Below are 143,603 nucleotides of genomic sequence, written 5' to 3'. Positions count from 1 at the left end.
GAGTGAGAAAGAGTGCGACTGAGAGTGGAGCTGGGAGTATAACAGAGAGTGAGAAAGAGTGCGACTGAGAGCGGAGCCGGGAGGATAACAGAGAGTGAGAAAGAATGAGACTGAGAGCGCAGCTGGAAGGATAAACGAGTGAGAAAGAGTGCGACTGAGAGTGGAGCTGGGAGTATAACAGAGAGTGAGAAAGAGTGCGACTGAGAGCGGAGCCGGGAGGATAACAGAGAGTGAGAAAGAATGAGACTGAGAGCGCAGCTGGGAGGATAAACGAGTGAGAAAGAGTGCGACTGAGAGTGGAGCTGGGAGTATAACAGAGAGTGAGAAAGAGTGCGACTGAGAGCGGAGCCGGGAGGATAACAGAGAGTGAGAAAGAATGAGACTGAGAGCGCAGCTGGGAGGATAAACGAGTGAGAAAGAGTGCGACTGAGAGTGGAGCTGGGAGTATAACAGAGAGTGAGAAAGAGCGAGACTGAGAGTGGAGCTGGGAGGATAACAGAGAGTGAGAAAGAGCGAGGCTGAGAGTGGAGCCGGGAGTATAACAGAGGGTGAGAAAGAGTGAGACTCAGAGCGGAGCCGGGAGGATAACAGTGAGTGAGAAAGAGTGAGACTGAGAGCGGAGCCGGCAGGATAACAGAGAGTGTGAAAGACGGTGACTGAGAGCGGAGCCGGGAGGATAATAGAGAGTGAGAAAGAGTGAGACTGAGAGTGGAGCCGGGAGGATAACAGTGAGTGAGACAGAGTGAGACTGAGAGTGGAGCCGGGAGGATAACAGTGAGTGAAAAAGAGTGAGACTGAGAGCGGAGCCGGGAGGATAACAGAGAGTGAGAAAGAGTGAGTCTGAGAGCGGAGCCGGGAGGATAACAGAGAGTGAGAAAGAGTGAGACTGAGAGTGGAGCCGGGAGGATAACAGTGAGTGAAAAAGAGTGAGACTGAGAGCGGAGCCGGGAGGATAACAGAGAATGAGAAAGAGTGAGACTGAGAACGCAGCTGGGGGGATAATAGAGAGTGAGAAAGATCGAGACATTGAATGAGCTGCGAGGATAAACGAGTGAGAAAGAGTGCGACTGAGAGTGGAGCCGGGAGTATAACAGAGAGTGAGAAAGAGTGAGACTGAGAGCGGAGCTGGGAGGATAATAGAGAGTGAGAAAGAGTGAGACTGAGAGCGGAGCCGGGAGGATAACAGAGAGTGAGAAAGAGTGAGACTGAGAGCGGAGCCGGGAGGATAACAGAGAGTGAGAAAGAGTGCGACTGAGAGTGGAGCCGGGAGGATAACAGAGAGTGAGAAAGAGTGCGACTGAGAGTGGAGCCGGGAGTATAACAGAGAGTGAGAAACAGCGAGACTGAGAGCGGAGCCGGGAGGATAACAGAGAGTGAGAAAGAGTGAGACTGAGAGCGGAGCCGGGAGGATAACAGAGAGTGAGAAAGAGTGCGACTGAGAGTGGAGCCGGGAGTATAACAGAGAGTGAGAAAGAGTGAGACTGAGAGCGGAGCTGGGAGGATAAAAGAGTGAGACTGAGAGTGGAGCCGGTAGGATAACAGACAGTGAGAAAGAGTGAGACTCAGAGCGGAGCCGGGAGGATAACAGAGAGTGAGAAAGAGTGAGACTGAGAGTGGAGCCGGGGTGATTACAGAGAGTGAGAAAGCGCGAGACTGAGAGTGGAGCCGGGAGGATAACAGTGAGTGAGAAATTGTGAGACTGAGAGCGGAGCCGGGGTGATAACAGAGAGTGAGATAGAGCGAGACTGAGAGCGGAGCCGGGCGTATAACAGAGAGTGTGAAAGACGGTAACTGAGAGTGGAGCCGGGAGGATAACAGTGAGTGAGAATTAGTGAGACTGAGAGCGGAGCCGGGAGGATAACAGAGAGTGAGAAAGAGTGAGACTGAGAGCGGAGCTGGGAGTATAACAGAGAGTGAGAAAGAGTGCGACTGAGAGCGGAGCCGGGAGGATAACAGAGAGTGAGAAAGAATGAGACTGAGAGCGCAGCTGGGAGGATAAACGAGTGAGAAAGAGTGCGACTGAGAGTGGAGCTGGGAGTATAACAGAGAGTGAGAAAGAGTGAGACTGAGAGCGGAGCTGGGAGGATAAAAGAGTGAGACTGAGAGTGGTGCCGGTAGGATAACAGAGAGTGAGAAAGAGTGAGACTCAGAGCGGAGCCGGGAGGATAACAGAGAGTGAGAAAGAGTGAGACTGAGAACGGAGCCGGGAGGGTAACAGAGAGTGAGAAAGAGTGAGACTGAGAGCGGAGCCGGGCTGATTACAGAGAGTGAGAAAGAGTGAGCCTGAGACCGGAGGCGAGAGGATAATAGAGAGTGAGAAAGAGTGAGACTGAGAGTGGAGCCGGGAAGATAACAGAGTGAGAAAGAGTGAGACTGAGAGTGGAGCTGGGAGGATAACAGAGAGTGAGAAAGAGTGAGCCTGAGACCGGAGGCGAGAGGATAATAGAGAGTGAGAAAGAGTGAGACTGAGAGTGGAGCCGGGAGGATAACAGAGAGTGAGAAAGAGTGAGAATGAGAGTGGAGCTGGGAGGATAACAGAGAGTGAGAAAGAGTGAGCCTGAGACCGGAGGCGAGAGGATAATAGAGAGTGAGAAAGAGTGAGACTGAGAGTGGAGCCGGCAGGATAACAGTCAGTGAGAAATAGTGAGACTGAGAGCGGAGCCGGGGTGATTACAGAGAGTGAGAAAGCGCGAGACTGAGAGTGGAGCCGGGAGGATAACAGTGAGTGAGAAAGAGTGAGACTGAGAGCGGAGCCGGGAGTATAACAGAGATTGAGAAAGAGTGAGACTGAGAGCGGAGCCGGGAGGATAACAGAGAATGAGAAAGAGTGAGACTGAGATGGGAGCCGGGAGGATAACAGAGAGTGTGAAAGACGGTGACTGAGAGCGGAGCCGGGAGGATAATAGAGAGTGAGAAAGAGTGCGACTGAGAGCGGAGCCGGGAGTATAACAGAGAGTGAGAAAGAGTGAGACTGAGAGTGGAGCCGGGAGGATAATAGAGAGTGAGAAAGATCGAGACATTGAATGAGCTGCGAGGATAAACGAGTGAGAAAGAGTGCGACTGCGAGTGGAGCCGGGAGTATAACAGAGAGTGAGAAAGAGCGAGACTGAGAGTGGAGCCGGGAGTATAACAGAGAGTGAGAAAGAGTGAGACTGAGAGCGGAGCCGGGAGTATAACAGAGAGTGAGAAAGAGTGAGACTGGGCGCGGCTGGGAGGGTAAACTAGTGAGACTGAGAGTGGAGTCGGGAGGATAACACAGTGAGAAAGAGTGAGACTGAGAGCGCAGCTGGGAGGATAATAGAGAGTGAGAAAGATCGAGACATTGAATGAGCTGCGAGGATAAACGAGTGAGAAAGAGTGCGACTGAGAGTGGAGCCGGGATTATAACAGAGAGTGAGAAAGAGTGAGACTGAGAGCGGAGCTGGGAGGATAAAAGATTGAGACTGAGAGTGGAGCCGGGAGGATAATAGAGAGTGAGAAAGAGTGAGACTGAGAGTGGAGTCGGGAAGATAACAGAGAGTGAGAAAGAGTGAGACTGAGAGCGGAGCTGGGAGTATAACAGAGAGTGAGAAAGAGTGAGACTGAGACCGGAGCCGGGAGGATAACAGATAGTGAGAAAGAGTGAGACTGAGAGCGCAGCTGGGAGGATAATAGAGAGTGAGAAAGATCGAGACATTGAATGAGCTGCGAGGATAAACGAGTGAGAAAGAGTGCGACTGAGAGTGGAGCCGGGAGTATAACAGAGAGCGAGAAAGAGTGAGACTGAGAACGGAGCCGGGAGGATAACAGAGAGTGAGAAAGAGTGAGACTGAGAACGGAGCCGGGAGGATAACAGAGAGTGAGAAAGAGTGAGACTGAGAGCGGAGCCGGGAGGATAACAGAGAGTGAGAAAGAGTGCGACTGAGAGTGGAGCCGGGAGGATAACAGAGAGTGAGAAAGAGTGCGACTGAGAGTGGAGCCGGGAGTATAACAGAGAGTGAGAAACAGCGAGACTGAGAGCGGAGCCGGGAGGATAACAGAGAGTGAGAAAGAGTGAGACTGAGAGCGGAGCCCGGAGGATAACAGAGAGTGAGAAAGAGTGCGACTGAGAGTGGAGCCGGGAGTATAACAGAGAGTGAGAAAGAGTGAGACTGAGAGCGGAGCTGGGAGGATAAAAGAGTGAGACTGAGAGTGGAGCCGGTAGGATAACAGACAGTGAGAAAGAGTGAGACTCAGAGCGGAGCCGGGAGGATAACAGAGAGTGAGAAAGAGTGAGACTGAGAGTGGAGCCGGGGTGATTACAGAGAGTGAGAAAGCGCGAGACTGAGAGTGGAGCCGGGAGGATAACAGTGAGTGAGAAATTGTGAGACTGAGAGCGGAGCCGGGGTGATAACAGAGAGTGAGATAGAGCGAGACTGAGAGCGGAGCCGGGCGTATAACAGAGAGTGTGAAAGACGGTAACTGAGAGTGGAGCCGGGAGGATAACAGAGTGAGAAAGAGTGAGACTGAGAGTGGAGCCGGGAGGATAACAGTGAGTGAGAATTAGTGAGACTGAGAGCGGAGCCGGGAGGATAACAGAGAGTGAGAAAGAGTGAGACTGAGAGCGGAGCTGGGAGTATAACAGAGGGTGAGAAAGAATGAGACTGAGAGCGCAGCTGGGAGGATAAACGAGTGAGAAAGAGTGCGACTGAGAGTGGAGCTGGGAGTATAACAGAGAGTGAGAAAGAGTGAGACTGAGAGCGGAGCTGGGAGGATAAAAGAGTGAGACTGAGAGTGGTGCCGGTAGGATAACAGACAGTGAGAAAGAGTGAGACTCAGAGCGGAGCCGGGAGGATAACAGAGAGTGAGAAAGAGTGAGACTGAGAACGGAGCCGGGAGGGTAACAGAGAGTGAGAAAGAGTGAGACTGAGAGCGGAGCCGGGCTGATTACAGAGAGTGAGAAAGAGTGAGACTGAGAGTGGAACCGGGAAGATAACAGAGTGAGAAAGAGCGAGACTGAGAGTGGAGCCGGGAGGATAACAGAGAGTGAGAAAGAGTGAGACTGAGAGTGGAGCTGGGAGGATAACAGAGAGTGAGAAAGAGTGAGCCTGAGACCGGAGGCGAGAGGATAATAGAGAGTGAGAAAGAGTGAGACTGAGAGTGGAGCCGGGAGGATAACAGAGAGTGAGAAAGAGTGAGAATGAGAGTGGAGCTGGGAGGATAACAGAGAGTGAGAAAGAGTGAGCCTGAGACCGGAGGCGAGAGGATAATAGAGAGTGAGAAAGAGTGAGACTGAGAGTGGAGCCGGCAGGATAACAGTCAGTGAGAAATAGTGAGACTGAGAGCGGAGCCGGGGTGATTACAGAGAGTGAGAAAGCGCGAGACTGAGAGTGGAGCCGGGAGGATAACAGTGAGTGAGAAAGAGTGAGACTGAGAGCGGAGCCGGGAGTATAACAGAGATTGAGAAAGAGTGAGACTGAGAGCGGAGCCGGGAGGACAACAGAGAATGAGAAAGAGTGAGACTGAGATGGGAGCCGGGAGGATAACAGAGAGTGTGAAAGACGGTGACTGAGAGCGGAGCCGGGAGGATAATAGAGAGTGAGAAAGAGTGCGACTGAGAGCGGAGCCGGGAGTATAACAGAGAGTGAGAAAGAGTGAGACTGAGAGTGGAGCCGGGAGGATAATAGAGAGTGAGAAAGATCGAGACATTGAATGAGCTGCGAGGATAAACGAGTGAGAAAGAGTGCGACTGCGAGTGGAGCCGGGAGTATAACAGAGAGTGAGAAAGAGCGAGACTGAGAGTGGAGCCGGGAGTATAACAGAGAGTGAGAAAGAGTGAGACTGAGAGCGGAGCCGGGAGTATAACAGAGAGTGAGAAAGAGTGAGACTGGGCGCGGCTGGGAGGGTAAACGAGTGAGACTGAGAGTGGAGTCGGGAGGATAACACAGTGAGAAAGAGTGAGACTGAGAGCGCAGCTGGGAGGATAATAGAGAGTGAGAAAGATCGAGACATTGAATGAGCTGCGAGGATAAACGAGTGAGAAAGAGTGCGACTGAGAGTGGAGCCGGGATTATAACAGAGAATGAGAAAGAGTGAGACTGAGAGCGGAGCTGGGAGGATAAAAGAGTGAGACTGAGAGTGGAGCCGGGAGGATAATAGAGAGTGAGAAAGAGTGAGACTGAGAGTGGAGTCGGGAAGATAACAGAGAGTGAGAAAGAGTGAGACTGAGAGCGGAGCTGGGAGTATAACAGAGAGTGAGAAAGAGTGAGACTGAGACCGGAGCCGGGAGGATAACAGATAGTGAGAAAGAGTGAGACTGAGAGCGCAGCTGGGAGGATAATAGAGAGTGAGAAAGATCGAGACATTGAATGAGCTGCGAGGATAAACGAGTGAGAAAGAGTGCGACTGAGAGTGGAGCCGGGAGTATAACAGAGAGCGAGAAAGAGTGAGACTGAGAACGGAGCCGGGAGGATAACAGAGAGTGAGAAAGAGTGAGACTGAGAACGGAGCCGGGAGGATAACAGTGAGTGAGAAATAGTGAGACTGAGAGCGGAGCCGGGAGTATAACAGAGAGTGAGAAAGAGGGAGACTGAGAGCGGAGCCGGGAGGATAACAGAGAATGAGAAAGAGTGAGACTGAGAGTGGAGCCGGGAGGATAACAGAGAGTGTGAAAGACGGTGACTGAGAGCGGAGCCGGGAGGATAATAGAGAGTGAGAAAGAGTGCGACTGAGAGTGGAGCCGGGAGGATAACAGAGAGTGAGAAAGAGTGAGTCTGAGAGCGGAGCCGGGAGGATAACAGAGAGTGAGAAAGAGTGAGACTGGGCGCGGCTGGGAGGATAAAAGAGTGAGACTGAGAGTGGAGTCGGGAGGATAACAGAGAATGTGAAAGACGGTGACTGAGAGCGGAGCCGGGAGGATAATAGAGAGTGAGAAAGAATGAGACTGAGAGCGCAGCTGGAAGGATAAACGAGTGAGAAAGAGTGCGACTGAGAGTGGAGCTGGGAGTATAACAGAGAGTGAGAAAGAGTGCGACTGAGAGCGGAGCCGGGAGGATAACAGAGAGTGAGAAAGAATGAGACTGAGAGCGCAGCTGGAAGGATAAACGAGTGAGAAAGAGTGCGACTGAGAGTGGAGCTGGGAGTATAACAGAGAGTGAGAAAGAGTGCGACTGAGAGCGGAGCCGGGAGGATAACAGAGAGTGAGAAAGAATGAGACTGAGAGCGCAGCTGGGAGGATAAACGAGTGAGAAAGAGTGCGACTGAGAGTGGAGCTGGGAGTATAACAGAGAGTGAGAAAGAGTGCGACTGAGAGCGCAGCTGGGAGGATAAACGAGTGAGAAAGAGTGCGACTGAGAGTGGAGCTGGGAGTATAACAGAGAGTGAGAAAGAGTGCGACTGAGAGCGGAGCCGGGAGGATAACAGAGAGTGAGAAAGAGTGAGACTGAGAACGGAGCCGGGAGGGTAACAGAGAGTGAGAAAGAGCGAGACTGAGAGCGGAGCCGGGGTGATTACAGAGAGTGAGATAGCGCGAGACTGAGAGTGGAGCCGGGAAGATAACAGTGAGTGAGAAATTGTGAGACTGAGAGCGGAGCCGGGATGATAACAGAGTGAGAAAGAGTGAGACTGAGAGTGGAGCCGGGAGGATAACAGAGAGTGAGAAAGAGTGAGACTGAGAGTGGAGCTGGGAGGATAACAGAGAGTGAGAAAGAGTGAGCCTGAGACCGGAGGCGAGAGGATAATAGAGAGTGAGAAAGAGTGAGACTGAGAGTGGAGCCGGGAGGATAACAGTGAGTGAGAAATAGTGAGACTGAGAGCGGAGCCGGGGTGATAACAGAGACTGAGAAAGAGTGAGACTGAGAGCGGAGCCGGGAGTATAACAGAGAGTGAGAAAGCGTGAGACTGAGAGTGGGGCCGGGAGGATAACAGAGAATGAGAAAGAGTGAGACTGAGATGGGAGCCGGGAGGATAACAGAGAGTGTGAAAGACGGTGACTGAGAGCGGAGCCGGGAGGATAATAGAGAGTGAGAAAGAGTGCGATTGAGAGCGGAGCCGGGAGTATAACAGAGAGTGAGAAAGAGTGATTCTGAGAGCGGAGCCGGGAGGATAACAGAGAGTGAGAAAGAGTGAGACTGAGAGTGGAGCTGGGAGGATAACAGAGAGTGAGAAAGAGTGAGACTGGGCGCGGCTGGGAGGGTAAACGAGTGAGACTGAGAGTGGAGTCGGGAGGATAACACAGTGAGAAAGAGCGAGACTGAGAGCGCAGCTGGGAGGATAATAGAGAGTGAGAAAGATCGAGACATTGAATGAGCTGCGAGGATAAACGAGTGAGAAAGAGTGCGACTGCGAGTGGAGCCGGGAGTATAACAGAGAGTGAGAAAGAGTGAGACTGGGCGCGGCTGGGAGGGTAAACGAGTGAGACTGAGAGTGGAGTCGGGAGGATAACACAGTGAGAAAGAGTGAGACTGAGAGCGCAGCTGGGAGGATAATAGAGAGTGAGAAAGATCGAGACATTGAATGAGCTGCGAGGATAAACGAGTGAGAAAGAGTGCGACTGAGAGTGGAGCCGGGAGTATAACAGAGAGTGAGAAAGAGTGAGACTGAGAGCGGAGCTGGGAGGATAAAAGAGTGAGACTGAGAATGGAGCCGGGAGGATAACAGAGAATGTGAAAGACGGTGACTGAGAGCGGAGCCGGGAGGATAATAGAGAGTGAGAAAGAGTGAGACTGAGAGCGGAGCTGGGAGGATAACAGAGAGTGAGAAAGAGTGCGACTGAGAGTGGAGCCGGGGGAATAACAGAGAATGAGAAAGAGTGAGGCTGAGAGTGGAGCCGGGGGTATAACAGAGAATGAGAAAGAGTGAGACTGAGAGCGGAGCTGGGAGGATAAAAGAGTGAGACTGAGAGTGGAGCCGGTAGGATAACAGACAGTGAGAAAGAGTGAGACTCAGAGCGGAGCCGGGAGGATAACAGAGAGTGAGAAAGAGCGAGACTGAGAGCGGAGCCGGGGTGATTACAGAGAGTGAGAAAGCGCGAGACTGAGAGTGGAGCCGGGAGGATAACAGTGAGTGAGAAATTGTGAGACTGAGAGCGGAGCCGGGGTGATAACAGAGAGTGAGAAAGAGTGAGACTGAGAGTGGAGCCGGGAGGATAACAGCGAGTGAGAAAGAGTGAGACTGAGAGCGGAGCCGGGCGTATAACAGAGAGTGTGAAAGAGTGAGACTGAGAGTGGAGCAGGGAGTATAACAGAGTGAGAAAGAGTGAGCCTGAGACCGGAGGCGAGAGGATAATAGAGAGTGAGAAAGAGTCAGACTGAGAGTGGAGCCGGGAGTATAACAGAGAGTGAGAAAGAGTGAGACTGAGAGTGGAGCTGGGGGGATAACAGAGAGTGAGAAAGAGTGAGCCTGAGACAGGAGGCGAGAGGATAATAGAGAGTGAGAAAGAGTGAGACTGAGAGTGGAGCCGGGAGGATAACAGTGAGTGAGGAATAGTGAGACTGAGAGCGGAGCCGGGGTGATTACAGAGAGTGAGAAAGCGCGAGACTGAGAGTGGAGCCGGGAGGATAACAGTGAGTGAGAAAGAGTGAGACTGAGAGTGGAGCCGGGAGGATAACAGAGAATGAGAAAGAGTGAGACTGAGAGTGGAGCCGGGAGGATAACAGTGAGTGAGAAAGAGTGAGACTGAGATGGGAGCCGGGAGGATAACAGAGAGTGTGAAAGACGGTGACTGAGACCGGAGCCGGGAGGATAATAGAGAGTGAGAAAGAGTGCGACTGAGAGCGGAGCCGGGAGTATAACAGAGAGTGAGAAAGAGTGATTCTGAGAGCGGAGCCGGGAGGATAACAGAGAGTGAGAAAGAGTGAGACTGGGCGCGGCTGGGAGGGTAAACGAGTGAGACTGAGAGTGGAGTCGGGAGGATAACAGACAGTGAGAAAGAGTGAGACTGAGAGCGGAGCCGGGAGGATAATAGAGAGTGAGAAAGATCGAGACATTGAATGAGCTGCGAGGATAAACGAGTGAGAAAGCGTGCGACTGAGAGTGGAGCCGGGAGTATAACAGAGAGTGAGAAAGAGTGAGACTGAGAGCGGAGCTGGGAGGATAAAAGAGTGAGACTGAGAGTGGTGCCGGGAGGATAAAAGAGTGAGACTGAGAGCGGAGCTGGGAGGATAAAAGAGTGAGACTGAGAGTGGTGCCGGGAGGATAACAGAGAGTGAGAAAGAGTGAGACTGAGAACGGAGCCGGGAGGATAACAGAGAATGAGTAAGAGTGAGACTGAGAGCGGGGCCGGGGTGATTACAGAGAGTGAGAAAGCGCGAGACTGAGAGTGGACCCGGGAGGATAACAGTGAGTGAGAAAGAGTGAGTCTGAGAACGGAGCCGGGAGTATAACAGAGAATGAGAAAGAGTGAGACTGAGAGTGGAGCCGGGAGGATAACAGAGAGTGAGATAGAGTGAGACTGAGAGTGGAGCCGGGAGGATAACAGAGAGTGTGAAAGACGGTGACTGAGAGCGGAGCCGGGAGGATAATAGAGAGTGAGAAAGAGTGAGACTGAGAGTGGACCCGGGAGGATAACAGTGAGTGAGAAAGAGTGAGACTGAGAGCGGAGCCGGGGTGATTACAGAGAGTGAGAAAGCGCGAGACTGAGAGTGGACACGGGAGGATAACAGTGAGTGAGAAAGAGTGAGACTGAGAGCGGAGCCGGGAGGATAACAGAGAGTGTGAAAGACGGTGACTGAGAGCGGAGCCGGGAGGATAATAGAGAGTGAGAAAGAGTGAGACTGAGAGTGGAGCCGGGAGGATAACAGTGAGTGAGACAGAGTGAGACTGAGAGTGGAGCCGGGAGGATAACAGTGAGTGAAAAAGAGTGAGACTGAGAGCGGAGCCGGGAGGATAACAGAGAGTGAGAAAGAGTGAGTCTGAGAGCGGAGCCGGGAGGATAACAGAGAGTGAGAAAGAGTGAGACTGAGAGTGGAGCCGGGAGGATAACAGTGAGTGAAAAAGAGTGAGACTGAGAGCGGAGCCGGGAGGATAACAGAGAGTGAGAAAGAGTGAGACTGAGAACGCAGCTGGGGGGATAATAGAGAGTGAGAAAGATCGAGACATTGAATGAGCTGCGAGGATAAACGAGTGAGAAAGAGTGCGACTGAGAGTGGAGCCGGGAGTATAACAGAGAGTGAGAAAGAGTGAGACTGAGAGCGGAGCTGGGAGGATAATAGAGAGTGAGAAAGAGTGAGACTGAGAGCGGAGCCGGGAGGATAACAGAGAGTGAGAAAGAGTGAGACTGAGAGCGGAGCCGGGAGGATAACAGAGAGTGAGAAAGAGTGCGACTGAGAGTGGAGCCGGGAGGATAACAGAGAGTGAGAAAGAGTGCGACTGAGAGTGGAGCCGGGAGTATAACAGAGAGTGAGAAACAGCGAGACTGAGAGCGGAGCCGGGAGGATAACAGAGAGTGAGAAAGAGTGAGACTGAGAGCGGAGCCGGGAGGATAACAGAGAGTGAGAAAGAGTGCGACTGAGAGTGGAGCCGGGAGTATAACAGAGAGTGAGAAAGAGTGAGACTGAGAGCGGAGCTGGGAGGATAAAAGAGTGAGACTGAGAGTGGAGCCGGTAGGATAACAGACAGTGAGAAAGAGTGAGACTCAGAGCGGAGCCGGGAGGATAACAGAGAGTGAGAAAGAGTGAGACTGAGAGTGGAGCCGGGGTGATTACAGAGAGTGAGAAAGCGCGAGACTGAGAGTGGAGCCGGGAGGATAACAGTGAGTGAGAAATTGTGAGACTGAGAGCGGAGCCGGGGTGATAACAGAGAGTGAGATAGAGCGAGACTGAGAGCGGAGCCGGGCGTATAACAGAGAGTGTGAAAGACGGTAACTGAGAGTGGAGCCGGGAGGATAACAGAGTGAGAAAGAGTGAGACTGAGAGTGGAGCCGGGAGTATAACAGAGAGTGAGAAAGAGTGAGCCTGAGACCGGAGGCGAGAGGATAATAGAGAGTGAGAAAGAGTGAGACTGAGTGTGGAGCCGGGAGTATAACAGAGAGTGAGAAAGAGTGAGGCTGAGAGTGGAGCTGGGAGGATAACAGAGAGTGAGAAAGAGTGAGCCTGAGACCGGAGGCGAGAGGATAATAGAGAGTGAGAAAGAGTGAGACTGAGAGTGGAGCCGGGAGGATAACAGTGAGTAAGAAATAGTGAGACTGAGAGCGGAGCCGGGGTGATTACAGAGAGTGAGAAAGAGTGAGACTGAGAGCGGAGCCGGGAGTATAACAGAGAGTGAGAAAGAGTGAGACTGAGAGCGGAGACGGGAGGATAACAGAGAATGAGAAAGAGTGAGACTGAGAGTGGAGCCGGGAGGATAACAGAGAGTGAGAAAGACGGTGACTGAGAGTGGAGCCGGGAGGATAATAGAGAGTGAGAAAGAGTGCGACTGAGAGCGGAGCCGGGAGTATAACAGAGAGTGAGAAAGAGTGAGTCTGAGAGCGGAGCCGGGAGGATAACAGAGAGTGAGAAAGAGTGAGACTGAGAGCGGAGCCGGGAGGATAACAGAGAGTGAGAAAGAGTGAGACAAAGAGCGCAGCTGGGAGGATAATAGAGAGTGAGAAAGATGGAGACATTGAATGAGCTGCGAGGATAAACGAGTGAGAAAGAGTGCGACTGAGAGTGGAGCCGGGAGTATAACAGAGAGTGAGAAAGAGTGAGACTGAGAGCGGAGCTGGGAGGATAAAAGAGTGAGACTGAGAGTGGAGCCGGGAGTATAACAGCGAGTGAGAATGAGTGAGACTCAGAGCGGAGCCGGGAGGATAACAGAGAGTGAGAAAGAGTGAGACTGAGAACGGAGCCGGGAGGATAACAGAGAGTGAGAAAGAGTGAGACTGAGACCGGAGGCGAGAGGATAATAGAGAGTGAGAAAGAGTGAGACTGAGAGTGGAGCCGGGAGTATAACAGAGAGTGAGAAAGAGTGAGGCTGAGAGTGGAGCCGGGAGGATAACAGAGAGTGAGAAAGAGTGAGACTGAGAGTGGAGCCGGGAGGATAACAGTGAGTGAGAAATTTTGAGACTGAGAGCGGAGCCGGGAGGGTAACAGAGAGTGAGAAAGAGTGAGACTGAGAACGGAGCCGGGAGGATAACAGAGAGTGAGAAAGAGTGAGACTGAGAGCGGAGCCGGGCGTATAACAGAGAGTGTGAAAGACGGTAACTGAGAGTGGAGCCGGGAGGATAACAGAGTGAGAAAGAGCGAGCCTGAGACCGGAGGCGAGAGGATAATAGAGAGTGAGAAAGAGTGAGACTGAGAGTGGAGCCGGGAGTATAACAGAGAGTGAGAAAGAGTGAGGCTGAGAGTGGAGCTGGGAGGATAACAGAGAGTGAGAAAGAGTGAGCCTGAGACCGGAGGTGAGAGGATAATAGAGAGTGAGAAAGAGTGAGACTGAGAGTGGAGCCGGGAGGATAACAGTGAGTGAGAAATAGTGAGACTGAGAGCGGAGCCGGGGTGATTACAGAGGGTGAGAAAGCGCGAGACTGAGAGTGGAGCCGGGAGGATAACAGTGAGTGAGAAATAGTGAGACTGAGAGCGGAGCCTGGAGGATAACAGTGAGTGAGAAATAGTGAGACTGAGAGCGGAGCCGGGAGGATAACAGTGAGTGAGAAAGAGTGAGACTGAGAGTGGAGCCGGGAGTATAACAGAGAGTGAGAAAGAGTGAGACTGAGAGCGGAGCCGGGAGGATAACAGAGTGTGAGAAATAGTGAGACTGAGAGCGGAGCAGGGAGGATAACAGTGAGTGAGAAAGAGTGAGACTGAGAGCGGAGCCGGGAGTATAACAGAGAGTGAGAAAGAGTGAGACTGAGAGCGGAGCCGGGAGTATAACAGAGAGTGAGAAAGAGTGAGTCTGAGAGCGGAGCCGGGAGGATAACAGAGAGTGTGAAAGACGGTGACTGAGAGCGGAGCCGGGAGGATAATAGAGAGTGAGAAAGAGTGCGACTGAGAGCGGAGCCGGGAGTATAACAGAGAGTGAGAAAGAGTGAGACTGGGCGCGGCTGGGAGGATAAAAGAGTGAGACTGAGAGTGGAGTCGGGAGGATAACAGACAGTGAGAAAGAGTGAGACTGGGAGCGCAGCTGGGAGGATAATAGAGAGTGAGAAAGATCGAGACATTGAATGAGCGGCGAGGATAAACGAGTGAGAAAGAGTGCGACTGAGAGTGGAGCCGGGAGTATAACAGAGAGTGAGAAAGAGTGAGACTGAGAGCGGAGCTGGGAGGATAAAAGAGTGAGACTGAGAGTGGAGCCGGGGGTATAACAGAGTGAGAAAGAGTGAGACTGAGAGCGGAGCCGGGAGGATAACAGAGAGTGAGAAAGAGTGAGACTGAGAGCGGAGCCGGGAGTATAACAGAGAATGAGAAAGAGCGAGACTGAGAACGGAGCCGGGAGGATAACAGAGAGTGAGAAAGAGTGAGACTGAGAGCGGAGCTGGGAGGATAAAAGAGAGTGAGAAAGAGTGAGACTGAGAGCGGAGCCGGGAGTATAACAGAGAGTCAGAAAGAGCGAGACTGAGAGTGGAGCCGGGAGTATAACAGACAGTGAGAAAGAGTGAGACTGAGAGTGGAGCTGGGAGGGTAACAGACAATGAGAAAGAGTGAGACTCAGAGCGGAGCCGGGAGGATAACAGAGAGTGAGAAAGAGTGAGACTGAGAGCGGAGCCGGGAGTATAACAGAGAGTGAGAAAGAGTGAGACTGAGAGCGGAGCCGGGAGTATAACAGAGAGTCAGAAAGAGCGAGACTGAGAGTGGAGCCGGGAGTATAACAGACAGTGAGAAAGAGTGAGACTGAGAGTGGAGCTGGGAGGGTAACAGACAATGAGAAAGAGTGAGACTCAGAGCGGAGCCGGGAGGATAACAGAGAGTGAGAAAGAGTGAGACTGAGAGTGGAGCCGGGAGTATAACAGAGAGTGAGAAAGAGTGAGACTGAGAGTGGAGCCGGGAGTATAACAGAGAGTGAGAAAGAGCGAGACTGAGAGCGGAGCCGGGAGTATAACAGAGAGTGAGAAAGAGTGAGACTGAGAGTGGAGCCGGGAGGATAACAGAGAGTGAGAAAGAGTGAGACTGAGAGCGGAGCCGGGAGGATAATAGAGAGTGAGAAAGAGTGAGACTGAGAGCGGAGCCGGGAGGATAACAGAGAGTGAGAAAGAGTGCGACTGAGAGCGGTGCCGGGAGGATAACAGAGAGTGAGAAAGAGGGAGACTCAGAGCGCAGCCGGGAGGATAATAGAGAGTGAGAAAGAGCGAGACTGAGAGCGGAGCCGGGAGTATAACAGAGAGTGAGAAAGAGTGAGACTGGGCGCGGCTGGGAGGATAAAAGAGTGAGACTGAGAGTGGAGTCGGGAGGATAACAGACAGTGAGAAAGAGTGAGACTGAGAACGCAGCTGGGGGGATAATAGAGAGTGAGAAAGATCGAGACATTGAATGAGCTGCGAGGATAAACGAGTGAGAAAGAGTGCGACTGAGAGCGGAGCCGGGAGGATAACAGAGAGTGAGAAAGAGTGAGACTGAGAGCGCAGCTGGGAGGATAATAGAGAGTGAGAAAGATCGAGACATTGAATGAGCTGCGAGGATAAACGAGTGAGAAAGTGTGCGACTGCGAGTGGAGCCGGGAGTATAACAGAGAGTGAGAAAGAGTGAGACTGAGAGCGGAGCTGGGAGGATAACAGAGAGTGAGAAAGAGTGCGACTGAGAGTGGAGCCGGGAGTATAACAGAGAGTGAGAAAGAGTGAGACTGAGAGCGGAGCTGGGAGGATAACAGAGAGTGAGAAAGAGTGAGACTGAGAGTGGAGCTGGGAGGATAACAGAGAGTGAGAAAGAGTGAGACTGAGAGCGGAGCCGGGAGGATAACAGAGAGTTTGAAAGAGTGAGACTGAGAGCGGAGCCGGGAGGATAACAGAGAGTGAGAAAGAGTGAGACTGAGAGCGGAGCCGGGAGGATAACAGAGAGTGAGAAAGAGTGCGACTGAGAGTGGAGCCGGGAGTATAACAGAGAGTGAGAAACAGCGAGACTGAGAGCGGAGCCGGGAGGATAACAGAGAGTGAGAAAGAGTGAGACTGAGAGCGGAGCCGGGAGGATAACAGAGAGTGAGAAAGAGTGCGACTGAGAGTGGAGCCGGGAGTATAACAGAGAGTGAGAAAGAGTGAGACTGAGAGCGGAGCTGGGAGGATAAAAGAGTGAGACTGAGAGTGGAGCCGGTAGGATAACAGACAGTGAGAAAGAGTGAGACTCAGAGCGGAGCCGGGAGGATAACAGAGAGTGAGAAAGAGTGAGACTGAGAGCGGAGCCGGGGTGATTACAGAGAGTGAGAAAGAGCGAGACTGAGAGTGGAGCCGGGAGGATAACAGTGAGTGAGAAATTGTGAGACTGAGAGCGGAGCCGGGCGTATAACAGAGAGTGTGAAAGACGGTAACTGAGAGTGGAGCCGGGAGGATAACAGAGTGAGAAAGAGCGAGCCTGAGACCGGAGGCGAGAGGATAATAGAGAGTGAGAAAGAGTGAGACTGAGAGTGGAGCCGGGAGTATAACAGAGAGTGAGAAAGAGTGAGACTGAGACCGGAGGCGAGAGGATAATAGAGAGTGAGAAAGAGTGAGACTGAAAGCGGAGCCGGGAGGATAACAGAGAGTGAGAAAGAGTGAGACTGAGAGTGGAGCCGGGAGGATAACAGAGAGTGAGAAAGAGTGAGACTGAGACCGGAGGCGAGAGGATAATAGAGAGTGAGAAAGAGTGAGACTGAAAGCGGAGCCGGGAGGATAACAGAGAGTGAGAAAGAGTGAGACTGAGAGTGGAGCCGGGAGGATAACAGAGAGTGAGAAAGAGTGAGACTGAGAGTGGAGCCGGGTGGATAACAGTGAGTGAGAAAGAGTGAGACTGAGAGTGGAGCCGGGAGGATAACAGAGAGTGAGAAAGAGTGAGACTGAGAGCGGAGCCGGGAGGATAACAGTGAGTGAGAAAGAGTGAGGCTGAGAGTGGAGCCGGGAGGATAACAGAGAGTGAGAAAGAGTGAGACTGAGAGCGGAGCCGGGGTGATTACAGAGGGTGAGAAAGCGCGAGACTGAGAGTGGAGCCGGGAGGATAACAGTGAGTGAGAATGAGTGAGACTGAGAGCGGAGCCGGGAGTATAACAGAGAGTGAGAAAGAGTGAGACTGAGAGCGGAGCCGGGAGGATAACAGAGAATGAGAAAGAGTGAGACTGAGAGTGGAGCCGGGAGGATAACAGAGAGTGTGAAAGAGTGAGACTGAGAGCGGAGCCGGGAGGATAACAGAGAATGAGAAAGAGTGAGACTGAGAGTGGAGCCGGGAGGATAACAGTGAGTGAGAAAGAGTGAGTCTGAGAGCGGAGCCGGGAGGATAACAGAGAGTGAGAAAGAGTGAGACTGAGAGCGGAGCCGGGAGGATAACAGAGAGTGAGAAAGAGTGAGACAAAGAGCGCAGCTGGGAGGATAATAGAGAGTGAGAAAGATCGAGACATTGAATGAGCTGCGAGGATAAACGAGTGAGAAAGAGTGCGACTGCGAGTGGAGCCGGGATTATAACAGAGAGTGAGAAAGAGTGAGACTGGGCGCGGCTGGGAGGATAAAAGAGTGAGACTGAGAGTGGAGTCGGGAGGATAACAGACAGTGAGAAAGAGTGAGACTGAGAGCGCAGCTGGGAGAATAATAGAGAGTGAGAAAGAGTGAGACTGAGAGTGGAGCTGGGAGGATAACAGACAATGAGAAAGAGTGAGACTCAGAGCGGAGCCGGGAGGATAACAGAGCGTGAGAAAGAGTGAGACTGAGAACGGAGCCGGGAGGGTAACAGAGAGTGAGAAAGAGTGAGACTGAGAACGGAGCCGGGAGGGTAACAGAGAGTGAGAAAGAGCGAGACTGAGAGCGGAGCCGGGGTGATTACAGAGAGTGAGAAAGAGTGAGACTGAGAGCGGAGCCGGGGTGATTACAGAGAGTGAGAAAGCGCTAGACTGAGAGTGGAGCCGGGAGGATAACAGTGAGTGAGAAATTGTGAGACTGAGAGCGGAGCCAGGAGGGTAACAGAGAGTGTGAATGACGGTGACTGAGAGTGGAGCTGGGAGGATAACAGAGTGAGAAAGAGTGAGCCTGAGACCGGAGGCGAGAGGATAATAGAGAGTGAGAAAGAGTGAGACTGAGAGTGGAGCCGGGAGGATAACAGTGAGTGAGAAATAGTGAGACTGAGAGCGGAGCCGGGCGGATAACAGAGAGTGAGAAAGAGCGAGACTGAGAGTGGAGCCGGGAGGATAACAGTGAGTGAGAAATAGTGAGACTGAGAGCGGAGCCGGGCGGATAACAGAGAGTGAGAAAGAGTGAGACTGAGAGCGGAGCCGGGAGTATAACAGAGAGTGAGAAAGAGCGAGACTGAGAGTGGAGCCGGGAGGATAACAGAGAGTGAGAAAGAGTGCGACTGAGAGCGGAGCCGGGAGGATAACAGATAGTGAGAATGAGCGAGACTGAGAGCGCAGCTGGGAGGATAATAGAGAGTGAGAAAGAGTGAGCCTGAGAGCGGAGCCGGGAGGATAACAGAGAGTGAGAAAGAGCGAGACTGAGAGTGGAGCCGGGAGGATAACAGTGAGTGAGAAATAGTGAGACTGAGAGCGGAGCCGGGCGGATAACAGAGAGTGAGAAAGAGTGAGACTGAGAGCGGAGCCGGGAGTATAACAGAGAGTGAGAAAGAGCGAGACTGAGAGTGGAGCCGGGAGGATAACAGAGAGTGAGAAAGAGTGCGACTGAGAGCGGAGCCGGGAGGATAACAGATAGTGAGAATGAGCGAGACTGAGAGCGCAGCTGGGAGGATAATAGAGAGTGAGAAAGAGTGAGCCTGAGAGCGGAGCCGGGAGGATAACAGAGAGTGGTAAAGAGTGAGACTGAGAGTGGAGCCGGGAGTATAACAGAGTGAGAAAGAGTGAGACTGAGAGCGGAGCTGGGAGGATAAAAGAGTGAGACTGAGAGCGGAGCCGGGAGGATAATAGAGAGTGAGAAAGAGTGAGACTGAGAGCGGAGCCGGGAGTATAACAGAGAGTGAGAAAGAGTGCGACTGAGAGCGGAGCCGGGAGGATAACAGATAGTGAGAAAGAGCGAGACTGAGAGCGCAGCTGGGAGGATAATAGAGAGTGAGAAAGATCGAGACATTGAATGAGCTGCGAGGATAAACGAGTGAGAAAGAGTGCGGCTGAGAGCGGAGCCGGGAGTATAACAGAGAGTGAGAAAGAGTGAGACTGAGAGCGGAGCTGGGAGTATAACAGAGAGTGAGCAAGAGTGAGACTGAGAGCGGAGCTGGGAGGATAAAAGAGTGAGACTGAGAGTGGAGCCGGGAGGATAACAGACAGTGAGAAAGAGTGAGACTCAGAGCGGAGCCGGGAGGATAACAGAGAGTGAGAAAGAGTGAGACTGAGAACGGAGCCGGGAGGGTAACAGAGAGTGAGAAAGAGTGAGACTGAGAACGGAGCCGGGTGGATAACAGAGAGTGAGTAAGAGTGAGACTGAGAGCCGAGCCGGGAGGATAACAGAGAGTGAGAAAGAGTGAGACTGAGAGCGGAGCCGGGAGGATATCAGAGAGTGAGAAAGTGAGAGACTGAGAGCGGAGCTGGAAGGATAATAGAGCACAAGAAAGAGTGAGACTGAGAACGGAGCCGGGAGGATAAAGGAGTGAGAAAGGGCGCGACTGAGAGTGGAGCTGGGAGGATAAAAGAGCTTTCAGAAGGCTTTCAACCAGGTCCCACTGGTAGTGGAGGCAGAGACCCTCATAACATTGAAGAAGTATGTAGATGTGAATCCAAGGCAGACAAGGCAAAGTGCTGGAAAATCGGACCGGAATGGTTAGGCGGTTGTTTTTGACTGGCGCAGACGTGGTGGGCCGAAGTGCCTTTTCTGTGGTGTAGACTTCAATGACTCTGTTATTCTATGATAATATTCCAAGTGTGGCCTCACCAAGGCCTTGTTTAATTGCAGCAAGACATCCTTGCTCTTGTACTCAAATCCTCTCGCTATGAAGGCCAGCATACCATTTGCCTTCTTTATTGCCGACTGCACCCGCATGCTTACCTTCAGCAGCTGGTGTACAAAGATACCCAGGTCTCGTTGCACATTCCCCTTTATCAATCATCGCCTTTCAGATAATAATCTGCCTTCCTGCTTTTGCTACTCAAACGGATAACCTCACATTATACTGTATCTGCCATGCATTTGCCCACTCTCCCTGTCCAAATCCCGCTGAAGCATCACTGCATCCTCCTCACAGCTCACCCTCCCTCCCAATTTTGTGACATTTGCAAATTTGGAGATGCTACATTCAGTTCCCTCATCTAAATCATGAATCTATATGGCGAACAGCTGGTGTCCCAGCACCGATTCCGGCGGTACCCCACTACTCACTGCCTGCCATCCGGAAAAAGACCCGTTAATTCCTAGTCTTTGTTTCCTGCCTGTCTTTATTAGAATTAGCATTTTTAGAAACAGACACAATAAAGTTACAAAATAAAAGCATACATAAGGAGAGCGGGAAACCAAAGGCTCATTCGCAATAAAGTGGATGAACTAATCGCGTAAATAGATGTAAACGGGTATGATATAGTCGGGATTACGGAGGCATGGCTGCAGGGTGACCAGGGATGAATGTCCAGGGTATTCAGTGTTTAGGAAAGACAGAAAAAAAGGAAAAGGTGGTGCGGTCATTGCTGGTCAAGGAGGAAATTAACACAATAGTGAGAGAGGACATTTGCTCTGGCAATGCAGAATCTATATAGGAAGAGCTGAGAAATACCAAGGGGCAAAAAGAACATTAGTGGCCGTCATGCATAGATCGCCAAACTGCAGTGATATTGTTGAGAATGGCATTAAACAGGAAATTAGAGACACATGTGATAAAGGAACAAATGTAATTATAGGTGATTTTAATCTGTATATAGATTGGGAAAATTAGTCACAATATAGTAGAGGAGGAATTCTTGGAGTGTATGTGGGATGGTTTTCTGGATCAATATGTTGAGGAGCCAACTAGAGTACAGGCCGTCCTAGACTGGATACTGTGTAATGAGAACCAAATCATTGGCAATCTAGTTGTGCAAAACAAGTTGGGGATGAGCGACCATAATATGATAGAATTTTTCACCAAAATGGAGAGTGAAGTAGTTGGTTCTGACACGAGGGCCCTGAATTTTAACAATGGAAATTACGATGAAATCAGGCGTGAGTTGGCTATGATCGATTGGGGGATGTTACTTAGAGGGATGACAGTGGATAGGCAATGGCAAACATTCTAAGAGTGCATGGAGGAACTGTACCAATTGTTTATTCTTGTCTGGCAGAAACGTAAAACAGAAAATGTGGCCAATCAATGGCTCACAAGGGAAATTAGGGATACTATTCGATCCGAGGAAGTAGCATACAAATTGGCGAAGAAAAATAATAGGTCTGAGGATTGGGAGCTGTTTAGAATTCAGCTGTCATGCAAGAGTGCCTTTAAGAAATGGATGTATAAGCAATGTACCTTTAAGAAAACAGTGATGTCAGAGAGTGGGTGGAGCTCAGCTCAGGTCAGCCATTTTGCAGGTTTTTAGTTTCAGTTTTGAAAAGAACCTGGCTGGTTTTGCTGAGAGCAGTTTAAAAGTGCCTGGCTGTTTTGCTGTGAGCTGATTCAAAAGTAGAAGGCCAGGTTTGAGAAAGCAGTTTGGGTGAGTCTGTGGGTTTCCAGAGAGCTGCATGAAGAAAAGCAAGGTGCTGGAGCTGAAATCAACCAAGCTAATATATCTCTGCCATTCTACAGAAACTATATATATCCTCTAACCTGATGTGATACTGTTTAAAGGTGTTAAGTCTCTTGGAAGTTTGAAGGAACATTTTAAGGAAGTATTTACTGTTGCAATATTTTCTGAGTTATCTTTGAAGTAAGGGGTGTTAAGAGAGCCAATGTTTATTTAAGATGTTAAGTTGAGTTCATGGAATAAACAGTGTTTTGTGTTTAAAAACCCACGTGTCCATAATTGTAATCACACACCTAGGGAACAAGCCGTGTGCTCGGAAAAGCAACAAATCCATTAAAGGGTGAGGTTGGTTGAACTCCATGATACATTTTGGGGTTCTGAAAACGCACCCCCCCCCATAACAATTGGGGGCTCGAGGGGGATAAAAGTCTATCTATTGGATTGGCTTTTGTGAACTTAAAGACAGTGAAGGATTTTAGTTTAAGTGGGGCGAGTGTTGTGAACAATGGTCTTTCAGAGGCTCAGAAGTTTTTTGGGGTGGAGAATGTCACACGTAGTACTTTACGGACAGAAAAAAAATGCAGACTGTTAGATTTGGCAAGAACATTGCAGTTAACATCTCCTGACAAAATGCGAAAAGGTGAGGTAATTATGGTGGTGGTTAAGCATTTAAAGTTGCCTGAGATAGAGTTTGACTCATTGAAAATGGCAAAAATTCAGTTGCAAATTGAACAAATGGAACATGAGAAAGAATTAAAGTGGCTTGCATACGAGAGTGAGAGAGAGGAAAAAGAAAGAGAAAGAGAGCGAGAGGAGAAAGAAAAGGAGAAAAGAAAGAATAGTCCTAGCAGAACAAAAAGAAAAAGAAAGGGAGATACAGATCAGGGAAAAAGATAAAGAGAGGGAATTTGAACTTCAGAAAATGGCCATGAAACATGACAATCAGTTAAAATTGGCAGACGTAAAGGGAAACATACAGTTGGATGATAGTGATGAGGATAGTGAAAAAGAGCGTCATAGTCGAAGGCTTGGTGGGAATTTATTTAAATATGTCCAAGCATTGCCAAGGTTTGACGAGAAGGAAGTGGAAGCCTTTTTCATTTCATTTGAGAAGGTAGCTAAACAAATGAAATGGCCACAGGACATGTGGGTGTTACTGATTCAAACAAAGTTGGTAGGTAGGGCTAGTGAAGTGTTTGCATCACTACCGGAGGAGGTATCTGGAACGTATGAGGAGGTGAAGAAATCCATCTTAAGTGCATATGAGCTAGTGCCCGAAGCTTACAGACAAAGGTTTAGAAATTTAAGGAAAGAATTTGGTCAAACATACATGGAGTTTGAAAGGCTCAGAGTAATTTTGATAGGTGGATAAGGGCTTTGAAAATAGACCAAACATATGAAGCTCTCAGAGAAATTATACTTTTGGAGGAGTTTAAAATTCAATTGCTGGTGTAGTGATAACTCATGTGGAAGAACAGAGGGTTAAAACTGCGAGATTAGCAGCAGAAATGGCAGATGATTATGAATTAGTTCATAAATCAAAGATTGATTTCCGACATCAGTTTCAGCCGGTGAGGGATAGAAACTGGGGACATGAGAAATACTCAAGTGGTAAAGGTAAAGGTGATCTGATGGGAGACAATAAAGAGAGTGTACCTCAGATTAAAAAAGAAATCCAGGAGGGTGGGAAAGAAATGGAAAAGAAATGAAAAGTTTCAAATGTTTTCACTGTAATAAACTAGGCCCTGTAAAGTCACAGTGTTGGTGGTTGAAGAAAAGCACTGGGAAGGCTGATGTGGGAAAACAGGATAAGACAGTGGGGTTTGTTAGAGTGGGAAAGGAAAGCCCAAGGGAAGTGAAGGAGGTGCAAACGATTGTACAGCCTGTTCAAGAAGTAATTGTTAAGAAGGTGCCAGATGTCTTTAAAGAATTTACTTGTGTGGGTAAAGTTTACTCATGTGTATCAGGAGGGGCAGGTAAAGAAGTCACAATTTTAAGAGATACAGGGGCTAGTCAATCTTTAATGGTAAGAGATGAGGAATTATGTAGTTTGGGAAGAATGTTGCCAGAAAAGGTGGTGATATGTGGAATTCAGGGTGAGAGGAGCAGCGTTCCATTATATAAGGTAAGGTTCGAAAGTCCAGTGAAGAGTGGTGAAGTGATAGTAGGAGTAATAGATAAACTATCTTGTCCAGGGATACAGTTTATCTTGGGTAATGATATAGCTGGATCGCAGGTGGGAGTGATGCCTACTATGGTTGATAAGCCATTGGAAAATCAGTCAACTGAAGTGTTGAAGGATGAATATCCTGGGATTTTTCCGGATTGTGTAGTAGCAAGGTCGCAAAGTCACAGGTTTAGACAAGAGGAGAAATGAAAGGAGAAAGGGATGGTCAATAGAGATTTAAAGGTGCTATATTTAAATGCGCGCAGTGTACGGAACAAGGTAGATGAGCTTGTGGCCCAGATTGTGACTGGCAGGTATGATGTGGTAGGCATCACAGAGACGTGGTTGCAGGGGTTTCAGGACTGGCATTTAAACATCCAGGGATTCATAACCTATCGAAAAGACCGAGAGGTGGGCAGAGGGGGCGGGGTTGCCTTGTTAATTAGGAATGAAATTAAATCAACAGCACTAAATGACATAGGGTCAGATGATGTGGAGTCTGTGTGGGTAGAGTTGAGGAACCACAAAGGCAAAAAAAACATAATGGGAGTTATGTACAGGCCTCCTAACAGTGGTCAGGACCAGGGGCACAAAATGCACCACAAAATAGAAAGTGCATGTCAGAAAGGCAAGGTCACAGTGATCATGGGGGACTTCAATATGCAGGTGGGCTGGGTAAATAATGCTGCCAGTGGACCCAAGGAAAGGGAATTCATTGAATGTTTACAGGAGGGCTTTTTGGAACAGCTTGTGATGGAGCCCACGAGGGGACAGGCCATTCTGGACTTAGTGTTATGTAATGAGCCAGGCTTGATTAAAGATCTTAAAGTAAGGGAGCACTTAGGAGGCAGTGATCATAATATGGTCGAATTCAATCTCCAATTTGAAAGAAAGAAGGTAGAATCAGATGTAAAGGTGTTGCAGTTAAATAAAGGTAACTACAGGGGCATGAGGGAGGAACTGACGAAAATCGACTGGGAGCAGAGCCTAGTGGGAAAGACAGTAGAACAGCAATGGCAGGAGTTTCTGGGAGTAATTGAGGACACAGTACAGAGGTTCATCCCAAAGAAAAGAAAGGTTATCAGAGGGGGGATTAGGCAGCCATGGCTGACAAAGGAAGTTAGGGAATGCATCAAAGCAAAAGAGAAAGCCTATAATGTGGCAAAGAGTAGTGGGAAGTCAGAAGATTGGGAAGGCTACAAAAACAAACAGAGGATAACAAAAAGAGAAATAAGGAAACAGAGGATCAATTATGAAGGTAGGCTAGCCAGTAACATTAGGAATGATAGTAAAAGTTTCTTTAAATACATTAAAAACAAACGGGAGGCAAAAGTAGACATTGGGCCGCTCCAAAATGACGCTGGTAATCTAGTGATGGGAGACAAGGAAATAGCTGAGGAACTAAATAAGTACTTTGCGTCAGTCTTCACAGTAGAAGACATGAGAAATATCCCAACAATTCAGGAGAGTCAGGGGGCAGAGTTGAATATGGTAGGCATCACAAAGGAGAAAGTGCTAGAGAAACTAAGAGGTCTAAAAATTGATAAATCTCCGGGCCCAGGTGGGCTACATCCTAGAGTTCTAAAGGAGATAGCTGAAGAAATAGTGGAGGCGTTAGTTATGATCTTTCAAAAGTCACTGGAGTCAGGGAAAGTCCCAGAGGATTGGAAAATCGCTGTTGTAACCCCTCTGTTCAAGAAGGGAACAAGGAAAAAGATGGAAAATTATAGGCCAATTCGCCTAACCTCGGTTGTTGGCAAGATTCTAGAATCCATTGTTAAGGATGAGATTTCTAAATTCTTGGAAGTGCAGGGTCGGATTAGGACAAGTCAGCATGGATTTAGTAAGGGGAGGTCGTGCCTGACAAACCGGTTAGAGTTCTTTGAAGAGATAACAAATAGGTTAGACCAAGGAGAGCCAATGGATGTTATCTATCTTGACTTCCAAAAGGCCTTTGATAAGGTGCCTCACGGGAGACTACTGAGTAAAATAAGGGCCCATGGTATTCGAGGCAAGGTACTAACATGGATTGACGATTGGCTGTCAGGCAGAAGGCAGAGAGTTGGGATGAAAGGTTATTTTTTGGAATGGCAACCGGTGACGAGTGGTGTCCCGCAGGGTTCAGTGTTGGGGCCACAGCCGTTCTCCTTATATATTAACGATCTAGATGACGGGACTGGGGGCATTCTGGCTAAGTTTGCCGATGATACAAAGATAGGTGGAGGGGCAGGTAGTATGGAGGAGGTGGGGAGGCTGCAGAAAGATTTAGACAGTTTAGGAGAGTGGTCCAAGAAATGGCTGATCAAATTCAACGTGGGCAAGTGCGAGGTCTTGCACTTTGGAAAAAAGAATAGAGGCATGGACTATTTTCTAAACGGTGACAAAATTCATAATGCTGAAGTGCAAAGGGACTTGGGAGTCCTAGTCCAGGATTCTCTAAAGGTAAACTTGCAGGCTGAGTCCGTAATTAAGAAAGCAAATGCAATGTTGTCATTTATCTCAAGAGGCTTGGAATATAAAAGCTGGGATATACTTCTGAAGCTTTATAAAGCATTAGTTAGGCCCCATTTAGAATACTGGTGAGCAATTTTGGGCTCCACACCTCAGGAAGGACATACTGGCACTGGAGCGGGTCCAGCGGAGATTCACACGGATGATCCCAGGAATGGTAGGCCTAAGGATCCTGGGATTATATTCATTGGAGTTTAGGAAGTTGAGGGGAGATCTAATAGAAACTTACAAGATAATGAATGGCTTAGATAGGGTGGACGTAGGGAAGTTGTTTCCATTAGCAGGGGAGACTAGGACCCGGGGGCACAGCCTTAGAATAAAAGGGAGTCACTTTAGAACAGAGATGAGGAGAAATTTCTTCAGCCAGAGAGTGGTGGGTCTGTGGAATTCATTGTCACAGAGGGTGGTGGAGGCCGGGACGTTGAGTGTCTTTAAGACAGAAGTTGATAAATTCTTGATTTCTCGAGGAATTAAGGGCTATGGAGAGAGAGCAGGTAAATGTAGTTGAAATCAGCCATGATTGAATGGTGGAGTGGACTTGATGGGCCGAATGGCCTTACTTCCGCTCCTATGTCTTATGGTCTTATGGTCTTAAAGGAATTCCATTTGTATTGTTTGCAATTAGGGATGCACCTAATGAGTCTACCAAATTTAGTCCTTTTGAACTAATTTTTGGTCATGAGGTAAGAGGACCACTTAAATTGATTAAAGAAAAATTGGTGGGTGAGAAATCGGAAATTACACAATTGGATTACGTGTCAAATTTTATGGAACGATTAAATAGAGCAGGTGAATTGGCCAGACAACATTTGAAAGTTGCACAAAATGTGATGAAACGGGTAGTGGACAAGAAATCCAAAGTTCGTAGTTTTGCCAGTGGGGATAAAGTTTTAGTGTTGTTACCAGTGGTAGGTGAACCTTTAAAAGCAAGGTTTTGAGGACCGTATCAGATTGAAAGGAAATTAAGTGAGGTAAATTATGTGGTAAAAACACCAGATAGAAGGAAGACTCACCGAGTGTGTCATGTGAATATGCTTAAAAGGTATTTTGAAAGGGAAGGTGAGAAAAAGGAGGTTTTAATGATTCTAACTCAAAGTGACAAACCAAATCCAGATGACTGTGAATTTGACATACCTCAAATTAAATTGGAAAATGAGGATGTTCTTAAAAATTGGGATGAATTGTTAAGTTACCTTCCAGAGGAAAAACGAACTGACCTGAAAGAGTTACTGATATCACATGGGCAAGTTTGTAGAGATAAATTGGGAAGTACTAAAATGTCTATACATGATGTAGATCTGGGAAATGCTGTTCCTATCAAACAACATCCATATAGACTTAATCCTTTAAAATTGGCACAGGTTAACAGAGAGATTGAGAGTGTGCTGAAGAATGGCATAATTGAAGTGGATTGCAGCCAATGGCGCTCACCCATAGTGATGGTACCTAAACCAGATGGTACCCAACGGTTGTGTGTGGACTATAGAAAGGTGAATGCAGTTACAAGAACGGACTCTTATCCTGTCCCACCATTGAAGGATTGCATGGAGAAAGTGGGACAATCTGCTTTTATTTTCAACTTCCAGACATGGAAAGAACATTTAAAACAGCGTATGGAGTTCTTCGATCAACTTCAGGAGGCGGGTTTGTTGATGAACTGAGCCGAAAGTGAATTTGGAGAAGCCCAAATCATTTTCCTTGAGGAGTTTCCGATACCCTCAAGACGAAGGGAAATAATGCGATCTCTTAACATGAATGAATTTGATCGAACATTTGTGCAAAGGTTTTGTGGCGTGATTACTCCACTGATGGACTTGCTAAAGAAACCTAAAAAATTCAATGGACAGCGGACTTTCAACAGGCATTTGACTGCCTGAAAGCTGTGATCACCAATGCTCCTGTATTGGAGAATTACAAGGGACTCTGTGGTCAGATTGAACTAAAGTATCTGATTCTAAAGAGAAATGCCGAGGAGTAGGGGAATGGATGAATCGTGCAGCGACTTTGTTCAAAGAGACTGTCAATCGAGAAGGATTTCGGTTGGAGGAAGAAGAACAAAGAAAAATGGACTATATTATTATACCTGTTTGAGTGTGTTGTTTTTTTTAAAATGAAAATGTATATTTACTGTGAACATTTCTTAGTGGATGGTGCAAAAGTGAAAAATGAAACCATCTTGAAGTTGATGGTTTATTTATTTTTTCTTGGGGGGAGGTGTCATGCAAGAGTGCTTTTAAGAAATGGATGTGTAAGCAATGTACCTTTAAGAAAACAGTGATGTCAGAGAGTGGGTGGAGCTCAGCTCAGGTCAGCTATTTTACAAGGTTTTAGTTTCAATTTTGAAAAGAACCTGGCTGGTTTTGCTGAGAGCAGCTAAAAAAAGAACCTGGCTGGTTTTGCTGAGAACAGTTTAAAAGTGCCTGGCTGTTTTGCTGTGAGCTGATTCAAAAGTAGAAAGCCAGGTTTGAGAAAGCAGTTTGGGTGTGTCTGTGGGTTTCCAGAGAGCTGCATGAAGAAAAGCAAGGTGCTGGAGCTGAAATCAACCAAGCTAATATATCTCTGCCATTCTACAGAAACTATATATATCCTTTAACCTGATGTGATACTTTTTAAAGGTGTTAAGTCTCTTGGAAGTTTGAAGGAACATTTTAAGGAAGTATTTACTGTTGCAATATTTTCTGAGTTATCTTTGAAGTAAGTGGTGTTAAGAGATCCAATGTTTATTTAAGATGTTAAGTTGAGTTCATGGAATAAACAGTGTTCTGTGTTTAAAAACCCACGTGTCCATAATTGTAATCCCACACCTAGGGAACAAGCCGTGTGCTAGGAAAAGCAACAAATCCATTAAAGGGTGAGGTTGGTTGAACTCCATGATACATTTTGGGGTTCTGAAAACGCCTCGCCCATAACACAGCAAAGAAGGACCAAGGGATTAATTAAGAAGGGGAAAATAGAGTATGAAAGTAAGCTTGCAGGGAACATACAAACTGACTGTGAAAGTGTCTGTAGGTACATGAAGATAAAAAGATCGGTGAAGACGAATGTAGGTCCCTTACAGTCAGAAACAGGGGAAGGTCTAATCGGGGACAAACAAATGGCTGAGCAACTAAACACATACTTTAGTTCTGTTTTCACAAATGAGGACACAAATAAGATACCAGTAATGTTGGGGAATGAAGAATTTAGTGAGAGGGAGGAACTAAAGGTGAGCAATATCAGTAGAGAAATGGTGTTGGGGAAATTGATGGGATTGAAGGCTGATAAATCCCCAGGACCTGATAATAATTTTTTGTATTCGTTCATGGGATGTGGGCGTTGCTGGCATTTATTGCCCATCCCTGAGGCCAGACCAGGTAAGGATGGCAGATTTCTTTCCCTAAAGGACATTAGTAAACCAGGTGGGTTTTTATAACAATCGACATTGGTTTATGGACTTTCAATTCCTTTTAAAATTCCAGATTTGTATTGAATTTAAATTTCACCATCTGCAGTGGCAGGATTCAAACCCAGGTTCCCAGAGCATGACTCTGGGTCTCTGGATTACTAGTCCAGTGACAATGCCACTACGCCACTGCCTCCCCATGACTGCATCCCAGGCTACTGAAGGAGGTGGCTCTAGAAATAGTGGATTCATTGGTGGTCATCTTCCAGGAATCTATAGACTGCGGAACAGTTCCTGCAGATTGGAGGGTGGCGAATGTAACCCCACTATTTAAAAAGGGAGTGTGGCACAATCAATCACTCACGAGACAAGGTGAGATGGTGTCAATCGATGGCTTTATTACGCAGACTTGTTCCCCAGCAGCACAGTTACAGAATGCGGCTGCTGGGAGAACCCATGCTCTTATACTCTGCCTTACTGGGTGGAGCCAGTAGGCGGCTGATCCAATCGGGACCCGGCGTCTATCCACCAATAGCCTCTCGGCATCACAGGGTACCGTAATACCTCCCGTAATACCTCTAATGCATACCACCACAAGGAGGTAGAGAGAAAACAGGGAATTATAGACCAGTAAGCCTGTCGTAAGTAGTGGGGAAATTTCTAGAATCCATTCGCAAAGATTTTGTAGCAGAGCATTTAGAAAACAGAGGCAGGATCGGGCAGAGTCAGTATGGGTTTATGAAGGGGAAATCATGCTTGACAAATCTACTGGAATTCTTTGAGGATGCAACTAGTAGAATTGATGAAGGGGAACCAGTGGATGTGGTATATTTGGATTTTCAGAAGGCTTTCGACAAAGTCCCGCATAAGATTAGAGTGTAAAGTTAAAGTGCATGGTTTGGGGGTACTGTATTGAGATGGATAGAAAACTGGTTGGCAGATGGGAAACAAAGAGTAGGAATTAACCAGTCTTTTTCAAATTGGCAGACAGTGACTAGTGGGGTATCGCAGGGATCGGTGCTGGGACCCCAGCTATTCACAATATATATTAATGATTTAGATGAGGGAACAAAATGTCTTACCTCCAAATTTGCAGATGGCACCAGGTTGGGTGGGAGGGTGAGCTGTGAGGAGGATGCAGAGATCCTTCAGCGTGATTTGGACAAGTTGAGTGAGTGGGCAAATGAATGGCAGATGCAGAATAATTTGGATAAATGCGAAGATATCCACTTTGGTGGCAAAAAACAGAAAGCAGAGTATTATCTGAATGGCCCATTTCCAGTGACAGCGGGTGGGAGGCGGCCGCACAATGGAGGGCCCCTGTTCGGGAACGGCATTTTCGGGGCTTTAAGCCCGGTCCCAGGGTACACAGAGGCGGCAAAAGCAGGGAGAAGGCACAGAGGCGGCAGAGTGAAGGCACAGTGAAGAAAAATGTCGAGGGTGAGCAAAGGAACGTCCGTAAGGAAAACAGCTGAAGGTCCGTCGGGGAGTGGAAATGTCACCGCGGGGTCACCAAGGAAAATGGAGGCTGGAGCACCAGGGAAGGCCGCACTGCTTACTGCTGAAGAAATAACTAAGCTGATGGCTGCGGAATTTGAAAGGCAGTTTACAAAATACATGGAGACAATGAGGAAGGAGATGAGGGAGGTTTTGAGTGTGCTGGTGGAGGAGGCTGTTTCCCCGTTGAGGACGGAGGTGGCGAGTGCAGTGGCGGAGGTGCGAGAGCAAGGGGAGGCGCTGAAGGAAGTGGAGGAGACGTTATTGCAGCACGGTGATCAACTTGCCTCGATGGGGAAGGAGATGCGGAAGGTGATGGACATTAACAAGGATCTGCGAGGAAAAATGGAAGACCTGGAAAACAGATCCAGGCGACAGAATTTGAGGATTGTGGGGCTGCCCGAAGGAGTTGAAGGACCGAGGCCGACTGAGTATTTTACCGCGATGCTGGCAAAACTACTGGGGGAGGGGGAGGATCTCTCCCGATATGAACTGGATCGGGCTCATTGGTCGTGGAGGCCTGTACCAAAGGCGAGTGAGCCGCCAAGGGCAGTGACTCCGTGCTTCCGTAGGTACAGTGTGAAGGAGAAGGTCCTGAGCTGGGCCAAACAGAAGCGGGAGGTGCAGTGGGCTGGAGCTGGTATCCGTGTATACCAGGACTTTACGGTGGAGCTGGCGAGGAGGCAGGCTGCCTTCAACCGGGTGAAGAGGGCACTGTACATTAGAACATAGAATTTACAGTGCAGAAGGAGGCCATTCGGTCCATCAAGTCTGCACCGGCTCTTGGAAAGAGCACCCTACCCAAGGTCAACACCGCCACCCTATCCCCATAACCCAGTAACCCCACCCACCACTAAGGGCAATTTTGGACTCTAAGGGCAATTGATCATGGCCAATCCACCTAACCTGCACATCTTTGGACTGTGGGAGGAAACCGGAGCACCCGGAGGAAACCCACGCACACACGGGGAGGATGTGCAGACTCCGCACAGACAGTGACCCAAGCCAGAATCGAACCTGGGACCCTGGCGCTGTGAAGCAATTGTGCTACCCACAAGGCTACCGTGCTGCCCCTAAGCAAGGTGCGGTGCGGCATTGTATATCCAGCGAAGCTGAGGGTGACTTACAAGCTCAGGGACTTTTATTTTGGAACAGCGGAAGAGTTGTGGCAGAACCGAGAAATTGAGAAATGGCCATGTGCCGATGTAACCTCATGACAGTATTTTCTTTTTTTTTGTTTCACTGCGTGCGGGTGTAGGGGCTAAAGGAGCCAATGGTGTATATATTTGGACAAGGGAAGGGATGGGACTTTCACTCGAAATGAGGGCTCTTTGGGGTGTAGGTGGATATGCGGGGTGTGTGTGCTAAAAGGGGATCTTTGGGCTTTCCTAGGGCCGGGCAAGGGGGAAAGGGACCCGGGCGGGGGCCTCCACGCTGGCCGGTTTAAGCCGGCCAGTGAACGGGAGTGAGGTGGGGGAATACTGCGGCCATCGGAGCCTGGCAAAACAGGGTCCGAGTGGTCGAGCCTGGGTGGAAAGTTGGGGGGAAGGAACCGAGGTTGGGGGGAGGGGTTTTACAAGAGGCAGTGGATGGGAGGAGTTGGAGACTGGGCGGGGGGTGGGGTACAACTCCTGGGTATCATGTACGGTACTCTTTCAGAGGTTGGAGGGCGTTGAGTGTGTGTGTGGGGGGGGGGGGGGGGGGTGGCGTGGGAGGGGGGTGGGGGGGGGGTGGACTCTATAGGTCAATGGTGACCATGGGCGGTCCCGGATCCTTTTTCTCCTTTGTTTTTTTGTTGTCACCGTGGGAGGGTTTGGTTTATTGGATGCATATATTGACAGGTGGGCCGTTGTTTGGGGTGGTGGGAGGGTGGGATCGTTGGTATTGTTAAGGGGATTGATTTTGTATTTGTTACCGTTTACTGTTTGTGGGCGGGGTGTAAATTTTGTAGGAAAATGTGAAAATGTAGAATAAAAACATTTTTTTTTAAAAACTATCTGAATGGCCATAAATTAGGAGAGGGGAATGTGCAGCGGGACCTGGGTGTCCTCGTGCACCAGTCACTGAGGGTACAGCAGGCGGTAAAGAAGGCAAATGGTGTGCTGGCCTCCATTGCGAGAGGATTCGAGGACAGGAGCAGGGATGTCTTGCTGCAATTATACAGGGGCTCGGTCAGGCCACACTAGAAATATTGTGTGCAGTTTTGGTCTCCTTATCTGAGGAAGGGTGTTCTTGCTACAGAGGGAGTGCAGCGAAGGTTTACCTGACTGATTCCTGGGATGGCGGGACTGACGTATGAGGAGAGATTGAGTCGGTCAGGATTGTATTCGCAGGAGTTCAGAAGAATGAGGGGGAATCTCAGAGAAACATATAAAATTCTAACAGGACTGGACAGGGAAGACGCAGGAAGGATGTTCCCGATGGTGAGTGTGTCCAGAACCAGGGGTCACAGTCTGAGGATACGGGCTAGATACGGGCAGGATTGGCAGCTGAACGTTGGAGGATATAGATGCTTCAGGAGAGATAGAGAGGGATGTAAAAGGGGTGGGTGAGTAGCATTACTGGTTAAGGAGAATATTATAGCCGTACTGCGGGAGGACACCTCGGAGGCCTCATACGATGAGGCATTCTGGGTAGAGCTCAGGAACAGGAAGGGGGCAATCACAATGTTGGGAGTTTATTACAGGCCCCCCAGCTGCCAGTGAGAGATAGAGGAGCAGATAGGTACAGAGATATTGGATAGGTGCAAAAGTACAGGATTGTTGTGGTAGGCGATTTTAATTTCCCCTATATTGACTGGGACTCACTTAGTGCTCGGGGTTTTGATGGGGCAGAGTTTGTAAGGTGTATCCAGGAAGCCTTCTTGATGCAATATGTAGATAGTCCAACTAGGGAAGGGACAGTACTGGATCTGGCCTTGGAGAATGAGCCTGGACAGGTGGTTGAGGTTTCGTTTGAGGAACACTTTGGGAGTAGTGACCACAATTCCGTACGTTTTAGGGTACTTTTGGATAGGGGTGAGGGTAACCCTCGCGTTAAGGTGCTAAACTGGGGAAAGGCAAATTACGATAACATTAGACAGGAATTGAAGAATTTGGATTGGGTGCGGCTGTTGGAGGGTAAATCAACATCGGACATGTGGGAGTCTTTCAAGCGACAGTTGATTAGGATTCAGGAAAGTCACATTCCTGAGAGCACAAAGGATAATTATGGGAAGTTTAGGGAGCCTTGGATAACGAGGGATATTGTGAACCTCGTCAAAAAGAAAAAGGAGACTTTTGTACGGTCTAGAAGGTGTGTGGACAGTTAAAACCCTTGAGGATTATAAAGAAAGTAGGATGGTACTGAAGTGGGAAATTAGGAGGAGTCATGAAAGGTTCTTGCAAGTAGGATTATGGTGAATCCCAAAGCTTTTTATTCATATGGAAAAAGCAAGAGAGTAGGCAACACGGTAGCGCAGTGGCTAGCACAGTTGCTTCACAGCTCCAGGGTCCCAGGTTCAATTCCCGTCTGGGTCACTGTCTGTGCGGAGTCTGCACGTTCTCCCCGTGTCTGCGTGGGTTTCCTCCGGGTGCTCCGGTTTCCTCCCACAGTCCAAAGATGTGCGGGTTAGGTGGATTGGCCGTGATAAATTACCCTTAGTGTCCAAAAGGGTTAAGTGGGGGTTACTGGATTACGGGGATAGGGTAGATACGTGGGCTTGAGTAGGGTGCTCTTTTTAAAGGCCGGTGCAGACTTGATGGGCCGAATGGCCTCCTTCTGCACTGTAAATTCTGTGATTCTTTGAAAGGATTGGACCACTTAAGGAAAGTGAGGGGAATGTGTTGAACCAGAGGAAATGGGCGAGGTACTAAATGAGTACTTTGCATCAGTGTTCACCAAAGAAAGGGACCTTGTGAAAGATGATTCTTGGGTAGGGTGTGTGGACAGTCTGGATTGTGTTAACATCAAAAAGGAGGAGATACTGAGTCTTTTAAAAGATATTAAGGTGGATAAGTCTCCTGGGCCGGATGGGATTTACCCCAGAATACTAATACTACTAATAACAATAATCGCTTCTTGTCACAAGTAGGCTTCAATGAAGTTACTGTGTAAAGCCCCTAGTCGCCACATACTGAGGGAAGCAAGGGAGGAAATTGCTGGGGCCTTGACTGACATCTTTGTATCCTCATTGGCTACAGGTGTGATCCCAGAGGACTGGGGAATAGCTAATGTGGTACCGCTGTTTAAGGAAGGTAGCAGGGATAATCCAGGAAACATAGGCTGGTGAGCCTCCGTCGGTAGCAGGTAAATTATTGGAGAGAATTCTCAGGGACAGGATTTATACTCATTTGGAAACAAATGGACTCATTAGCAATAGACAGCGTGGTTTTGTGAAGGGGAGGTCTTGCCTCACCAACTTGATCGAGTTTTTTGAGGAGGTGACAAAGATGATTGATGAGGGGAGGGTGGTGAATGTTGTTTACATGGACTTCAGTAAAGCCTTTGACAAGGTGCCTCATGGCAGACGGGTACGAAAGGTGAAGTCACACGGGATCAGAGGTGAGGTGGTAGGATGGATACAGAACTGGCTCGGTCACAGAAGGCAAAGGGTAGCAGTAGCACGGTGGGCTAAGACAGCTGGCTTGTAATGCAGAACAAGACCAGCAGCGCGGGTTCAATTCCCGTTCCAGCCTCCCCGAACAGGTGCCGGAATGTGGTGACTAGGGGCTTTTCACAGTAACTTCATTGAAGCCTACTTGTGACAATAAGTGATTATTATTATTAGAAGGGTGTTTTTCTGAATGGAAGGTTGTGACTAGTGATATTCCACAGGGATTGGGCCTCTGTTGTTTGTAGTATACATAAACGAACTGGAGGAAAGCGTAGCTGGTCTGATTAGTAAGTTCGTGGATGACACCAAGGTTGGTGGAGTGGCAGACAGTGTTGAGGATTGTCAGAGGATACAGCAGGACATAGATAGGTTGGAGACTTGGGCAGAGAAATGGCAAATGAAGTTTAGTCCGGACAAATGTGAGGTAATGCATTTTGGGAGGTCTAACATAGAGAGGAAATATACCGTAAATGGCAAAACTCTTAGGAATATAGAAAGTCAGAGAGATCTGGGTGTGCAGGTCCACAGATCGTTGAAGATGGCAACACAAGTGGACAAGGTAGTAAAGAAAGCATACGGAATGCTTGCCTTCATTGAATGGGGCATCGAGTATAAAAACTGGCAAGTCACGCTGCAGTTGTATAGAACCTTGGTACGGCCGCACCTGGAACATTGCACACAATTCTGGTCGCCACACTACCAGAAGGATGTGGAGACTTTGGAGAGGGTGCAGAGGAGGTTTGCCAGGGTGTTGCCTGGTCTGGAGGGTGTTAGCTATGTGGAGAGGCTGAATAGAAAGAGTTTTTAGAAAGGCAGAGGTTGAGGGGTGATCTGATAGAGGTCCACAAGATTGAGGGACATGGATTGAGTGGATGGGCAGGCACTCTTTCCCAGGGTGGAGGGATCAGTCACCAGGGGGCATAGGTTTAAGGTCCATGGGGCAAAGTTTAGAGGAGATGTGCGAGGCAGGTTTTTTACACAGAGGGTGGTGAGTGCCTGGAACGCGTTGCCAGGGGAGGTTGTGGAAGCAGATACATTAACGGCGTTCAAAAGGCATCTTGACAAACACATGGTTAGGATGGGTACAGAGGGATACGGCACAAGGAAGTGCTGAGGGTTTTGGCCAAGGGTGGTATCATGACCGGTACAGGTTTGTACAACAATAAAGGTTAGTATATTTGCTGGAGTTTAGAAGAATGAGGAGGGTTCTCATAGAAACCTATAAAATTCTAACAGGGAGAGGGTAGCACGGTGGCGCAGTGGTTAGCATTGCTGCCTCACGGCGCCCAGGTCCTAGGTTTGATCCCGGCTCTGGGTCACTGTCCATGTGGGATTTGCACATCCTCCCTGTGTTTGCGTGGGTTTCACCCCCACAACCCAAACAATGTGCAGGGTGGGTGGATTGGCCGCGCTAAATTGCTCCTTAATAGGAAAAAATTATTTGGGAATTCTAAACCTTTTTTAAAAATTGTAACAGGTTAGATGCAGGAAGGATGTTCCCAATGGCGGGGAAGCCCAGAACCAGGGGTCACAATCTAAGGATATGGGGTAAACCATTTAGGACTGGGATGAGGAGAAATGTCTTCACCCAAAGAGTGGTGAACCAATAGAATTTGCTACCACAGAAAGTAGTTGAGGCCAAAACATTTTGTTTTCAAGAATAGTTAGACATAGCACTTGGGGTGAAAGGAATCAAAGGATATAGGGGGTGGGGAACAGGGGTGGGGGGAGGGGCACGGTGGTCTGGTCTGCGATCGGGGCCCACCGATCCGTGGGCGGGCCTGTGCCGTGGGGGCACTCTATTCCTCCGCGTCGGCTGCTGTGGACCTCCGTGATGGCCGACGCGGAGATGAACCCAGCACCGCCAGCACTCGCTGGCGCACCCGCGCATGCGGCAACTCGCGCCGGCCGGCGGAGGCCCTTCGGCGCCAGTTGGCATGGCGCCAGGCCCCTTCCGCACCTTTGGGGAGGCCCGACGCCGGAGTGGTTCACGCCACTCCTTCGTGCCGGAGTTGCCTGCCTTGCCGGTTACGGCAGAATCCCGCCCCTGGTTATTGAGTTGGGTAATCAGCCACGTTCGTAATGAATGGTGGAGCGGGCTTGAAGGGCCGAATGACCTCCTCCTGATCCTATTTTCTCTGTTTTTATGTACCCTTTGGTTATTGGCCTTGTTGCCAGCGGAAATATGGGGCGAAATTCTCCGCAATCAGCGCGATGTCCGCCGACCGGCGCCAAAAACGGCGCAAATCTGTCCGGCATCGCGCCGCCCCAAAGGTGCGGAACCCTCCGCATCTTGAACGGCCGAGCCCTAACCTTGAGGGGCTAGGCCTGCGCCGGACTGATTTCCGCCCCGCCAACTGGCGGGAAAGGCCTTTGGTGCCCCGCCAGCTGGCGCGGCAATGCCATTGCCAGGCGGCGCATGTGCGGGTGCGTCAGCGGCCGCTCACGGCATCCCCGCGCAGGCGCAGTGGAGGGGGTCTCTTCCGCCTCCGCCATAGTGGAGACCATGGCGAAGGCGGAAGGAAAAGAGTGCCCCCACAGCACAGGCCCGCCCGCGGATCGGTGGGCCCCGATCGCGTGCCAGGCCACCGTGGGGGGCACCCCCCCGGGGCCAGATCGCCCCGCGCCCGCCCCCCCAGGACCCCAGAGCCCCCCCGCGCCGCCTTGCCCGCCGGTAAGAGAGGTGGTTTAATCCACGCCGGCGGGACAGGCATTCCAGCAGCGGGACTTCGGCCCATCCGGGCCGGAGAATCGCCGGGGGGGGGGGGCCCGCTAACCGGCGCGGCACGATTCCCGCCCCCGCCGAATCTCTGGTGCCGGAGAATTCGGCAACCGGCAGGGGCGGGATTCACACCAGCCCCCGGCGATTCTCCGACCCGGCGGGGGGGGGGGTCGGAGAATCCCGCCCATGGTTTCTCCATATTTATTCTATCAAACATGATTTTTAACACCTCCACCAAACGTCCCGTTAACATTCTCTGCTCTGAGGAGAGCTTCAGATTCATGGTGACGTTCCAGTAAACCTCAACCTAAGGTGCGATGCCCACAATTGAACACAAGACGGCAGCTGAAGCCTAACCAGTCTCCTGTGAAGGTGTCGTGTACCTTCCTTCCTTTTGTTTTTGGTATTATTTATAAAATCCAGAAATCCAAATACATTCTTAACAGTCTTCTCGACCTGTCCTACCACCGATTTCCGTGCCTATACTCTCAAACCCCTCTGTCCCCGCACTCCCTTTAAAATTGTGCCAATTAATTTATACTTACTCCCCTCATTCACCAGACATAACGGAGCATTCAATTCTTTATCAGCCAGAAATTGAACGAGACTAACCATATAAATGCTGTGGTCTGAGAGAAGATTAGATCTGGAAATTCTGGAAGAGTAACTCAGCTCCTGACACCCCAAAAGCCAGACCACCATCTACAAGGCACAAGCCAGGAGTGTGATGGAATACTCTCCACTTGCCTGGATGAGTAGCAGCTCCAACAACGCTCAAGAAGTTCGACATCATCCAGGACAAAGCAGCCCCGCTTGATTGCTCCCCCACCCACAAACATTCAAACCCTCCACTACTGATGCACAGGGGCAGTCATGATTGCCTCTACAAGATGCACTGCAGGAAATTCACCAAGCATCCTTTCATAGCACCATACAAACCTGTTACTTCTACCGCCTAGAAGGACAAGAGCAGCAGACACATGGGAACACCTCCAGCTGGAAGTTTCACTCTAAGCTGCCCACCATCCTGACTTGGAAATATATCGGCCGTTCCTTCACTGGGTCAAAATCCTGCAACTCCTTCCCTAACAGCACTGTGGGTGTACCTACACCACATGGACTGCCACGATTCAAGAAGGCAGCTCACCATCAACCGCTTAAGGTAAAAACAGGGATGGCCAATTAATTCTGGCCCACCCAGCGACGCCCACATCCAGTAAATGAATTTTTAAAATGTTTGCCATTTCACCAGTCTGTCTTGAGCCTCCTGAAGACTGTTGCTGCCTCTGTTTACGCATTGTGATGAACGGTTACTGTAACACTGTACCCTTGTCATCATGTAAGGTGATGTCCCCTTTAAGACCGGGCTTGGAACCTTGGGGAGCTCCGCCTCCGGCTCCGCCCATCTGGGAGCCGTATATAAGGGGCCGCCTTGTGGGCGGCGTAGCTGTTAGCACACGTCTCAGCACTAGTCTAGTTCTTAGTTTATTAAAGCCTTCTTTACCGTTTACACTCTAAGCGTCGTTATTGAGGGTACCACACGCATAAACATTGCCACCAGCCCATTGTATATAGAAAAGCTACCATCTCTTACTTGTGGTTCCTAAAATGGCTGATTGGTAGGTAAAGGAATTATTCATCCGATCTTTGATAAGTTCAGGTGCGTTGTACAGATTCAGGATGAGCTTCGGAATATTTATCTCTGATTGTTTCTGAGTCTCAGCGATTCTGTAATGAATGAGGAAAGAAAATCCTTATAACATTTCAGATCCACAATCCACGGGTTAATGAGTTATTACTCCACCACTAATCCACACACTGACACTAGGTTGGAGAGCACGGCCAATAGCCGCTTTAACTTGTGCAATTCCATTTTCAAACTTATTATTAATCCTGCTTCCAACATTAGGCGGATCGGCCAGGATAAATTGCCCTTCGTGTCCAAAATTGCCCTTGGTGTGAGGTGGGGTTACTGGGTTATGGGGATAGGGTGGAGGTGTTGACCTTGGGTAGGGTGCTCTTTCCAAGAGCCGGTGCAGACTCGATGGGCTGAATGGCCTCCTTCTGCACTGTAAAATCTATGATCTATGATCTATGATTCTTCAGGCAGCTCATTCCAGACCTTTATAACTCACTCACCATTATTTTATAGATGTATACATTCTAAGAAAATCTGGAATTAAGTCTAAAGGTCACTTGAAAACGATGCACAGGGCCTGCGACTGAAGCCTGGACATGGGATTGATGGCTGATGCCTGTATATAAGATCAGGCATTAACATTTGATTATGGAATCTGGGACAGCTGTCTGTCTGTGGGATCTGGGCTGACATCTGTATATGGTACTTGTGACTGACACCTGTATACAGGATTGGATTGGATTTTGTTTTTGTCACGTGTACCGAGGGACAGTGACAAGTATTTTTCTGCGCGCAGCTCAACAAATCATTAAGTGCATGAAAAGAACAGGAAATAAAAGAAAATACATAACTTTTCTGAACATTACCAAAATTGTAGTTTTCAGCAGGTTTTGCAGGAAAATCAAGCCAGCACATTCAACTACGCCAAACACACGCACAGCTTAAAGCCAATAGTTTTCCTGAATAGTTATCAGTAGTGTGTTATGAAAATAAGCCACACCACTTCACCGCTTTGGTACAACTGGGATCATGAGAGGCAAGATATAAATGCAAGTCTTCCTTCACACGAGACTTTGTAATGGTCACTTGGAGCATTTTATAAATAGCTCAAGCTGCAGATGTTGACATAAAAGAACAGTTCCAAATAGTTTTTCCTTCAACTACAGCTTGTAGGTGGACTACAGGAGGGTGGACTTACTGGGGCTATGTAGCATTTTCTCAATTATATTCTTACGTTGAGAAAATTCATCTGGAGAAATCCACACCGAAAGCAGACCAAGGCAGGCCAGCAGCACGGTTCAATTCCCGTACCAGACTCCCCGGAGAGGCGCCGGAATGCGGCGACTAGGGGCTTTTCACAGTAACTTCATTTGAAGCCTACTTGGGACAATAAGCGATATTTTTCAAAAATAGGGCACTATTATGACACCTGTATATAGGACCTGGGACTGAGATCAGTATATAAGATCTGGGACTGATGCCGATATAGATGATCCAGGACTGGTGCCTGTATATAGGATCTGAAACTGATGCCTGTATATAGAATCTGAAACTGATGCCTGTATATACAATGTGAGACTAACTCCTGTATATCGGATCTGGCTTGATGTCTATATATAGGATCTGGAACTGATGACTGAGCATGGCATCTGGGACTGTCGTCTGTGTCTGGGATCTGGGACTGTCGCCTGTATATGGGATCTGGAACTGATGCCTGTGCATGGCATTTGGGACTGTCGCCTGTGACTGGGATCTGGGGCTGTCGCATGTGTATGGGATCTGGGACTGTCATCTGTGTCTGGGATCTGGGACTGTCACCTGTGTCTGGGATCTGGGACTGTCGCCTGTGTCTGGGATCTGGGACTGTTGCCTGTGTATGGGATCTGAGACTGTCACCTGTGCCTGCGATCTGGGACTGTCGCCTGTGTATAGGATCTGGGACTGTCGCCTGTGTCTGGGATCTGGGACTTTCGCCTGTGTATGGGATCTGGAACTGATGCCTGTGCATGGCATCTGGGACTGTCGCCTGTGTCTGGGATCTGGGACTGTCGCCTGTGTATGGGATCTGAGACTGTCGCCTGTGTCTGGGACCTGGGACTGTCGCCTCTGTATGGGATCTGGAACTGATGCCTGTGCATGGCATCTGGGATTGTCGCCTGTGTCTGGGATCTGGGACTGTCGCCTGCGTATGGCATCTGGGACTGTCGTCTGTGTCTGGGATCTGGGACTGTCGCCTGTGTATGGGATCTGGGACTGTCGCCTGTGTATGGGGTCTGGGACTGCCGTCTGTGTATGGGATCAGGGACTATCGCCTGTGTCTGGGATCTGGGATTATCGCCTGTGTATGGGATCTGGGACTGATGCCTGTGTATGGGATCTGGGACTGTCGCCTGTGTGTGGGATCTGGGACTGTCGCCTGTGTGTGGGATCTGGGACTGTCGCCGGTGCCTGGGATCTGGGACTGTCGCCTGTGTACGGGATCTGGGACTGTCGCCTGTGTTTGCGATCTGGGACTGTCGCCTGTGTATAGGATCTGGGACTGTCGCCTGTATCTGGGATCTGGGACTGTCGCCTGTGTCTGGGATCTGGGACTGTCGCCTGTGTCTGGGATCTGGGACTGTCACCTGTGTCTGGGATCTGGGACTGTCGCCTGCGTATGGCATCTGGGACTGTCGTCTATGTCTGGGATCTGGGACTGTCACCTGTGTATGGGATCTGGGACTATCGCCTGTGTATGGGGTCTGGGACTGCCGTCTGTGTATGGGATCAGGGACTTTCGCCTGTGTCTGGGATCTGGGATTATCGCCTTTGTATGGGATCTGGGACTGATGCCTGTGTATGGGATCAGGTACTGTCGCCTGTGTCTGGGATCTGGGACTGTCGCCTGTGTGTGGGATCTGGGACTGTCGCCGGTGCCTGGGATCTGGGACTGTCGCCTGTGTACGGGATCTGGGACTGTCGCCAGTGTACGGGATCTGGGACTGTCGCCTGTGTCTGCGATCTGGGACTGTCGCCTGTGTATAGGATCTGGGACTGTAGCCTATATCTGGGATCTGGGACTGTCGCCTGTGTATGGGATCTGGGACTGATGCCTGTGTATGGGATCTGAGACTGTCGCCTGTGTCTGGGATCTGGGACTGTTGCCTATGTATGGGATCTGGGACTGTCGTCTGAGTATGGGATCTGGGACTGTCGCCTGTGTATGGGCTCTGAGACGGATGCCTGTGCATGGGGTCTGGGACTGTCACCTGTGTCTGGGATCTGGGACTGTCGCCTGTGTATGGGATCTGGGACTGTCGCCTGTGTCTGGGATTTGGGACTGTCGCCTGTGTACGGGATCTGGGACTGTCGCCTGTGTCTGCGATCTGGGACTGATGCCTGTGTATGGGATATAGGACTGTTGTCTGGGTCTAGGATCTGGGACTGTCACCTTTGTATGCGATCTGGAACTGCCAACTGTGTATGGGATCTGGGACTGTTGCCTGTGTATGGGATCTGGAGCTGATGCCTGTGTATGGGACCGGGGACTTTCGCCTGTGTCTGGGATCTGGGACTGTCACCTGTGTGTGGGAGATGGGACTGTCGCCTGTGCCTGGGATCAGGGACTGTCGCCTGTGTACGGGATCTGGGACTGTCGCCTATGTATGGGATCTAGAATTGATGCCTGTGGATGGCATCTGGGACTGTCGTCTGTGTCTGGGATCTGGGACTGTCGCCTGCATATGGCATCTGGGACTGTCGCCTATGTCTGGGATCTGGGACTGTCGCCTGTGTATGGGATCTGGGACCGTCGCCTGTGTATGGGATCTGGGACTGTCGCCTGAGTATGGGATCTGGGACTGTCGACTGTGTATGGGATCTGGGACTGTCGCCTGTGTATGGGATCTGGGACTGATGCCTGTGTATGGGATCTGGGACTGTTGCCTGTGTATGGGATCTGGAACTGATGCCTGTGTATGGGACCGGGGACTGTCGCCTGTGTCTGGGATCTGGGACTGTCGCCTGTGTATGGGATCTGAGACTGTCGCCTGTGTCTGGGACCTGGGACTGTCGCCTCTGTATGGGATCTGGAACTGATGCCTGTGCATGGCACTTGGGACTGTCGCCTGTGACTGGGATCTGGGACTGTCGCATGTGTATGGGATCTGGGACTGTCATCTGTGTCTGGGATCTGGGACTGTCGCCTGTGTCTGGGATCTGGGACTGTTGCCTGTGTATGGCATCTGAGACTGTCACCTGTGCCTGCGATCTGGGACTGTTGCCTGTGTATAGGATCTGGGACTGTCGCCTGTGTCTGGGATCTGGGACTGTCGCCTGTGTATGGGATCTGGAACTGATGCCTGTGCATGGCATCTGGGACTGTCGCCTGTGTCTGGGATCTGGGACTGTCGCCTGCGTATGGCATCTGGGACTGTCGTCTGTGTCTGGGATCTGGGACTGTCGCCTGTGTATGGGATCTGGGACTGTCGCCTGTGTATGGGGTCTGGGACTGCCGTCTGTGTATGGGATCAGGGACTTTCGCCTGTGTCTGGGATCTGGGATTATCGCCTGTGTATGGGATCTGGGACTGATGCCTGTGTATGGGATCTGGGACTGTCGCCTGTGTGTGGGATCTGGGACTGTCGCCTGTGTGTGGGATCTGGGACTGTCGCCGGTGCCTGGGATCTGGGACTGTCGCCTGTGTACGGGATCTGGGACTGTCGCCTGTGTTTGCGATCTGGGACTGTCGCCTGTGTATAGGATCTGGGACTGTCGCCTGTATCTGGGATCTGGGACTGTCGCCTGTGTATGGGATCTGGGACTGTTGTCTGTGTCTGGGATCTGGGACTGTCGCCTGTGTGGGATCTGGGACTGTCACCTGTGTCTGGGATCTGGGACTGTCGCCTGCGTATGGCATCTGGGACTGTCGTCTGTGTCTGGGATCTGGGACTGTCACCTGTGTATGGGATCTGGGACTATCGCCTGTGTATGGGATCTGGGACTGCCGTCTGTGTATGGGATCAGGGACTTTCGCCTGTGTCTGGGATCTGGGATTATCGCCTTTGTATGGGATCTGGGACTGATGCCTGTGTATGGGATCAGGTACTATCGCCTGTGTCTGGGATCTGGGACTGTCGCCTGTGTGTGGGATCTGGGACTGTCGCCGGTGCCTGGGATCTGGGACTGTCGCCTGTGTACGGGATCTGGGACTGTCGCCAGTGTACGGGATCTGGGACTGTCGCCTGCGTCTGCGATCTGGGACTGTCGCCTGTGTATAGGATCTGGGACTGTAGCCTATATCTGGGATCTGGGACTGTCGCCTGTGTATGGGATCTGGGACTGATGCCTGTGTATGGGATCTGAGACTTTCGCCTGTGTCTGGGATCTGGGACTGTCGCCTATGTATGGGATCTGGGACTGTTGTCTGAGTATGGGATCTGGGACTGTCGCCTGTGTATGGGCTCTGAGACGGATGCCTGTGTATGGGGTCTGGGACTGTCACCTGTGTCTGGGATCTGGGACTGTCGCCTGTGTATGGGATCTGGGACTGTCGCCTGTGTCTGGGATTTGGGACTGTCGCCTGTGTACTTGATCTGGGACTGTCGAATGTGTCTGAGATCTGGGACTGATGCCTGTGTATGGGATATAGGACTGTTGTCTGGGTCTAGGATCTGGGACTGTCACCTTTGTATGCGATCTGGAACTGCCAACTGTGTATGGGATCTGGGACTGTTGCCTGTGTATGGGATCTGGAGCTGATGCCTGTGTATGGGACCGGGGACTTTCGCCTGTGTCTGGGATCTGGGACTGTCACCTGTGTGTGGGAGCTGGGACTGTCGCCTGTGTACGGGATCTGGGACTGTCGCCTATGTATGGGATCTGGAATTGATGCCTGTGCATGGCATCTGGGACTGTCGTCTGTGTCTGGGATCTGGGACTGTTGCCTGCATATGGCATCTGGGACTGTCGCCTATGTCTGGGATCTGGGACTGTCGCCTGTGTCTGGGATCTGGGACTGTCGCCTGTGTATGGGATCTGGGACTGTCGCCTGTGTATGGGATCTGGGACTGTCGCCTGAGTATGGGATCTGGGACTGTCGACTGTGTATGGGATCTGGGACTGTCGCCTGTGTATGGGATCTGGGACTGATGCCTGTGTATGGGATCTGGGACTGTTGCCCGTGTATGGGATCTGGAGCTGATGCCTGTGTATGGGACCGGGGACTGTCGCCTGTGTCTGGGATCTGGGACTGTCACCTGTGTGTGGGAGCTGAGACTGTCGCCTGTGCCTGAGATCTGGGACTGTCGCCTGTGTACGGGATCTGGGACTGTCGCCTGTGTATGGGATCTGGAACTGATGCCTGTGCATGGCATCTGGGACTGTCGCCTGTGTCTGGGATCTGGGACTGTCGCCTGCGTATGGCATCTGGGACTGTCGTCTGTGTATGGGATCTGGAACTGATGCCGGTGCATGGCATCTGGGACTGTCGCCTGTGTCTGGGATCTGGGACTGTCGCCTGCGTATGGCATCTGGGACTGTCGTCTGCATCTGGGATCTGGGACTGTCGCCTGTGTATGGGATCTGGGACTGTCGCCAATGTCTGGGATCTGAGACTGTCACCTGTGTATGGGATCTGGGACTGTCGCCTGTGTATAGGATCTGGGACTGTCGCCTGTGTCTGGGATCTGAGACTGCCGCCTGTATATGGAATCTGGGTCTGTCGCCTGTGTATGGGATCTGGGAGTGATGCCTGTGTATGGGATCTAGGACTGTTGCCTGTGTCTGGGATCTTGGATAGTCGCCTGTGTAAGGGATCTGGAACTGCCGCCTGTGTATGGGATCTGGGATTGTTGCCTGTGTATGGGATTTGGGACTGTCACCTGTGTATGGGATCAGGGACTGTCGCCTGTGTCTGGGATCTGGGACAGATGCCTGTGTATGGGATCTGGGACTGTCGTCTGCGTCTGGGATCTGTGACTGATGCCTATGTATGGGATCTGGAAATGCCTCCTGAATATTGGATCTGTAACTGATGCCTGTGTATGGGATCTAGGACTGTTGCCTGTGTCTAGGATCTGGGACTGTCACCTGTGTATGCGACCTGGAACTGCCACCTGTGTATGGGATCTGGGACTGTTGCCTGTGTATGGGATCTGGAGCTGATGCCTGTGTATGGGACCGGGGACTGTCGTCTGTGTATGGGATCTGGGACAGTCATCTGTGTCTGGGATCTGGGACTGTCGCCTGTGTCTGGGATCTGGGACTATCGCCTGTGTATGGGATCTGGGACTGTCGCCTGTGTATGGGATCTGGGACAGTCGCCTGAGTATGGGATCTGGGACCGTCGCCTGTGTATGGGCTCTGGGACTGTCGCCTGCCTATGGCATCTGGGACTGTCGTCTGTGTATGGGATCTGGGACAGTCATCTGTGTCTGGGATCTGGGACTGTCGCCTGTGTCTGGGATCTGGGACTATCGCCTGTGTATGGGATCTGGGACTGTCGCCTGTGTATGGGATCTGGGACAGTCGCCTGAGTATGGGATCTGGGACCGTCGTCTGTGTATGGGCTCTGGGACTGATGCCTGTGTATGGGATCTGGGACTGATGCCTGTGTAAGGGGTCTGGGACTGTCGCCTGTGTATGGGATCTGGGACTGTCGCCTGTGTCTGGGATTTGGGACTGTCGCCTGTGTACGGGATCTGGGACTGTCGCCTGTGTCTGCGATCTGGGACTGATGCCTGTGTATGGGATCTGGGACTGTCGCCTGTGTCTGCGATCTGGGACTGATGCCTGTGTATAGGATCTGGGACTGTCGCCTGTGTCTGGGATCAGGGACTGTCGCCTGTGTATCAGATCTGGGACTGATGCCTGTGTGGGATCTAGGACAGTTGCCTGTGTATGGGATCTGGAGCTGATGCCTGTGTTTGGGACCGGGGACTGTCACCTGTGTCTGGGATCTGGGACTGTCACCTGTGTGTGGGAGCTGGGACTGTCGCCTGTGCCTGGGATCCGGGACTGTCGCCTGTGTACGGGATCTGGGACTGTCGCCTGTGTATGGGATCTGGAACTGATGCCTGTGCATGGCATCTGGGACTGTCGCCTGTGTCTGGGATCTGGGACTGTCGCTTGCCTATGGCATCTGGGACTGTCGTCTGCGTCTGGGATCTGGGACTGTCGCCTGTGTATGGGATCTGGGACTGTCGCCTGTGTATGGGATCTGGGACTGTCGCCTGAGTATGGGATCTGGGACCGTCGCCTGTGTATGGGCTCTGGGACTGATGCCTGTGTATGGGATCTGGGACTGATGCCTGTGTATGGGATCTGGGACTGTCGCCTGTGTACGGGATCTGGGACTGTCGCCTGTGTCTGGGATCTGGGACTGTCGCCTGTGTATACGATCTGGGACTGTCGCCTGTGTCTGGGATCAGGGACTGTCGCCTGTGTATCGGATCTGGGACTGATGCCTGTGTGTGATCTAGGACAGTTGCCTGTGTCTAGGATCTGGGACTGTCGCCTGTGTATGCGATCTGGGACTGATGCCTGTGTATGGGACCGGGGACTGTCGCCTGTGTCTGGGATCTGGGACTGTCACCTGTGTGTGGGATCTGGGACTGTCGCCTGTGCCTGGGATCTGGGACTGTCGCCTGTGTACGGGATCTGGGACTGTCACCTTTGTCTGAGATCTGGGACTGTCGCCAGTGTATGGGATCTGGGACTGTCGCCTGTATCTGGGATCTGAGACTGTCGCCTGTGTATGCGATCTGGACTGTCGCCTGTATATGGGATCTGGACTGTTGCCTGTGTATGGGATCTGTGACTGTTGCCTGTGTATGGGATCTGGGACTGTCGCCTGTGTCTGGGATCTGGGACTGTCGCCTGTGTCTGGGATCTGGAACTGTCGCCTGTGTCTGGGATCTGGGACTGTCGCCTGTGTACGACATCTGAGACTGTCGCCTGCGTATGGGATCTGGGACTGTCGCCTGTGTATAGGATCTGGGACTGTCGCCTGTGTCTGGGATCTGAGACTGCCGCCTGTGTATGGGATCTGGGACTGTCGCCTGTATATGGAATCTGGGACTGTCGCCTGTGTATGGGATCTGGGAGTGATGCCTGTGTATGGGATCTAGGACTGTTGCCTGTGTCTGGGATCTTGGATAATCGCCTGTGTAAGGGATCTGGAACTGCCGCCTGTGTATGGGATCTGGGATTGTTGCGTGTGTATGGGATTTGGGACTGTAACCTGTGTATGGGATCAGGAACTGTCGCCTGTGTCTGGGATCTGGTACTGATGCCTGTGTATGGGATCTGGGACTGTCGTCTGCATCTGGGATCTGGGACTGATGCCTATATATGGGATCTGGGACTGTCGCCTGTGTATGGGATCTGGAAATGCCTCCTGAATATTGGATCTGTAACTGATGCCTGTGTATGGGATCTGGGACTGTTGCCTGCATCTGGGATCTTGACTGTCGCCTGTGTATGGGATCTGGGACTGATGCCTGTGTATGGGACCAGGGACTGTCACCTGTGGCTGAGATCTGTAACTGTCGCCTGTGTATGGGATCTGGGACTGTCACCTGTGTATGGGATCTGGGACTGATGCCTGTGTCCGGGATCTGAGACTGTCACCTGTGTATGGCATCTGGGACTGTCACCTGTGTATGGGATCTGGGACTGATGCCTGTGTCTGGGATCTAGACAGTCGCCTGTGTCTGGGATCTGGGACTGTCACCTGTATATGGGAGCTGTAACTGATGCCTGTGTCTGGGATCTGGGACTGTCACCTGTATATGGGAGCTGCTGTAACTGATGCCTGTGTATGGGATCTAGGACTGTTACCTGTGTCTGGGATCTGGGACTGTCACCTGTATATGGGAGCTGTAACTGATGCCTGTGTCTGGGATCTGGGACTGTTGCCTGTGTATGGGATCTAGGACTATCGCCTGTGTATGGGGTCTGGGACTGCCGTCTGTGTATGGGATCAGGGACTTTCGCCTGTGTCTGGGATCTGGGATTATCGCCTTTGTATGGGATCTGGGACTGATGCCTGTGTATGGGATCAGGTACTGTCGCCTGTGTCTGAGATCTGGGACTGTCGCCTGTGTGTGGGATCTGGGACTGTCGCCGGTGCCTGGGACTGTCGCCTGTGTACGGGATCTGGGACTGTCGCCTGTGTACGGGATCTGGGACTGTCGCCTGTGTCTGCGATCTGGGACTGTCGCCTGTGTATAGGATCTGGGACTGTAGCCTATATCTGGGATCTGGGACTGTCGCCTGTGTATGGGATCTGGGACTGATGCCTGTGTATGGGATCTGAGACTGTCGCCTGTGTCTGGGATCTGGGACTGTCGCCTATGTATGGGATCTGGGACTGTCGTCTGAGTATGGGATCTGGGACTGTCGCCTGTGTATGGGCTCTGAGACTGATGCCTGTGTATGGGGTCTGGGACTGTCACCTGTGTCTGGGATCTGGGACTGTCGCCTGTGTATGGGATCTGGGACTGTCGCCTGTGTCTGGGATTTGGGACTGTCGCCTGTGTACGGGATCTGGGACTGTCGCCTGTGTCTGCGATCTGGGACTGATGCCTGTGTATGGGATATAGGACTGTTGCCTGGGTCTAGGATCTGGGACTGTCACCTTTGTATGCGATCTGGAACTGCCAACTGTGTATGGGATCTGGGACTGTTGCCTGTGTATGGGATCTGGAGCTGATGCCTGTGTATGGGACCGGGGACTTTCGCCTGTGTCTGGGATCTGGGACTGTCACCTGTGTGTGGGAGCTGGGACTGTCGCCTGTGCCTGGGATCAGGGACTGTCGCCTGTGTACGGGATCTGGGACTGTCGCCTAGGTATGGGATCTGGAACTGATGCCTGTGCATGGCATCTGGGACTGTCGTCTGTGTCTGGGATCTGGGACTGTCACCTGCATATGGCATCTGGGACTGTCGCCTATGTCTGGGATCTGGGACTGTCGCCTGTGTCTGGGATCTGGGACTGATGCCTGTGCGGGATCTAGGACAGTTGCCTGTGTCTAGGATCTGGGACTGTCGACTGTGTATGGGATCTGGGACTGTCGCCTGTGTATGGGACCGGGGACTGTCGCCTGTGTCTGGGATCTGGGACTGTCACCTGTGTATGGGATCTGGGACTGTCGCCTGTGCCTGGGATCTGGGACTGTTGCCTGTGTACGGGATCTGGGACTGTCACCTTTGTCTGAGATCTGGGAATGTCGCCAGTGTATGGGATCTGGGACTGTCGCCTGTATCTGGGATCTGAGACTGTCGCCTGTGTATGGGACCTGGACTGTCGCCTGTGTATGGGATCTGGACTGTCGCCTGTGTATGGGATCTGGGACTGTTGCCTGTGTATGGGATCTGTGACTGTCGCCTGTGTCTGGGATCTGGGACTGTCGCCTGTGTCTGGGATCTGGGACTGTCGCCTGTGTCTGGGATCTGGGACTGCCGCCTGTGTACGAGATCTGAGACTGTCGCCTGCGTATGGGATCTGGGACTGTCGCCTGTGTATAGGATCTGGGACTGTCGCCTGTGTCTGGGATCTGAGACTGCCGCCTGTGTATGGGTTCTGGGACTGTCGCCTGTATATGGAATCTGGGACTGTCGCCTGTGTATGGGATCTGGGAGTGATGCCTGTGTATGGGATCTAGGACTGTTGCCTGTGTCTGGGATCATGGATAGTCGCCTGTGTAAGGGATCTGGAACTGCCGCCTGTGTATGGGATCTGGGATTGTTGCCTGTGTATGGGATTTGGGACTGTCACCTGTGTATGGGATCAGGGACTGTCGCCTGTGTCTGGGATCTGGGACTGATGCCTGTGTATGGGATCTGGGACTGTCGTCTGCGTCTGGGATCTGGGACTGATGCCTATGTATGGGATCTGGGACTGTCACCTGTGTATGGGATCTGGAAATGCCTGCTGAATATTGGATCTGTAACTGATGCCTGTGTATGGGATCTGGGACTGTTGCCTGCATCTGGGATCTTGACTGTCGCCTGTGTATGGGATCTGGGACTGATGCCTGTGTATGGGATCTGGGACTGCCGCCTGTGTCTGGGATCTGAGACTGTCGCCTGTGTATGGGATCTGGGACTGTCACCTGTGGCTGAGATCTGAGACTGTCGCCTGTGTATGGGATCTGGGACTGTCACCTGTGTATGGGATCTGGGACTGATGCCTGTGTCCAGGATCTGAGACTGTCGCCTGTGTATGGGATCTGGGACTGTCACCTGTGTATGGGATCTGGGACTGATGCCTGTGTCTGGGATCTAGGACTGTCGCCTGTGTCTGGGATCTGGGACTGTCACCTGTATATGGGAGCTGTAACTGATGCCTGTGTCTGGGATCTGGGACTGTCACCTGTATATGGGAGCTGCTGTAACTGATGCCTGTGTATGGCATCTAGGACTGTTACCTGTGTCTGGGATCTGGGACTGTCACCTGTATATGAGATCTGGGACTGATACCTGTGTCTGGGATCTAGGACTGTCGCCTATGTCTGGGATCTGGGACTGTCACCTGTATATGGGAGCTGTAACTGATGCCTGTGTCTGGGATCTGGGACTGTCACCTGTATATGGGAGCTGCTGTAACTGATACCTGTGTATGGGATCTAGGACTGTTACCTGTGTCTGGGATCTGGGACTGTCACCTGTATATGGGAGCTGTAACTGATGCCTGTGTCTGGGATCTGGGACTGTTGCCTGTGTATGGGATCTGCAGCAAGAAAGCACATGAATGATCCGGAAACTGACATGTACGGGAAGAATCCATTGTACAAAGTTCTGTATTTTATTGACTTGCCATGTTCATGTCTTGCCACGCGAGTTCTTTTCTTTTCTTTGTTACGGGGGGGGGGGTTTGTTTGTAAGGTGGAAAATACTGTTATTGAAAAATTCTTAATAAAAATATATATTTTTTAAAGTGTCTGGGATCTGGGACTGGTGCCTGAATATAGGATCTGTAACTGATGCATGATAAGGGATCAAGGATTGATGTCTGTATATTGGATCTGGAACTGTGTCTGTACAGGGATCTGGGATTGGTGCCTATACCTAGGGTTCTGGACTGACATTTGTATATGCTGTTTGGAATTGATGCCTATATATAGGATCTGGGCCTGAAGTCTGTATATTGGATTTGTGACAGATGTCTCTGTATGTGATCTGGGACTGATGCCTATATATAGGCTCTGGGACTGACACCTATATATAGGATCGATGCCTGTCTATAGGATCTGAGACTAATACCTGTACATAGGATCTGGGACTAATGTCTGTCTTTGTGATTAGGACTGGCATCAGGAAATGCTCTGGGACTGATGCCTGTATATATGCTCTGGGACTGATGCCTGTATATATGCTCTGGGACTGATGCCCGTATTTAGGATCTGGGACTGATGTCTGTGTATAGAATCTGGGACTGTCACCTGTATCTGGGATCTGAGACTGTCGTCTGTGTCTGGGATCTGAGACTGTCGCCTGTGTATGGGATCTGGGACTGTCGCCTTTGTCTGAGATCTGGGACTGTCGCCTGTGTATAGGATCTGGGACTGTCGACTGTATCTGGGACCTGAGACTGTCGCCTGTGTCTGGGATCTGAGACTGTCGCCTGTGAATGGGATCTGGGACTGTCACCTGTGGCTGAGATCTGAGACTGTCGCCTGTGTATGGGTTCTGAGACTGTCACGTGTGTATGGGATCTGGGGCTGTTGCCTGTGTATAGGATCTGGGACTGTCGCCTGTGTCTGGGATCTGAGACTGCCGCCTGTATATGGAATCTGGGACTGTCGCCTGTGTATGGGATCTGGGAGTGATGCCTGTGTATGGGATCTAGGACTGTTGCCTGTGTCTGGGATCTTGGATCGTCGCCTGTGTAAGGGATCTGGAACTGCTGCCTGTGTATGGGATCTGGGATTGTTGCCTGTGTATGGGATTTGGGACTGTCACCTGTGTATGGGATCAGGGACTGTCGCCTGTGTCTGGGATCTGGGACAGATACCTGTGTATGGGATCTGGGACTGTCGTCTGCGTCTGGGATCTGTGACTGATGCCTATGTATGGGATCTGGAAATGCCTCCTGAATATTGGATCTGTACCTGATGCCTGTGTATGGGATCTAGGACTGTTGCCTGTGTCTAGGATCTGGGACTGTCACCTGTGTATGCGACCTGGAACTGCCATCTGTGTATGGGATCTGGGACTGTTGCCTGTGTATGGGATCTGGAGCTGATGCCTGTGTATGGGACCGGGGACTGTCGCCTGTGTCTGGGATCTGGGACTGTCACCTGTGTGTGGGAGCTGGGACTGTCGCCTGTGCCTGAGATCTGGGACTGTCGCCTGTGTACGGGATCTGGGACTGTCGCCTGTGTATGGGATCTGGAATTGATGCCTGTGCATGGCATCTGGGACTGTCGCCTGTGTCTGGGATCTGGGACTGTCGCCTGCCTATGGCATCTGGGACTGTCGTCTGTGTATGGGACCTGGGACAGTCGTCTGTGTCTGGGATCTGGGACTGTCGCCTGTGTCTGGGATCTGGGACTATCGCCTGTGTATGGGAACTGGGACTGTCGCCTGTGTATGGGAACTGGGACTGTCGCCTGTGTATGGGATCTGGGACAGTCGCCTGAGTATGGGATCTGGGACCGTCGCCTGTGTATGGGCTCTGGGACTGATGCCTGTGTATGGGATCTGGGACTGATGCCTGTGTATGGGATCTGGGACTGTCGCCTGTGTATGGGATCTGGGACTGTCGCCTGTGTCTGGGATTTGGGACTGTCGCCTGTGTACGGGATCTGGGACTGTCGCCTGTGTCTGCGATCTGGGACTGTCGTCTGTGTATAGGATCTGGGACTGTCGCCTGTGTCTGGGATCAGGGACTGTCGTCTGTGTATCGGATCTGGGACTGATGCCTGTGTGGGATCTAGGACAGTTGCCTGTGTATGGGATCTGGAGCTGATGCCTGTGTTTGGGACCGGGGACTGTCACCTGTGTCTGGGATCTGGGACTGTCACCTGTGTGTGGGAGCTGGGACTGTCACCTGTGCCTGGGATCTGGGACTGTCGCCTGTGTACGGGATCTGGGACTGTCGCCTGTGTATGGGATCTGGGACTGTCGCCTGTGTACGGGATCTTGGACTGTCGCCTGTGTCTGGGATCTGGGACTGTCGCCTGTGTATAGGATCTGGGACTGTCGCCTGTGTATAGGATCTGGGACTGTCGCCTGTGTCTGGGATCTGGGACTGTCGCTTGCCTATGGCATCTGGGACTGTCGTCTGCGTCTGGGATCTGGGACTGTCGCCTGTGTATGGGATCTGGGACTGTCGCCTATGTCTGGGATTTGGGACTGTCGCCTGTGTATGGGATCTGGGACTGTCGCCTGTGTCTGGGATCTGGGACTGTCGCCTGTGTCTGGGATCTGGGACTGTCACCTGTGTATGGGATCTGGAACTGATGCCTGTGCATGGCATCTGGGACTGTCGCCTGTGTCTGGGACCTGGGACTGTCGCTTGCCTATGGCATCTGGGACTGTCGCCTGCGTCTGGGATCTGGGACTGTCGCCTGTGTATGGGATCTGGGACTGTCGCCTGTGTCTGGGATCTGGGACTATCGCCTGTGTATGGGATCTGGGACTGTCGCCTGTGTATGGGATCTGGGACTGTCGCCTGAGTATGGGATCTGGGACCGTCGCCTGTGTATGGGCTCTGGGACTGATGCCTGTGTATGGGATCTGGGACTGATGCCTGTGTATGGGATCTGGGACTGTCGCCTGTGTATGGGATCTGGGACTGTCGCCAGTGTACGGGATCTGGGACTGTCGCCTGTGTCTGGGATCTGGGACTGTCGCCTGAGTATAGGATCTGGGACTGTCGCCTGTGTCTGGGATCAGGGACTGTCGCCTGTGTATCGGATCTGGGACTGATGCCTGTGTGGGATCTAGGACAGTTGCCTGTGTCTAGCATCTGGGACTGTCGCCTGTGTATGCGATCTGGGACTGATGCCTGTGTCTGGGATCTGGGACTGTCACCTGTGTGTGGGATCTGGGACTGTCGCCTGTGCCTGGGATCTGGGACTGTCGCCTGTGTACGGGACCTGGGACTGTCACCTTTGTCTGAGATCTGGGACTGTCGCCAGTGTATGGGATCTGGGACTGTCGCCTGTATCTGGGATCTGAGACTGTCGCCTGTATATGGGATCTGGACTGTCGCCTGTGTATGGGATCTGGGATTGTTGCCTGTGTATGGGATCTGGGACTGTCGCCTGTGTCTGGGATCTGGGACTGTCGCCTGTGTCTGGGATCTGGGACTGTCGCCTGTGTACGAGATCTGAGACTGTCGCCTGCGTATGGGATCTGGGACTGTCGCCTGTGTATAGGATCTGGGACTGTCGCCTGTGTCTGGGATCTGAGACTGCCGCCTGTGTATGGGATCTGGGACTGTCGCCTGTATATGGCATCTGGGACTGTCGTCTGTGTCTGGGATCTGGGACTGTCGCCTGTGTCTGGGATCTGGGACTATCGCCTGTGTATGGGAACTGGGACTGTCGCCTGTGTATGGGAACTGGGACTGTCGCCTGTGTATGGGATCTGGGACAGTCGCCTGAGTATGGGATCTGGGACCGTCGCCTGTGTATGGGCTCTGGGACTGATGCCTGTGTATGGGATCTGGGACTGATGCCTGTGTATGGGATCTGGGACTGTCGCCTGTGTATGGGATCTGGGACTGTCGCCTGTGTCTGGGATTTGGGACTGTCGCCTGTGTACGGGATCTGGGACTGTCGCCTGTGTCTGCGATCTGGGACTGTCGTCTGTGTATAGGATCTGGGACTGTCGCCTGTGTCTGGGATCAGGGACTGTCGTCTGTGTATCGGATCTGGGACTGATGCCTGTGTGGGATCTAGGACAGTTGCCTGTGTATGGGATCTGGAGCTGATGCCTGTGTTTGGGACCGGAGACTGTCACCTGTGTCTGGGATCTGGGACTGTCACCTGTGTGTGGGAGCTGGGACTGTCACCTGTGCCTGGGATCTGGGACTGTCGCCTGTGTACGGGATCTGGGACTGTCGCCTGTGTATGGGATCTGGGACTGTCGCCTGTGTACGGGATCTTGGACTGTCGCCTGTGTCTGGGATCTGGGACTGTCGCCTGTGTATAGGATCTGGGACTGTCGCCTGTGTCTGGGATCTGGGACTGTCGCTTGCCTATGGCATCTGGGACTGTCGTCTGCGTCTGGGATCTGGGACTGTCGCCTGTGTATGGGATCTGGGACTGTCGCCTATGTCTGGGATTTGGGACTGTCGCCTGTGTATGGGATCTGGGACTGTCGCCTGTGTCTGGGATCTGGGACTGTCGCCTGTGTCTGGGATCTGGGACTGTCACCTGTGTATGGGATCTGGAACTGATGCCTGTGCATGGCATCTCGGACTGTCGCCTGTGTCTGGGATCTGGGACTGTCGCTTGCCTATGGCATCTGGGACTGTCGCCTGCGTCTGGGATCTGGGACTGTCGCCTGTGTATGGGATCTGGGACTGTCGCCTATGTCTGGGATCTGGGACTGTCGCCTGTGTATGGGATCTGGGACTGTCGCCTGTGTCTGGGATCTGGTACTGTCGCCTGTGTCTGGGATCTGGGACTATCGCCTGTGTATGGGATCTGGGACTGTCGCCTGTGTATGGGATCTGGGACTGTCGCCTGAGTATGGGATCTTGGACCGTCGCCTGTGCATGGGCTCTGGGACTGATGCCTGTGTATGGGATCTGGGACTGATGCCTGTGTATGGGATCTGGGACTGTCGCCTGTGTATGGGATCTGGGACTGTCGCCAGTGTACGGGATCTGGGACTGTCGCCTGAGTATGGGATCTGGGACCGTCGCCTGTGTATGGGCTCTGGGACTGATGCCTGTGTATGGGATCTGGGACTGATGCCTGTGTATGGGATCTGGGACTGTCGCCTGTGTATGGGATCTGGGACTGTCGCCAGTGTACGGGATCTGGGACTGTCGCCTGTGTCTGGGATCTGGGACTGTCGCCTGTGTATAGGATCTGGGACTGTCGCCTGTGTCTGGGATCAGGGACTGTCGCCTGTGTATCGGATCTGGGACTGATGCCTGTGTGGGATCTAGGACAGTTGCCTGTGTCTAGCATCTGGGACTGTCGCCTGTGTATGCGATCTGGGACTGATGCCTGTGTATGGGACCGGGGACTGTCGCCTGTGTCTGGGATCTGGGACTGTCACCTGTGTGTGGGATCTGGGACTGTCGCCTGTGCCTGGGATCTGGGACTGTCGCCTGTGTACGGGATCTGGGACTGTCACCTTTGTCTGAGATCTGGGACTGTCGCCAGTGTATGGGATCTGGGACTGTCGCCTGTATCTGGGATCTGAGACTGTCGTCTGTGTATGGGATCTGGACTGTCGCCTGTATATGGGATCTGGACTGTCGCCTGTGTATGGGATCTGGGATTGTTGCCTGTGTATGGGATCTGGGACTGTCGCCTGTGTCTGGGATCTGGGACTGTCGCCTGTGTCTGGGATCTGGGACTGTCGCCTGTGTACGAGATCTGAGACTGTCGCCTGCGTATGGGATCTGGGACTGTCGCCTGTGTATAGGATCTGGGACTGTCGCCTGTGTCTGGGATCTGGGACTGTCGCCTGTATATGGCATCTGGGACTGTCGTCTGTGTATGGGACCTGGGACAGTCATCTGTGTCTGGGATCTGGGACTGTCGCCTGTGTCTGGGATCTGGGACTATCGCCTGTGTATGGGAACTGGGACTGTCGCCTGTGTATGGGAACTGGGACTGTCGCCTGTGTATGGGATCTGGGACAGTCGCCTGAGTATGGGATCTGGGACCGTCGCCTGTGTATGGGCTCTGGGACTGATGCCTGTGTATGGGATCTGGGACTGATGCCTGTGTATGGGATCTGGGACTGTCGCCTGTGTATGGGATCTGGGACTGTCGCCTGTGTCTGGGATTTGGGACTGTCGCCTGTGTACGGGATCTGGGACTGTCGCCTGTGTCTGCGATCTGGGACTGTCGTCTGTGTATAGGATCTGGGACTGTCGCCTGTGTCTGGGATCAGGGACTGTCGTCTGTGTATCGGATCTGGGACTGATGCCTGTGTGGGATCTAGGACAGTTGCCTGTGTATGGGATCTGGAGCTGATGCCTGTGTTTGGGACCGGGGACTGTCACCTGTGTCTGGGATCTGGGACTGTCACCTGTGTGTGGGAGCTGGGACTGTCACCTGTGCCTGGGATCTGGGACTGTCGCCTGTGTACGGGATCTGGGACTGTCGCCTGTGTATGGGATCTGGGACTGTCGCCTGTGTACGGGATCTTGGACTGTCGCCTGTGTCTGGGATCTGGGACTGTCGCCTGTGTATAGGATCTGGGACTGTCGCCTGTGTCTGGGATCTGGGACTGTCGCTTGCCTATGGCATCTGGGACTGTCGTCTGCGTCTGGGATCTGGGACTGTCGCCTGTGTATGGGATCTGGGACTGTCGCCTATGTCTGGGATTTGGGACTGTCGCCTGTGTATGGGATCTGGGACTGTCGCCTGTGTCTGGGATCTGGGACTGTCGCCTGTGTCTGGGATCTGGGACTGTCACCTGTGTATGGGATCTGGAACTGATGCCTGTGCATGGCATCTCGGACTGTCGCCTGTGTCTGGGATCTGGGACTGTCGCTTGCCTATGGCATCTGGGACTGTCGCCTGCGTCTGGGATCTGGGACTGTCGCCTGTGTATGGGATCTGGGACTGTCGCCTATGTCTGGGATCTGGGACTGTCGCCTATGTCTGGGATCTGGGACTGTCGCCTGTGTATGGGATCTGGGACTGTCGCCTATGTCTGGGATCTGGGACTGTCGCCTGTGTAAGGGATCTGGGACTGTCGCCTGTGTCTGGGATCTGGGACTGTCGCCTGTGTCTGGGATCTGGGACTATCGCCTGTGTATGGGATCTGGGACTGTCGCCTGTGTATGGGATCTGGGACTGTCGCCTGAGTATGGGATCTTGGACCGTCGCCTGTGCATGGGCTCTGGGACTGATGCCTGTGTATGGGATCTGGGACTGATGCCTGTGTATGGGATCTGGGACTGTCGCCTGTGTATGGGATATGGGACTGTCGCCAGTGTACGGGATCTGGGACTGTCGCCTGTGTCTGGGATCTGGTACTGTCGCCTGTGTATAGGATCTGGGACTGTCGCCTGTGTCTGGAATCAGGGACTGTCGCCTGTGTATCGGATCTGGGACTGATGCCTGTGTGGGATCTAGGACAGTTGCCTGTGTCTAGCATCTGGGACTGTCGCCTGTGTATGCGATCTGGGACTGATGCCTGTGTATGGGACCGGGGACTGTCGCCTGTGTCTGGGATCTGGGACTGTCACCTGTGTGGGAGATCTGGGACTGTCGCCTGTGCCTGGGATCTGGGACTGTCGCCTGTGTACGGGATCTGGGACTGTCACCTTTGTCTGAGATCTGGGACTGTCGCCTGTGTATGGGATCTGGACTGTCGCCTGTATATGGGATCTGGACTGTCGCCTGTGTATGGGATCTGGGACTGTTGCCTGTGTATGGGATCTGGGACTGTCGCCTGCGTATGGGATCTGGGACTGTCGCCTGTGTATAGGATCTGGGACTGTCGCCTGTGTCTGGGATCTGAGAGTGCCGCCTGTGTATGGGATCTGGGTCTGTCGCCTGTATATGGAATCTGGGACTGTCGCCTGTGTATGGGATCTGAGACTGCCGCCTGTGTATGGGATCTAGGACTGTTGCCTGTGTCTGGGATCTTGGATAATCGCCTGTGTAAGGGATCTGGAACTGCCGCCTGTGTATGGGATCTGGGATTGTTGCCTGTGTATGGGATTTGGGACTGTAACCTGCGTATGGGATCAGGAACTGTCGCCTGTGTCTGGGATCTGGGACTGATGCCTGTGTATGGGATCTGGGACTGTCGTCTGCGTCTGGGATCTGGGACTGATGCCTATGTATGGGATCTGGGACTGTCGCCTGTGTATGGGATCTGTAAATGCCTCCTGAATATTGGATCTGTAACTGATGCCTGTGTATGGGATCTGGGACTGTTGCCTGCATCTGGGATCTTGACTGTCGCCTGTGTATGGGATTTGGGACTGATGCCTGTGTATGGGACCTGGGACTGTCGCCTGTGTCTGGGATCTGAGACTATCGCCTGTGTATGGGATCTGGGACTGTCGCCTGTGTATGGGATCTGGGACTGTCGCCTGAGTATGGGATCTGGGACCGTCGCCTGTGTATGGGCTCTGGGACTGATGCCTGTGTATGGGATCTGGGACTGATGCCTGTGTATGGGATCTGGGACTGTCGCCTGTGTATGGGATCTGGGACTGTCGCCTGTGTACGCGATCTGGGACTGTCGTCTGTGTCTGGGATCTGGGACTGTCGCCTGTGTATAGGATCTGGGACTGTCGCCTGTGTCTGGGATCAGGGACTGTCGCCTGTGTATCGGATCTGGGACTGATGCCTGTGTGGGATCTAGGACAGTTGCCTGTGTCTAGGATCTGGGACTGTCGCCTGTGTATGCGATCTGGGACTGATGCCTGTGTATGGGACCGGGGACTGTCGCCTGTGTCTGGGATCTGGGACTGTCACCTGTGTGTGGGATCTGGGACTGTCGCCTGTGCCTGGGATCTGGGACCGTCGCCTGTGTACGGGATCTGGGACTGTCACCTTTGTCTGAGATCTGGGACTGTCGCCAGTGTATGGGATCTGGGACTGTCGCCTGTATCTGGGATCTGAGACTGTCGCCTGTGTATGGGATCTGGACTGTCGCCTGTATATGGGATCTGGACTGTCGCCTGTGTATGGGATCTGTGACTGTTGCCTGTGTATGGGATCTGGGACTGTCGCCTGTGTCTGGGATCTGGGACTGTCGCCTGTGTCTGGGATCTGGGACTGTCGCCTGTGTCTGGGATCTGGGACTGTCGCCTGTGTACGAGATCTGAGACTGTCGCCTGCGTATGGGATCTGGGACTGTCGCCTGTGTATATGATCTGGGACTGTCGCCTGTGTCTGGGATCTGAGACTGCCGCCTGTGTATGGGATCTGGGACTGTCGCCTGTATATGGAATCTGGGACTGTCGCCTGTGTACGGGATCTGGGCGTGATGCCTGTGTATGGGATCTAGGACTGTTGCCTGTGTCTGGGATCTTGGATAATCGCCTGTGTAAGGCATCTGGAACTGCCGCCTGTGTATGGGATCTGGGATTGTTGCCTGTGTATGGGATTTGGGACTGTAACCTGTGTATGGGATCAGGAACTGTCGCCTGTGTCTGGGATCTGGGACTGGTGCCTGTGTATGGGATCTGGGACTGTCGTCTGCGTCTGGAATCTGGGACTGATGCCTATGTATGGGATCTGGGACTGTCGCCTGTGTTTGGGATCTGTAAATGCCTCCTGAATATTGGATCTGTAACTGATGCCTGTGTATGGGATCTGGGACTGTTGCCTGCATCTGGGATCTTGACTGTCGCCTGTGTATGGGATCTGGGACTGATGCCTGTGTATAGGACCTGGGACTGTCGCCTGTGTCTGGGATCTGAGACTGTCGCCTGTGTATGGGACCTGGGACTGTCACCTGTATATGGGAGCTGTAACTGATGCCTTTGTCTGGGATCTGGGACTGTTGCCTGTGTATGGGATCTGCAGCAAGAAAGCACATGAATGATCCGGAAACTGACATGTACGGGAAGAATCCATTGTACAAAGTTCTGTATTTTATTGACTTGCCATGTTCATGTCTTGCCACGCGAGTTCTTTTCTTTTCTTTGTTACGGGGGGGGCGGGGGGGCGGGTTTGTTTGTAAGGTGGAAAATACTGTTATTGAAAAATTCTTAATAAAAATATATATTTTTTAAAGTGTCTGGGATCTGGGACTGTCGCCTGTGTATAGGATCTGGGACTGTCGCCTGTGTCTGGGATCTGAGAGTGCCGCCTGTGTATGGGATCTGGGTCTGTCGCCTGTATATGGAATCTGGGACTGTCGCCTGTGTATGGGATCTGAGACTGCCGCCTGTGTATGGGATCTAGGACTGTTGCCTGTGTCTGGGATCTTGGATAATCGCCTGTGTAAGGGATCTGGAACTGCCGCCTGTGTATGGGATCTGGGATTGTTGCCTGTGTATGGGATTTGGGACTGTAACCTGCGTATGGGATCAGGAACTGTCGCCTGTGTCTGGGATCTGGGACTGATGCCTGTGTATGGGATCTGGGACTGTCGTCTGCGTCTGGGATCTGGGACTGATGCCTATGTATGGGATCTGGGACTGTCGCCTGTGTATGGGATCTGTAAATGCCTCCTGAATATTGGATCTGTAACTGATGCCTGTGTATGGGATCTGGGACTGTTGCCTGCATCTGGGATCTTGACTGTCGCCTGTGTATGGGATTTGGGACTGATGCCTGTGTATGGGACCTGGGACTGTCGCCTGTGTCTGGGATCTGAGACTATCGCCTGTGTATGGGATCTGGGACTGTCGCCTGTGTATGGGATCTGGGACTGTCGCCTGAGTATGGGATCTGGGACCGTCGCCTGTGTATGGGCTCTGGGACTGATGCCTGTGTATGGGATCTGGGACTGATGCCTGTGTATGGGATCTGGGACTGTCGCCTGTGTATGGGATCTGGGACTGTCGCCTGTGTACGCGATCTGGGACTGTCGTCTGTGTCTGGGATCTGGGACTGTCGCCTGTGTATAGGATCTGGGACTGTCGCCTGTGTCTGGGATCAGGGACTGTCGCCTGTGTATCGGATCTGGGACTGATGCCTGTGTGGGATCTAGGACAGTTGCCTGTGTCTAGGATCTGGGACTGTCGCCTGTGTATGCGATCTGGGACTGATGCCTGTGTATGGGACCGGGGACTGTCGCCTGTGTCTGGGATCTGGGACTGTCACCTGTGTGTGGGATCTGGGACTGTCGCCTGTGCCTGGGATCTGGGACCGTCGCCTGTGTACGGGATCTGGGACTGTCACCTTTGTCTGAGATCTGGGACTGTCGCCAGTGTATGGGATCTGGGACTGTCGCCTGTATCTGGGATCTGAGACTGTCGCCTGTGTATGGGATCTGGACTGTCGCCTGTATATGGGATCTGGACTGTCGCCTGTGTATGGGATCTGTGACTGTTGCCTGTGTATGGGATCTGGGACTGTCGCCTGTGTCTGGGATCTGGGACTGTCGCCTGTGTCTGGGATCTGGGACTGTCGCCTGTGTCTGGGATCTGGGACTGTCGCCTGTGTACGAGATCTGAGACTGTCGCCTGCGTATGGGATCTGGGACTGTCGCCTGTGTATATGATCTGGGACTGTCGCCTGTGTCTGGGATCTGAGACTGCCGCCTGTGTATGGGATCTGGGACTGTCGCCTGTATATGGAATCTGGGACTGTCGCCTGTGTACGGGATCTGGGCGTGATGCCTGTGTATGGGATCTAGGACTGTTGCCTGTGTCTGGGATCTTGGATAATCGCCTGTGTAAGGCATCTGGAACTGCCGCCTGTGTATGGGATCTGGGATTGTTGCCTGTGTATGGGATTTGGGACTGTAACCTGTGTATGGGATCAGGAACTGTCGCCTGTGTCTGGGATCTGGGACTGGTGCCTGTGTATGGGATCTGGGACTGTCGTCTGCGTCTGGAATCTGGGACTGATGCCTATGTATGGGATCTGGGACTGTCGCCTGTGTTTGGGATCTGTAAATGCCTCCTGAATATTGGATCTGTAACTGATGCCTGTGTATGGGATCTGGGACTGTTGCCTGCATCTGGGATCTTGACTGTCGCCTGTGTATGGGATCTGGGACTGATGCCTGTGTATAGGACCTGGGACTGTCGCCTGTGTCTGGGATCTGAGACTGTCGCCTGTGTATGGGACCTGGGACTGTCACCTGTATATGGGAGCTGTAACTGATGCCTTTGTCTGGGATCTGGGACTGTTGCCTGTGTATGGGATCTGCAGCAAGAAAGCACATGAATGATCCGGAAACTGACATGTACGGGAAGAATCCATTGTACAAAGTTCTGTATTTTATTGACTTGCCATGTTCATGTCTTGCCACGCGAGTTCTTTTCTTTTCTTTGTTACGGGGGGGGGCGGGGGGGCGGGTTTGTTTGTAAGGTGGAAAATACTGTTATTGAAAAATTCTTAATAAAAATATATATTTTTTAAAGTGTCTGGGATCTGGGACTGTTGCCTGAATATAGGATCTGTAACTGATGCATGATAAGGGATCAAGGATTGATGTCTGTATATTGGATCTGGAACTGTGTCTGTACAGGGATCTGGGATTGGTGCCTATACCTAGGGTTCTGGACTGACATTTGTATATGCTGTTTGGAATTGATGCCTATATATAGGATCTGGGCCTGAAGTCTGTGTATTGGATTTGTGACAGATGTCTCTGTATATGATCCGGGACTGATGCCTATATATAGGCTCTGGGACTGACACCTATATATAGGATAGATGCCTGTCTATAGGACCTGAGACTAATACCTGTACATAGGATCTGGGACTAATGTCTGTCTTTGTGATTAGGACTGGCATCAGGAAATGCTCTGGGACTGATGCCTGTATATATGCTCTGGGACTGATGCCTGTATATATGCTCTGGGACTGATGCCTGTATATATGCTCTGGGACTGATGCCTGTATATATGCTCTGGGACTGATGCCTGTATATATGCTCTGGGACTGATGCCCGTATTTAGGATCTGGGACTGAAGTCTGTGTCTAGAATTTGGAACAGACCTCCCTGTATATGAACTGGGGCTATTGTCTGTCTTTGTGATTGGGAGTGACATCAGTATATATGCTCTGGGACTGATGCCTGTATATATGACCGGGACTGATTCCTTTACATAGGATCTGCGACTGATGCCTATATATATGTTCCCAGACTGATACCTCGATATAGGATCTGTGACTGATGCCTGCATATATGATCCGGGACTGATTCCTTTCCATAGGATCTGTGACTGATGCCTATATATAAGTTCCCGGACTGATACCTCAATATAGGATCTGTGACTGATGCCTGTATTTATGACCCAGAACTGATTCTTCGATATAGGATATGGGACTGACATCTGTATATATGATCTGGAAGTGGAGCTGGAAGCCAGGATTGGACCTGTCTGAAATTGGACCGTAAATAGAGTCAAATAACTTCATTAAATTTAATAACCCAATGAGCAGACATATTTGCCCGAGGAGCATCAATTATTTACCATGCGGCTGAATGAAACTTACTGAGAAAGGACTTCGTTAGATTTCTGTAGGGGAGAAAGAGAGAGCGGGCACGTTAAATCATCACATTAACACACGGTAAACTACAACACAGTTAGACTGATATCGGAGAGTTCAACCTATCAGAACGAGCCGTAGAAACCCAATCACCAAGCCGAAGGTGGCACCGCTGCAGATGGTTGAGACACCAGCAGCAGTACTGGGTGACACTCCCAATACTCTAGTAATGTGCATCCTCAGAGGAAGACCTCATGCAACAACAACTTGCATTTATATATATAGCACCTTTAACGTAGCAAAATGTCCAAAGGCACATATCAGGAGCTCGATCAAACAAAGTTTGACTTTGAGCCATCGAGTGATTTTTTTACATAGAATTTACAGTGTAGAAGGAGGCCATTCAGCCCATCGAGTCTGCACCGGCTCTTGGAAAGAGCACCCTACCCAAGGTCAACACCTCCACCCTATCCCCATAACCCAGTAACCTCACCCAACCCCACCCAACACTAAGGGCAATTTTGGACACTAACGGCAATTTATCATGGCCAATCCACCTAACCTGCACATCTTTGGACTGTGGGAGGAACCCGGAGCACCCGGAGGAAACCCGCGTACACACGGGGAGGACGTGCAGACTCCGCACAGACAGTGACCCAAGCCGGAATCGAACCTGGGACCCTGGAGCTGTGAAGCAATTGTGCTATCCACAATGCTACCGTGCTGCCCTTTGGCAGCTGGAATGATAGAGTACAGAAGGAGTCCATTCAGCCCATCATTTTCTGTGCCAGCCCTTTGAAGAGCTTTCCAGGTGACCGCTACTTCTCCTGCTCAAAGCCCTGTGAGGTTTCTCCCTTCAGGTATTTATCCAGATTTGGAAATTATTAATGAATCAGCTTCCACCACCTTTTCATCCATAATAACTCGCAGTGCAATGGTTTTAAAACCGGATTTTGCTAATTACTTATATACCGTAAATGGTAAAACTCTTAGGAATATAGAAAGTCAGAGAGATCTGGGTGTGCAGGTCCACAGATCGTTGAAGGTGGCAACACAAGTGGACAAGGTAGTCAAGAAAGCACACGGAATGCTTGCCTTCATTGAACGGGGCATCGAGTATAAAAACTGGCAAGTCACGCTGCAGTTGTATAGAACCTTGGTAAGGCCGCACTGGGAATATTGCACACAATTCTGGTCGGCACACAACCCGAAAGATGTGGAGACTTTGGAGAGGGTGCAGAGGAGGTTTACCAGGATGTTGCCTGGTCTGGAAGGTGTTAGCTATGTGGAGAGGCTGAATAGACTCAAACTGTTTTCATTAGAAAGACGGAGGTTGAGGGGTGACCTGATAGAGGTCTACAAGATTATGAGGGGCATGGATAGAGTGGATGGGCAGGCACTCTTTCCCAGGGTGGAGGGGTCAGTCACCAGGGGGCATAGGTTTAAGGTCCGTGGGGCAAAGTTTAGAGGAGATGTGTGAGGCTGGTTTATTACACAGAGGGCGGTGAGTGCCTGGAACGCGTTGCCAGGAGAGGTTGTGGAAGCAGATACATTAGTGGCGTTCAAAAGGCATCTTGACAAACACATGGATAGGATGGGTATCGAGGGATACGGCACAAGGAAGTGCTGAGGGCTTTGGCAAAGATTGGTATCATGACTGGTACAGGCTTGGAGGGCCGAAGGGCCTGATCCTGTGCTGTATTGTTCTTGAAAGATTCTTGTCTGCACACCCCAGGCCTCTCTGTTCCTGCACTTGATCTGCAAGCAGTGACAGAGTGTAACACAGCAAAATTTGCGGATGATACTAAAATAGGCGGGAAAGCAGACAGTGAAGAAGATATAAAGATTTTTCAGACGGATATAGATGGAGTTTATTGTGGATAAGTGTGAGGTTATCCATTTTGGCCGAAAAAATAGAAGGGCAAATTATTATCTAAATGGAAAGTAGATTCAAAATGCATCTGGGCAGAGGGATCTGGGAGTCTTTGTTCATGAATCGCAGAAAGTCAGCATGCAGGCTAAAAGGCAAATTAAATGTTAGCGTTTATTGCAAAAGGACTGGAGTATAAAAATGGAGATGTGTTGTAATTGTATAGGGCATTGGTGAGACCCCATCTGGAGTATTGTGTCCAGTTTTGGTCTCTTTATTTGAGGAAGGGTGTGGGGGCATTGGAGGCCGTTCAGAGGAGGGTCACCAGATTGATCGCGGGGATGAAAGGGTTGACGTATGAGGAGAGATTAAGAACTTCCGCTTGTGACCATGGAGTGATTGGTCACATAAAGGGCTGTTCCTGTTCAAAGTCACAGAAAAGGGCTCTTTTTACCCAGATCCGGGTGGAGTTTTGATGAAAAGGCCGAGGTGAATGTTAGAGGAGTAGTTTACCCCTGGAATGGGAAGTCTTCTGATCACCGGACCCGGCAGAAAACAGTGAGAGGTTTGGCTGGAAAGTTGAAACAGTCTTGTGCTTCACAGACAATCTCTTCCAGCATGCAGGTGGGGGAGGGGCAAGCTGTAAGGCCCCAGATACAGGAACTGATGACTTTTATCAAGGAGGAATTCCATAAACAGAGGAAAGAAATGCATGAGGATCATGCAAAGGCCATTGCAGAAGCTGTGGCATCCCTGAAGAGCACTTTGGAGCGGATGGAGAGGTGTTTGGAGGTGCAGGGGTCGCAGATTCGGGAGGTTGAAGGAGTGATCTCGGACCACAGCCATCGTGTGGTGCTCTGGAGGCGGAGGTGGGGCTCCTCGGAGACCTCTGTAAAACATTGAGGGCAAAGGTGGAAGGGTAGGAGAATGCCTCGAGAAGGCAGAACCTGCGAATAGTGGGCCTGCCTGAAGGAGTGGAAGGTGTGAGTGCCACGAGGTACGTCTCGAGGATGCTGGCGGGACTGGTGGCAGAAGGGGTGCTACATAAGGCACCTGAAATGGACCGAGCGCATAGGTCTCTGAGGCAAAAGCCTAGAGCTGGGGACCCGCCGTGGGTGGTGATCATGAGACTCCATAAATTTGTGGAGAAAGAGAAAATTGTGCGATGGGCCAGGGAGAAGCGTAGCTGCGACTGGGAGGGAAATAACGTCCGAATTTATCAGGACATCGGAGCTAAGTTGGCAAAACGGCGCGCAGGTTTCAACAAGGCCAAGGCGCTGCTGTACCGGCGGCAGGTCAGGTTTGGGGTGCTCTACCCGGTGAAGTTATGGGTGACGTTCGGAGGCCGGGAGTATTATTTCAAGACCCCAGAAGCGGCCGAAGAATTCATTAAGGAGCATAAACTGGGGGAGAACTGAGTGGACAATGTTTGGGAACCGGGGTGCTGGCACTTTGTAAGGGTCGGGAGCATGTTTGAAGTGGGTGTAGGGATTGGGGGATTTTCGCCTTTTTTTGTGGGTGGGTGGTGGGGGGGGGGTTCTGTTCAATGTTGAGATTGTCCGGAGTTGTAGGTTTTGTGGGGTTGGATGTTCCCATCCCCCCTCCTGTTTGTGTTTAACATCTGTTTGTTTGCTTTTGGAGAAGGCAACCTGGGGTTCAGGAGAAGTCCTTGTTTGGGAGGGCGAGGGTAAGGCCAGCAGGAGGCCTTCTTCTTTGAGCTGAGCAGTGGGGAGGTCATTAGGATGTGCCTTTGGGCAGGGGCAGCCGTGCTAGCAGGTTATGCTGGTGAACGGACGTGAGGTGGTGGGGGAGAAGGCCAAGAAGGGTGGCTGGGGGGAGGGGGGAAAGGGGAAGTGGGGGGGGAAGAAGGCAAGGGGAAAAGGGGGGAGGGGGGTTTCTGCGATGCGGCAGGAGGTGAGAGATGACATGGTCAAGGGCGAAGAAAGGGGCCATCTGGGATGGGCTAGGTACAGAGTGGAATTAAAGGGGCAGGAGTTAAGTGGGGAAGATGATGGACGGTAGAGGGGATTGGAGGCGCAAGCCTCCGCTAAGGTTGGTGACGTGGAACGTCTGGGGACTGAATGGGCCGGTTAAAAGGTCGCGGGTGTTCCCGCACCTCAGGAGCTTGAAAGCGGGGGTGGTCTTTCTGCAGGAGACACACCTCCGTGTGAAGGACCAGGTTAGGTTAAGGGAGGGGTGGGTCGGGCAGGTTTTTCACTCGGGGTTTGATTTGAAATCGAGAGGTGTGGCGATTTTAATGAGCAAAAAAATGGGATTTGTGAGTGCGAAGGAGGCGAGGGAGCCAGGTGGGAGATATGTGATTGGGAGTGGGGTATTGGAAGGGGCACCGGTAGTGTTGGTAAATGTGTATGCCCCAAATTGGGATGATGTGGGTTTTATGTGGGGGTTACTGGCAGCAATCCCGGATTTGGCCACGTACCAGTTGATCATGGGAGGAGATTTTAACTGTGTCCTGGAGCCGAGGGTGGATAGATCAAGCCCCAGGTCGATGGGTAGGGTACAAATGGCAAGGGAGCTGGGGGTGTTTATGGAGAGGATGGGTGGATCCATGGCACTTTCAGAACACAGGGGGAAGGGAGTATTCCTTATTTTCACACGTCTATAAGGTGTATTCGAGGATTGATTACTTCGCAGTGAGTCAGGAGATTTTGGTTGGGGTGGAGGGGGCAGAGTATGTGGGGATAGTTATCTCGGACCATGCACCCCACTGGCTGGATATTCGGTTCAGTACGGGACGAGAGCAGAGGCCGGGGTGGAGGTTGGACTCGGGGTTGTTGGCGGATGCCGGTTTTTGTGATAAGGTGCGGTTGGTGATTAGGGATTATGTGGAGTTCAATCAGAATGGGGAGGTGTCGGCGGGCAGTTTTTGGGAAGCACTGAAGGCAGTGGTCCAGGGAGAAATTATCTCATTTACGGTTTGTGCGAATAAGGAAAGGAGGGCGGAACATGACCGTCTAGTGAGCGAGATAGTGGAGGTGGACAGGGAATATTCGAGGGTGCCCACCGTGGAGGGATTGGCGAGGAGGAAAAGGTTGCAGGGGCAATTTGATAGGCTGACAACGGGGAGGGCGGTAGGGCAACTGCGTAGGGCAAGAGGGGTGCAATACGGGTATGGGGAGAAGGCGAGCCGCATGCTGGTGCACCAGCTGCGGAGGCAGGCCGCGTCCAGGGAAATATTGAAGATCCGGACTGGGGCTGGGGATGTGGTGTCAGAGCCAGGGAAGATAAATGAGGCATTTAGAGAGTATTACCAGGGACTTTATGAGGCAGACCCAGGGGGAGAGGAGGGGGACATGGGACGGTTTCTGGACGAGCTGGAATTTCCCCAGGTGGAGGAAGCAAAGAGGCAGGCGTTGGAGGAGTCCCTGGGGCTGAGTGAGGTGCTGGATAGTATCAGGGGTATGAAGTCGGGGGAGGCCCCCGGGCCGGATGGGTACCCGGCAGGATTTTATAAGGAATTTGTGGCGGAACTGGCACCACATCTGTTGGGGGCGTTTAATGAAGCACTGGAGAAGGGGGAGCTGGCGGAGATGATGAAGCCGGCAGTAATCACACTAATCCCAAAAAATGGGAAGGATCCGGTGGAATGTGGGTCGTATTGACCCATATCACTATTGAACACGGATACGAAAGTATTGGCTCAGTTGTTGGCGGGGAGGATGGAGGATTGTGTCCCGGGGGTGGTTGCAGAAGATCAAACAGGCTTTGTGAAGGGCAGGCAGCTCGCGAGTAATATAAGACGGCTGTTGAATGTGGTGATGAATCCGTCGAGAGCTCTGGTACCGGAGGTGGTGGTGTCCATGGATGCTGAGAAAGCATTTGATCGGGTGGAGTGGAGTGGCGGTACTTGTTCGAAGTTTTGGGAAGGTTTGGGTTTGGGCCGAGATTTGTGGCATGGGCGCGGTTGCTGTATGTGGCGCCAAGAGCGAGGGTGAGGACGAATGATATGAGCTCACAAAGCTTTGATTTACACAGGGGTACGAGGCAGGGGTGCCCGCTGTCGCCGCTGCTGTTTGCGCTGGCCATAGAGCCATTGGCGATGGCTGTCAGGGGATCGGCAGAGTGGAAGGGGATAATGAGGGGACAGAGGGAGCATCGGGTGTCGCTCTATGCCGATGACCTCTTGCTGTATGTTTCGGTCCGTTGGAGAGTATGGGAAGGATTATGGGCCTGTTGGGGAGGTTTGGAGGGTTCTCGGGGTACAAGCTGAATGTAGGGAAAAGCGAGGTATTCCCGGGAATGAGCTGGCACAGCGGGCTAATTTAGGGGGGATGCTATTTACAGTAGCGAGGGATAGGTTTAGGTATTTGGGGATTCAGGTAGCGAGGGAATGGACAGGGCTCCATAAGTGGAACTTAACGAAGCTGGTGGAGGAGGCCAGGGAGGATCTTTAGAGGTGGATACACTGCACGTTGGCGGGGAGAGTTCAAGTGGTGAAAATTAATATTCTGCCGAGGTTCTTGTTTATCTTTCAGGCTCTCCCGATCTTTACACCAAAGGCCTTTTTTCGGAAAGTGGACACAATCATCTCTGACTTTGTATGGGCGGGGAAGGTGCCGAGGGTGGGGAGGACCCTGCTACAGAGGCAGAGGCAGCAGGGGGGGTTGGCGTTGCCAAACCTGCTTCATTATTATTGGGTGGCGAATGTGGACAAGGTGCGGCGGTGGTGGGAAGGAGAAGGGGTAGAGTGGGCTAGGATGGAGGAGGAATCTTGTAAGGGGTCTAATTTGAGGGCTATGGTGACGGCAGCATTGCCAATGGCTCCGAGTGGGTATTCAGGGAACCCAGTGGTGCAGTCCACGGTGAACTTGTGGAATCAGCTGAGGAGGCATTTTAGGGTGGAAGGGATGTCGGTGCTAACGCCGCTGTGCGACAATCATGGGTTTGAGCCGGGGGGGGGGGGGGGGGGGGGGGGGGGGGGGGGATGGATAGTGTATACAGGAGGTGGAGGGAAGTGGGGCTGGTCAAGGTGAGGGATTTGTATTTGGGGGAAGGGTTTGCCAGTCTGAGGAGCTAAGGGAGAGGGTAGAGCTGCCGAGGGGCAGTGAGTTCAGGTATCTGCAGGTTAGGGACTTTGCGCGAAAGGTTTGGAGGTGGTTCCCTAGATTGCCGGGATACACCCTGCTGGAGCGACTGCTGCTTCCAGATGCGGAAGGGGAGGGAAGAATTGGGGATATATCTAAGTGGCTGGGGGAGCAGGGAGGCGAGCGGGTGGTGAAGATCAAGGAGAAATGGGAAGCGGAGTTGGGAGGGGAGATCAATTGGGGAGTATGGAGTGAGGCACTGCGAAGGATAAACCGGACCTCCTCTTGTGCAAGGATGAGCCTGACACAGTTTAAGGTGGTGCACAGGGTGCATATGACTCGGGCGAGAATGAGTGGGTTCTTCCAGGAGGTAGCAGATGAGTGTGAGAGGTGTGGGCGGGGGCCAGCGAATCGCGCACACATGTTTCGGGCTTGTGAAAAATTGGGAAGATTCTGGGCGGGAGTGTTTGCGGTCTTAGCCAGGATAGAGGAGGAGGGAGTGGACTCGGACCCTTTGGTGGCGATATTTGGGGTATCAGAGAAGCCGGAGCTCATGGAGCGGAGGAAGACCGATGTCGTGACCTTCGCCTCTCTGATTGCACGGCAACGAATTTTGCTGGAGTGGCGGTTGGCATCGCCACAGGGGGTAGCAGCTTGGTTGGGTGACCTGTACGACTTCCTGCAGTTAGAGAAGATAAAGTATGAGTTAAGGGGCTCAGCAGGGGAGTTTGAGAAAAGGTGGGGATGTTTGTGACTGTGTTTGAGGAGCTGGGGGGTGGGGGAGTGGGTGATGGGGAGGGAGGGGTGAAAAAGGAGAAAAATCTGTACAAACTGTACAGTTGATTGTTGGGAAGTATGTTTCCCGGGGTGTTTATTTGCTGTAACCTACTTTGATACAAGTTTGAATTAAAAAATGAGGCGAGATTAAACAGTTTGGGCTTGTACTCGCTGGAGTTTAGAAGGTTGAGAGGGGATCTGATCGAGGTGTATAAAATCCTAACGGATTGATCAAGTAAATGTAGGCCAAACGTTCTCCCATGTGGGGAAATCTAGAACGAGAGGTCACAGATATAGGTTGAGATGCGATTGAATTTAAAACTGAGATGAGGAGGAACTACTTCTCGCAGAGGGTGGTGAATCTGTGGAACTCGATGCCCCATGGTGCGGTGGAATCTGAATCAGTAAATGGTTTCAAGAAGGAGATAGATTTATTCTGATTTTTAAAATAGTTAAAGCGACCTGGGGAATTGGGGGGTGGTGGATTTGAGACCAGGAAGATATCGGCCATGAACTGATTCAATGCAGAGCAGGCTCAAAGGGCTGAATTTCCTACTCCTGCTCCTGATTCCTATGTTCCTATGCACTTCCTTTAGAATAACACAAATAAGGTTAATTTTTTTACCTAATTTTTCCTGTGTAAGGACAAATCAGGACAAGAGAGAGATGTGGCAAGGTAGAGATGTTTAAGGAGTGAATTCCAAAAAGTCAGGCTGAGGTAACTGAAGACACAGTTGGCAATGGTTGAGTGAGGGATATTGGGACTGTACAGGAAAAATAGTCAAGAGACGTTTGGAGAGATTGGCATTAATTAAGGAGAGCCAACATGAATTTGTTACAGGGAGATCATGCTTGATTAATTTAATTGAACATTTTGATAAAGTACCAGAGAAGGTTGATGAAGGGAGTGTGGTGAATGTTGTCTATATGAATTTGAAGAAAGTGTTTGAAAAAGTACCACATCCCTGGTTAACAAAATTGAGACATGTGGAATTGTCAACTTGGATTAAAAAATTGGCTGAAGGACAGAAAACAAGTCACGTCAAATAGTTGTTTTTCAGACTGTAGTGACTTTCTACCAAATCCTATCCACCTTTGCCTTAAAAATATCCAGAGACTCTGATGTCACAACCTTTTGTGGAAGAGAGTTCCAAAGACTCACGATCCTTTGCGTGAGAAAAATTCACCTAATCTCCGTTTCAAATGAGCAACCCTTTATTTTTAAATAGTGACCCCCTGATGCAACCATCAATTCACTCGAGACAGAGAGTGGAAGTGAACAGTGGCTTTAATCAACTAGAACAGTGCCTGCCTGCGACTGCTCTGCAAGTGAGAGCCGCCTACAGGGCAGCTGCTCTATATACCTCCCCTCAAGGGGGCGGGGCCAGGGGCGGAGCCCCCAAGGGCACCAACATGATACAATCAGTGTAGTACAGTACAATGGTCCATAGGTGGAGCCCACATGGGCAACACACACACCCTTCCTTAGATAAGGAGACCAATACAGTACACAATACTCCAAATGTGGTCTCACTAGTGCCCTGTACAACTGAAGTGTAACCTCCCTACTTTTGTATTCAGATATGATTTGGCCAGAGTAGACTGGGAGCTGACACGTTTAGGTAAACCTGTGACAGAACGTGGGACACATTCAGGAAGGAAATATGGAGAGTGCAGGGCCAACATAAAGAAAAAGGGTAAGACCAACAAATGCAGTGAACCCTGGTTATCGATGGGTATACAGCATTGGATCAGGAGAAAAAGGGAGGTTTATCATGGGCTCAAATATGCAGAGGCCCCAGAGGCGTATAGAATGTGCATGACAGAATTTCAAAAGGAAATTAGGAGAGCAAAAAGGGGACATGAAGGATACTGCCAGATGCACTAAAGGTAAAAGGAGAACGAGAGAAAGAGTAGGGCCCATTAATGACCACAGTGGTCATTTGTGTGCGGAGACGGAGGATGGAGGTTGGGTTCTAAATGAATACTTTGTGTTGGTGTTCACTCGTGAGAGGGACAGTGTGGGTTTAAAAATCAGGGAGAAGGACTGTGATAAAATTAAAGAGATCAACATAGACAGAGAGGAGGTTCTGAGTGGTCTGGCAGGCTTAAATCTAAGGGGCCGCACGGTGGCGCAGTGGTTAGCACCGCTGCCTCACGGCGCCGAGGTCCCAGGTTCGATCCCGGCTCTGGGTCAATGTCCGTGTGGAGTTTGCACATTCTCCCCGTGTCTGCGTGGGTTTCGCCCCCACAACCCAAAGGTGTGCAGGGTAGGTGGATTGGGCTCGCTTAATTGGAAAAAATGAATTGGGTACTCAAAATTATGGGCGGCACGGTAGCATAGTGGTTAGCACAATTGCTTCACAGCTCCAGGGTCACAGGTTCGATTCCCGGCTTGGGTCACTGTCTGTGCGGAGTCTGCACGTTCTCCCAGTGTGTGCGTGGGTTTCCTCCGGGTGCTCCGGTTTCCTCCCACAGTCCAAAGATGTGCAGGTTAGGTGGATTGGCCATGTTAAATTGCCCTTAGTGTCCAAAATTGCCCTTAGTGTTAGGTGGGGTTACTGGGTTATGGGGATAGGGTGGAGGTGTGGGCTTGGGTAGGGTGCTTTTCCAAGAGCCGGTGCAGACTCGATGGGCCGAATGGCCTCCTTCTGCACTGTAAATTCTATGATTCTATAAAATTTATTTTAAAAATGGAAAAAAAAGAAAATAGATAAATATCCAGGGCCAGATGAATGTACCCCAGGCTGTTGAGTGAGGCAAGGGAGGAAATAGTAGGGGCTTTAAACTAAATAGTGTGAGGGAGAATTGTATGGAGAATTAGAAAATCAAAGATAAAGGGGAAGGTCCTATCGAAAGGACGGGCAGATGGGCAGAGGGGCGGGGTTGCATTGTTAGTAAGGAATGAAGTTAAATCGATAGCAAGGAGCGATATAGGATCAGAAGGCATAGATTCTTTGAGGGTAGAGTTGCGGAATTGCAAAGGTAAAAAGACCCTGATGGGAGTTATGTACAGGCCCCCTAGCAGTAGTCAGGATGTGGGCCAGAAAATAAATCAGGAGTTAGAAAAGGCATGTAAAAAAGGCAATATTACAATAAACATGGGGGACTTCAATGTGTAGGTGGACTGAGAAAATCAGGTTGGTAGTGGATCCCAAGAAAAGGAATTTGTGGAATGTCTAAGAGATGATTTTTTGGAGCAGCTTGTGACAAAGCCTACTGGGAAACAGGCAATTCTGGATTTGGTGATGTGTAATGAGGCAGACTTGATTAGGGAACTTAAGATGAAGGAACCCTTATGGGGCAGTGACCACAATATGATAGATTTTACTCGGCCGTTTGAGAGGGAGAAGCTGGAATCAGATGTAATGGTATTATAATTGAATAAAGATAATGTGGGTTTAGCCCCCACAACCCAAATATGTGCAGGGTAGGTGGATTGGCCACGCTAAATTGCCCCTTAATTGGAAAAAATGAATTGGGCGATATCTGGCCTAACTACAAAGACATGAGGGAGGAACTGGCCAGAGTTGATTGGAAAAGGAGTCTAGCACGGAGGACAGCAGAACAGCAATGGCAAGGGTTTTTGGGGGTTATTCGGGAGGCACAACAGAAATTCATCCCAAGGCGGAGGAAACATGCTCAGGGGAGGACGAGGCATCCATGGCTGACGAGGGAAGTCAAGGACAGCATAAAAGAAAAAGAAAAAGCATACAAAGTGGCGAGTATTAGTGGGAAGCCAGAGGATTGGGAAGCCTTTAAAAGAGAATGGAGGAAAACTAAAAAAGCAATAAGAGGAAGAGTTGAAAAATGAATGTAAGCTAGCTAGTAATATAAAAGAATATTCAATATGTAAAAGGTAAGAGAGAGGCAAGAATAGATATTGGACCACTGGAAAATGTGGCTGGAGAAGTAGTAATAGGAAACAAAGAAATGGCAGACGAACTGAATAGTTACTTTGCATCAGTCTTCATGGTGGAAGACACCAGTGGGATACCAGAGCTCCAGGAGAATCAGGGGGCAGAGGTGAGTGCAGTGGCCATCACTAAGGAGAAGGTTCTGGGAAAACTGAAAGGTCTGAAGGCCGATAAATCACCTGGACCGGATGGACTACACCCCAGGGTTCTAAAAGAGATAGCTGAGGAGATGTTGAAGAGTTTAAGACTAGGGAGGTTATGCTGCAACTGTATAAGGTGTTAGTGAGGCCACGCCTGGAGTATTGTGTTCAGTTTTGGTCTCCTCACCTGAAAATGGACGTACTGGCACTGGAGGGTGTGCAGAGGAGATTCACTAGGTTAATTCCAGAGCTGAGGGGGTTGGAATTATGAGGAGAGGTTGAGTAGACTGGGACTGTACTCGTTGGAATTTAGAAGGATGCGGGGGATCTTATAGAAACATATAAAATTATGAAGGGAATAGATAGGGGAGGTTGTTTCCACTAGCGGGTGAAAGCAGAACTAGGGGGCATAGCCTCAAAATAAGGGGAAGTAGATTTAGGACTGAGTTTAGGAGGAACTTCTTCACCCAAAGGGTTGTGAATCTATGGAATTCCTTGCCCAGTGAAGCAGTAGAGGCTCCTTCATTAAATATTTTCAAGATAAAGATAGACAGTTTTTTGAAGAATAAAAGAATAAAGGGTTTATGGTGTTTGGGCGGGAAAGTGGAGCTGAGTCCACAAAAGATCATCCATGATCTCATTGAATGGCGGAGCAGGCTCGAAGGGCCAGATGGCCTACTCCTGCTCCTAGTTCTTATGTTCTTATGTGGAGACATAGGTGGCGATCTTTCATGAATCACTGGAGGCAGGGAGGGTCCCAGAGGACTGGAAGGTGGCTAATGTAACACCCCTGTTTAAGAAGGGAGGGAGGCAGAAGACAGGAAATTATAGGCCGGTTAGCCTGACTTCGGCCATTGGTAAGATTTTAGAGTCTGTTATTAAAGATGAGATCGCGAAGCACTTGGAAGTGCATGGTAAAATAGGACTGAGTCAGCACGGCTTCGTCAAAGGGAGGTCACGTCTGACAAATCTGTTAGAATTCTTTGAGGAGGTAACAAGGAAGTTAGACAAAGGAGAACCAGTGGACGTGATTTATTTAGATTTCAAGAAGGCCTTTGACAAGGTGCTGCATAGGAGACTGTTAAATAAGTTAAGAGCATTTGGTGTTAAGGGTAAGATCCTGGCATGGATAGAGGATTGGCTGACTGGCAGAAGGCAGAGAGTGGGGATAAAGAGGTCTTTTCAGGATGGCAGCCGGTGACTAGTGGTGTCCCTCAGGGGTCTGTGCTGGAACCACAACTTTTTACAATATACATTAATGATCTGGAAGAAGGTACTGAAGGCACTGTTGCTAAGTTTGCAGATGATACAAAGATCTGTAGAGCGGCAGGTAGTATTGAGGAAGCAAGGGGGCTGCAGAAGGACTTGGACAGGCTAGGAGAGTGGGCAATGAAGTGGCTGATGGAATACAATGTGGAAAAGTGTGAGGTTATTCACATTGGTAGGAAGAATGGAGGCATAGACTATTTTATAAATGGGGAGATGTTTAGGAAATCAAAGGGACTTGGGAGTCCTCGTTCAAGATTCTCTTCAGGTTAACGTGCAGGTTCAGTTGGCAGTTAGGAAAGCAAATGCAATGTTAGCATTCATGTCGAGAGGGCTAGAATACAAGACCAGGGATGTACTTCTGAGGCTGTATAAGGCTCTGGTCAGACCCCATTTGGAGTATCATGAGCAGTTTTGGGCCCCGTATCTAAGGAAAGATGTCCTAGCCTTGGAAGGGTCCAGAGGAGGTTCACAAGAATGATCCCTGGAATGAAGAGCTTGTCGTATGAGGAATGGTTGAGGACTCTGGGTCTGTACTCGTTGGAGTTTAGAAGGATGAGGGGGGATCTTATTGAAACTTACAAAATACTGCAAGGCCTGGATAGAGTGGAGGTGGAGAGGATGTTTCCACTTATCGGAAAAACTAGAACCAGAGGACACAATCTCAGACCAAAGGGACGATCTGTTAAAACAGAGATGAGGAGGAATTTCTTCAGCCAGAGGGTGGTGAATCTGTGGAACTCTTTGCCGCAGAAGGCTGTGGAGGCCAAATCACTGAGTGTCTTTAAGACAGAGATAGATAGGGGATCAGGGGTTATGGGGAGAAGGCAGGAGAATGGGGATGAGAAACATATCAACCATGATTGAATGGCGGAGCAGACTCGATGGGCCGAGTGGCCTAATTCTGTTCCTATGTCTTCTGGTCTTCTGGTCAATTCTTCTCTGGCCACACGAGAGGTGCTGGAGGACTGGAGGATAGCCAATGTGGTACCATTATTCAAGGAGGGAGGAAGGGATCAACCAGGAATCTACAGGCCAGTCAGTCTAACCTCAGCGGTGGGGAAACTATTGGAAGCGATTCTGAGAGACAGAATTAATCTGCGTTTGGAGAGGCAGCGATTAATCAAGATCAGCCAGGAAGATTTTGTTCAGGGGAGGTCATGACTGACCAACATGATTGAATTTTGAGGTGACCAGGTGTGTCGATGAGGAAAATGCATTTGACATGGTCTACTTGGACTTCACCTGGCGGGTTTTGGTGATGAAAAGAGATTGATGGACTGGCGTTGTTTTCCTTGGAGTCGAGGAGACTGAGAGAGGGCGGGGGGACGACATGACTGAGATGTATAAAATTGTGAGGGGCATAGATTGAGTAGACAGGAAGAAACATTTTCCCTTGGTGGAGGGATCAATGGAGGTTTAGGGGGAATGTGAGGAAACTTTGTTTCACCCAGAAGGTGGTAGGAGTCTGGAACTCGCTGCAGAGACCCTCATAACATTTAAGAAATATTTAGAAAATGTATTTTATTACAAATATCAAACCAGGATACAGCCAATAAACAGTCCGGGAAACATACTTCCCAACAATCAACTATACGGTCTGTACAGATTTTCCCCCTTTTTCATCCCCCCCACCCCCCCGCGATGAACAGCTCTTCAAACACAGTCACAAACATCCCCCACCTTTTCTCAAACTCCCCTGCAGAGCCCCTCAACTTATAATTTATCTTCTCCAACCGCAGGAAGTCGTACAGGTCACCCAACCAAACCACTACCCCCGGTGGCGATGCCGACTGCCACTCCAGCAAAATTTGCCACCAAGGCATGCAGGACTATGAGCGAATTCCTGAAAATGGGATTAGAATACTTGGCCAACGCAAGTATGGCTCCTTTTAATCTTCCTGTCAAAACAGACTATTTCACATTATACTCCATTTGCTAGACCATTGCCCACTCAACTAACCTATCTCTATCTTTTTGTAGCCTCCTTATATCGTCTTCACAACTTACTTTCCTCCCTGTCTTTGTGACATCAGCAAATTTGGCAACCATCCCTTCAAACCGTAATCCAATTCATTTAAATAATTGCAAAAATGTTGAGGTCCCAGCACTGATCCCTGTGACACACCACTCATCACATCCTGTCAACCAGAAAAATACCCATTTATGTCTACTCTCTGTTTCCTGTGAACTAACTAATCTTCCTTCCATGGCAATATGTTACCTCCTCTAAAATAAGCTTTTATGTTCCGCAATAACCTTTGATGTGGCACTTTATCAAATGCCTTCTGGAAATCTCAGTACAGTGCATCCACCAGTTCCCCTTAATCCGCAGCACAGGTTACTTCCTCAATTGGTTTCAAATAAATTGGTTAGATATGATGTTCTCCATGGGTCAGTGCTAGTTTTGCTATATACATTATTTATATATTGGAATGCTGAGCAAAATTTCAAAATTAGCTGATAGTAACAAACTTAGAGGTGTGGCAAATAGTGAAGACAATCCCAATCGACTACAACAGGACGGAATAGGTTGAAGCGAAGTGGCAGATACAATCTAAATAGGTGTGAGGTGTTATTTGGCATAAGGGATTTGGAGAGGGAATGTAGACTTAATGGCGCAGTTATAAAAGGGTTCATGTGCATAGATCTTTGAATTTGGCAGGACACAGTGGGAGCATAGTTATATTGATTGCTCTACAATGAGCTAGCATGGGCTCGATAGGCTGAATGGCCTCCTTTTGTGCCATAATGACTCCATGGACTAAATTTAATGCTCCTCTAATGGTGAATTTGAAGATATGGGGTCTACTCACCATCTACCATCCTGACCCTGCACAACTATACACGGATTGGGGAGCTGTCGAGATGCCTTACCAGCTGTTGGGCCAATTGTGGCCTTTAGGTTGCCAATTAATAACCATTTAAATATCTCATCCCACCATCGCTGGTAAACAGTGGGGGGAGGCCCATGTCACGCGGGAAGCCTGACAGCTTTATTTGTGCAGACTGGTGTCAGGTGAATGGATAAGGGGAAGGACCTCTCTTGAGGGAGGTCATCCTCACTCTTTAACCTACCGCACTCTGGCCTCTCAAAACCGGCCACACCCATCCCCCTCATCTCCTTCACTGGTGCCGGAGACCCTGACCCCAGAGAGACCTCAGAACATCTCCGAGCCCAGGATCCTCTTCATCAGGGGCAGCACAGTGGCTAGCACTGTGGCTTCACAGCGCCAGGGTCCCAGGTTCAATTCCCCGCTGGGTCACTGTCTGTGCGGAGTCTGCACGTTCTCCCCGTGTGTTTCCGTGGGTTTCCTCCGGGTGCTCCGGTTTCCTCCCACAGTCCAAAGACGTGCAGGTTAGGTGGATTGGCCATGATAAATTGTCCTTCGTGTCCAAAAAGGTTAGGTGGGGTTACTGTGATAGGTTGGAGGCATGGGGCTTAGGTCGGGTGCTCGTTCCAAGGGCCGGTGCAGACTCGATGGGCCAAATGGCCTCCTTCTGCACTGTAAATTCTATGACTCTATGATCAGGACTGGCTGCAGTCCCAGCAGTGGCCACCTCTCCTGGTAGCACTGCTGGGCCTGTCTGCCAGCTCGCCGAGGCAGGGCCTCCTCCCCAGAAAGTTCAGAAAGTTTAACCTCCAGCCATTATTTTCAGTGTTAAATAGAAGTGGGACAGCCGATGCGAGCAGGAGAGGGCTCCCACAACCTTCTAGCAGGGGCTGGTTACAGCATGAAGTCCCATTAAACCCAGCTCTGTGACCCCATCCAACACCTTAAACAGTCACTCCTTCTATCACTGACACACCGTGGCAGCAGTCCGTAACAGCTACAAGATACATTGCAGTAACTCACCGGGGCTCCTTTGACAGTACCTTTCAAGCCTGTGATCTCCACCACCTAGAAGGACAAAGGCAGCAGATACCTGGGAACGCCGCCACCTGCAAGTTCCCCTGCAAGTCACTCACCACCCCGACTTGGAAATGCATCGCCGTTCCTTCACTGTCGCTGAGTCAAACCGTTGAAATCCCTCCCTAACTGCACTATGGGTGTGCCTACACCACATGGACAAGGAGGCAGCTCAGAACCTCCTTCTCGAGGGCAATTAGGAAAGTGCTGACCTATCCAGCGACGCCCACATTTCTGGAAATGGAGAAAAGAAAAATGACTCCATGGCAAGAGGCCAACTTGGAGGGGCACAATGGGTTTGGAGGATTTGGGGGCTGGAGGAGGTTACAGGAATATGGAGGGGCGAATTCATGGAGGGATTTGAACATAAGGATGATAATTTTAAAATGAAGGCAGTAGATTGTTGCAGGTAATGTATTGTTTGTTGAAAGTACCTGGATAAGACAAACCACCTGCCCCAGGAGGGGGAGGGAGAGAGAGAGAGAGAGGGAGAGAGAGAGGAGGCCCCTATCCTGGGGGAAAGAGAGAGGAGGCCCCTATCCTGGGGGTGGGGGGGGGGAGGGGGGGGAAGAGAGAGGAGGACCCTATCCTGGGGGGGAAGAGAGAGGAGGCCACTATCCTGGGATGGGGGGAGAGAGAGGAGGCCCCTATCCTTGGGGGGGGGGGGAGAGAGAGGAGGCCCCTATCCTGGGGGGGGGGGGAAGAGAGAGGAGGCCCCTATCCTGGGGAGGAGGAGGGGGGGGGGGAAGAGAGAGGAGGCCCCTATCCTGCGAGGGGGGAGGGGGGGAAGAGAGAGGAGGCCCCTATCCTGGAGAGAGAGAGAGGAGGCCCCTATCCTGGGGGGGAAGAGAGAGGAGGCCCCTATCCTGGGGGGGGTGGGGGAAGAGGGGGGGGGGGGAGAGGGGGGAGGGGGGGAGAGGGGGGAGGGGGGGGGGGGAAGAGAGAGGAGGCCCCTATCCTTGGGGGGGGGGAGAGGAGGGCCCTATCCTGGGGGGGGGGGAGGGGGGGAAGAGAGAGGAGGCCCCTATCCTGGGGAGGAGGAGAGTGGGGGGGAAGAGAGAGGAGGCCCCTATCCTGGGGGGGGGGGGGGGGGGGAGAGAGAGAGGAGGCCCCTATCCTGGGGGGGAGAGAGAGGAGGCCCCTATCCTGGGGGGGAGAGAGTGGAGGCCCCTATCCTGGGGGGGGGGGGGGGGGGGGCGGGGGGAGTAAGAGAGGAGGCCCCTATCCTGGGGGGGGGGGGAGAAGAGAGAGGAGGCCCCTATCCTGGGGGGGAAGAGAGAGGAGGACCCTATCCTGCGAGGGGGGAGGGGGGGGAGAGAGAGGAGGCCCCTATCCTGGGGGAGAGAGAGAGGAGGCCCCTATCCTGGGGGGGGAAGAGAGAGGAGGCCCTATCCTGGGGGGGGTGGAGGGGGGGAGGGGGGAAGAGAGAGGAGGACCCTATCCTGGGGGGGGAAGTGAGAGGAGGCCACTATCCTGGGATGGGGGGAGAGAGAGGAGGCCCCTATCCTTGGGGGGGGGAGGGAGGGAGAGAGGAGGCCCCTATCCTGGGGGGGGGGGAGAGAGGAGGGCCCTATCCTGGGGGGGGGGGGGGAAGAGAGAGGAGGCCCCTTTCCTGGGGGGGGGGGGGAAGAGAGAGGAGGCCCCTATCCTGGGGGGGAGGAGAGAGGAGGACCCTATCCTGGGAGGGGGGGAGGGGGGGAAGAGAGAGGAGGCCCCTATCCTGGGGGAGAGAGAGAGGAGGCCCCTATCCTGGGGGGGAAGAGAGAGGAGGCCCCTATCCTGGGGGGGTGGGGGGGAGGGGGGAAGAGAGAGGAGGACCCTATCCTGGGGGGAAGAGAGAGGAGGCCACTATCCTGGGATGGGGGGGGAGAGAGGAGGCCCCTATCCTTGGGGGAGGGGGAGAGAGGAGGGTCCTATCCTGGGGGGGGGGGGGAAGAGAGAGGAGGCCCCTATCCTGGGGGGGGGGGGGAAGAGAGAGGAGGCCCCTATCCTGGGGGGGAAGAGAGAGGAGGACCCTATCCTGGGAGGGGGGAAGGGGGGGAAGAGAGAGGAGGCCCCTATCCTGGGGAGGAGGAGAGTGGGGGGGAAGAGAGAGGAGGCCCCTATCCTGGGGGGGGGGGGGCGGGGAGAGAGAGAGGAGGCCCCTATCCTGGGGGGGAGAGAGAGGAGGCCCCTATCCTGGGGGGGAGAGAGAGGAGGCCCCTATCCTGGGGGGGGGGCGGGGGGAGTGAGAGAGGAGGCCCCTATCCTGGGGGGGGGGGGGGGAGAAGAGAGAGGAGGCCCCTATCCTGGGGGGGAAGAGAGAGGAGGACCCAATCCTGCGAGGGGGAGGGGGGGAAGAGAGAGGAGGCCCCTATCCTGGGGGAGAGAGAGAGGAGGCCCCTATCCTGGGGGGGGGGAAGAGAGAGGAGGCCCCTATCCTGGGGGGGGTGGAGGGGGGGAGGGGGGAAGAGAGAGGAGGACCCTATCCTGGGGGGGAAGTGAGAGGAGGCCACTATCCTGGGATGGGGGGAAGAGAGAGGAGGCCCCTATCCTTGGGGGGGGAGGGAGGGAGAGAGGAGGCCCCTATCCTGGGGGGGGGGGGAGAGAGAGGAGGGCCCTATCCTGGGGGGGGGGGGGGGAAGAGAGAGGAGGCCCCTTTCCTGGGGGGGGGGGGGAAGAGAGAGGAGGCCCCTATCCTGGGGGCGAAGAGAGAGGAGGACCCTATCCTGGGAGGGGGGGAGGGGGGGAAGAGAGAGGAGGCCCCTATCCTGGGGGAGAGAGAGAGGAGGCCCCTATCCTGGGGGGGAAGAGAGAGGAGGCCCCTATCCTGGGGGGGTGGGGGGGGAGGGGGGAAGAGAGAGGAGGACCCTATCCTGGGGGGGAAGAGAGAGGAGGCCACTATCTTGGGTTGGGGGGGAGAGAGGAGGCCCCTATCCTTGGGGGAGGGGGAGAGAGGAGGGTCCTATCCTGGGGGGGGGGGGGGGGAAGAGAGAGGAGGCCCCTATCCTGGGGGGGGGGGGGGGAAGAGAGAGGAGGCCCCTATCCTGGGGGGGAAGAGAGAGGAGGACCCTATCCTGGGAGGGGGGAAGGGGGGGAAGAGAGAGGAGGCCCCTATCCTGGGGGAGAGAGAGAGGAGGCCCCTATCCTGGGGGGGAAGAGAGAGGAGGCCCCTATCCTGGGGGGGGGGGGGGGGTGGGAGAGAGAGAGGAGGCCCCTATCCTGGGATGGGGGGAGAGAGAGGAGGCCCCTATCCTGGGGGGAAGAGAGAGGAGGCCCCTATCCTGGGATGGGGGGAGAGAGAGGAGGCCCCTATCCTGGGGGGCAAGAGAGAGGAGGCCCCTATCCTGGGGGAGAGAGAGAGGAGGCCCCTATCCTGGGGGAGAGAGAGAGGAGGCCCCTATCCTGGGGGTGGAGGGGGAAGAGAGAGGAGGCCCCTATCCTTGGGGGGGGAAAGAGAGAGGAGGCCCCTATCCCGGGATGGGGAGAGAGAGGAGGCCCTATCCTGGGGGGAAGAGGGAGGAGGCCCCTATCCTGGGGGGGAGGGGGAAGAGAGAGGAGGCCCCTATCCTGGGGGAGAGAGAGAGGAGGCCCCTATCCTGGGGGAGAGAGAGAGGAGGCCCCTATCCCAGGGGAGAGAGAGAAGAGGCCCCTATCCTGGGGGGGGGGGGGGGGAAGAGAGAGGAGGCCCCTATCCTGCGGGTGGGGGGGAGGGGGAGAGAGAGGAGGCCCCTATCCTGGGGGAGAGAGAGAGGAGGCCCCTATCCTGTGGAGGAAGAGAGAGGAGGCCCCTATCCTGGGGGGGGGGGGGGGAGGAGGCCCCTATCCTGGGGGGTGAAGGGGAGAGAGAGGAGGCCCCTATCCTGGGGGGGGGGGGAGGGGGAGAGAGAGGAGGCCCTATCCTGGGGAGAGAGAGAAGAGGCCCCTATCCTGGGGGGGGGGGGGGGGGGGGGGGGAGGAGGACCACTCCTTTGGGCGGGGGGGAAGAGGCCCTATCCTTTGGTGGGGGGGTGGGGGGGGTAGGGAAGAGGCCCTATCCTTTGGGTGGGGAGGTGGGGGGGGGGGGGGGAAGAGGCCCTGTCCTTTGGGTGGGGTGGGGGGGGGGGGGGGAAGAGGCCCTGTCCTTTGGGTGGGGTGGGGTGGGGGGGGGGGGGGGGGGGCGGGGGAGAGGAGAAAAAAAAAAGGAGGGAAAAAAAAGAAAGTACCTGGATAAGTGAGAACGGATCCAAATGTACCAGATTCTGCGTTTCATCATCGATCAGTCTAATTTGATGCATTCTCTTGTTCAGTTCATCCATGTACTCAACACTCTTTGTCAACACCTTGAGCCCTTCCTCTTCGATCGTTTTCATGGCAAAGTCTTCATCTTCCTCCAGGCTCTTCCTCCACTCCGCGAACTTCTTCGATAGATTCCCTTTCAGCTGATCGATTTGTGTCTGAAATTCCAAATCACGTCCTGGTTACAAACTGGTCAGTTACCCTGCGGACAGGGGTCACTTTATTGGGAATCACCACTTCATGAGACCATTGGAATCTTCACAGATTTCTATCGACTTTTTGTTTTAAGAGTGCGTGAATATCGTGATCTCGACATCTCAGCCTTGAACATACTTAGCGACCTGGCCTCTACAGCTCTCTGCGGTAAAGAATTCCACACATTCACTCCCCTCCGAGAGAAGAAATTCCTCCTCATCTCGGGTCTGAAATGGGCGACTCCCTCACTCTGAGATTGTGCCCTCTGGTCCGAGACTCTCCCACAAGGGGAAACATCCTCTCAGCATCTAGTTGGACAAGTTACCAAGTGTACATTCAAACTCGGGAAGTGAACACCTCTGGCAAGGCCAGCAATTATTACTCTGGCCCAGTTGCCCGAAGAAGGTGATGCTGGGCCCTCCTCGTGAACCCACTGCCAGAAGTCATGTCCTGGGCCTGGAGTCACTTATAGGCCCATCGGGTAAAGGCATCAAGTTTCCTTCCCGAGAGGGGCACTAGTGTCTCAATCGATTGAGTTTTTTTATGCCAATATAACAGAGATTTGGTCATTTTTATTGATGCCAGCATTTTATTTCCAGATTTTGGAAATTCTCAATTTTTTTCTGGATGTTCATGGGATGAGGGCCTTGCTGGCTGGGCCAGCATTTATTGCCCATCCCTAATTGCCCTTGAATTGAGTGGCCTGCGAGGCCATTGCAGAGGGCATTTCAGAGTCAACCACATAGATTTATTGACATATTGATAATGGGCAGAATTTTACCTTTTTTATCAAAGTTTGCGGCTCAGACCGGACCCTGGCGTGCCGCCCTTCAGGTGCACGGAGCAGCTTTCACTCCAGATGTTGAGCCGCTTTAAAGAACATAATTTGTGAGTGTGATTTACGCCGTCACGTTGGCGGGACAGGGCTTGATAGAGCCGGCATCCAGCTCCACAGAGGTCAGGGCAACATCTCTAAAGGAGGCCCAAACCCGAACAGAAGAACAGAGGAGTAATATCACCATCAGCGCCCCCAGCGACCGCCGCCACAAAGGTATTGGGGGCTACCCCCACCCCCAGACAATTAAAGTTGCTCCGCCCACCACCACCGCAGAAGTATTGCCGATGTTCCTCCCCCTGAATGCTCGACCCCCCCTCTCGTACCTACATGTTCCCCGCTCACTGCCTGCTCTCCCCCCCATCACACATAAATGGAAACCAACCCCCACGGGACTCGCACAAGGGCCTACCCTGGTACTGCCACCAGGCACAGGTTGGCACTGTCAGCATTGTCAATGTCAGGTTTACACTGTCAGGTTGGCACTGTCAGTTTTACACTGTCAGGTTGTCACTGTCAGTTTTACACTGTCAGGTTGTCACTGTCAGGTTGTCACTGTCAGGTTGTCACTGTCAGGTTTACACTGTCAGGTTGTCACTGTCAGGTTGTCACTGTCAGGTTGTCACTGTCAGGTTGTCACTGTCAGGTTGTCACTGTCAGGTTGTCACTGTCAGGTTGACACTGTCAGGTTGACACTGTCAGGTTGACACTGTCAGGTTGTCACTGTCAGTTTTACACTGTCAGGTTGTCACTGTCAGGTTGTCACTGTCAGGTTGTCACTGTCAGGTTGACACTGTCAGGTTGACACTGTCAGGTTGACACTGTCAGGTTGTCACTGTCAGTTTTACACTGTCAGGTTGTCACTGTCAGGTTGTCACTGTCAGGTTGTCACTGTCAGGTTGACACTGTCAGGTTGACACTGTCAGGTTGACACTGTCAGGTTGTCACTGTCAGTTTTACACTGCCAGGTTGTCACTGTCAGGTTGTCACTGTCAGGTTGTCACTGTCAGGTTTACACTGTCAGGTTGTCACTGTCAGTTTTACACTGTCAGGTTGGCACTGTCAGGTTCTCACTGTCAGGTTGTCACTGTCAGGTTGACACTATCAGTCTTACACTGTCAGGTTGTCACTGTCAGGTTGGCACTGTCAGGTTGTCACTGTCAGGTTGACACGGTCAGGTTGGCACTGTCAGGTTGGCACTGTCAGGTTGGCACTATCAGTTTTACACTGTCAGGTTGTCACTGTCAGTTTTACACTGTCAGGTTGTCACTGTCAGGTTGTCACTGTCAGGTTGTCACTGTCAGGTTGGCACTGTCAGGTTGGCACTGTCAGGTTGGCACTGCCAGGTTGTCACTGTCAGGTTGTCACTGTCAGGTTGTCACTGTCAGGTTGACACTATCAGTCTTACACTGTCAGGTTGTCACTGTCAGGTTGGCACTGTCAGGTTGTCACTGTCAGGTTGACACGGTCAGGTTGGCACTGTCAGGTTGGCACTATCAGTTTTACACTGTCAGGTTGTCACTGTCAGTTTTACACTGTCAGGTTGTCACTGTCAGGTTGGCACTGTCAGGTTGTCACTGTCAGGTTGACACGGTCAGGTTGGCACTGTCAGGTTGTCACTGTCAGGTTGACACTATCAGTCTTACACTGTCAGGTTGTCACTGTCAGGTTGGCACTGTCAGGTTGTCACTGTCAGGTTGACACGGTCAGGTTGGCACTGTCAGGTTGGCACTGTCAGGTTGGCACTATCAGTTTTACACTGTCAGGTTGTCACTGTCAGGTTGGCACTGTCAGGTTGGCACTGTCAGGTTGTCACTGTCAGGTTGTCACTGTCAGGTTGTCACTGTCAGTTTTACACTGTCAGGTTGGCACTGTCAGGTTGTCACTGTCAGTTTTACACTGTCAGGTTGTCACTGTCAGTTTTACACTGTCAGGTTGACACTGTCAGGTTGACACTGTCAGGTTGACACTGTCAGGTTGTCACTGTCAGTTTCGCACTGTCAGGTTGTCACTGTCAGTTTTAAACTGTCAGGTTGTCACTGTCAGTTTTACACTGTCAGGTTGTCACTGTCAGGTTGACACTGTCAGGTTGACACTGTCAGGTTGTCACTGTCAGGTTGTCACTGTCAGTTTTGCACTGTCAGGTTGACACTGTCAGGTTGGCACTGTCAGGTTGACACTGTCAGGTTGACACTGTCAGGTTGACACTGTCAGGTTGTCACTGTCAGGTTGGCACTGTCAGTTTTGCACTGTCAGGTTGGGACTGTCAGTTTTACACTGTCAGGTTGGCACTGTCAGGTTGTCACTGTCAGGTTGTCACTGTCAGTTTTACACTGTCAGGTTGTCACTGTCAGGTTGGCACTGTCAGTTTTGCACTGTCAGGTTGGCACTGTCAGGTTGGCACTGTCAGGTTGTCACTGTCAGGTTGTCACTGTCAGGTTTACACTGTCAGGTTGTCACTGTCAGTTTTACACTGTCAGGTTGTCACTGTCAGGTTGGCACTGTCAGGTTGGCACTGTCAGGTTGTCACTGTCAGGTTGACACTGTCAGGTTGTCACTGTCAGTTTTGCACTGTCAGGTTGACACTGTCAGGTTGACACTGTCAGGTTGACACTGTCAGGTTGTCACTGTCAGGTTGGCACTGTCAGTTTTGCACTGTCAGGTTGGGACTGTCAGTTTTACACTGTCAGGTTGACACTGTCAGGTTGACACTGTCAGGTTGTCACTGTCAGGTTGGCACTGTCAGTTTTACACTGTCAGGTTGGCACTGTCAGGTTGTCACTGTCAGTTTTGCACTGTCAGGTTGACAATGTCAGGTTGGCACTGTCAGGTTGGCACTGTCAGTTTTACACTGTCAGTTTTACACTGTCAGGTTGGCACTGTCAGTTTTGCACTGTCAGGTTGGCACTGTCAGGTTGGCACTGTCAGTTTTACACTGTCAGGTTGGCACTGTCAGTTTTACACTGTCAGGTTGACACTGTCAGGTTGACACTATCAGTTTTACACTGTCAGGTTGTCACTGTCAGGTTGACAGTGTCAGGTTGACAGTGTCAGGTTGACACTATCAGTTTTACACTGTCAGGTTGTCACTGTCAGGTTGGCACTGTCAGGTTGTCACTGTCAGGTTTACACTGTCAGGTTGACACTATCAGTTTTACACTGTCAGGTTGTCACTGTCAGGTTGACACTGTCAGTTTTACACTGTCAGGTTGGCACTGTCAGGTTGACACTGTCAGGTTGACACTGCCAGATGACACTATCAGTTTTACACTGTCAGGTTGACACTGTCAGGTTGGCACTGTCAGTTTTACACTGTCAGGTTGGCACTGTCAGGTTGGCACTGTCAGGTTGGCACTGTCAGGTTGGCACTGTCAGGTTTACACTGTCAGGTTGTCACTGTCAGTTTTACACTGTCAGTTTTACACTGTCAGGTTGACACTGTCAGGTTGTCACTGTCAGGTTGACACTGTCAGGTTGGCACTGTCAGGCTGGCACTGTCAGGTTGTCACTGTCAGGTTGACACTGTCAGGTTGTCACTGTCAGTTTTGCACTGTCAGGTTGGCACTGTCAGGTTGGCACTGTCAGGTTGACACTGTCAGTTTTACACTGTCAGGTTGGCACTGTCAGTTTTGCACTGTCAGGTTGGCACTGTCAGTTTTACACTGTCAGGTTGACACTGTCAGGTTGACACTGTCAGGTTGTCACTGTCAGGTTGGCACTGTCAGTTTTACACTGTCAGGTTGGCACTGTCAGGTTGGCACTGTCAGGTTGTCACTGTCAGGTTGACACTGTCAGGTTGTCACTGTCAGGTTTGCACTGTCAGGTTTACACTGTCAGGTTTACACTGTCAGGTTGGCACTGTCAGGTTGACACTGTCAGGTTTACACTGTCAGTTATGCACTGTCAGGTTGGGACTGTCAGTTTTACACTGTCAGGTTGGCACTGTCAGGTTGGCACTGGCAGGTTGGCACTGTCAGTTTTACACTGTCAGGTTGGCAATGTCAGGTTGGCACAGTCAGGTTGGCACAGTCAGGTTGGCACTGTCAGGTTGGCACTGTCAGTTTTACACTGTCAGGTTGGCACTGTCAGGTTGGCACTGTTAGTTTTACACTGTTAGTTTTACACTGTCAGTTTTACACTGTCAGGTTGTCACTGTCAGGTTGACACTGTCAGGTTTACACTGTCAGGTTCTCACTGTCAGTTTTACACTGTCTGGCTGTCACTGTCAGGTTGGCACTGTCAGGTTGTCACTGTCAGTTTTACACTGTCAGTTTTACACTGTCAGGTTGTCACTGTCAGTTTTACACTGTCAGGTTGTCGCTGTCAGGTTGTCGCTGTCAGGTTGTCACTGTCAGGTTGTCACGGTCAGTTTTACACTGTCAGGTTGTCACTGTCAGGTTGGCACTGTCAGGTTGTCACTGTCAGGTTGTCACTGTCAGGTTGTCACTGTCAGGTTGACACTGTCAGTTTTACACTGTCAGGTCGTCACTGTCAGGTTGGCACTGTCAGGTTGACACTGTCAGTTTTACACTGTCAGGTTGGCACTGTCAGGTTGGCACTGTCAGTTTTACACTGTCAGTTTTACACTGTCAGGTCGTCACTGTCAGGTTGGCACTGTCAGGTTGACACTGTCAGTTTTACACTGTCAGGTTGGCACTGTCAGGTTGGCACTGTCAGTTTTGCACTGTCAGGTTGGCACTGTCAGTTTTACACTGTCAGGTTGGCACTGTCAGGTTGTCACTGTCAGGTTGACACTGTCAGGTTGTCACTGTCAGGTTTGCACTGTCAGGTTTACACTGTCAGGTTGTCACTGTCAGGTTGGCACTGTCAGGTTGACACTGTCAGGTTGTCACTGTCAGGTTGTCACTGTCAGGTTGGCACTGTCAGTTTTGCACTGTCAGGTTGGGACTGTCAGTTTTACACTGTCAGGTTGGCACTGTCAGGTTGGCACTGTCAGTTTTGCACTGGCAGGTTGGCACTGTCAGTTTTACACTGTCAGGTTGGCACTGTCAGGTTGGCACAGTCAGGTTGGCACTGTCAGTTTTACACTGTCAGGTTGGCACTGTCAGGTTGGCACTGTTAGTTTTACACTGTCAGGTTGGCACTGTCAGGTTGGCACTGTTAGTTTTACACTGTTAGTTTTACACTGTCAGTTTTACACTGTCAGGTTGTCACTGTCAGGTTGACACTGTCAGGTTTACACTGTCAGGTTCTCACTGTCAGTTTTACACTGTCAGGTTGTCACTGTCAGGTTGGCACTGTCAGGTTGTCACTGTCAGTTTTACACTGTCAGTTTTACACTGTCAGTTTTACACTGTCAGGTTGTCACGGTCAGTTTTACACTGTCAGGTTGTCACTGTCAGGTTGTCACTGTCAGGTTGTCACGGTCAGTTTTACACTGTCAGGTTGTCACGGTCAGTTTTACACTGTCAGGTTGTCACTGTCAGGTTGTCACTGTCAGGTTGTCACGGTCAGTTTTACACTGTCAGGTTGTCACTGTCAGTTTTACACTGTCAGGTTGTCACTGTCAGGTTGGCACTGTCAGTTTTACACTGTCAGGTTGTCGCTGTCAGGTTGTCACTGTCAGGTTGTCACGGTCAGTTTTACACTGTCAGGTTGTCACTGTCAGGTTGGCACTGTCAGGTTGTCACTGTCAGGTTGTCACTGTCAGGTTGTCACTGTCAGGTTGTCACTGTCAGGTTGTCACTGTCAGGTTGTCACGGTCAGTTTTACACTGTCAGGTTGTCACTGTCAGGTTGGCACTGTCAGGTTGTCGCTGTCAGGTTGTCGCTGTCAGGTTGTCACTGTCAGGTTGTCACGGTCAGTTTTACACTGTCAGGTTGTCACTGTCAGGTTGGCACTGTCAGGTTGTCACTGTCAGGTTGTCACTGTCAGGTTGTCACTGTCAGGTTGGCACTGTCAGGTTGTCACTGTCAGGTTGGCACTGTCAGGTTGTCACTGTCAGGTTGTCACTGTCAGGTTGGCACTCAGGTTGGCACTGTCAGGTTGGCACTGTCAGGTTGACACTGTCAGGGTGTCACTGTCAGTTTTACACTGTCAGTTTTACACTGTCAGGTCGTCACTGTCAGGTTGACACTGTCAGGTTGTCACTGTCAGTTTTACACTGTCAGGTTGTCACTGTCAGGTTGGCACTGTCAGGTTGTCACTGTCAGGTTGTCACTGTCAGGTTGTCACTGTCAGGTTGGCACTCAGGTTGGCACTGTCAGGTTGTCACTGTCAGGTTGTCACTGTCAGGTTGGCACTGTCAGGTTGTCACTGTCAGGTTGGCACTGTCAGGTTGGCACTGTCAGGTTGTCGCTGTCAGGTTGGCACTGTCAGGTTGTCACTGTCAGGTTGTCACTGTCAGGTTGTCACTGTCAGGTTGGCACTGTCAGGTTGTCACTGTCAGGTTGGCACTGTCAGGTTGTCACTGTCAGGTTGGCACTGTCAGGTTGTCACTGTCAGGTTGGCACTGTCAGGTTGGCACTGTCAGGTTGTCACTGTCAGGTTGGCACTGTCAGGTTGTCACTGTCAGGTTGGCACTGTCAGGTTGTCACTGTCAGGTTGGCACTGTCAGGTTGGCACTGTCAGGTTGTCACTGTCAGGTTGGCACTGTCAGGTTGGCACTGTCAGGTTGTCGCTGTCAGGTTGGCACTGTCAGGTTGTCACTGTCAGGTTGTCACTGTCAGGTTGTCACTGTCAGGTTGGCACTCAGGTTGGCACTGTCAGGTTGTCACTGTCAGGTTGTCACTGTCAGGTTGGCACTGTCAGGTTGTCACTGTCAGGTTGGCACTGTCAGGTTGGCACTGTCAGGTTGTCGCTGTCAGGTTGGCACTGTCAGGTTGTCACTGTCAGGTTGGCACTGTCAGGTTGGCACTGTCAGGTTGTCGCTGTCAGGTTGGCACTGTCAGATTGACACTGTCATGTTGGCACTGTCAGGTTGGCACTGTCAGTTTTACACTGTCAGATTGACACTGTCATGTTGGCACTGTCAGGTTGGCACTGTCAGTTTTACACTGTCAGGTTGTCACTATCAGGTTGGCACTGTCAGGTTGGCACTGTCAGGTTGGCACTGTCAGGTTGTCCCTGTCAGTTAGGCACTGCCAGGTTGGCACTGCCAGGTTGGCACTGCCGTTTGGCACTGCCAGTTTGGCACTGCCAGTTTGGCACTGTCAGTTTTACACTGTCAGGTTGGCACTGTCAGTTTTACACTGGCACGTTGTCACTGTCAGGTTGGCACTGTCAGGTTTACACTGTCAGTTGGCACTGTCATGTTGGCACTGTTAGTTTTACACTGTCAGGTTGGCACTGTCAGTTTTACACTGTCAGTTTTACACTGTCCTGTTGTCACTGTCAGGTTGGCACTGTCAGTTTTACACTGTCAGATTGACACTGTCATGTTGTCACTGTCAGGTTGGCACTGTCAGTTTTACACTGTCAGTATTACACTGTCAGTTTTACACTGTCAGTTTTACACTGTCGGGTTGTCACTGTCAGTTTTACACTGTCAGGTTGGCACTGTCAGTTTTACACTGTCAGTTTGACACTGTCATGTTGTCACTGTCAGGTTGGCACTGTCAGTTTTACACTGTCAGTTTTACACTGTCAGTTTTACACTGTCCTGTTGGCACTGTCAGTTTTACACTGTCAGATTGACACTGTCGTGTTGTCACTGTCAGGTTGTCACTGTCAGGTTGTCACTGTCAGTTTTACACTGTCAGGTTGTCGCTGTCAGGTTGTCACTGTCAGGTTGTCACTGTCAGTTTGACACTGTCATGTTGTCACTGTCAGGTTGTCACTGTCAGGTTGTCACTGTCAGTTTTACACTGTCAGTTTGACACTGTCATGTTGTCACTGTCAGGTTGTCACTGTCAGGTTGTCACTGTCAGTTTTACACTGTCAGGTTGTCGCTGTCAGGTTGTCACTGTCAGGTTGTCACTGTCAGTTTTACACTGTCAGGTTCTCACTGTCAGTTTTACACTGTCAGTTTTACACTGTCAGGTTGGCACTGTCAGGTTGGCACTGTCAGGTTGTCACTGTCAGTTTGGCACTGTCAGGTTGTCCCTGTCAGATTGGCACTGCCAGCTTGGCACTGCCAGGTTGGCACTGCCAGTTTGGCACTGTCAGTTTTAAAATGTCAGGTTGGCACTGTCAGTTTTACACTGGCACGTTGTCACTGTCAGGTTGTCACTGTCAGGTTGGCACTGTCAGGTTTACACTGTCAGTTGGCACTGTCATGTTGGCACTGTTAGTTTTACACTGTCAGGTTGGCACTGTCAGTTTTACACTGTCAGTTTTACACTGTCCTGTTGGCACTGTCAGTTTTACACTGTCAGTTTTACACTGTCCTGTTGGCACTGTCAGTTTTACACTGTCAGTATTACACTGTCAGGTTGTCACTGTCAGGTTGTCACTGTCAGTTTTACACTGTCAGGTTGTCACTGTCAGTTTTACACTGTCAGTTTTACACTGTCAGTTTTACACTGTCAGGTTGTCACTGTCAGGTTGTCACTGTCAGTTTTACACTGTCAGTTTTACACTGTCAGTTTTACACTGTCAGGTTGTCACTGTCAGGTTTGCACTGTCAGTTTTACACTGTCAGTTTTACACTGTCGGGTTGTCACTGTCAGTTTTACACTGTCAGGTTGTCACTGTCAGTTTTACACTGTCAGTTTTACACTGTCAGGTTGTCACTGTCAGGTTGTCACTGTCAGTTTTACACTGTCAGTTTTACACTGTCAGGTTGTCACTGTCAGGTTGGCACTGTCAGGTTGTCACTGTCAGTTTTACACTGTCAGTTTTACACTGTCAGTTTTACACTGTCAGGTTGTCACTGTCAGGTCGTCACTGTCCTGTTGGCACTGTCAGTTTTACACTGTCAGGTTGGCACTGTCAGTTTTACACTGTCAGTTTGACACTGTCAGTTTTACACTGTCAGGTTGGCACTGTCAGTTTTACACTGTCAGTTTGACACTGTCAGTTTTACACTGTCAGGTTGGCACTGTCAGGTTGGCACTGTCAGGTTGGCACTGTCAGTTTTACACTGTCAGTTTTACACTGTCAGGTTGTCACTGTCAGGTTGTCACTGTCAGGTTGTCACTGTCAGGTTGTCACTGTCAGGTTGGCACTGTCAGTTTTACACTGTCAGTTTTACACTGTCAGTTTTACACTGTCAGGTTCTCACTGTCAGTTTTACACTGTCAGGTTCTCACTGTCAGTTTTACACTGTCAGTTTGGCACTGTCAGTTTTACACTGTCAGGTTGGCACTGTCAGGTTGTCACTGTCAGGTTGGCACTGTCAGGTTGGCACTGTCAGGTTGGCACTGTCAGTTTTACACTGTCAGTTTGGCACTGCCAGGTTAGCACTGCCATGTTGGCACTGCCAGGTTGTCACTGTCAGGTTGGCACTGTCAGGTTGGCACTGTCAGGTTGTCACTGTCAGGTTGGCACTGTCAGGTTGGCACTGTCAGGTTGACACTGTCAGTTTTACACGGTCAGGTTGTCACTGCCAGGTTGGCACTGTCAGTTTTACACTGTCAGTTTTACACTGTCAGGTTGGCACTGTCAGTTTTACACTGTCAGTTTTACACTGTCAGGTTGTCACTGTCAGGTTATCGCTGTCATTTTTACACTGTCAGGTTGGCACTGTCAGGTTATCGCTGTCAGTTTTACACTGTCAGATTGTCACTGTCAGGTTGGCACTGTCAGGTTATCGCTGTCATTTTTACACTGTCGGGTTGTCACTGTCAGGTTGGCACTGTCAGTTTTACACTGTCAGGTTGTCACTGTCAGGTTGTCACTGTCAGGTTGACACTGTCAGGTTGTCACTGTCAGGTTGTCACTGTCAGGTTGACACTGTCAGGTTGTCACTGTCAGTTTTACACTGTTAGGTTGTCACTGTTAGTTTTACACTGTCAGTTTTACACTGTCAGGTTGTCACTGTCAGGTTGTCACTGTCAGATTGTCACTGCCAGGTTGTCACTGTCAGGTTGTCACTGTCAGTTTTACACTGTCAGGTTGTCACTGTCAGGTTGTCCCTGTCAGGTGGACACTGTCAGGTTGTCACTGTCAGGTTGGCACTGTCAGTTTTACACTGTCAGGTTGGCACAGTCAGGTTGTCACTGTCAGGTTGGCACTGTCAGTTTTACACTGTCAGGTTGGCACTGTCAGTTTTACACTGTCAGGTTGTCACTGTCAGGTTGGCACTGTCAGGTTGGCACTGTCAGGTTGGCACTGTCAGGTTGTCACTGTCAGGTTATAGCTGTCAGTTTTACATTGTCAGGTTGGCACTGTCAGGTTGGCACTGTCAGGTTGGCACTGTCAGGTTGGCACTGTCAGGTTGTCACTGTCAGGTTATAGCTGTCAGTTTTACATTGTCAGGTTGTCACTGTCAGTTTTACACTGTCAGGTTATCGCTGTCAGGTTATCGCTGTCAGGTTGTCACTGTCAGGTTGACACTGTCAGGTTGTCACTGTCAGTTTTACACTGTCAGGTTGTCACTGTCAGTTTTACACTATCCTGTTGGCACTGTCAGTTTTACACTGGCACGTTGTCACTGTCAGGTTGTCACTGTCAGGTTGGCACTGTCAGGTTGGCACTGCCAGGTTGGCACTGCCAGGTTGGCACTGCCAGTTTGGCACTGTCAGTTTTACACTGTCAGGTTGGCACTGTCAGTTTTACACTGGCACGTTGTCACTGTCAGGTTGTCACTGTCAGGTTGGCACTGTCAGTTTTACACTGTCAGTTTTACACTGTCCTGTTGGCACTGTCCTGTTGGCACTGTCAGTTTTACACTGTCAGGTTCTCACTGTCAGTTTTACACTGTCAGATTGACACTGTCAGGTTGGCACTGTCAGGTTGGCACTGTCAGGTTGGCACTGTCAGGTTGTCACTGTCAGTTTGGCACTGCCAGGTTGGCACTGCCAGGTTGGCACTGCCAGTTTGGCACTGTCAGTTTTACACTGTCCTGTTGGCACTGTCAGTTTTACACTGTCAGGTTCTCACTGTCAGTTTTACACTGTCAGGTTGTCACTGTCAGGTTGTCACTGTCAGTTTTACACTGTCAGGTTCTCACTGTCAGGTTGTCACTGTCAGGTTGTCACTGTCAGTTTTACACTGTCAGGTTCTCACTGTCAGTTTTACACTGTCAGGTTGTCACTGTCAGGGTGTCACTGTCAGTTTTACACTGTCGGGTTGTCACTGTCAGGTTGTCACTGTCAGTTTTACACTGTCAGGTTGTCACTGTCGGGTTGTCACTGTCAGTTTTACACTGTCGGGTTGTCACTGTCAGTTTTACACTGTCAGGTTGTCACTGTCGGGTTGTCACTGTCAGTTTTACACTGTCAGGTTGTCACTGTCAGGTTTACACTGTCAGGTTGTCACTGTCAGTTTTACACTGTCGGGTTGTCACTGTCAGTTTTACACTGTCAGGTTGTCACTGTCGGGTTGTCACTGTCAGTTTTACACTGTCAGGTTGGCACTGTCAGGTTGTCACTGTCAGGTTGTCACTGTCAGGTTGTCACTGTCAGTTTTACACTGTCAGTTTTACACTGTCAGGTTGGCACTGTCAGGTTGTCACTGTCAGGTTGTCACTGTCAGTTTTACACTGTCGGGTTGTCACTGTCAGTTTTACACTGTCAGGTTGTCACTGTCAGGTTTACACTGTCAGGTTGTCACTGTCAGTTTTACACTGTCGGGTTGTCACTGTCAGTTTTACACTGTCAGGTTGTCACTGTCGGGTTGTCACTGTCAGTTTTACACTGTCGGGTTGTCACTGTCAGTTTTACACTGTCAGTTTGACACTGTCATGTTGTCACTGTCAGTTTTACACTGTCAGATTGACACTGTCATGTTGTCACTGTCAGGTTGTCACTGTCAGTTTTACACTGTCAGTTTTACACTGTCAGTTTTACACTGTCAGGTTGTCACTGTCAGGTTGGCACTGTCAGGTTGTCACTGTCAGTTTTACACTGTCAGGTTCTCACTGTCAGTTTTACACTGTCAGGTTCTCACTGTCAGTTTTACACTGTCAGGTTCTCACTGTCAGTTTTGCACTGTCAGTTTGGCTGTCAGTTTTACACTGTCAGGTTGGCACTGTCAGGTTGGCACTGTCAGGTTGTCACTGTCAGGTTGGCACTGTCAGTTTTACACTGTCAGGTTGGCACTGTCAGGTTGTCACTGCCAGGTTGGCACTGTCAGGTTGGCACTGTCAGGTTGTCACTGTCAGTTTTACACTGTCAGGTTGTCACTGTCAGGTTGGCACTGTCAGGTTGTCACTGTCAGGTTGTCACTGTCAGTTTTACACTGTCAGGTTGGCACTGTCAGGTTGACACTGTCAGTTTTACACTGTCAGGTTGGCACTGTCAGGTTGGCACTGTCAGTTTTGCACTGTCAGGTTGGCACTGTCAGTTTTACACTGTCAGGTTGGCACTGTCAGGTTGTCACTGTCAGGTTGACACTGTCAGGTTGTCACTGTCAGGTTTGCACTGTCAGGTTTACACTGTCAGGTTTACACTGTCAGGTTTACACTGTCAGGTTGGCACTGTCAGGTTGACACTGTCAGGTTGACACTGTCAGGTTGTCACTGTCAGGTTGGCACTGTCAGTTATGCACTGTCAGGTTGGGACTGTCAGTTTTACACTGTCAGGTTGGCACTGTCAGGTTGGCACTGGCAGGTTGGCACTGTCAGTTTTACACTGTCAGGTTGGCAATGTCAGGTTGGCACAGTCAGGTTGGCACAGTCAGGTTGGCACTGTCAGGTTGGCACTGTCAGTTTTACACTGTCAGGTTGGCACTGTCAGGTTGGCACTGTTAGTTTTACACTGTTAGTTTTACACTGTCAGTTTTACACTGTCAGGTTGTCACTGTCAGGTTGTCACTGTCAGGTTGACACTGTCAGGTTGACACTGTCAGGTTTACACTGTCAGGTTCTCACTGTCAGTTTTACACTGTCTGGCTGTCACTGTCAGGTTGGCACTGTCAGGTTGTCACTGTCAGTTTTACACTGTCAGTTTTACACTGTCAGGTTGTCACTGTCAGTTTTACACTGTCAGGTTGTCACTGTCAGGTTGGCACTGTCAGTTTGTCACTGTCAGGTTGTCGCTGTCAGGTTGTCGCTGTCAGGTTGTCACTGTCAGGTTGTCACTGTCAGGTTGTCACTGTCAGGTTGTCACTGTCAGGTTGGCACTGTCAGGTTGTCACTGTCAGGTTGACACTGTCAGGTTGTCACTGTCAGTTTTACACTGTCAGTTTTAAACTGTCAGGTCGTCACTGTCAGGTTGGCACTGTCAGGTTGACACTGTCAGTTTTACACTGTCAGGTTGGCACTGTCAGGTTGGCACTGTCAGGTTGACACTGTCAGTTTTACACTGTCAGGTTGGCACTGTCAGGTTGGCACTGTCAGGTTGACACTGTCAGGTTGACACTGTCAGGTTGGCACTGTCAGGTTGACACTGTCAGTTTTACACTGTCAGGTTGGCACTGTCAGTTTTGCACTGTCAGGTTGGCACTGTCAGTTTTACACTGTCAGGTTGGCACTGTCAGGTTGTCACTGTCAGGTTGTCACTGTCAGGTTTGCACTGTCAGGTTTACACTGTCAGGTTGGCACTGTCAGGTTGACACTGTCAGGTTGTCACTGTCAGGTTGTCACTGTCAGGTTTGCACTGTCAGGTTTACACTGTCAGGTTGGCACTGTCAGGTTGACACTGTCAGGTTTGCACTGTCAGGTTTACACTGTCAGGTTGGCACTGTCAGGTTGACACTGTCAGGTTGTCACTGTCAGGTTGTCACTGTCAGGTTGGCACTGTCAGTTTTGCACTGTCAGGTTGGGACTGTCAGTTTTACACTGTCAGGTTGGCACTGTCAGGTTGGCACTGTCAGTTTTGCACTGGCAGGTTGGCACTGTCAGTTTTACACTGTCAGGTTGTCACTGTCAGTTTTACACTGTCAGTTTTACACTGTCAGGTTGTCGCTGTCAGGTTGTCGCTGTCAGGTTGTCACTGTCAGGTTGTCACGGTCAGTTTTACACTGTCAGGTTGTCACTGTCAGGTTGGCACTGTCAGGTTGTCACTGTCAGGTTGTCACTGTCAGTTTTACACTGTCAGTTTTTCGCTGTCAGGTTGTCACTGTCAGGTTGACACTGTCAGGTTGTCACTGTCAGTTTTACACTGTCAGTTTTACACTGTCAGTTTTACACTGTCAGTTTTACACTGTCAGTTTTGCACTGTCAGTTTTACACTGTCCTGTTGGCACTCTCAGTTTTACACTGTCAGTTTTACACTGTCAGGTTGGCACTGTCAGGTTGTCCCTGTCAGTTAGGCACTGCCAGGTTGGCACTGCCAGGTTTGCACTGCCGTTTGGCACTGCCAGTTTGGCACTGTCAGTTTTACACTGTCAGGTTGGCACTGTCAGTTTTACACTGGCACGTTGTCACTGTCAGGTTGGCACTGTCAGGTTTACACTGTCAGTTGGCACTGTCATGTTGGCACTGTTAGTTTTACACTGTCAGGTTGGCACTGTCAGTTTTACACTGTCAGTTTTACACTGTCCTGTTGGCACTGTCAGTTTTACACTGTCAGATTGACACTGTCATGTTGTCACTGTCAGGTTGGCACTGTCAGTTTTACACTGTCAGTATTACACTGTCAGGTTGTCACTGTCAATTTTACACTGTCAGTTTTACACTGTCAGGTCGTCACTGTCCTGTTGGCACTGTCAGTTTTACACTGTCGGGTTGTCACTGTCAGTTTTACACTGTCAGGTTGGCACTGTCAGTTTTACACTGTCAGTTTGACACTGTCATGTTGTCACTGTCAGGTTGGCACTGTCAGTTTTACACTGTCAGTTTTACACTGTCAGTTTTACACTGTCAGGTTGTCACTGTCAGTTTTACACTGTCAGTTTTACACTGTCCTGTTGGCACTGTCAGTTTTACACTGTCAGATTGACACTGTCGTGTTGTCACTGTCAGGTTGGCACTGTCAGGTTGGCACTGTCAGTTTTACACTGTCAGTTTTACACTGTCAGGTTGTCACTGTCAGTTTTACACTGTCAGGTTGGCACTGTCAGGTTGGCACTGTCAGTTTTACACTGTCAGTTTTACACTGTCAGGTTGTCACTGTCAGGTTGTCACTGTCAGGTTCTCACTGTCAGTTTTACACTGTCAGGTTGTCACTGTCAGGTTGGCACTGTCAGGTTGTCCCTGTCAGTTTGGCACTGCCAGCTTGGCACTGCCAGGTTGGCACTGCCAGTTTGGCACTGTCAGATTTAAAATGTCAGGTTGGCACTGTCAGTTTTACACTGTCAGGTTGTCACTGTCAGGTTTACACTGTCAGTTGGCACTGTCATGTTGGCACTGTCAGGTTGGCACTGTCAGGTTGACACTGTCAGTTTTACACTGTTAGTTTTACACTGTCAGGTTGGCACTGTCAGTTTTACACTGTCAGTTTTACACTGTCCTGTTGGCACTGTCAGTTTTACACTGTCAGATTGACACTGTCATGTTGTCACTGTCAGGTTGGCACTGTCAGTTTTACACTGTCAGTATTACACTGTCAGGTTGTCACTGTCAGGTTGTCACTGTCAGTTTTACACTGTCAGGTTGTCACTGTCAGTTTTACACTGTCAGTTTTACACTGTCAGTTTTACACTGTCAGGTCGTCACTGTCCTGTTGGCACTGTCAGTTTTACACTGTCGGGTTGTCACTGTCAGTTTTACACTGTCAGGTTGGCACTGTCAGTTTTACACTGTCAGTTTTACACTGTCAGGTTGTCACTGTCAGGTTGTCACTGTCAGGTTGTCACTGTCAGGTTCTCACTGTCAGTTTTACACTGTCAGGTTCTCACTGTCAGTTTTACACTGTCAGGTTGTCACTGTCAGTTTGACACTGTCAGTTTTACACTGTCAGGTTGGCACTGTCAGTTTTACACTGTCAGTTTGACACTGTCAGTTTTACACTGTCAGTTTTACACTGTCAGGTTGGCACTGTCAGTTTTACACTGTCAGTTTTACACTGTCAGGTTGTCACTGTCAGTTTGGCACTGTCAGTTTTACACTGTCAGGTTGGCACTGTCAGGTTGTCACTGTCAGGTTGGCACTGTCAGGTTGGCACTGTCAGGTTGGCACTGTCAGTTTTACACTGTCAGTTTGGCACTGCCAGGTTAGCACTGCCATGTTGGCACTGCCAGGTTGGCACTGTCAGTTTTACACGGTCAGGTTGGCACTGTCAGTTTTACACTGTCAGTTTTACACTGTCAGGTTGTCACTGTCATGTTGGCACCATCAGGTTGTCACTGTCAGGTTGGCACTGTCAGGTTATCGCTGTCATTTTTACACTGTCAGGTTGGCACTGTCAGGTTGACACTGTCAGGTTGTCACTGTCAGTTTTACACTGTCAGGTTGGCACTATCAGTTTTACACTGTCAGGTTATCGCTGTCAGTTTTACACTGTCAGGTTGGCACTGTCAGGTTATCGCTGTCATTTTTACACTGTCGGGTTGTCACTGTCAGGTTGTCACTGTCAGTTTTACACTGTCAGGTTGTCACTGTCGGGTTGTCACTGTCAGGTTGTCACTGTCAGGTTGTCACTGTCAAGTTGACACTGTCAGGTTGTCACTGTCAGGTTGGCACTGTCAGGTTGTCACTGTCAGGTTGTCACTGTCAAGTTGACACTGTCAGGTTGTCACTGTCAGGTTGGCACTGTCAGGTTGTCACTGTCAGGTTGTCACTGTCAGATTGTCACTGTCAGGTTGTCACTGTTAGTTTGTCCCTGTCAGGTGGACACTGTCAGTTTTACACTGTCAGGTTGTCACTGTCAGGTTGGCACTGCCAGGTTGTCACTGTCAGGTTGTCACTGTCAGTTTTACACTGTCAGGTTGTCACTGTCAGGTTGTCCCTGTCAGGTGGACACTGTCAGGTTGTCACTGTCAGGTTGGCACTGTCAGTTTTACACTGTCAGGTTGGCACAGTCAGGTTGTCACTGTCAGGTTGGCACTGTCAGGTTGGCACTGTCAGGTTGGCACTGTCAGGTTGGCACTGTCAGGTTATAGCTGTCAGTTTTACATTGTCAGGTTGGCACTGTCAGGTTGTCACTGTCAGGTTGTCACTGTCAGGTTGTCACTGTCAGGTCGTCACTGTCAGGTCGTCACTGTCAGGTTGTCACTGTCAGGTCGTCACTGTCAGGTTGTCACTGTCAGGTTGTCACTGTCAGGTTGTCACTGTCAGGTTGTCACTGTCAGGTTGTCACTGTCAGGTTGGCACTGTCAGGTTGTCACTGTCAGGTTGTCACTGTCAGGTTGTCACTGTCAGGTTGTCACTGTCAGGTTGTCACTGTCAGGTCGTCACTGTCAGGTCGTCACTGTCAGGTTGGCCCTGTCAGTTTTACACTGTCAGTTTTACACTATCCTGTTGGCACTGTCAGGTTGGCACTGTCAGGTTGGCACTGTCAGGTTGGCACTGTCAGGTTGGCACTGTCAGGTTGGCACTGTCAGGTTGGCACTGTCAGGTTGGCACTGTCAGGTTGTCACTGTCAGTTTGGCACTGCCAGGTTGCCACTGCCAGGTTGGCACTGCCAGTTTGGCACTGTCAGTTTTACACTGTCAGGTTGGCACTGTCAGTTTTACACTGGCACGTTGTCACTGTCAGGTTGTCACTGTCAGGTTGGCACTGTCAGTTTTACACTGTCAGTTTTACACTGTCCTGTTGGCACTGTCAGTTTTACACTGTCAGGTTGGCACTGTCAGTTTTACACTGTCAGGTTGTCACTGTCAGGTTGGCACTGTCAGTATTACACTGTCAGGTTGTCACTGTCAGGTTGGCACTGTCAGGTTGTCACTGCCAGTTTGGCACTGTCAGTTTTACACTGTCAGGTTGTCACTGTCAGTTTTACACTGTCAGGTTGTCACTGTCAGTTTTACACTGTCAGTTTTACACTGTCAGGTTGGCACTGTCAGTATTACACTGTCAGGTTGGCACTGTCAGGTTGGCACTGTCAGGTTGACACTGTCAGGTTGTCACTGTCAGGTTATCGCTGTCAGTTTTACACTGTCAGTTTTACACTGTCGGGTTGTCACTGTCAGTTTTACACTGTCAGTTTGACACTGTCATGTTGTCACTGTCAGGTTGTCACTGTCAGTTTTACACTGTCAGGTTGGCACTGTCAGTTTTACACTGTCAGTTTGACACTGTCATGTTGTCACTGTCAGGTTGTCACTGTCAGTTTTACACTGTCAGTTTTACACTGTCAGGTTGACACTGTCAGGTTGTCACTGTCAGGTTGTCACTGTCAGGTTGGCACTGTCAGTTTTACACTGTCAGTTTTACACTGTCAGGTTGTCACTGTCAGGTTCTCACTGTCAGTTTTACACTGTCAGGTTCTCACTGTCAGTTTTACACTGTCAGGTTCTCACTGTCAGTTTTACACTGTCAGGTTGTCACTGTCAGTTTGGCTGTCAGTTTTACACTGTCAGGTTGTCACTGTCAGTTTGGCTGTCAGTTTTACACTGTCGGGTTGTCACTGTCAGGTTTGCACTGTCAGTTTTACACTGTCAGGTTGGCACTGTCAGGTTGGCACTGTCAGGTTGTCACTGTCAGGTTGGCACTGTCAGGTTGGCACTGTCAGTTTTACACTGTCAGTTTGGCACTGCCAGGTTGGCACTGTCAGTTTTACACGGTCAGGTTGTCACTGCCAGGTTGGCACTGTCAGTTTTACACTGTCAGTTTTACACTGTCAGGTTGGCACTGTCAGTTTTACACTGTCAGTTTTACACTGTCAGGTTGTCACTGTCAGGTTGGCACCATCAGGTTGTCACTGTCAGGTTGGCACTGTCAGGTTATCGCTGTCATTTTTACACTGTCGGGTTGTCACTGTCAGGTTGGCACTGTCAGTTTGGCACCATCAGGTTGTCACTGTCAGGTTGGCACAGTCAGGTTGTCACTGTCAGGTTGTCACTGTCAGGTTGACACTGTCAGGTTGTCACTGTCAGTTTTACACTGTCAGGTTGACACTGTCAGGTTGACACTGTCAGGTTTACACTGTCAGGTTATCGCTGTCATTTTTACACTGTCAGATTGGCACTGTCAGGTTGTCACTGTCAGGTTGGCACCATCAGGTTGTCACTGTCAGGTTGGCACAGTCAGGTTGTCACTGTCAGGTTGTCACTGTCAGGTTGACACTGTCAGGTTGTCACTGTCAGTTTTACACTGTCAGGTTGTCACTGTCAGGTTGTCACTGTTAGTTTTACACTGTCAGGTTGGCACTGTCAGGTTGTCACTGTCAGGTTGTCACTGTCAGGTTGTCACTGTCAGTTTTACACTGTCAGTTTTACACTGTCAGGTTGTCACTGTCAGGTTGTCACTGTCAGGTTGTCACTGTCAGGTTGTCACTGTCAGGTTGGCACTGTCAGGTTGTCACTGTCAGGTTGTCACTGTCAGGTTGTCACTGTCAGGTTGTCACTGTCAGGTTGGCACTGTCAGTTTTACACTGTCAGGTTGTCACTGTCAGGTTGTCACTGTCAGGTTGTCACTGTCAGGTTGGCACTGTCAGTCTTACACTGTCAGGTTGTCACTGTCAGGTTGTCACTGTCAGGTTGTCACTGTCAGGTTGTCACTGTCAGGTTGGCACTGTCAGGTTGTCACTGTCAGGTTGGCACTGTCAGTTTTACACTGTCAGGTTGTCACTGTCAGGTTGGCACTGTCAGGTTGGCACTGACATTTTTACACTGCCAGGTTGGCACTGCCAGGTTGGCACTGTCAGTTTTACACTGTCAGGTTGTCACTGTCAGGTTGGCACTGTCAGGTTGGCACTGACATTTTTACACTGCCAGGTTGGCACTGCCAGGTTGGCACTGTCAGTTTTACACTGTCAGGTTGTTACTGTCAGGTTGTCACTGTCAGGTTGGCACTGTCAGTTTTACACTGTCAGGTTGTCACTGTCAGGTTGTCACTGTCAGTTTTACACTGTCAGGTTGTCACTGTCAGGTTGTCCCTGTCAGGTTGACACTGTCAGGTTGTCACTGTCAGGTTGTCACTGTCAGTTTTACACTGTCAGGTTGTCACTGTCAGGTTGTCACTGTCAGGTTGTCACTGTCAGGTTGTCACTGTCAGGTTGTCACTGTCAGGTTGACACTGTCAGGTTGTCACTGTCAGTTTTACACTGTCAGGATGTCACTGTTAGTTTTACACTGTCAGGTTGGCACTGTCAGGTTGTCACTGTCAGGTTGACACTGTCAGGTTGTCACTGTCAGTTTTACACTGTCAGGATGTCACTGTTAGTTTTACACTGTCACGTTGTCACTGTCAGGTTGTCACAGTCAGGTTGTCACTGTCAGGTTGTCACTGTCAGTTTTACACTGTCAGGTTGTCACTGTCAGGTTGTCACTGTCAGTTTTACACTGTCAGGATGTCACTGTTAGTTTTACACTGTCACGTTGTCACTGTCAGGTTGTCACAGTCAGGTTGTCACTGTCAGGTTGTCACTGTCAGTTTTACACTGTCAGGTTGTCACTGTCAGGTTGTCACTGTCAGGTTGGCACTGTCAGTTTTACACTGTCAGGTTGTCACTGTCAGGTTGGCACTGTCAGGTTGTCACTGTCAGGTTGTCACTGTCAGGTTGTCACTGTCAGTTTGTCACTGTCAGTTTTACACTGTCAGGTTGTCACTGTCAGTTTTACACTGTCAGTTTTACACTGTCAGGTTGGCACTGACATTTTTACACTGCCAGGTTGGCACTGCCAGGTTGGCACTGTCAGTTTTACACTGTCAGGTTGTCACTGTCAGTTTTACACTGTCAGTTTTACACTGTCAGGTTGGCACTGACATTTTTACACTGCCAGGTTGGCACTGCCAGGTTGGCACTGTCAGTTTTACACTGTCAGGTTGGCACTGTCAGGTTGTCACTGTCAGTTTTACACTGTCAGGTTGTTACTGTCAGGTTGTCACTGTCAGGTTGGCACTGTCAGTTTTACACTGTCAGGTTGTCACTGTCAGGTTGGCACTGTCAGGTTGGCACTGACATTTTTACACTGCCAGGTTGGCACTGCCAGGTTGGCACTGTCAGTTTTACACTGTCAGGTTGGCACAGTCAGGTTGTCACTGTCAGGTTGGCACTGTCAGGTTGGCACTGTCAGGTTGGCACTGTCAGGTTGTCACTGTCAGGTTATAGCTGTCAGTTTTACATTGTCAGGTTGGCACTGTCAGGTTATCGCTGTCAGGTTGTCACTGTCAGGTCGTCACTGTCAGGTCGTCACTGTCAGGTTGGCCCTGTCAATTTTACACTGTCAGTTTTACACTGTCCTGTTGGCACTGTTAGTTTTACACTGTCAGATTAACACTGTCAGGTTGGCACTGTCAGGTTGGCACTGTCAGGTTGGCACTGTCAGGTTGGCACCATCAGGTTGTCACTGTCAGGTTGTCACTGTCAGGTTGGCACCATCAGGTTGTCACTGTCAGGTTGTCACTGTCAGGTTGGCACTGTCAGGTTGGCACTGTCAGTTTTACACTGTCAGGTTGTCACTGTCAGGTTGGCACTGTCAGTTTTACACTGTCGGGTTGTCACTGTCAGGTTGGCACTGTCAGTTTTACACTGTCAGTTTTACACTGTCAGTTTTACACTGTCAGGTTGTCACTGTCAGGTTGTCACTGTCAGGTTGTCACTGTCAGGTTGTCACTGTCAGGTTGACACTGTCAGGTTGGCACTGTCAGTTTTACACTGTCAGGTTGTCACTGTCAGGTTGTCACTGTCAGGTTGTCACTGTCAGTTTTACACTGTCAGGTTGGCACTGTCAGTTTTACATTGTCAGGTTGTCACTGTCAGGTTGACACTGTCAGGTTGGCACTGTCAGTTTTACACTGTCAGGTTGTCACTGTCAGGTTGACACTGTCAGGTTGTCACTGTCAGTTTTACACTGTCAGGTTGTCACTGTCAGTTTTACACTGTCAGGATGTCACTGTCAGTTTTACACTGTCACGTTGTCACTGTCAGGTTGGCACTGTCAGTTTGGCACTGTCAGTTTGGCACTGTCAGGTTGTCACTGTCAGTTTTACACTGTCAGTTTTACACTGTCACGTTGTCACTGTCAGGTTGGCACTGTCAGTTTGGCACTGTCAGTTTTACACTGTCAGGTTGTCACTGTCAGTTTGGCACTGTCAGTTTTACACTGTCAGTTTTACACTGTCAGGTTGTCACTGTCAGGTTGTCACTGTCAGGTTGTCACTGTCAGGTTGTCACTGTCAGGTTGTCACTGTCAGGTTGTCACTGTCAGTTTTACACTGTCAGGATGTCACTGTCAGGTTGTCACTGTCAGGTTGTCACTGTCAGTTTTACACTGTCAGGTTGACACTGTCAGGTTGTCACTGTCAGGTTGTCACTGTCAGTTTTACACTGTCAGGTTGTCACTGTCAGGTTGGCACTGTCAGGTTGGCACTGACATTTTTACACTGCCAGGTTGGCACTGTCAGGTTGTCACTGTCAGGTTGTCACTGTCAGGTTGTCACTGTCAGGTTGGCACAGTCAGGTTGTCACTGTCAGGTTGGCACTGTCAGGTTGGCACTGTCAGGTTGTCACTGTCAGGTTGGCACTGTCAGGTTGGCACTGTCAGGTTGTCACTGTCAGGTTGGCACTGTCAGGTTGGCACTGTCAGGTTGGCACTGTCAGGTTGGCACTGTCAGTTTTACACTGTCAGGTCGTCACTGTCAGGTTGGCACTGTCAGGTTGTCACTGTCAGTTTGGCACTGCCAGGTTGGCACTGCCAGGTTGGCACTGCCAGTTTGGCACTGTCAGTTTTACACTGTCAGGTTGGCACTGTCAGTTTTACACTGGCACGTTGTCACTGTCAGGTTGTCACTGTCAGGTTGACACTGTCAGTTTTACACTGGCACGTTGTCACTGTCAGGTTGTCACTGTCAGGTTGGCACTGTCAGATTTACACTGTCAGGTTGTCACTGTCAGTTTTACACTGTCAGTTTTACACTGTCAGGTTGGCACTGTCAGTTTTACACTGTCAGGTCGTCACTGTCAGGTTATCACTGTCAGTTTTACACTGTCAAACAAAGAACAAAGAACAAAGAAATGTACAGCACAGGAACAGGCCCTTTGGCCCTCCAAGCCCGTGCCGACCATGCTGCCCGACTAAACTACAATCTTCTACACTTCCTGGGTCCGTATCCTTCTATTCCCATCCTATTCATATATTTGTCAAGATACCCCTTAAATTTCCCTATCGTCCCTGCTTCCACTACCTCCTCCGGTAGTGAGTTCCAGGCACCCACTACCCTCTGCATTAAAAACTTGCCCCGTACATCTGCTCTAAACCTTGCCCCTCTCACCTTAAACCTATGCCCCCTAGTAATTGACCCCTCTACCCTGGGGAAAAGCCTATGACTATCCACTCTGTCTATGCCCCTCATAATTTTGTAGACCTCTATCAGGTCTCCCCTCAACCTCCTTCGTTCCAGTGAGAACAAACCGAGTTTATTCAACCGCTCCTCATAGCTAATGCCCTCCATACCAGGCAACATTCTGGTAAATCTCTTCTGCCCCCTCTCTAAAGCCTCCACATCCTTCTGGTAGTGTGGCGACCAGAATTGAACACTATACTCCAAGTGTGGCCTAACTAAGGTTCTATACAGCTGCAACATGACTTGCCAATTCTTATACTCAATGCCCCGGCCAATGAAGGCAAGCATGCCGTATGCCTTCTTGACTACCTTCTCCACCTGTGTTGCCCCTTTCAATGACCTGTGGACCTGTACTCCTAGATCTCTTTGACTTTCAATACTCTTGAGGGTTCTACCATTCACTGTATATTCCCTACCTGCATTAGACCTTCCAAAATGCATTACCTCACATTTGTCTGGATTAAACTCCATCTGCCATCTCTCCGCCCAAGTCTCCAGACAATCTAAATCCTGCTGCATCCTCCGACAGTCCTCATCGCTATCCGCAATTCCACCAACCTTTGTGTCGTCTGCAAACTTACTAATCAGACCAGTTACATTTTCCTCCAAATCATTTATATATACTACAAAGAGCAAAGGTCCCAGCACTGATCCCTGTGGAACACCACTGGTCACAGCCCTCCAATTAGAAAAGCATCCCTCCATTGCTACTCTCTGCCTTCTATGGCCTAGCCAGTTCTGTATCCACCTTGCCAGCTCACCCCTGATCCCGTGTGACTTCACCTTTTGTACTAGTCTACCATGAGGGACCTTGTCAAAGGCCTTACTGAAGTCCATATAGACAACATCTACTGCCCTACCTGCATCAATCATCTTAGTGACCTCCTCGAAAAACTCTATCAAGTTAGTGAGACACGACCTCCCCTTCACAAAACCATGCTGCCTCTCACTAATACGTCCATTTGCTTCCAAATGGGAGTAGATCCTGTCTCGAAGAATTCTCTCCAGTAATTTCCCTACCACTGACATAAGGCTCACCAGCCTGTAGTTCCCGGGATTATCCTTGCTACCCTTCTTAAACAGAGGAACAACATTGGCTATTCTCCAGTCCTCCGGGACATCCCCTGAAGACAGCGAGGATCCAAAGATTTCTGTCAAGGCCTCAGCAATTTCCTCTCCAGCCTCCTTCAGTATTCTGGGGTAGATCCCATCAGGCCCTGGGGACTTATCTACCTTAATATTTTTTAAGACACCCAACACCTCGTCTTTTTGGATCACAATGTGACCCAGGCTATCTACACCCCCTTCTCCAGACTCAACATCTACCAATTCCTTCTCTTTGGTGAATACTGATGCAAAGTATTCATTTAGTACCTCGCCCATTTCCTCTGGCTCCACACATAGATTCCCTTGCCTATCCTTCAGTGGGCCAACCCTTTCCCTGGCTACCCTCTTGCTTTTTATGTACGTGTAAAAAGCCTTGGGATTTTCCTTAACCCTATTTGCCAATGACTTTTCGTGACCCCTTCTAGCCCTCCTGACTCCTTGCTTAAGTTCCTTCCTACTTTCCTTATATTCCACGCAGGCTTTGTCTGTTCCCAGCCTTTTAGCCCTGACAAATGCCTCCTTTTTCTTTTTGACGAGGCCTACAATATCACTCGTCATCCAAGGTTCCCGAACATTGCCGTATTTATCTTTCTTCCTCACAGGAACATGCCGGTCCTGTATTCCTTTCAACTGCCACTTGAAAGCCTCCCACATGTCAGATGTTGATTTGCCCTCAAACATCCGCCCCCAATCTATGTTCTTCAGTTCCCGCCTAATATTGTTATAATTAGCCTTCCCCCAATTTAGCACATTCATCCTCGGACCACTCTTATCCTTGTCCACCAGTACTTTAAAACTTACTGAATTGTGGTCACTGTTACCGAAATGCTCCCCTACTGAAACATCTACCACCTGGCCGGGCTCATTCCCCAATACCAGGTCCAGAACCGCCCCTTCCCTAGTTGGACTGTTTACATATTGTTTTAAGAAGCCCTCCTGGATGCTCCTTACAAACTCCGCCCCGTCTAAGCCCCTGGCACTAAGTGAGTCCCAGTCAATATTGGGGAAGTTGAAGTCTCCCATCACCACAACCCTGTTGTTTTTACTCTTTTCCAAAATCTGTCTACCTATCTGCTCCTCTATCTCCCGCTGGCTGTTGGGAGGCCTGTAGTATACCCCCAACATTGTGACTGCACCCTTCTTATTCCTGATCTCTACCCATATAGCCTCACTGCCCTCTGAGGTGTCCTCTCGCAGTATAGCTGTGATATTCTCCCGAACAAGTAGCGCAACTCCACCTCCCCTTTTACATCCCCCTCTATCCCGCCTGAAACATCTAAATCCTGGAACGTTTAGCTGCCAATCCTGCCCTTCCCTCAACCAGGTCTCTGTAATGGCAACAACATCATAGTTCCAAGTACTAATCCAAGCTCTAAGTTCATCTGCCTTACCCGTAATGCTCCTTGCATTAAAACATATGCACTTCAGGCCACCAGACCCGCTGTGTTCAGCAACTTCTCCCTGTCTGCTCTGCCTCAGAGCCACACTGTCCTTATTCCCTAGTTCTCCCTCAATGCTCTCACCTTCTGACCTATTGCTCCCGTGCCCACCCCCCTCCCATACTAGTTTAAAATCATTTGTCACTTTAAACTACTGTCATACTGTCAGGTTGTTACTGTCATGTTGGCACTGTCAGGTTGGCACTGTCATGTTGGCACTGTCATGTTGGCACTGTCAGGTTGGCACTGTCAGGTTGGCACTGTCAGGTTGGCACTGTCATGTTGGCACTGTCATGTTGGCACTGTCAGGTTGGCACTGTCATGTTGGCACTGTCATGTTGGCACTGTCATGTTGGCACTGTTAGTTTTACACTGTCAGGTTGGCACTGTCAGGTTGGCACTGTCATGTTGGCACTGTCAGTTTCACACTGTCAGGTTGGCACTGTCATGTTGGCACTGTCATGTTGGCACTGTCATGTTGGCACTGTTAGTTTTACACTGTCAGGTTGGCACTGTCAGTTTCACACTGTCAGGTTGGCACTGTCATGTTGTCACTGTCAGTGTTACACTGTCAGGTTGGCACTGTCACGTTGTCACTGTCAGTTTTACACTGTCAGGTTGGCACTGTCAGTTTTACACTGTCAGGTTGTCACTGTCAGTTTTACACTGTCAGGTTGGCACTGTCAGTTTTACACTGTCAGGTTGGCACTGTTAGTTTTACACTGTCAGGTTGGCACTGTCAGTTTCACACTGTCAGGTTGTCACTGTCAGGTTGTCACTGTCAGTTTTACACTGTCAGGTTGGCACTGTCAGGTTGTCACTGTCAGGTTGTCACTGTCAGTGTTACACTGTCAGGTTGTCACTGTCAGGTTTACACTGTCAGGTTGTCACTGTCAGGTTTACACTGTCAGGTTGTCACTGTCACGTTGTCACTGTCAGGTTGTCACTGTCAGTGTTACACTGTCAGGTTGTCACTGTCAGGTTGTCACTGTCAGGTTGTCACTGTCAGTTTTACACTGTCAGGTTGTCACTGTCAGGTTGACACTGTCAGGTTGTCACTGTCAGGTTGTCACTGTCAGTGTTACACTGTCAGGTTGTCACTGTCAGGTTTACACTGTCAGGTTGTCACTGTCAGGTTTACACTGTCAGGTTGTCACTGTCACGTTGTCACTCTCAGGTTGTCACTGTCAGTTTGACACTGTCAGGTTGTCAATGTCAGGTTGGCACTGTCAGGTTGTCACTGTCAGTTTTACACTGTCAGGTTGGCACTGCCAGGTTGGCACTGTCAGGTTGTCACTGTCAGTTTTACACTGTCAGGTTGGCACTGCCAGGTTGTCACTGTCAGTTTTACACTGTCAGGTTGGCACTGCCAGGTTGGCACTGTCAGGTTGGCACTGTCAGTTTTACACTGTCAGGTTGGCACTGTCAGGTTGTCACTGTCAGGTTGGCACTGTCAGGTTGTCACTGTCATGTTGGCACTGTCATGTTGGCACTGTTAGTTTTACACTGCCAATTTTACACTGTCAGGTTGTCACTGTCAGGTTATCACTGTCAGGGTGTCACTGTCAGGGTGTCACTGTCAGGTTGGCACTGTCATGTTGGCACTGTTAGTTTTACACTGTCAGGTTGTCACTGTCAGGTTATCACTGTCAGGGTGTCACTGTCAGGGTGTCACTGTCATGTTGGCACTGTCATGTTGGCACTGTTAGTTTTACACTGTCAGGTTGGCACTGTCAGGTTGGCACTGTCATGTTGGCACTGTCATGTTGGCACTGTTAGTTTCACACTGTCAGGTTGGCACTGCCAGGTTGTCACTGTCAGGTTGTCACTGTCAGGTTGGCACTGTCAGGTTGGCACTGTTAGTTTTACACTGTCAGTTTTACACTGTCAGGTTGGCACTGTCAGGTTGGCACTGTTAGTTTTACACTGTCAGTTTTACACTGTCAGTTTTACACTGTCAGGCTGTCACTGTCAGGTTGTCACTGTCAGTTTTACACTGTCAGTTTTACACTGTCATGTTGGCACTGTCATGTTGGCACTGTTAGTTTTACACTGTCAGTTTTACACTGTCAGGTTGTCACTGTCATGTTGGCACTGTTAGTTTTACACTGTCAGGTTGGCACTGCCAGGTTGTCACTGTCAGGTTGGCACTGTCAGGTTGGCACTGTTAGTTTTACACTGTCAGTTTCACACTGTCAGGTTGTCACTGTCAGTTTTACACTGTCAGTTTTACACTGTCAGTTTTACACTGTCAGGCTGTCACTGTCAGTTTTACACCGTCAGTGTTACACTGTCAGGCTGTCACTGTCAGTTTTACACTGTCAGGTTGACACCGTCAGTTTTACACTGTCAGGTTGACACCGTCAGTTTTACACTGTCACGTTGTCACTGTCAGGTTGTCACTGTCACGTTATCGCTGTCAGGTTGGCACTGTCAGGTTGGCACTGTCACGTTGTCACTGTCACGTTGTCACTGTCAGGTTGTCACTGTCAGTTTTACACTGTCAGGTTGGCACTGTCAGGTTGGCACTGTTAGTTTTATACTGTCACGTTGTCACTGTCAGGTTGTCACTGTCAGGTTGGCACTGTCAGGTTGGCACTGTTAGTTTTACACTGTCAGGTTGGCACTGTCAGGTTGGCACTGTTAGTTTTATACTGTCACGTTGTCACTGTCAGGTTGTCACTGTCAGGTTGTCACTGTCAGGTTGGCACTGTTAGTTTTACACTGTCAGGTTGGCACTGTTAGTTTTACACTGTCAGTTTTACACTGTCAGGTTGGCACTGTCAGGTTTTGACAGTTTGCAAGTTGTCACTCCCTTGTTCCCGTGTCAAAACATTCAGCTCAAGTCCCATCATCAACCTTGTCCCGGACGCTGCACTCTACCTTTATCTCCGACTGGGACACGGTCACGTCCTGGTGTTTAAAATGGCAATCTTGCTGAATGATCCGCAGGCTCTCAATTTCTTTCGTCAATTTCGCCTGTGAAGATAGGTTAAATAATTCCCAGAAAACAAATCATTTGGAGCATAGATTGAAAGGCATTCCAGGGAAAAACGGTAGATTCAGGGGCTAGTCTGAAATAAATGTAAAACACAGCAGATTTGTAGATCGGAAATAAAATCAGGAAGTGCTGGGAAAACTCAGCAGGTCTGGCAGCACCTGTGGAGAGAGAAAGAGAGTTAGCGTTTCGAGTGCAGTATATCTCTTCTTTGTAGCTATGCTGCTCACGGGGCAGGATGAATTGATTCTCAGCAAAGAAGCAAAGCGACAGATCATTTGGATTGTTTCTCACTTATCCAGGTACTTTGGGGAGGGGGATCTAGAGACCATCGGACCTTAAAGAGGGGGCACCTGAAAGGGACCCCCCACCCCACCTGAGATCTGCGACAGTTGATTTTTGAGCCTCCCCTCACTGTCAATCCTCATGTCAGCCTGAAAACTGAGGTAAGGCCCCTTAATGTTGGCCATTTAAGGGCCTCAGTTGGGACAAGGCCTGGCTTCCTGGTCGGCAGCCTTCCCTGCCTCAGCATAAACTCCCTGCGTGGTCGGGGCAGGTAGGAAGCCAGAAGTAATCCCACCTCTTCAATTTCGCTGCTCGTTGAATGAAACCACAGAACTGTTTATGTCCATCTGGGTATCCAGACAGGAATTCAGTTTCACGGTAGTGTTTTTGACAGTGCAGTACTACACTGCAGCCTGGACTCTGTTCTCCTGTCTGTGAGGTGAGGTTTGATCCCATGTTGACAAAAGTGCTAAGCACCAAGCTGAGGGACTGATGCAGCCGCTGTGTAGTTGCTCGAGTGTCTGCCTCTATCTATCTGATCCCTAGAATGCCTACAGTGCGGACAGAGGCCATTCAGTCTATCAGGTCTGCACTGACCCTCCGAAAGTGCACTCTACCTATTCCCACTCCCACCGCCTTATCCTCTTAACCCTGTAACCTCACCTAACCCGGACATTTTAGGTCACTAAGGGGCAATTTAGTATGGCCAATCCACCTAACCCCACATCTATGGGCACTAAGGGGCAGTTTAGCATGGCCAATCCACCTAACCCCACATCCAAGGGCAATAAGGGGCAATTTAGCATGGCCAATCCACTTAACACCACATCTATGGGCACTAAGGGGCAGTTTAGCATGGCCAATCCACCTAACCCCACATCCAAGGGCAATAAGGGGCAATTTAGCATGGCCAATCCACTTAACACCACATCTATGGGCACTAAGGGGCAGTTTAGCATGGCCAATCCACCTAACCCCACATCCAAGGGCAATAAGGGGCAATTTAGCATGGCCAATCCACTTAACACCACATCTATGGGCACTAAGGGGAAATTTAGCATGGCTAATCCACCTAACCCCACATCTATGGGCACTAAGGTGTAATTTAGCATGGCTAATCCACCTAACCCCACATCTATGGGCACTAAGGTGTAATTTAGCATGGCTAATCCACCTAACCCCACATCTATGGGCACTAAGGTGTAATTTAGCATGGCTAATCCACCTAACCCCACATCTATGGGCACTAAGGGGCAATTTAGTCTGGCCAATCTACCTAACCCGCTCATCCTTGGGCACTAAGGGGCAATTTAGCATGGCCAATCCACCTAACCCGCACATCCTTGGGCACTAAGGTGTAATTTAGTATGGCCAATCCACCTAACGTGCTCATCCTTGGGTACTAAGGGGCAATTTAGCATGGCCAATCCACCTAACCTGCTCATCCTTGGCCACGAAGGGGCAATTTAGCATGGCCAATCCACCTAACCCGCACATCCTTGGGGCACTAAGGGGCAATTTAGCATGGCCAATCCACCTAACCCGCACATCCTTGGCCACTAAGGGGCAATTTAGCATGGCCAATCCACCTAACCTGCTCATCCTTGGGGCACTAAGGGGCAATTTAGCATGGCCAATCCACCTAACCCGCACATCCTTGGCCACTAAGGTGTAATTTAGCATGGCCAATCCATCTAATCTGCACAAATTTGGACACTGAGGGGCAATTTATCATGGCCATTCCACCTAACCTGCACATTCTTGGACTGTGGGAGGAAACCGGAGCACTCGGAGGAAACATACGCAGACAAGGGGGAGAATGTGCACAGACAGTTACCCAAGGTTGGAAACCTTCCTGGGTCCCTGGCGCTCTGAGGCAGCAGTGCTAACCACTGTGCCACCCTGATGGGTTTGAGGGATTTCCAGTGAGCTGCTGAGTCATACAGGAAGCTCCTAGGTTTGATTCTTTGGGCAAGGCCAGCTTTCAGTGGGTGCTTCAGTGTACCTTAGAGCCTGTGCAGTAGGAGGGGGCCATGGTATCCAGAATTTCCCTTGTTCTTCAACAGTGACTATTGTGTCCGGACGTGCAGGTGGACATAGAGTGAGGACAGGTGTCGGGGCCTTGTGGTGTTGTCTGTCCAGTGTCAAATACCCCAATGGCACCCATGGTTAAGGCTCACACTTTTACTTTGTACCTGTTACCTAGTTTCTGCAATCTTTCTTGGGTGGCACAGTGGTTAGCACTGCTGTCTCACAGCGCCAGGGACCCAGGCTCAATTCCAGCCTTGGGTGACTGGCTGTGTGGAGTCTGCACGTTCTCTCCGTGTCTGTGTGGGTTTCCTCTGGGTTCACTGGTTTCCTCCCACAGTCCAAAATTGTGCAGGATCATAGATTATCATAGATTATCATAGATTATCGTAGAATTTACAGTGCAGAAGGAGGCCATTCGGCCCATCGAGTCTGCGCCGGCTCTTGAAAAGAGCGCCCTACCCAAGGTCAACACCTCCACCCTATCCCCATAACCCAGTAACCCCACCCAACACTAAGGGCAATTTTGGACACGAAGGGCAATTTATCATGGCCAATCCACCTAACCTGCACATCTTTGGACTGTGGGAGGAAACCGGAGCACCCGGAGGAAACCCACGCACACATGGGGAGGATGTGCAGACTCCGCACAGACAGTGACCCGAGCCGGAATCGAACCTAGGACCCTGGAGCTGTGAAGCAATTGTGCTATCCACAATGCTACCGTGCTGCCCATAGATGCTGGATAGATGAAATTGCCATGCCAAATTGCCCCATAGTGTCCAAAGATATGTCGGTTAGGCTCAGGGATGTTGGGATAGCGCGTGGGAGTGGACTTGGGTAGAGTGCTCTGTCAGAGGGCTGGTGCAGACTCGATGGGTCAAATGGCCTCCTTCTGCACTGTAGGGATTCCATGATCTTACATAGATCTCTAAATCTCTCTGCTCTTCCACAATTCTAAGTATCTAACAATGGCAAATATACTCTGATCTATCTGTCAAAGTGGACTTACCCATATTTAACTCCATCTACCACAATTCTGGCCACTTATGGTGGATCGGCCACTTCTGGTGGATCGGCCAGACTAAATTGTCCCTTAGTGTCCAGGGTTGTGCAGGTTAGGTAGGGTTACGGGGATAGGGCGGGGGAGTGGGCTGAAGCAGGGTTCTCTTTTAGAGGGCCAGTGCAGACTCGACGGGCCGAATGGCCTCCTTCTGCACTGTAGGGGTTCTATGATTCCATTTAATCTATCAGTATTCCATGTCTACTCCGATCACATTACTGACTGTGCCATCGGATACTCCACAGAATGGCAGAATTGTAACAGCACAGAAGGAGACCATTCAGGCCATCGTTGCCGCACCGGCTCTCCAAACGAGCAGCTCACCGAGTACCACTCCCCTGTCTTCTCCCCCTAACCCTACGCATTCTTCCTTCCCCGACAACAGTCGGACTCCCTCTTGAATGTCTCGGTTGAACCTGCCTCCAGGCACGCTCCCAGGCAGTGCATTTCAGACCCTGGCCACTCGCTGTGTGAAAGGATTTGCCCTCAGGTCACCTTTGCTCCTTGTGTCAATGGTTTTAAATCTGAGCCCTCCCATTCTCGATCGTCTCACAAGTGGGAGCAGTTTCTCCCGTCCACGGCCCTTCATGATTTTGAATACCTCTGACAAATCTCCTCTCAGGCTATAAGACCATGCGACATAGGAGCAGAATTAGGCCACTCGGCCCATCGAGTCTGCTCCGCCATTCAATCATGGCTGATATTTTTCTCATCCCCATTCTCCTGCCTTCTCCCCATAAATACTAATCCCCCCATTAATCAAGAACACCAGAAAACAGTCCAAACGTACAAGGCTCCCTATTCCTGTATTCCTTTAGCCAAGCTATTTAGAAATATAGTGAAAAGCTTTGGCCTTAGCACAGATCCTCCGGAACTCCATATAATCACACACCCATAATCCCGACCCTCCGTGTTCCATCTCATAGAATCATAGAATTTACAGTGCAGAAGGAGGCCATTCGGCCCATCGAGTCTGCACCTGCCCTTGGAAAGAGCACTCTACTTAAGCCCACGCATCCACCCTAACCCCACCTAACCTTCTTGGACACTCGGGCCAATTTATCCTGGCCAATCCACCTAACCTGCACGTCTTTGGACTGTGGGAGGAAACCGGAGCACCCGGAGGAAACCCACACAGACACGGGGGGAACGTGCAGACTCCGCACAGACAGCGACCCAAGCCAGGAATCGAACCTGGGACCCTGGAGCTATGAAGCAACTTTGCTAACCACTATGCTACCGTGCTGCCCGGAAGGAGCGGCGCTCCGAAAGCTAGTGATTCGAAACAAACCTGTTGGACCTTAACCTGGTGTTGTAAGACTTCTTACTGTGCCCACCCCAGTCCAACACCAGCATCTCCACATCACCCTTCTTAAAGGATCAAGTGAGATTGGTGAACTTTAACCCAAGGAGAGAGTTCCCAAATCAAGAAAGTTTGGAACAAACATATGAATTAGGAAGAAAGGTAAGCTATTGGATTGGATTTGTTTATTGTCACGTGTACCGAGGTACAGTGAAAAGTATTTTTCTGCGAGCAGCTCAACAGATCATTAAGTACATGAGAAGAAAAGGGAATAAAAGAAAATACATAATAGGGCAACACAACATATGCAATGTAATTACATAAGCACTGGCATCGGATGAAGCATACAGGGTGTAGTGTTAATGAGGTCCCCTCATAGTGTTATTCAGCCCCTTGAGCCTAGGGCAGCACTAACACATCAATAGGTTCCTCACCTGCGTTATTCAATAACTTGTTATTGTACCCATCAGGTCCAGGAGCCTTGGCAATTATCAATCGTTTTATTCATTAATTCTAATTAGGTCGCCCCTTGCTTTCATTCTATTTTCAGCACTTTATCTATTTCTATTGTGAATAATTGCAGGATAATTATTTCGCCAAGTCTTCCATTTCCCTATTTTCAATTTCAGTTTCACGATGTTAGTTTCGAAAGAGGGTTGTCCTCAATCTCCCTGCCCAGGTCGTGTCTTGTATTCCCTGTTTGCTACTCTTACCATTTCCTTTGTTCTTCCTCATTGGTCTGTGGGATCACCACTATTATAGCCATTTGGAGAAGTACTTTCCTTTAGTTATATACACATCGAAAGGACCAAATAGACTCTTGCTGCGCTGTAAACATTCTATGATTTCACACTATCTCTTATCTCCTCTTCCGAACCAAAGTTGTTGAACCTTTGCTCATTTTGGCCTTAGCTTATACCCCCAAAACTCTCCTCAAATTTTAATTGGACCATCCTCATCCCGCTCACTCACCTTAATTTGAATTTCCGCGTTTCTGAAGCTCATCAGTGAGTGAGATTTGTGGTTGCCTGTTATTGTACAGGGGCCGCACACGCATTCTCCGTCATCGTCACAGTAAAACTCCAGGGCCTCGTTGTGTTCCTGGCACCGTTTCTTGACGAGGTCAGTCGAGGGCTCCCCCAGAGGGTCGCACACACTGGCTTCCTGTGGGTCTTCTCCGGATGAGGGAAGCCCGGCGGTGGGGACCGGGAGGGCGGCAGCCTCGTCCGGCTTGTCCAGGTGGGGGAGGGCCGGACTGGGCTTCAGGCTGAGATTGAAGGGGGATGCATCGCTGCACAGTGGGCAGCACGCGGTCGCCTCGCCTGCCACCTTGGCCTGGGTGTCTTCGCTGCAGTTTGAGCACAAGTCATGGCCGCAGGGCAACTTCTCGTTGTCAGCGAATGAGCAGCTGCAGATGCAACAAGATGGTTCCATGGCAGAAGGCTGTCGCCGCCTTTCTCTCCACAATGTGGGAAAGAGATTTTGACACAGCAGAGAGGAGCAGCAGCTGACAAACTGACTGAGAGGCACTGAAGATTAGTTGTTACTGTTTCAAGGTTCTCGCTGGCTGGAGATTAACCCTTTGTGTACCACAGCGGAAGATCAAGCATTGCTTCCATCCCTGTGTTTAATTAATCCCTGGGATTTGTACATGCTCAAAGTGGGTGAGGGGCAGCTGGAGCTGGGGGTATAGGAACACAAATCTTTAGAGGTGGCAGGGAAGGCTATCAAACAGAGCACACGGGATGTTTGGCTTCACAAAGAGAGTACAAAAGCAAGGAAATTATGCTTTTGTAAATCATTAGGCCTCAGCGGGAGTATTATGTCCAATTCTGAGCACCACACGTCAGGAAGGATATCCAGACCTCAGATTGGGTGCTGAGGAGATTTGCAAGGGGCTGAGTGAATTCGGTTGCGTGGGGCGACCGGAGAAACTGAGAGAAGGTTAAGGATTGCTCACCTTTGTCAAAGGGCCAGGCTGGGCATGATGGCTGAAGTTCTTCGTCCTGTGTTGTACAATTTGTTCTTGGTGGTGGGAAGGTGGGAGGTGCTCCTGGACTCAGAGTCCCTGGATTGATCAGAAAGGCCTGATCCTCCATACCCCAACCAGCCACTCTGACTAAGCTGGGTGCAGTTCCTCAGTGAGGTTACTGGCACGTCTCCGAGATGTAGAAAGGTCACCGAAGGCTGCAATGTCGCCGACCCGGACGCACAAGCCGGGCTTTGGGCTTGGCCACTTCCAAGAAGCAGCGCGGTGGCACAGCGGTTGGCACTGCTGCCTCACGGCGCCAGCGTCCAATTCCGGCCTTGGGTGCCTGTCTGTGTGGAGTCTCCCCGTTCCCCCCGCCTCTGCGTGTGTTTCCTCCGGGTGCTCCGGTTTCCTCCCACAGCCCAAAGATGTGCAGGTTAGGTGGGGTGACAGCGATAGGGCAGGGGGGGGTGGGCCTACATGGGGGTGCTCTTTTGGAGGGTTGATGTAGACCCGATGGGCCAAATGACCTCTGTGATGATATACATAAAGCAAGTTTGTACATAATATTATGCACAACCTCCGGCCACTAGGTGGCAGTGTAAACCCACCACGTGACCCTGTGGCTGGATGTTGGGAGTAGGCCGTGCTGTAGGATAGGCATATTTTGCGGTAGTTTTAGTTTTACAATAGTTAATTAATGTTAGCAGTTTATTATTTTGTTTATCGTAGTTATCTTAGTTGTTAGACCATAAGACCATAAGACATAGGAGCGGACGTAAGGCCATTCGGCCCATCGAGTCCACTCCACCATTCAATCATGGCTGATTTCAACTCCATTTACCCGCTGTCTCTCCATAGCCCTTAATTCCTCGAGAAATCAAGAATTTATCAACTTCTGCCTTAAAGACACTCAACATCCCGGCCTCCACCGCCCTCTGTGGCAATGAATTCCACAGACCCACCACGCTCTGGCTGAAGAAATTTCTCCTCATTTCTGTTCTAAAGTGACTCCCTTTTATTCTAAGGCTGTGCCCCCGGGTCCTAGTCTCCCCTGCTAATGGAAACAACTTCCCTACGTCCACCCTATCTAAGCCATTCATTATCTTGTAAGTTTCTATTAGATCTCCCCTCAACCTCCTAAACTCCAATGAATATAATCCCAGGATCCTCAGACGTTCATCGTATGTTAGGCCTACCATTCCTGGGATCATCCGTGTGAATCTCCGCTGGACCCGCTCCAGTGCCAGTATGTCCTTCCTGAGGTGTGGGGCCCAAAATTGCTCACAGTATTCTAAATGGGGCCTAACTAATGCTTTATAAAGCTTCAGAAGTACATCCCTGCTTTTATATTCCAAGCCTCTTGAGATGAATGACAACATTGCATTTGCTTTCTTAATTACGGACTCAACCTGCAAGTTTACCTTTAGAGAATCCTGGACTAGGACTCCCAAGTCCCTTTGCACTTCAGCATTATGAATTTTGTCACCGTTTAGAAAATAGTCCATGCCTCTATTCTTTTTTCCAAAGTGCAAGACCTCGCACTTGCCCACGTTGAATTTCATCAGCCATTTCTTGGACCACTCTCCTAAACTGTCGAAATCTTTCTGCAGCCTCCCCACCTCCTCCATACTACCTGCCCCTCCACCTATCTTTGTATCATCGGCAAACTTAGCCAGAATGCCCCCAGTCCCGTCATCTAGATCGTTAATATATAAAGAGAACAGCTGTGGCCCCAACACTGAACCCTGCGGGACACCACTCGTCACCGGTTGCCATTCCGAAAAAGAACCTTTTATCCCAACTCTCTGCCTTCTGCCTGACAGCCAATCGTCGATCCATGTTAGTGCCTTGCCTCGAATACCATGGGCCCTTATTTTACTCAGCAGTCTCCCGTGAGGCACCTTATCAAAGGCCTTTTGGAAGTCAAGATAGGTAACATCCATTGGCTCTCCTTGGTCTAACCTATTTGTTATCTCTTCAAAGAACTCTAACAGGTTTGTCAGGCACGACCTCCCCTTACTAAATCCATGCTGACTTGTCCTAATCCGACCCTGTACTTCCAAGAATTTAGAAATCTCATCCTTAACAATGGATTCTAGAATCTTGCCAACAACCGAGGTTAGGCTAATTGGCCTATAATTTTCCATCTTTTTCCTTGTTTCCTTCTTGAATAGGGGGTTTACAACAGCGATTTTCCAATCCTCTGGGACTTTCCCTGGCTCCAGTGACTTTTGAAAGATCATAACTAACGCCTCCACTATTTCTTCAGCTATCTCCTTTAGAACTCTAGGATGTAGCCCATCTGGGCCCGGAGATTTATCAATCTTTAGACCTCTTAGTTTCTCTAGCACTTTCTCCTTTGTGATGGCTACCATATTCAACTCTGCCCCCTGACTCTCCGGAATTGTTGGGATATTACTCATGTCTTCTACTGTGAAGACTGACGCAAAGTACTTGTTTAGTTCCTCAGCTATTTCCTTGTCTCCCATCACAAAATTACCAGCGTCATTTTGGAGCGGCCCAATGTCAACTTTTGCCTCCCGTTTGTTTTTAATGTATTTAAAGAAACTTTTACTATCATTCCTAATGTTACTGGCTAGCCTACCTTCATATTTGATCCTCTCTTTCCTTGTTTCTCTCTTTGTTATCCTCTGCTTGTTTTTGTAGCCTTCCCAATCTTCTGACTTCGCACTACTCTTTGCCACATTATAGGCTTTCTCTTTTGCTTTGATGCATTCCCTAACTTCCTTTGTCAGCCATGGCTGCCTAATCCCCCCTCTGATAACCTTTCTTTTCTTTGGAATGAACCTCTGTACTGTGTCCTCAATTACTCCCAGAAACTCCTGCCATTGCTGTTCTACCGTCTTTCCCACTAGGCTCTGCTCCCAGTCGATTTTCGTCAGTTCCTCCCTCATGCCCCTGTAGTTACCTTTATTTAACTGCAACACCTTTACATCTGATTCTACCTTCTTTCTTTCAAATTGGAGATTGAATTCGACCATATTATGATCACTGCCTCCTGAGTGTTCCCTTACTTTAAGATCTTTAATCAAGTCTAGCCCATTACATAACACTAAGTCCAGAATGGCCTGTTCCCTCGTGGGCTCCATCACAAGCTGTTCCAAAAAGCCCTCCTGTAAACATTCAATGAATTCCCTTTCCTTGGGTCCACTGGCAGCATTATTTACCCAGTCCACCTGCATATTGAAGTCCCCCATGATCACTGTGACCTTGCCTTTCTGACATGCACTTTCTATTTCGTGGTGCATTTTGTGCCCCCGGTCCTGACCACTGTTAGGAGGCCTGTACATAACTCCCATTATGGTTTTTTTGCCTTTGTGGTTCCTCAACTCCATGATAAATTATTGAAACTACATGTTCTGTCATTCACCATTCACTTCGGCCAGTCGCCAGAACGTTGGCGCCGCCCCGCACCGATCCCCCGTCCGGTGGGGGGGTGGGGGGGTGGGGGGGCTAGCAGCCGCGCAGCGTAAAGCCCCCGGTTTTACCTGCGGATATGGGCGGAGAATGGCTGGGCCCATGGCCGCGCACGCACACGGAGGTTCGTGGCCGTGCAACATAGCGGCGGCCGCGCGCGGACCCGGCCTGACAAAAGCTGTCCCCCGTGACGATCCTCGCCACCCGGGACCACCCCCCCCCCCCCCCCCCCCCCCCCCGATGAAGGCCACCCTGCCAGCTAAATTTGAATTTTCAGGTTCACTCACAGTGGGGAGGGCCAGGGAGAGTGTCAGCAACCCGGACAATTCAGCTGTAGGATTCCCAATGGCCTTTTATCCCAAACTCTGCATTTGTATCAGATCTCCCGATTGATTAGACTGAGAGCGAGTGGCCATGGTGACAACCCACCGCAGTCTCGTTCAATTCTTGTGTAAAGGAACTCTGCGAGTGCGATTGTAGAGAAAACAAAGATGCACCAGAACAACAGAAATAGGAGCAGTTCACCATTCATCCCCTTGAGCCTGTTGCTCCATTTGTCAAGGTCATCGTTGGCCTGATTGTGGCCTGCAGTAGCAGCCCCTTTAACGTCGTGAGGTTTCCATGTGACTCGATCAGCCAATCGGGCCGTAGCGCGCGGATCCCGGCGGCTCAGCCTGGGCTTTCCCGGGCAGAATCAATCCAGGAGCTGTAATGAAATGAAATGAAAATCGCTTATTGTCACAAGTAGGCTTCAATGAAGTTGCTGTAAAAAGCCCCTCGTCGCCACATTCCGGCGCCTGTTCGAGGAGGCCGGTACGCAACAATAGCTTGTTGTCCTTTAAACCTGGTGGTGACAATCACCCATCTACCACACGGGCTTAACTCAACTTTCCTGCCTGCCCCCATAAACCTTGACTCCCTTGTCAATCAAACATCTCTCCAAATCAGTCTTCAATATATTCAGTGACCCAGACTCTGTTCAAAGAAAAGCAAAATCCTGCGGATGCTGGAAATATGAAATAAAAACAGAAGCGGCAGGAAAAACTCCGCCAGTTTGGCAGCGTCTGTGGAGAGAGAAACAGGGTTAACGTTTTGAGTTCCTCATGGACTGGAAACATTCTCCGTTTAGAAACATACGGCGGGAGTTACGCCCGCCCCGCCGTGTGTTATTCGGCGGTGGAGGCAGCCCGCCAGCGGGGTCTACCCGTCCCGCCCTTGCCAATGGCATTTCCCGGTGACAGCGTCCCTCATCGTCAGGAAACCCGTGTGTCGGCGTGGGACCGGAATTTCCCGCTAGCGTGAACAGCTGGTAAATCCCGCCCCATAGAAACATGGAAAATAAAGCAGGAGGAGGCCATTCGGCCCTTCGAGCCTGCTCTGCCATTCATTATGATCTTGGCTGATCATCCAACTCAATGGCCAAATCCTTTCTTCCCCCCATATCCTTTGACCCCCTTCACCCTAAGTGCTATATCTCTACTTCTTGAAAACATACAATGTTCTGGCCTCAACTACTAGAACAAAGAACAAAGAAAAGTACAGCACAGGAACAGGCCCTTTGGCCCTCCAAGCCCGTGCCGACCATGCTGCCCGACTAAACTACAATCTTCTACACTTCCTGGGTCCGTATCCTTCTATTCCCATCCTATTCATATATTTGTCAAGATGCCCCTTAAATGTCCCTATCGTCCCTGCTTCCACCACCTCCTCCGGTAGCGAGTTCCAGGCACCCACTACCCTCTGCGTAAAAAACTTGCCTCGTACATCTACTCTAAACCTTGCCCCTCTCACCTTAAACCTATGCCCCCTAGTAATTGACCCTTCTACCCTACTTTATGTCATGATGTGGAGATGCTGGCGTTGGACTGGGGTGAGCACAGTAAGAAGTCTTACAACACCAGGTTAAAGTCCAACAGGTTTGTTTCGATGTCACTAGCTTTCGGAGCGCTGCTCCTTCCTCAGGTGAATCTACTTTATGTCGTAACAAATTCCACAGGCCGACCACTGTCTGGACAAAGAAATTTCTCCTTGTCTCTGTCCTAAATGGTCTACCCTGTATCCTCAGACTCTGACCCCTGGCTCTGGACACCCCCACCATCGAGAACACCCTTCCTGCATCTACCCTGTCAAGTCCTGTTAGAATTTTATTGGTTTCTATGGGATCCCCCCCTCATTCTTTTGGTCTCCAGTGAATACAATCCTAACCGATTCATTCCCTCCTCATACGCCAGTCCCGCCATCCCAGGAATCAGTCTGGTAAACCTTTGTTACACCCTCTAGAGCACCAACATCCTTCCTCAGATAAGGATACCAAAACTGCTCACAATATTCCAGGTGTGGCCTCACCAAGGCCCTGTATAATTGCAGCAAGACATCCCTGCTCCTGTACTCGAATCCTCTCGCAATGAAGGCCAACACACCATTAGCCTTCTTCCCCGCCTGCTGTACCTGCATGCTTACCCTCAGTGACTGGTGTACGAGGACGCCCAGGTCCCGCTGCACATTCCCCTCTCCTAATTTATGGCCATTCAGATAATAGTCCGCCTTTTCGTTGTTGCTACCAAACTGGATAACCGCGCATTTATCCAAATCATACTGCATCTGCCATTCATTTGCCCACTCACTCAACTTGTCCAAATCACACTGAAAGATCTCTGTATCCTCCTCACAGCTCACCCTCCCACCCAACTTGGTGTCACTGGCAAATGTGGAGATATTACATTTTGTTCCCTGTTCCAAATCATTAATATATATTGTGAATAGCTGGGGTTTCAGCACCGATCCCTGTGGTAGCCAACAGTCGCTCCCCGCCAACTTGAAAAAGATCCGTTAATTCCTATTGTTTGTTTCCTGCCTGCCACCCAGTTTTCTATCCATCTCAATACGCTTCCTCTAATCCCATGTGCTTTAATTTTACACACTAATCTCTAATGCGGGACCAGTAATATTGGACATAATTTCACTTGTGATGGAATCAAAAATTAGGGCCTATGATGCTAAGATAATCATGAATAAATCCAAGAAGTTGAATGCTGTTTACCCAAAGAGTGTTTAAAATGCAGAACGTTGTGCCTCATGGAGTTAATGAGGTAAATAGCATATATTCATTGACGGCAAAGCTATGTAAGTACATGAGGAGAAGTGAATAGAAGGAGATGTCAACAGGGTTAGTTGAAGTAGGGTGTGATGAGGCTTGTGTGGAGCACAAATAGTATCATAGTCCAGCTGGGCCAAATGTCCTGTTTTCCTGCAGTAAACCCAATGCAATCTTTGCCTCTTCTTTGCCCGGTTGGTCAGCTGGGGAGGAGACAATGGTGGACGTAATCCACACTGGCCATTGCTTGGCTACTGAAGGCGGAGAGATATGGGAGAGGCTCCCAGCTACATGGTGAGGAGGAGGCATTGCATTGTTAGTTGACAAGGCCATGGCGTTTGTATGGGGGAAAAGAATGCTCGGATTACAAAGAAGGTCCTACAGAAAACAAAATCCAGGGGAGGGCCAGCTCTCCCAAACCTGCAATTCTACCACTGGGCAGCGACGGCGGAAAGAGTGGTGGGATGGATAAAGGAGCCAGAGGCCTCCTGCAAGGGGACCTCCCTCCGGACCCTCGCCACGGCGGCACTCCCATCCCCGCCCAAGAAACACTCCAGCAGCCCGGTGGTGATAGCCACCCTCCAGTCCTGGAACCAACTACGGCAGCGATTCGGACTGACCGAAATGTCTGACAAAACCCCCATCAGCAATTACCACATTTTCACACCAGCACTCACCGATGCCACCTTTAAAAGGTGGAGGCAGGATGGGGGACATTGACAGTCAGGGGCCTATACACTGACAGTAGGGTCATAACACTGGAAGAGCTGACGCAGAGATTCCAACTCGCTAAAGGCAACAAACTATGATACCTGCTGCTTAAAAACTTCCTATGGAAGGAGACAAGGACATACCCGTGACCACTTCGACAGACACTATTAGAAGAGCTCCTGGACGTAGACATCCTAAGCAGAGGGAACTGTCGTTACATGTACGAACAACTGCTCGAGAGGGCTGACACCGAACTGGACACGACAAGGAGGAAATGGGAGGAAGACCTGGGATTCGAAGTAGGGTAGGGACTCTGGAGCGAAGCACTGCACAGGGTCAACTCTACCTCCACATGCGTGAGGCTCAACCTAATGCAGCTAAAAGTGGTACATAGAGCTCACTTGACCAGAACCTGAATGAGCAAGTTCTTCCCGGAGGTGGAGGATAGATGCGAACAGTGCCAAGGAGGCCTGGCCAGCCACGCCCACATGTTCTGGTCTTGCCCCAGACTTGCTGGGTACTGGAAAGCCTTCTTCGGGGCTGAGGAGGGAGCAGTGCTCCGAAAGCTAGTGATTCGAAACAAATCTGTTGGACTTTAACCTGGTGTTGTAAGACTTCGTACTTTGGAAGGAGTAATTGTTTTTTTTTAAATTTAAAGTACCCAATTCATTTTTTCCAATTAAGGGGCAATTTAGCGTGGCCAATCCACCTACCCTGCACATCTTTGGGTTGTGGGGGCGAAACCCACGCAAACACGGGGAGAATGTGCAAACTCCACACGGACAGTGACCCAGGGCCGGGATCGAACCCGGGTCCTCAGCGCCATAGGCAGAAGTGTTAACCACTGCACCACCCCTGGAAGGAGTAATTTTACAAGGAAGTATACTGTGAAAGGTCTGACACTGGGAAGATCCGAAGAACAAAGGGACCTTGGCGTGTTTGTTCATGGGTCTCTGAAGGCAGAAGGGCAGGTTAATAGGGTGGTGAAAAAGGCAGGTGAGACACTCGCCTTTATCAATCGAGGCATTGATTACAAAAGCAGGGCGGTCATGTTAGAGCTGTGTAGAACTTTGGTTCGGCCACAGCTGGAGTACTGCGTGTAATTCTGGTCGCCACACTATAGGAAGGATGTGGTTGCGCTGGAGAGGGTGCAGAGGAGATTCACCAGGACGTTGCCTGGGATGGAGCGTTTCAGTTTTGAAGAGAGATTGGGGTTGTTTTCCCTGGAACAGAAAAGACTGATTTAAGTGTATAAGAGTCTGAGGGGCATGGAGAGGGTGGATAGGGAGCAGCTGTTCCCCTCAGTTGAGGGTCAGTCACGCGGGGACACAAGTTCGAAGTGAGGGCTGGGAGGTTTAGGTAGGATTCGAGGAAAACATTTTCACCCAGAGGGTGGTGACGGTCTGGGACGCACGGCCTGGGAGGGGGGTAGAGGCGGGTTGCCTCACATCCTTTAAAAAGTACCTGGATGAGTACTTGACACGTCCTAACATTCAAGGGCCAATTGCTGGCAAGTGGGGTTAAGTGGGTGGGTCAGGACCTTTCATGCATCAGTGCAGAGTCAATGGACCGAAGGGCCTCGACTGCACTGTAGTATTCTGTGATCCTGTGACAGAGTTAAATAACGCACAGCCACATGGACAGACAACACCATCTCGGTTGATTTAATATTTTCAGGCAATGAAAGGTGACTAGTGCATGCCCTCTCACAGCTGACTGGCCTCGTCAGTGCTAAAGTGCCCATAAAGTGCCAGCCCTGGCAGCTGTCACAAGTGACTGCATTATGAACTGCGGATTGTGAAGTTAAACAAATATCGGCAGCAAATTCCCTCGAAGGAGCCAGAGGGGAAGAAAGACAAAGGGTTATGGTCCCCCTCCTGGCAGATTTTTAGATTTAGATTTATTGTCACGTGTACTGAGGTACAGTGAAAAGTTCTGCGTACAGTCCAGGCAGATCGTTCCACACACGAAAAACATAGGCATACGATAAATACACGATGTAAATACACAGACACAGACATGGCGTGAAGCGTACTCAGTGTAGCACTACTCGGCAGAGAAGGTGTGTGAGGAGATCAGTTTGGTCCATAAGAGGGTGGTTCAGGAGTCTGGTGACAGTGGGGAAGAAGCTGTTTTTGAGTCTGTTCGTGCGTGTTCTCAGACTTCTGTATCTCCTGCCCGATGGAAGAGATTGGAAGAGAGAGTAACCTGGGTGGGAGGGGTCTTTGATTAAGCTGCCCGCTTTCCCCAGGCAACGGGAGGTGTAGACAGAGTCAATGGATGGGAGGTAGGTTTGTGTGATGGACTGGGCTGTGTTCACGACTCTCTGTAGTTTCTTACGGTCTTGGGCCGAGCAGTTGCCATACCAGGCTGTGATGCAGCCCGATAGGATGCTTTCTATGGTGCATCTGTAAAAGTGGTAAGAGTCAGTGTGGACATGCCGAATTTCCTTAGTTTCCTGAGGAAGTATAGGCGCTGTTGTGTATTTCTTGAAAGTAGTAGGGGGCTAAGTATGCAGCCTTGCAGGATCACGGTATTGAGGACTATTGTGGAGGTGGTGTTGTTGTTTATTTTTACTGATTGTGGTCTATGGGTCAGGAAGTCGAGGATCCAGTTGCAGAGGGAGGAGCCAAGTCCTAGGTTTTGGAGTTTGGGTATGAGCACGGCTGGGTTTATGGTGTTGAAGGCAGAGCTGTAGTCAATGAATAGGAGTCTGAAGTAGGAGTCCTTGAAATGCTCCAGGGGTGGGTGTAGGGCCAGGGAGATGACGTCTGCAGTGGACCGGTTGTGGCGGTGTGCGAATGGCAGTGGATCAAGGCATTCTGGGAGTATGGTGTTGATGTGTCTCATGACCAACCTCTCGAAGAACTTCATAATGATAGATGTCAAGGCCAACGTCTGGTAGCCGTTGAGGCACGTTGCCTGGTTCTTCTTTGCACCAGTACGAAGGTGGTCTTCTTGAAGCAGGTGGGGACCTCGGAACAGAGTTGGACGAGGTTGAAGATGTGCGTGAACACATCTGCCAGCTGGTTCATGCAGGATCTGAGTGCACGGCCAGGGACTCCGTCAGGACCCATTGCATTCCGAGGGTTCACTTTCAAAAAGGCCGATCTGACTTCGCAAGCTGTGACGGTCGGTATGGGTGTGTCCGAGGCTGCTGGAGCAGTTGACAACGGTTTGTGGTTTCCTGCTCGAAAGAAGCATAGAATGCATTGAGTTCATCGGGGAGGGGTGCTCTGTTGCCAGAGATTCTACTCGGCTTTGCTTTGTAGACCATTATGTTGTTTAAGCCTTGCCACAACCGATGATAGTCCATTCCATTAGTCTGTGACTCCAGCTTGGTCTGATCTTCTCTCTTGGGATCACTGATGGCTTTGCAGAGGTCGTAGCTGGATTTCTTGTATAGGTCAGGGTCGCCTGTCTCGAACGGCTCAGACCTGGACTTTAGTAGGGAGTGGTTTTCCCGGTTAAACCACGGTTTCCGGTTGGGGAACACACCTACTACCTTCCTTGGCACGCAGCCTTCTACACACTTACTGATGAAGTCTGTGATGGTGGTGGCATACTCGTTTAGGTAGGTCGCTGAATTCTTAAATGTGGACCAGTCCACTGACTCCCAAGCAGTCACGTGGGAGCTCTTCCATTGCCTCAGCATCGCACAACCTTCTGAACCGAATTCTGCCGGTCGTTTCTGCTTATATGCCGGGAGAAGGAGCACCGTCTTTCGGTCCGATTTTCCAAAATGCGGTCGGGGGATGGATCAGTAAGTGCATCTGATGTTTGTGTGTGGTTGGTCTACAGGGCATTAGGTCAGGGAGAGCGATAGGAACATGGAATCGCTACAGAGTAGAGGAGTCCATTTGGCCTATCGAGGCTGCAGCGACCCCCCGAAAGAGCACCTCACCAAAGCCCATTCCCTCTCCCCATCCCCATAACCCCACCAAACCTACACATCTTGGAACACTGAGGGGCAATTTGGCATGGCCAATCCACCTAACCCGCACATCTTTGGAGGAAACCCACGTGGACACAGGGAGAATGTGCAAACTCCACACGGACAATCATCCAAGGCTGGAACCCTGGTGCTGTCAGGAAGCATTGGTAACCTCTCGTTTCTCTAAACTCCATCGAGGCCCAACCTGCACAACTTTTCCTCTTCACCCCAGGGGTAAGTCAGGTGAACCGTCACTGAACTGCTTCTAATGTAATTGTATCTGTTTTCGTGCAAGGGTTCTGTGTGGATTAAAACCCCTGAAGTTGGGACTATGAACTGGCAGGATTGAGGGTGTTGTGCAGACGGTGGTAAACTCCACTGGGAACCCACCACAAGGTTCACCGACAGAAGGTGAGATTTCATTGCTTCAGGCGGCTCAGAGTGTTCCATCAATGGGCCACTAATACTTGCAGTTGCGTTTGTGATAATTGACAATCAGGGGCGAAATTCTCCCGAAACGGCGCGATGTCTGCCGACTGGCGCCCAAAACGGCGCCAATCAGACGGGCATCGCGCTGCCCCAAAGGTGCGGAATGCTCCGCATTTTTGGGGGCCGAGCCCCAACATTGAGGGGCTAGGCCGACGCCGGAGGAATTTCCGCCCCGCTAGCTGGCGCGGAAATGACATCCCCGGGCGGCGCATGCGCGGGAGCGTCAGCGGCCACTGACAGTTTCACACGCATGCGCAGTGGAGGGAGTCTCTTCCGCCTCCGCCATGGTGGAGACCGTGGCGGAGGCGGAAGGGAAAGAGTGCCCCCACGGCACAGGCCCGCCCGCGGATCGGTGGGCCCCAATCGCGGACCAGGCCACCGTGGGGGCACCCCCCGGGGCTAGATCGCCCCGCGCCCCCCCCCCCAGGACCCCGGAGCCCACGCACGCCGCCTTGTCCCGCCGTTCAAAAGGTGGTTTAATCCACGCCGGCGGGACAGGCAATTTATTGGCGGGACTTCGGCCCATCCAGGCCGGAGAATCGAGCGGGGGGGGCCTGCCAACCGGCGCGGCCCGATTCCAGCCCCCGCCGAATATCCGGTACCGGAGACTTCGGCAACCGGCAGGGGCGGGATTCACGGCAGCCTCCGGCGATTCTCCAACCCGGCGGGGGGTCGGAGAATGATGCCCCAGAACTGTTAGCAGGTCCCATTCGTGAAGATAATGCCCTTTCAACGCGAGCAGGGACATTCAGTGTTAATCCTCACACGGAGAGTTCAAGGTTACGATTACAAAGGCAATGTCTTTCATTTCGCAGAAGTCAGCGTAAAACTGGACGAAGTAACTCTCTGCTCCGAGATACTATCGGAGTCACTGGAACAACAGCAGCAGCTGACAGCACAATGAAACATTTATCAGCTCGAACAATGTCCTGACACTGATCTCCTCCAGCCTACAACTCTGATAAGACACCCAGAGATTTAGTTTGTAACGTGCGAGCGGACACACAACACTCCCCACATTCTTCATCCTTATCGATGTTCAGCGGCTCGCCAGAACTGGCTAATACCAGGATCAGTGCTATTTGACCGAGTGTGGCATCAGGGAGCCCTAAGTAAACTGGAGTCAATGGGAATCAGGGGGGAAACTCTCCACTGATTGGAGTCATACCCGGCACAAAGGAAGATGGTTGCGGTTGTTGGAGTTGGAGAATAGAGTCCTAGGCCCAACCATCTTCAGCTGCTTCACCAAGCATCTTTCCTCCATCAAACGGTCAGAAGTGGGCATGTTCGCTGATGACTGCACAATGTTCAGCACCATTTGTAACTCCTCAGACACTGAAACAGTTCATGCCTACAGACAGCAAGGTGGACAACATTCAGACTTGGGCTGATAGGCAACATTCATTCCACACAAGTGCCAGGCAATGACCATACCCAACAAGAGAGAATCTATAATAATAATCTTTATTGTCACAAGTAGGCTTACATTAACACTGCAATGAAGTTACTGTGACAATCCCCCAGTCGTCACATTCAGGCGCCTGTTCGGGTACATTGAGGGAGAATTCAGAATGTCCAAATTATCTAACAGCACATCTTTCAGGACTTGTGGGAGGGAACCGGAGCACCCGGAGGAAACCCACACAGACACGGGGAGAACGTGCAGACTCCGCACAGACAGTGACCCAAGCCGGGAATTGAACCTGGGACGCTGGCGCTGTGAAGCGACAGTGCTAACCACTGTGCTACCGTGCTGCCCATAACTATTTTCCCCCTCACCTTACCATCACTGAATCCCCCACTTTCATCATCCTAGGAGTCAGCATTGACCAGGAACTGAACTGGGCTAGCCTTATACATACTGCGACAAGAGCAGGTCAGAGGCTGGGAGGTTTCGGCGAATAACTCACCTCCTGACCCCCCAAAGCCTGTCCACCTACAAGGCACAAGTCAGGAGTGTAATGGGACGCTCTCCACTTGCCTGGATGAGTGCAGCTCCAACAATACTCAAGAAGCTCGACCATCCAGGACAAAGCAGCCCCGCTTGATCAATGCACCATCCACCACCTTAAATATTCACTCCCTCCACCACCGACGCACAGTAGCAGCCGTGCATCCCATCTACAAGATGCGTGGAAGGAACTCACCAAGGCTCATTAGGCTGCACCTTCCAAACCCACTGCCGTCTAGAAGGACACGAGCAGCAGATACCTGGGAACCCCAGCACCTGGAGGTTCCCCTCCGAGTCACTCACCACCCCGACTTGGAAATATATCGCCGTTCCGTCACTGTCGCTGGGTCAAAATCCTGGAACTCCCTCCCTAACAGCACGGTGGGTGTACCTACACTGCATGGACTGCAACGGGTCAAGAAGGCAGCTCATCACCACCTTTGCAAGAGCAACTAGGAATGGGCAATAAATACTGGGCGAGCCAGCACTGCCCTCAACCCAAGAACTAATTTTAAAAAACAGTTGAGTGCTTGGGTACTGGTGACAGTTAAGTGGCCTGGGCCCTAAAACTCTCCCTCCCACAACCCCCTCACAAACTCCCCTTCCTCCCATAACCCCTGGGGTGGGGGGGGGGGCAGGGGGGGTGTTTGCACTGCTGCCGGGGCAGACCTCAGCTTCCCACACCACACCGTGTCCTCATCGGGCCCTGTCGCTCCTCTCTCTCGCCTCGTGGCCTTGCGCGCGCGCGCCTGCTGCAAACCGTTACTTACCTCCCTGCTCTTTGTATCCCATCCAATCAGAATCCGATTTCACTCTGCCCTTGCAGAGTTGAGCCTATCAGCCACAAATGCAGGGGATAATCAGCCTCTGATTGTGTCACAACCCTCACTAGACCCACAGGGATGACCCAATTGATCACCCCGCGGGGCGCACGGAGTATGAACTGCCCTGCTGAGAGGTGGAGGCCTAGCGGATGGGACTCGTGAACCAAGCACTTAAAAGCCGGCCCGGATTGGGACCGGCATGATCGGCAGTCCCGGCAGGGACCTATGTCTTGTTGCGGACTATAATTTTGTTCAGCAAATAAGCCTTCGTTGGTTGACCTTCTTGGGACTCCTGAAGATTTTATACAGGCGACGAGGAAAAACTATAGCCGTGATTCTGGACCTCCGGACAGTGTTTAAATTCCTCAGCACAAGAGCAAGTTTCAAAATGCCGCCTTTCGGGACATTGCGACTTCCGATTCAGGTGTAGAAGATTGGGCCCAGTAAGCTGAACGGATGCTGTATAGAAATCAGGCAAATGCAATTACAGGAGACGACCGACAAAAGGTAATACCCCTGACCGCCTGCGGGGCCCCAAACGTTAGTGCGATCAAAAGCTTTACCTACCCGATGGCTCCAGATTCAAAGACCTTTTATGAATTTATAAATGTGACGTGATTCATTTTGGAAGGTCGAATTTGAATGCTGAATACAGGGTTAAAGGCAGGATTCTTTGAAGTGTGGAGGAACAGAGGGATCTTGGGGTCAACGTACATGGATCCCTCAAAGTTGCCACCCAGATTAATAGGGTTGTTAAGAAGGCGTATGGTGTGTTGACTTTCATTAACAGGGGGACTGAGTTTAAGAGCCGCGAGGTTTTGCTGCAGCTTTATAAAACTCTAGTTAGACCACACTTGGAATATTGTGTCCAGTTCTGCTCGCCTCATTATAGGAATGATGTGGACATGCCGGCGTTGGACTGGGGTGAGCACAGTAAGAAGTCTTACAACACCAGGTTAAAGTCCAACAGGTTTGTTTCGATGTCACTAGCTTTCGGAGCGCTGCTCCTTCCTCAGGTGAATGAAGAGGGATGTTCCAGAAACATATATATAGACAGATTCAAAGATGCCAAACAATGCTTGGAATGTGACCATTAGCAGGTGATTAAATCTTTACAGATCCAGAGATGGGGTAACCCCAGGTTAAAGAGGTGTGAATTGTGTCAAGCCAGGACAGTTGGTAGGATTTTGCAGGCCAGATGGTGGGGGATGAATGTAATGCGACATGAATCCCAGGTCCCGGTTGAGGCCGCACTCATGTGTGCGGAACTTGGCTATAAGTTTCGGCTCGGCGATTCTGCGTTGTCGCGCGTCCTGATTCATTCACCTGAGGAAGGAGCAGCGCTCCGAAAGCTAGTGACATCGAAACAAACCTGTTGGACTTTAACCTGGTGTTGTAAAACTTCTCATTATAGGAAGGATGTGGATGCTTTGGGGAGGGTGTAGAAGAGATTTACCAGGATGCTGCCTGGACTGGAGGGCATGTCTTATGAAGAAAGGTTGAGGGAACTAGGGCTTTTAGGGGCTGGTTTAGCACAGGGCTAAATCGCTGGCTTTTAAAGCAGACCAAGGCAGGCCAGCAGCACGGTTCAATTCCCGTACCAGCCTCCCCGGACAGGCGCCGGAATGTGGCGACTAGGGGCTTTTCACAGTAACTTGATTTGAAGCCTACTTGTGACAGTAAGCGATTTTCATTCATTTCATTTTCATTTCATTTCTCACTGGAGCGAAGAGGTGACTTGATGGAGGTGTGCAAGGTGATGAGAGGCATGGATAGAGTGGATAGCCAGAGACATTTCCCCAGGGTGGAAATGGCTGTCACGAGGGGACATAATTTTAAGGTAATTGGAGGAAGGTATAGGGGAGATGTCAGAGGTCGGTTCTTTACACAGAGAGTGGTGGGTGTGTGGAATGCACGGCCAGCAGAGGTGGTGGAGTCAGAGTCATTCGGGACATTTAAGCAACTCTTGGACAGACACATGGACAGCAGTAAATTGAAGGGGTGTAGGTTAGGTTGATCTTAGATTAGGATAAGTGGTCGGCACAACATCGTGGGCCGAAGGGCCTGTACTGTGCTGCACTGTTCTATGTTGTATGAACTGGGAGGACTTGTGACAGACCATTATGACCCCAGACCTTTGGTGATAGTGCAGAGGTACAGGTTCAACACGGCCGGACGAATCCCAGGGGGAGTCGGTCACGGAATTCCAGATGTGCCTACGCGAGCTGGCCGAGCATTGTGACTATGGGCCACCCCTTGCAGAGATGCTGCGAGACCCCCTTGTGTGTGGCATAAACAACACGTTGAGCCAACGTAAGTTGTTGGCAGAACCTTCTCTGGACTTAAAACAACGCCACAGAATTAACCCTCACGTGTGAAAGCGCGGAGAAGGGAGTCTAGGAACTCCAGGGCTCTGTGGACATGGATGTACATAGCATTGGGCACCTCATTCCGGTGAGTCATGCCCTCCAAGAGCAGAGCCTACACCGAGAAACAGACACAGAAAATAGAAGCAGGTGGAGGCCATTCAGCCCTTCGAGCCTGCTCCCCCATTCATTATGATCATGGCTGATCATCAGGATCAATACTCTTCTCCCCACATCCCACGATCCCTTCAGCCCCAAGAGCATATCTAATTCCTTCTTGAAATTACGCAATGTTTTGGCCCCAAATATTTCCTGTGGTAGCGAATTCCACAGATTCACCGCTCTCTGGGTGAAGAAATTTCTCCTCATCTCAGTCCTAAAAGGTTTATCCCTTATCCTCAAACTATGACCCCTAGTTCTGGACTCCCCCACCATTGGGAACATTCTTTCTGAATCGACCCTGTCTAATCCCGTTTGAATTTTATAAGTTTCTATGAGATCCCCTCTCACTCGTCTAAACTCAAATTAATATAATCCGAACCAATTTAGTTTTCCTCATATGACAGTCGCGCCATCCCAGGAATCAGCCTGGTAAACCTTTGCTGCACTCCCTCCATAGCAAGAACACCCTTCCTCGGATAAGGACACCAAAACTGCCCACAATACTCCAGGTGTGGCCTCACTAATGCCCAATACAATTGTAGTAAAACATCATGATTCCTATACTCAAATCCTCTCGCTATGAAGGCCAGCTGTCTGCTGTACCTATGAGCTACTTTCAGCGACTGATGCACGAGGACACCAAGGTCTTGCTGAGCATCTACATCTCTCAATTTACACCCATTCAAATAATAATCTGCCTTCCTATTTGTGCTACTGAAGTGGATAACCTCACATTTATCCACGTTATACTGCATCTGCCATGCATGTGGCCACTCACTCAGCCTGTCCAAATCCCACTGAAGCATCTGTGCATCCTCCTCACAGCTCACCCTCCCACCCAACTTTGTATTATCTGCAAATTTAGATCCCTCGTCCAAATTATTAATTTAAAAAATAATTTAGAGTACCCAATTATTTTTTTTTCCACTTAAGGGGCAATTTAGCGTGGTCAATCCACCTAACCTGCAAATCTTTGGGTTGTGGGGGTGAGACCCACGCAAACACGGGGAGAATGTGCAAACTCCACACGGACAATGACCCGGGGCCGGGATCGAACCCGGGTCCTCAGCGCCGTAGACAGCAGTGCTAGCCACTGCGCCATAGTGCCTGTCCAAATCATTAATATATAATATGAACAGTTGGGGTCCTAGACAGATTTCTGCGGTACCCCACTAGTCACTGCCTGTCAATCAGAAAAAGACCCATTTATCCCAACATTTTTCTTCCTGTCTGCTAACCAGCTGTCTATCCATCTCAAGACATACCCGCAATCCCATACACTTTACCTTTGCATAATAATCTGCTATGTGGTATCTTGTCGAAAGCCTACTGAATGGTCAAATAAACGACATCCATTGATTCTCCCTAGTCAATTCTACGAGTTACGTCTTCAAAGATTTAGTAGATTTGTCAAGCATGGGGGGGCGATTCTCCCAAATGGAGCCCAAGTGCTCGCGCCGTTGTGAACGCCGTCCAGCCTCCCTTCCCGGCGCCAAATGGGCGCCGCGCCAACCTGCGCATGCGCGGGGGATGTCTTCAGCCCGCCGGCCCCGACTCAACATGGCGACGGTGTTCAGGGGCCGGCCACGCAGGAAAGTAGGCCTCGGGGGGGGGGGGAGAGGCCGGCCCACCGATCGGTGGGCCCCGATCGCGGGCCAGACCCCATCGGAGGCCCCCCCCCCCCCGGGGGCAGAGCCCCCCTCCCCCCCATAGGCCGCCCCCCGACAGAGTCCAAAGAATTTGGGAAAATGACCACCGATGGATCTACTATTTCTAGGGCCACTTTCTGAAGTACTCTGGGATGAAGATTATCCGGCCCTGGAGATTCATCCGTCTCAATAATTTCCCAAACCATTTCTCTACTTATAGTGATTTCCTTCAGCTCATTGAAACCTGGGTTTCTCATCACCTCTGGGGTATTATTCATGTCTTCTTTTGTGAACACAGAAGCAAAGTTACGAATTTTCTTAACCCAGCGTCATTTACACATATTATCTGGTTATTTATATAAGTGCTGTCTTTGGGATCTTGCTGTGTGATAATTGGTTGCTGCGTCTCCTAAATTGTGACAGTGACTGCCCTAAGAAAGACCTTTGTTGGCCTTAAATCATGAAAGGTGCTAGCTAAATGCAAGCCCTTCCGTGACTGACTGGTTACTGTCTATGTATGACTCAGCTATATTTGAACAACAGCCAGTTTTGTGCTGTTAAATTGTTACACTGAGGTGTATTTTGCCCATAGCTCTTTGCTACATGTTGTTTGTTACATTGATGGTGATATTCATTTTAGTTATTTGCTACATTTTTATCGTTACATTTGAGGGACATCCTGTGCTGGTTATATGGGATTTGATGTTGAGAGATTAGCTCTCACTGAT

General features: G+C 50.6%; 1 protein-coding gene across 1 annotated transcript; it reads right to left on the bottom strand.

Moving 5' to 3' along the window:
- Positions 1–40,134: 40,134 nt before the first annotated feature.
- On the bottom strand, positions 40,135–123,805 carry LOC140425677 (tripartite motif-containing protein 5-like). The gene is made up of 5 exons (XM_072510173.1): positions 123,258–123,805; positions 117,492–117,587; positions 87,568–87,798; positions 66,464–66,486; positions 40,135–40,282 (listed from the first exon to the last, which is right to left on the bottom strand). The coding sequence occupies exons 1-5, from the start codon at positions 123,717–123,719 to the stop codon at positions 40,135–40,137; spliced, it is 960 nt and encodes a 319-aa protein (XP_072366274.1). The 5' UTR covers positions 123,720–123,805.
- Positions 123,806–143,603: the final 19,798 nt, after the last annotated feature.

This window comes from Scyliorhinus torazame, chromosome 6 (genome assembly GCF_047496885.1).
Source record: "Scyliorhinus torazame isolate Kashiwa2021f chromosome 6, sScyTor2.1, whole genome shotgun sequence".
In the NCBI taxonomy this organism is placed as follows: Eukaryota; Metazoa; Chordata; class Chondrichthyes; order Carcharhiniformes; family Scyliorhinidae; genus Scyliorhinus; species Scyliorhinus torazame.
The sequence above is the reverse complement of the archived record's forward strand: the minus strand, read 5'-3'. Positions and strand labels throughout refer to the sequence as shown.

Coding starts and splice junctions, on each gene's coding strand:
- LOC140425677 (XM_072510173.1), bottom strand. CDS start 123,719: ATGGAACCATCTTGTTGCATCTGCAGCTGCTCATTCGCTGACAACGAG. Junction 117,588..123,257: donor ACGCGGAAATTCAAATTAAG/GTGAGTGAGCGG, acceptor CTATCTTCACAG/GCGAAATTGACGAAAGAAAT. Junction 87,799..117,491: donor TGTCCCAGTCGGAGATAAAG/GTAGAGTGCAGC, acceptor TTGGAATTTCAG/ACACAAATCGATCAGCTGAA.